The sequence below is a fragment of the Alosa alosa genome, chromosome 17 (assembly GCF_017589495.1).
Source record: "Alosa alosa isolate M-15738 ecotype Scorff River chromosome 17, AALO_Geno_1.1, whole genome shotgun sequence".
Classification (NCBI taxonomy): Eukaryota; Metazoa; Chordata; class Actinopteri; order Clupeiformes; family Clupeidae; genus Alosa; species Alosa alosa.
In genome coordinates this window covers 4024543-4154316 of record NC_063205.1, presented here as the reverse complement: position 1 = coordinate 4154316, position 129774 = coordinate 4024543, and the positions used below count along the sequence as shown (strand labels likewise).

At 40.8% G+C, this 129774-nt stretch overlaps 9 protein-coding genes across 17 annotated transcripts in view; 6 read left to right on the top strand and 3 right to left on the bottom strand.

Moving 5' to 3' along the window:
• Positions 1 to 10571: 10571 nt before the first annotated feature.
• drd4-rs (dopamine receptor D4 related sequence) lies at positions 10572 to 24280 on the top strand. Of its 2 annotated transcripts, XM_048268214.1 has the most exons (6): positions 10572 to 10916; positions 18788 to 18895; positions 19010 to 19296; positions 20126 to 20238; positions 21437 to 22194; positions 23150 to 24280. In XM_048268214.1, exons 3-6 carry the CDS (start codon positions 19051 to 19053, stop codon positions 23350 to 23352), a joined length of 1320 nt encoding a protein of 439 aa, XP_048124171.1. In that variant the 5' UTR covers positions 10572 to 10916; positions 18788 to 18895; positions 19010 to 19050; the 3' UTR covers positions 23353 to 24280. The 2 variants fall into 2 exon arrangements, with proteins under 2 accessions (XP_048124171.1, XP_048124172.1); XM_048268215.1 differs by lacking the exon at positions 10572 to 10916 and having other exon boundaries at positions 18759 to 18895.
• Positions 24281 to 39743: 15463 nt separating this feature from the next.
• On the top strand, positions 39744 to 51009 carry cdhr5-rs (cadherin-related family member 5, related sequence). Its single transcript, XM_048267326.1, has 16 exons — positions 39744 to 40032; positions 44668 to 44776; positions 44884 to 45092; positions 45192 to 45248; positions 45391 to 45483; positions 45687 to 45773; positions 45865 to 45975; positions 46072 to 46242; positions 46357 to 46447; positions 46532 to 46638; positions 46734 to 46934; positions 47262 to 47393; positions 47497 to 47575; positions 48301 to 48494; positions 48935 to 48955; positions 49494 to 51009. The coding sequence occupies exons 2-16, from the start codon at positions 44710 to 44712 to the stop codon at positions 50403 to 50405; spliced, it is 2532 nt and encodes an 843-aa protein (XP_048123283.1). The 5' UTR covers positions 39744 to 40032; positions 44668 to 44709; the 3' UTR covers positions 50406 to 51009.
• On the bottom strand, positions 50912 to 53137 carry LOC125310978. The gene is made up of 6 exons (XM_048268778.1): positions 52567 to 53137; positions 52261 to 52355; positions 52047 to 52141; positions 51818 to 51868; positions 51564 to 51681; positions 50912 to 51163 (listed from the first exon to the last, which is right to left on the bottom strand). The coding sequence occupies exons 1-6, from the start codon at positions 52751 to 52753 to the stop codon at positions 50912 to 50914; spliced, it is 798 nt and encodes a 265-aa protein (XP_048124735.1). The 5' UTR covers positions 52754 to 53137.
• Positions 53138 to 53646: 509 nt separating this feature from the next.
• On the top strand, positions 53647 to 64809 carry irf5 (interferon regulatory factor 5). Of its 2 annotated transcripts, none has more exons than XM_048267664.1 (9): positions 53647 to 53991; positions 59400 to 59574; positions 61390 to 61576; positions 61736 to 61758; positions 61864 to 61891; positions 62016 to 62462; positions 62729 to 63118; positions 63229 to 63347; positions 64280 to 64809. In XM_048267664.1, the coding sequence occupies exons 2-9, from the start codon at positions 59401 to 59403 to the stop codon at positions 64466 to 64468; spliced, it is 1557 nt and encodes a 518-aa protein (XP_048123621.1). In that variant the 5' UTR covers positions 53647 to 53991; position 59400; the 3' UTR covers positions 64469 to 64809. The 2 variants fall into 2 exon arrangements, with proteins under 2 accessions (XP_048123621.1, XP_048123622.1); XM_048267665.1 differs by having other exon boundaries at positions 59334 to 59574.
• Positions 64810 to 66017: 1208 nt separating this feature from the next.
• tnpo3 (transportin 3) lies at positions 66018 to 80746 on the bottom strand. Its single transcript, XM_048267663.1, has 23 exons — positions 80440 to 80746; positions 77878 to 78078; positions 76159 to 76232; positions 75887 to 76043; positions 74334 to 74477; positions 74050 to 74225; positions 73808 to 73946; positions 73485 to 73631; positions 72978 to 73085; positions 72736 to 72827; positions 72343 to 72482; positions 71934 to 72125; positions 71741 to 71832; positions 71557 to 71633; positions 71371 to 71431; positions 71059 to 71199; positions 70825 to 70941; positions 70536 to 70630; positions 70223 to 70379; positions 69525 to 69692; positions 68725 to 68837; positions 67021 to 67111; positions 66018 to 66887 (listed from the first exon to the last, which is right to left on the bottom strand). Exons 1-22 carry the CDS (start codon positions 80557 to 80559, stop codon positions 67051 to 67053), a joined length of 2772 nt encoding a protein of 923 aa, XP_048123620.1. The 5' UTR covers positions 80560 to 80746; the 3' UTR covers positions 66018 to 66887; positions 67021 to 67050.
• A 4571-nt stretch (positions 80747 to 85317) lies between these two features.
• LOC125310977 (ultraviolet-sensitive opsin-like) lies at positions 85318 to 86401 on the top strand. The gene is made up of 2 exons (XM_048268776.1): positions 85318 to 85564; positions 86178 to 86401. The coding sequence occupies exons 1-2, from the start codon at positions 85333 to 85335 to the stop codon at positions 86399 to 86401; spliced, it is 456 nt and encodes a 151-aa protein (XP_048124733.1). The 5' UTR covers positions 85318 to 85332.
• A 6381-nt stretch (positions 86402 to 92782) lies between these two features.
• Positions 92783 to 99969, top strand: LOC125310244 (ultraviolet-sensitive opsin-like). Its single transcript, XM_048267465.1, has 5 exons — positions 92783 to 93131; positions 98009 to 98177; positions 98356 to 98521; positions 98629 to 98868; positions 99456 to 99969. Exons 1-5 carry the CDS (start codon positions 92795 to 92797, stop codon positions 99543 to 99545), a joined length of 1002 nt encoding a protein of 333 aa, XP_048123422.1. The 5' UTR covers positions 92783 to 92794; the 3' UTR covers positions 99546 to 99969.
• Positions 99970 to 100306: 337 nt separating this feature from the next.
• Positions 100307 to 107116, bottom strand: calua (calumenin a). 2 transcript variants are annotated; one of them, XM_048267467.1, is made up of 7 exons: positions 106988 to 107116; positions 105577 to 105802; positions 104956 to 105137; positions 104613 to 104779; positions 104462 to 104522; positions 101873 to 102072; positions 100307 to 101066 (listed from the first exon to the last, which is right to left on the bottom strand). In XM_048267467.1, exons 2-7 carry the CDS (start codon positions 105795 to 105797, stop codon positions 100962 to 100964), a joined length of 936 nt encoding a protein of 311 aa, XP_048123424.1. In that variant the 5' UTR covers positions 105798 to 105802; positions 106988 to 107116; the 3' UTR covers positions 100307 to 100961. The 2 variants fall into 2 exon arrangements, with proteins under 2 accessions (XP_048123424.1, XP_048123423.1); XM_048267466.1 differs by having other exon boundaries at positions 104944 to 105137; positions 106988 to 107113.
• Positions 107117 to 121304: 14188 nt separating this feature from the next.
• Positions 121305 to 129774, top strand: part of impdh1b (IMP (inosine 5'-monophosphate) dehydrogenase 1b) — a 16471-nt gene continuing 8001 nt past the window's right edge. Inside the window, exons 1-4 of one of the 6 annotated variants that reach the window (XM_048267460.1) lie at positions 121310 to 121474; positions 121827 to 122243; positions 126940 to 127038; positions 127161 to 127235. In XM_048267460.1, the coding sequence (XP_048123417.1) occupies positions 122023 to 122243; positions 126940 to 127038; positions 127161 to 127235 (395 nt within the window). In that variant the 5' untranslated portion in view covers positions 121310 to 121474; positions 121827 to 122022. Of the gene's footprint in view, positions 121475 to 121826; positions 122244 to 125621; positions 125767 to 126939; positions 127039 to 127160; positions 127236 to 129774 lie in introns of those variants that run through there. The other 5 variants (XM_048267459.1, XM_048267458.1, XM_048267461.1 and 2 more) reach the window with 5 other exon arrangements.

Genomic DNA, 129774 nt, shown 5'->3' with positions numbered 1-129774 from the left:
GACTGAATAAAAATCCTAAAGATATTTATCCTGCAGAGGAGTTGCTGCTTACATCTTGTGACAGTGTGTCTTCGGCTGTGCTTTATATGCGCCTCTTGCTATAGACCAAGTTTTTCTTGGTCAGTGGCATAATGATTTTTAGAGGGTGTAAGACAGCGATTTTTGGATCATGCGCCAGACCACACCATAAGTTGTTAATTGCCACACCCCTGGGCGCAAGGTTTGATAAAAGTGGAGCGCATGACGAAAAATTCCTCACTTTATTGAGTGTAAGAATAAGCCTTGTGTCACACTTTGCACCAGCTGCCGGGTGCACGATAGGGCCCAAGGTCAGAGTGAAGGCTCTTATCTGGCACAGTGTCCTTCAGAGTCTTTGGGCAGGCTGCAAGGACAGACACCCTTTTATCCTTTCCTGTCTCCACATTCAGTCCTTTTCCCTCGGTAGCATACATATCCAGAGCTGGAACTTATTAATAGGACTGAGGGGACTTATCTTACAAATTCAAATGTCTAAGGCAAAAAAAAACCCAGCAACACTTCACAACCTTTTCACGTTTCAGGGTGCAATGCACACGTATAGAAGCCAAGCAAAGAGGGGTGATTACAGTTCAGATATCAGTGAATCATATATCAATCATTAGGCATCAGAGTGTCCATCAATTTCTTCACTGATTATTAACATTTTTTATAGTGTAACCATCTGATTAAATACCTGTTTTCTTGCAGCTAGCCCTTAAACATGTGTTAGAGACCTGATCCTTTACAACACATAAATAGCTACTGTATTAACCCCTCCTCAAGACATCGTGGACTCTTAGATCTCTCCTTGTCAGGTTATAGATATCTTTTTTCAGAAAGGTCAGCCTAGGACAGAGATAGTGCCATAGAGGGTACAGAGTGGTATTACAAGAGAGCTAGCCTGCTGTTAGCATTGTGAACCATATAAAACAATCTACTGTCATAATGTAATGCTATAAAACATCACTGTCAGAGAAAATATATCACATGTGCGGTATCTACGATGGAGTATACGACGGAGTATTAGGGCCACACATGAAGAGAAAAAATATTTTTGCCATGGCGATTAAACTTCGACATGTTGACTTTAAAAGCCCATTATGTCGACATTAAACCCGACATTTCTCGAGAATAAAGTTGAAATTTAATGTCGACTTTAATCTCGACGCGTCGACTTTTAAGTCGCCATGTCGACATTAAACTCGACATTTCGAGAATAAAGTTGAAATATCATATCTACTTTAATCTCGACGTGTCGACTTTAAAGTCGACATGCTGACATTAAACTCGCAATAGGCCCTACTGCCTACACAGTTTAAGCTATGTAGCCTACACTAAAACACAATATGGTGTTATTTCAGATAGATTGCAGAAATTCAGATAGTTAACAGACAAGACGCAATCTATCATTGCCGTCATCGTGAAGTGCTGTCTCAAAAAGGAAACTATGCCGTTTAGGCTAAATAGCTAGAAAAATATATGTATCCAATGATGTTTCTATACAAAAGATAGATGTTATTTCACTCTGTTTTACGTGGTTAAGGCTACTGCACATCCAAATAACTGCCCTTCATGACCCACGGGCGTCACTCTCCATAGGATAACATGGCAAAACTCATTTTTCTAAAACTGCTTTTCCATGTCTCACCTGCAATACGTAGCCTATAGGAGGCTAGAAACACAGGTATAGCCTAAGCATATATACTATTTTGATCTCGTGAGAGAATATATGTGCATGCACTTTATTTATACACTTTGTGTGCATATGTGTGCAAGTAGGCTACTAACCTACATGGGATGGTCGGGAGGACAGCTTCATTCGTCCCTCCATAGACATTCAGCAATGGGCTGTTTTGCATCCATTACAAACAAGCAACGGGAAAGTCTAGGATTGGGAGAGCCTAGTATGCCTCTAGTGCATAAGCATGAAGTTGAACATTTAGATGCAACAACTAAATGTTTAGAACAACACTTTAATAATAGGCCTACAATAAATAAATAAACTGCTATGACGCTTAGGCTACTTTTGACCATCGCATTTATCGCCTGTAACTCCGTGATAAGGACCTAACAGCAAAGTATTTGGCTGAGCAACGTAGGTTAATATGTTCTATGTTTTGTCCACATGATATAGGCCTATGAATCATTGTTGCACTCGAACACTCTGAATCATTGTTGCACTTGTTGCATTCGGCCCTCCCTTTCAATCGTCCGAGCGGTCGCTCTCTCCAAACTAACTTTATTCTCAAAATGTTGAGTTTAATGTCGACACGAGATTAAAGTCGACATGATATTTCAACTTTATTCTCTAAATGTTGAGTTTAATGTTGACATGGCGACTTTAAAGTCGACATGTCGAAGTTTATTCGTTATGGGCAAAATATTTTTTTTTTCATCATGTGGCCCTAATACTCCTACCGATGGGGAGTAGGAGTTTAGGGGCCACATATGAAGGAAAAAAATATTTTTGCACACATGAAGGAAAAAAAAATTTTTGCCATGACGAGATTAAACCCCGACATGTCGACTTTAAAGTCGCCATGTCAACATTAATCTCGACATTTCGAGAATAAAGTTGAAAATGTAATATCGACTTTTAATCTTGACGATCGACTTTTAATGTCGCCATGTCGGCATTAAACTCAACATTTCGAGAATAAAGTTGAAATATCATGTCGACTTTAATCTCGACGTGTCGACATTAAACTCAACATTTTGAGAATAAAGTTAGTTTGGAGAGAGAACGAATCACCGAACGATTGAAAGGGAGGACGAATGAAACAATGCAACAAGTGCAACAATGATTCAGAGTGTTCGAAAGTGCAACAATGATTAGACATAGGCCTATATCATGTGGACAAAAGATAGAACATATTAACCTACGCTGTTCAGCCAAATACTTTGCTGTTAGGTCCTTATCAAGTTACAGGCAAAACGCGATGGTCAAAAGTAGCCTAAACGCCATAGCGGTTTATTTATTTATTGTAGGCCTATTATTAAAGTGTTGTTCTAAACATTTCACGCTGTTTGTTTGTAATGGATGCAAAACAGCCCATTGCTGAATGTCTATGGAGGGACGAATGAAGCTGTCCTCACGACCACCCCATGTAGGCTAGTAGCCTACTTGCACACATATGCACACAAAGTGTATAAATAAAGTGCATGCACACATATTCTCTCAATGAGATCAAAATAGTATATATGCTTAGGCTATACCTGTGTTTCTAGCCTCCTATAGGCTAATGATTGCAGGTGAGACATGGAAAAGCAGTTTTAGAAAAAATGAGTTTTGCCATGTTATCCTATGGAGAGTGACGCCTCGCGGGTCATGAAGGGCAGTTATTTGGATGTGCAGTGGCCTTAACCACGAAAACAGAGTGAAATAACATTTTGTATAGAAACATCATTGATACATATATTTTTCTAGCTATTTAGCCTAAACGGCATAGTATTTCCATAAACCCGGACAGCACTTCACGATGACGGCAATGATAGTTAACAGACAAGACGCAATCTATCTAAATATCTGCAATCTATCTGAAATAACACCTATTTGAAGCCCATTTTTCATGTAATATATTGTGTATTAGTGTAGGCTACATAGCTTAAACTGTGTAGGCTATGTTTTAAACAGTAGGGCCTATTAAGAAGTTTAATGTCAGCATGTCGATTTTAAAGTTTAACACGCCGAGATTAAAGTAGATATGATATTTCAACTTTATTTAAATGTCGAGTTTAATGTCGACATGTCGACTTTAAAGTCAACATGTCGAGTTTAATCTCGCCATGGCAAAAATATTTTTTCTCTTCATGTGTGGCCCTAATACTCCGTCGTAGGTATCTATCAGGAGTATGAGGCTACCAATCATCATTTCCCAACTGCTGTCCTTCTGCAGATAAATTAAGCAGGAAATGGATCCAGGTGAATGATGATAGGCCAGTGTGCCCCAGCAACTTGTCCTGCTGGGTTCACAGCATATGGCATCTGGCAGGGAAACATCTAGTTATGCAGACTTGTGGCAATTGTTATTTTTTTTATTTGAATACACTGTCACTGATGAGAGACAGAATGAAAAACAGTGACCAAGTGATCAGTGGTGGGACAGATCCCCCTGTTCTACTAAATACTGTCTTGACAATGAAAAAAAGAACAACGCAATGTAGCCTAGAAAATGGAGGATATAACAGATTTTTCATGATAATAATAGCAACAAGAAAGAATCAAGAGAACCAGATAAGCAGTTTTTAGATGGGGTGGAGGGAAAGAGAGAGAGAGAGAGAGAGAGAGAGAGCATGAAACCAAATGAAGCCAATCTCCGTGGAAACAGACTAAGTGTTGAGATGAAAGAAGCGTGTGCTAGGCAGATCATCTGAATGGGGCTGCTGCTCTTTCTGCTGCTCCACTCTAAGCACCCTCCTCTCCACGAGGAGCTCTCTACTCGCCAGCACACAACACACGCAGCCATCCATCCGTAAGCGTTCACAATACACACATCTCAAGGTTTTCCCTGCAGCATATTGAATATTGATCAGAAGATTCTGTAAGAAATCTTCTGTTTCTTTTTGTCTCAAAGTCATACACAGCCAAGTCACAACATGATACTCACATGCTAGAACAGCAATGGAAGTCTCTTTTCCGATCTTAAATAAGCACTCATTTCTTTGTTCTATCACCAAATAGCTTGTTTTCTAACAGCAGCACTTTTCGTCTCAGTTTCGTCTCATCTCTGCTCTGTCTCAGGCGGTTGGCATAAATTTCAGAGAGACTACAGAACAAGACAGTGAGTCCTGCTAAGAGGACCTCTTTCAATGGCATTACATTTGAAGCACAGAAGGAGAGGAGTGGGAGGGAGGAGGCAAGTGATTCATGTCCACAGATTTGACTGTCCTATTGCATGGAATATCTCACAGAAGGAGGATCCTACAGAGGTCATGTGAGAGCATCACAGAGGGACATACATGTAGAACAGCCCCAGAGATGTGTTGAATGAAAGCAGCCCTGCTTTGAGATCTAGATTGCCCATAATAGGTATCCCGCAACCTGCTATGTTGACAGGTGGAAATCCATCACTCTGGATGTCACTCTGTCTACTCATCTGGTAGACAGAAAGCCAATGCCAAATATGTCATTTTAAAACTGTTGATGTATTCCCTAATGTGAGTGGTTCAGTTTTGCTTGAGGCTGGTACTGTATATTATCTGCAAAGCTTTATTTTAGATTTTAGATGCAGATGATGTCACTCTTTTTATAACAGTATCCAGTATCCGTGTTGATGAGTCTCTCTGACAAAAGTTACCCAGTAGGAACTGCCTATATGCCAGGCACGTCCTGGAAGGCTTTTCAGCCAGCATCAACATTTCCAATGGGCTGTGTTGTAGCAGCTGTTGTTTTAGTGCACCTGTTTACACAAACCCAGTTGGGTGTTGCACCTAGTGAATGAGCATGTTAAGATGCTGAAGGATTTATGTGTGTGTCAAAGTTGAATAAAGAGTTGCTCTGTTGTAGCCTGGAAAAATCCAAATTCATTCACAAAGTGTAGTGACTCATGATTGGGATTCGTTTCACTTGCATCGCAACGGGCACTAACTTTGAAATTATTGGTCCAACCTTACCAATCACATTGATCAGAGATTCCTAACGTCACTTCCTACTTCGGCTAAACTTTACAAGCTCACAATAAACAACATCAACAGTCAGGAAACAATGTATGTGGGTCTACCTTTGCTGTAAATACATTTCTGTATTTTTCAACAGTATTTGTTGATGTTTGCAAGTGTTGCTGCTTCTGTTTATCACAATAAGTTTAGGTTTCGTCTTCCCCTCTCGTCGCTGATTGGCCTGACATTTTTCTTGTCTAGGGGAAACATTAATGAACTATGGTGTTCCAGACTAGATCTCCCTGAAAGAAGATGTAGGTGGGCAGGGCCAGGGTAGCCCTGTTGGACATAAACAAAATATTTAGGGCCAGATGTACTAACGCTTTTGCGCCCACTTCAGGCGTATTTGTTTCGCAATGTGCGTGTAAAATCATTGCGAGGTATGTACAAACACGCCGCAATGATGTAAAAGTGCAAACTGCCTGTCGCTGGAGCTGAACATGGCTAATTGCGTTTGTCATGTCATGCATATGCATTCATGGGAGGATCCAGGGGAAAGTGGGAGTTTAGCTAAAAAGATGGGAGGGGAAGAGTAAAGAGCGCCTAATTATGTATTCCGCGGTATGTACAAAGACTGCTCCTGAAAGCGACGCCTATTCTGCTAACTAAATACTTCCGCCTTGTAAAAGCAGGTGTTAATCCACATTGCAGTTCAATGCGTCAATAAGAGAACATTTTTAGAGCACCAGTTTTTGTGGTGAAAGTATTTGTTCTACCAAAAGCAACCTCAACTTTCGTTGGCCTTTGGAATGTCTTACTTTCACTTTCACGTCATCCACTTAAACTTTCCTACTTGCTAGATTTGACCAATCTTCCATAGCCTACATGCACAAGTAGTTTGAGTAGAACTAGCCTACTGATCTTCATTATCTCCCTGCTTGTTTACATCTTATCATGTATGGTATTATTTCATGATCTCTAAATGTTTGATTCTTTTTAATGCGGTCATCAGTTAAATTCATTCAACTGCGCTTGTATGTAGGCGCTGCCATTCAGTTGTGAACGTTCGTAAATTGCGTTTATGGGCGGAGAAAGGCAGAGAAAGGCGCAGTTTACACTAAGGATTGAACGATTGATAAATACGACGGAAACTTGGGTCTGACAGTGTTCGCAATCTGCGGTGTGTCCATGACACTGATAACGCTACTGTTCGCAAATGTACATACATCTGGCCCAAATTGCAGTTCAATGCGTCAATAAGAGAACCTTTCAAAGACAACAGAATTGCTATTTAGAGCACCAGTTTTGTAAGTATTTGTACTATCAAAAGCAACCTTAACTTTCGTTGGCCTTTTGAATTACTTTCACTTTCACATCATTCACTTTCCTACTTGCTAGATTTGACCAATCTTCCATAGCCTACATGCACAAGTAGTTTGAGTAGAACTACTGATCTTCATTATCTCCCTGCTTGTTGACATCTTATCATGTATGGTATAATTTCATGATTGCTAAACGTTTGATTCTTTTTAATGTTGTCATCAGTTAACTTCATTCAACTGCGCTTGTATAGGCTCTGCCATTCAGTTGTGGACGTTCGTAAATTGCGTTTATGGGCGGAGAAAGGCAGAGAAAGGTGCAGTTTACACTAAGTTGAGCGATTGATAAATACAACGGAAACTTGGGTCTGACAGTGTTCGCAATCTGCGGTGTGTCCATGACACTGATAACGCTACTGTTCGCAAATGTACATACATCTGGCCCAAATTGCAGTTCAATGCGTCAATAAGAGAACCTTTCAAAGACAACAGAATTGCTATTTAGAGCACCAGTTTTGTAAGTATTTGTACTATCAAAAGCAACCTTAACTTTCGTTGGCCTTTTGAATTACTTTCACTTTCACATCATTCACTTTCCTACTTGCTAGATTTGACCAATCTTCCATAGCCTACATGCACAAGTAGTTTGAGTAGAACTACTGATCTTCATTATCTCCTGCTTGTTGACATCTTATCATGTATGGTATAATTTCATGATTGCTAAGCGTTTGATTCTTTTTTAATGTTGTCATCAGTTAACTTCATTCAACTGCGCTTGTATAGGCTCTGCCATTCAGTTGTGGACGTTCGTAAATTGCGTTTATGGGCGGAGAAAGGCAGAGAAAGGTGCAGTTTACACTAGTTTGATAAATACAACGGAAACTTGGGTATGACAGCGTTCGCAGTCTGCAGTTTATCCATGACGCTGATAACGCTACGTTCGCAAATGTACGTACATCTGGCCCTTAGTGTCAGAGTGAAGATGAAAGGAGCAGAACAAAACAGAAAATGCTGTTACACTGACGCTTCACCGGAAATAAATTGCTGGCTGTAGACCCTTTGATGGCATATAGTATAGTCCACTGAGAGTCTCTCTACAAGATGGCCAGGTTTACCCAATCTGTCCTGATCAGGGTTGTAGTGGAGGCTAAACGCAATTTATCCACCTCTGAAATTTCAGAAATAGTTTCTCCACCTCTTATTAAAGAATATCAACCTCTCAAAACAGTTTTTTCAATTGCAACTTTTAACATTCAAAGATCACACTGTATTATCCACATTCACAACATGTACACTCATCAACACTCGAGGAACCATTTATACTCCAGGTATTGGACAATAACCTCCACCATCATCAAACATGTTCTAAATGCCTTTTCTAAAAATCTGATACCACATGGCACAGTCCACCTTATCGTGATCACAGAATTCATAGTTTACCCACCTCTTATTTTACCACTACACTCCGTTCTGATTATTTATTAATATCAGGGGGAACTGAATACGGATGCCGATGTCAAAATGACAAATCCGACTTCTCTGTAACAGGGCCGTTTCAAGGAATTTGGGGGCCCCAAGCAAAATGGACATGGAGCCATACAGTTTAAGTTCACCCACAGTTTATATACATACAAAATTTTGACAGTGCAATACTGCAGTTACATATACAGTATATATTCTGTGCATTAGTTTTGAACATTTGAACAATATAAATATAAATGTAAAAAAGTGCACAACATACTTAAACACACACACACACACTCACATTAACATTTTTCAGTTCTCACAAAGTGAGAAAATAAAACACTGCCATCTTATGCAGAAAAAGGATGCATTGTTCAAACTATAAAGAGTGCAGGTTGTATAGCAATTTAAAAATCCAACATACACACACACACACACACACACATAACCACCAGCACCTTGAGGGAGAAAGAAAAGATATGTTAGCATTTCCATATTTTGATATTTAGAAGGGATGCAGCTGCTTTCACAACTACCAATGCTTACTGTAAAAACATCCCAAGCTAATGTTATACATTGACCTAGGCCTACTTGTAGCTTAACATAGCATTTAAGCATTCTGCTGTTTGAGAATTAGACAGACGCACCTGATGCTTTAAAGACAGTAAACAGCTGGCGTGCATGAATACTACTAGACATGAATGTTCCAGTCTGCTTTGATGCACGGAATTTATCGTGTGGTTTTCCTAACCCCCATTTGGTAAATAGATTATCACGGTCGAATAGTTAGTATAGCAGAGAAGCTATAACCTGACCCTAGCCAGATGAACGTCGTTCCGCTTAGCTCCGCCTAGCTTCACTCACATCCATCTGGGACCTCTTCCATTGAGAGTGATTTCTCCAACCAACTTTATGGTTTAGCCAATCAGGACGCAGGGCGGGAGTTTCATAGATGTGACATAGCGTAGAAGCGACTGTGAGTCTGTTATTAGCGTCACGGGTTGGCTTCGATGTGAGTGGTTGAAGTAGCACGTCAATAGATGACGGACAAGTGGCTTATTCAATCATATGCAAGCATTTTTTGATTAGGCCCAGCCTTCTGAAGCAACACTTCAATGGATCGGTTCCAGATGGATGAGTGGAGCTAGGCGGAGCGAAATTCATCTGGCTATTGCCAGGTTAGAGAAGCTATGCCACTTTCATCAAAACCTATTACAAAGCTATCTTATACAAGGATATCCTTATCCCGTTAATAAACATATAACAGTATGTAACCATATTCCGTCTGTTCGGAAAAAAAAGTTGCGCTAACTGTTCTAGTTTGTTACAAGCAGCAAGTCAGGCAGGTAGTTAACATAAACATTTTTTGCTAGGCTAGCCTTCCTGCTGCGACATTACACCATTTGTACAAGACAAGTACAGCTATTTTATCCAGTGTAATTTATCACTTACCACTATCTTGTTTTTTCTTGTCATTCTCTTCCTTTCTCTTCTGGCCTCCAGACGCATAACGCCGCTTCATTATAACTGCCGAGGTTTTATATTTTCGCGGCAGCAGCAGAGACCACAAACCTGGCTGGCTGGCTGCTGTCAGCGACTACTTAGAGGGGCCCCCTTGAGGGGGATCCCGGTATTGCCGGTAACAGTGTCGTTGCACTTTAGTGCATTGACTATCAAAGGGGCGCTCACAGTTTGTCGTTGCATTTTATTTTTAACCAGTCGTTGTCTTGGGGCCCCTGGCCAGCTCGTGGCCCCAAGCAATTGCTTGGTTTGCTTGCCTTCTAGCGAAGGGCCTGCTCTGTAAAAAGCAGGTATGGGTCTATAGGGAGGAAGGAAAGGTAGTGTGTGTGTGTGTGTGTGTGTGTGGTATGGGTGTTTGTGTTTAGAGGAAGGGGTGGGGTTAAGCTAGATTTGAAGTTTGTGATTGGTTCTCAGCAGCTGTTCTGATAAAAGAGCAAAAAGAAGGGGGAGGGGCAGCAGCATCCAGCTGTGAGCCAATCAGAATTTAAATTTGTGTAATAAGTAATTACCTGTATAGAGAATGGAAGAGAGTGAAAGAGACAGAAAGGGAGGGAGGGAGAAAAAAGAAAGAGGTTGAGGGAGAGAAAGGAAGAGAGAGAGAGAGGGAGAGAGAGAGGGAGAGAGAGAGCATAGAGGACGAGAGGGAGCTAAGCGAGAGGCAGTGCTCACACAAACTGCTTTTCAGAGGAGGAGACGAGCGCAGCATGACAACAGGAGCGGAGAAAGTTTCTGACTCACACCGCTGTGACAATCTCCACGCTACCGAGGAGCAGAGCTACGGAAGGAGAAGACAGAGGAGGATTTAATGTCTCTGACACACCATTTACAGAGAAGTCAGCTGTGTGGAGAACCATACTGTAGGTCAGAGCAACACAGTGACCTCTGAGCAGCTGCTTCTCCTGGTCTGGGGCTACCCAGAATTATAAGGATTCCATGGAGATTTTCACGGCAAAGTTGTGCTTCCAAAAGCTCCACCCTGACAGCTCAGCATCTTTGGTAAGTACATTTATTATTATCCATAATAAATATTTATTTTTGAGATGTGCATAGAGGAATAAGGAGATCCACTAAAACACATCAGTGAGATCACACCATTCCAACAAACAGAGGAAAGGTCAATAAAAACAATCAGCTTTATTGGCCAGGGCCTAAAATTGTTTGTTCTCCAAGGCTATTTCCAAATATTTGTAAGTTATTAAAATAGTGCGTGCCCTGAATGACCATGGAGTCATTCTTCTGGCCAGGAATTGACCATGAGGTTTACACAGATGTGTTCCACTTTATTTTCGGTCATGTTTTTCCCCTCCTTCCTCATTCTCAGTAGCAGCTGTTAGTCTAGTCCCTCACAGCTGGTCATGAGCTGCATAATTCATTTGGACCTAAATTACAGTTCATTGAATCTTGAAAGGATCAAGTCTGCCAGACCAATAAAGAGAGTCAAATAAACTCAAAACTCACAGGTGGTTCGGGAAGACAACATGGTGTAACAGGTGGCAAGTGATCAATATTACTGTATACTATTAGTTCATACACTCACACTCACACATAGTGCAGCAGCTGCCTTATCCTTCTTATTACAATAACTGAATCTTTTAATGACATTGTCATATTATGGACAAGGCTTCATGAAGATGATTGGTCCTCCATGTATATCACACATTTTCACCTGATTAAAACAAGACCTACAGTATGAATGTATAATAGATAAAAAAAGAAATATTGAAACTGAACTGAAACTGAAATACTGAAACATAATAGTTTTGACACATCACACAGTTCTTACAACTCTCCACAGTGAGTAAAATGATCATGAAAGCAAGTGGTTAAACTGATGTCATTGTTGGCCCAGTCTGTGACAATAGCACAGCATTAGAATCAACAGGCATACACAACATTTTGGCACATTCTGCAGCAGTCAGGTTCTTCACTGAACATAATAATAACACTATAGTTAGTCACATAGCATGACCTCCTGACCTTGTCTTGGTGGAGAGCAGTTGGTCATCCCTTCTCCCTCTACACCTCTCATGTCACCACATGACCCAATTAGACAATGTTTGGAACGCTGCGTAAAAAAATGAAGTGATTAAGGCCTCGTGACCATCTGGTACAGCATCTATGGGTTTGTTGCTATGGTTCCCCAACCAACAGTGGGCACCCATCTCCATTGTACAGCGACCTCCCCCCTCCTGTGCACACACACACGCACACGCACACGCACACGCACACACACACACACACACACGCACACGCACAAGCACACGCACACGCACACACACTCCCCTGCAAGCTTTCTATTGTCTATGTGATGTGCACAATTATTTAGCATCTCAAGAGCCATGGATGGAAGGCTCCCTCATCCTGGGCTATTTCTGGAGTGCTAGGGGCCCCAAAGCTGGGATTTATTCACTGTTTTATTCACTCTTTGAGGTTCTGATTGAGTTACACCTTTGGTCAGAAAAAATGTATTTCATATTTTTTTGTTTGTTTCTAAGACAACCATCGCAAATGTAAGAACATATTTGAAGTGTGTCTTAATCAGTGAGCCCAGTTTAAAGCATACTGTATGCATGCCAAATGGACCTTCTTAATGAGGGTCAACGTAACATGATATAGACGTATTGGTATTGCAGTATGACACCCAGTTCCAGTGTCTGTGAAGGTTTGTCTTGATCCTGTACCTGGGTTCACAGTCCCTAAAGTATTCTCCGCTGAGTATGAGAATAGTAGTAACTTGGTCGCTGAAATGTGTGTGTGTGTGTGTGTGTGTGTGTGTACTAGTCCAGGAAGTACACCTGTTTTAAAGGGTTGTGTACAATATGTGTTGGCTGGTCTGAGTGCCGTGGCTAGGTGGACTGCTGTGAGCACTGGACAGTGGCCGAGTGCTTATTCAGGCAGACAGGACTGCTGGGCACACAGTAGGAGCTCTGGCTACTGAGACATAACAAAGGGCAACAGCGTAGATTAGACAGGAAGAGAAGGGACAACTTAATGGTGAAATGCAATAAAGATAGAAAAAGATCATGTAAATGGAAGGAAATAGGATTGCACCTGGAAATGCAATGGAGAGAGTCTGAACTGAGAGAGCTTGCAGTAGAACTGGAGGTACAGTAAGAAAAAAGGAAATGGGCTCAAAGATCCCATGTGGTAATAAGCAACGTGCACCCACAAGACATCTTAGCGCTGATGACAAGGTGAGCTGGAGAGAAAGGCAAGAGCAGCAGCAGGAGATGCAGTCACCTCTTCAAGGCCATGATGACACTGCTGCCATATGAGCAAGCTCTCCAGCCAAAACGCTCTCACACACACAACTCCCCTCGCACACGTTTACTTTGGACAAAAGCGTCTGCAAAGCACTATAATCATAACAAATCTGTTTTATGCATGGTGCACAGACACAGATGAACATGAAATTACTGGCAGATTGAAATCACAGCAAGACGATTTGTGTCTGTTTTCATGTGTAACCTATGTATGACACAAACACACAAATAAAAATAGCATCTTGGCTCACCCAAGCCTATTTGTCTCACCAATTATTGGCTAGAATCATCCACAAAAATAAAATTTGCTGCCATTCCACTTGATCAAACAATAATTATTGTATTTCTTAATTGCCCATGAATATCAATGCATGCCATGGTTCAGTTACTAGAGAAAGAGTTCAATGCTGATATCATGTATGACCTACTCTAACAATGCCTGGATGATACATCTTATCAAAGACAAACACTGAAAATGGCACAATATATACTCCCACACTAGCAACACTTGCACTAGACTTTTCCAGTAATGCTGGCTTATTCTTGTGATGATAGAGTATCCAACTGGGTCCAGTCCAAACTGCACTCTAAGACACCAGAACAGCACTGTTAGAATCATGGCGCTGTACCACTGGCTTAGCCTGTTAGGGCTGCAGTAGTCATATCAGGGGGACAAAGAAACCGAGTCAGAAAATACAGAGTGTGGGCTCTTCTTACATAAAATTCAAATCTGATGGTGCACAACTGACAAAATAACTGCTTTGTCCTTCCTTGCACACATACAATCAAATATATTCCTTTTTTTACAGATCCTGTATATGACCAATTAAATCCAAAATCCAGAAAGAAAACAGCTGTCATTGAGATGTCTGTTTCTCATGTGATATGAGAAATAAGATATGGGTTGAGAAGGAAAAAAAAAAGTTGAACTTAAACTAGATGTACCGCAGAGTGGTACAAAATATGACCGCCACCCATGTCCAGCACATTCTCTCCGCAAAAATAAATCACGCTTGTCAATTTGTCTCCATCTCCTACTCCATCCTAGCCTGGAGATTCCAGAGCCCAATCCGAAAGGTTAAGGGTCTGGCCACAGTCATGTAATGGCCCAACTGTAGGGGCGGCACCAAGCCTGCATTTGAAAATCTCACTGCACGCAGTTAGATAACACTATTCGACCAATGTTTACTGACTGATTCTGGACTTCGACGCAATTGGATAACACTACGACTAGGGGTGTCACGATTCTCCAAATCCTCGATTCGATGCAATTTTCGATTTTAAAGTCACGATTCGATTCGATTTTCGATCTTTTTTTTAATATTACTATTAATGCATTCCTTATATGTTATTTTTAAGTTAGTTTTAATTGACGTGAATGAATGAATACTTCCACACCGGTGATTTCAAAGTAGCAAGAGGGGCTTTGATTTTGGTAGGTTGATGTGTATATTTTAACTGGCTGCAGCCTAAAATTAGAGGAGTGTTGACGCTGCAGTTCAGCACGTGCATGTGTGTTTGTGCGTCTTGGCATACATGCTGGATGTGAAATTGGGGGTGTGGCTGCATCGTCGATTCTACTTTTAAGTTTGAAGTTCGAGATTGAGATGGAATTTCGATCGATTTCGATATAAAATCGAAATCGTGACACCCTTAACTACGACTGTCATCTGTTTAGCTCACCTCTGGCCTGCCAATATCAGATACACAGATGTGATTGGTTCCCCGTGATGCAAGGGGCAAAAGTAACGTGCATCATTACTCGTTGCCAGAGTCTCTCACTGAGCAAATTGATGTTACATCCCCTACTTTTGTGTATGTAAATGAGTGTGTGCATAGTGTGTGTTTGTTTTTGTGTATATGTGTGCTTCAGTGTGTGTAGGTTTGGGTTTAGGTTTTCACATGTGTGGTCAAAATTAATGCAAGACAACTGGTGTGAGAGCTTTATTCACGACGCCGGGAGCATGTTACACACATGAAATGTCAAAGTAACAAGCCCACACATCTGTGGGTGAAGCCAACTCTTATACCTTACCCCACACCCATGGAAAATCACAAGTTGTCACCCTCCATTAATCACTTAACCATCTGGTATTTTAACAGAGATAAGAAATGTTTACGAACCCACTTAACCATCTGGTGTTTTGACAAAGATAAGAAAATGTTTATGACCCCCCATCCTGAGGGTTACCCACAATTCGCTGACACAAGGGTTAATTTAACTAAACATTCTAACATAGGAGTTTCAGAAAACACAAGGGTCAGAGTAAGGAGATGACAATTAGATTTCACTACATGTATATAAGGTATACTAAACATTCACTGAGAAAAATAAAAAATTCTCCCACACATGGAATGTGTTGACATAGTCCCTGAAGACCAACATACAAAAAAAGTTGGTCCTCCTAGCCCTACGGTTCTCTACTGAGATATTCACAGAAAACTGTGTCCTGCCTACCCTCCTTTCAGGGGGCCTTGTGCAGCAGGTGGGCGACGGATAAAAGAAAAACAATGGTTCCGTGTTCTCCTTGAGCCGTGGCCCACTGGTTAGCACTCTGGACTTGTAACCGGAGGGCAGCCGTGGCCCACTGGTTAGCACTCTGGACTTGTAACCGGAGGGCAGCCGTGGCCCACTGGTTAGCACTCTGGACTTGTAACCGGAGGGTTGCCGGTTCGAGCCCCGACCAGTAGGCACGGCTGAAGTGCCCTTGAGCAAGGCACCTAACCCCTCACTGCTCCCCGAGCGCCGCCGTTGTAGCAGGCAGCTCACTGCGCCGGGATTAGTGTGTGCTTCACCTCACTGTGTGTTCACTGTGTGCTGTTTGTGTTTCACTAATTCACCGATTGGGTTAAATGCAGAGACCAAATTTCCCTCACGGGATCAAAAAAATATATATACTTATACTTGTGAGGCTACATACCCAGCAAGTTTTGTGCACCCTGGTCTTTCAGTGTCCCGGGAATCGTTGACATAAAATTATGGAAGAAAAAAACTCTGACTAAACCTACAATATATGACTGCCGCTTTGCTGTGCAGCATTCATAATTAGACTTGGGCTGAGACAAGAAAATAGAAGAAAATAGGTAAAATCTCATACTGAGCTCACTTGTGTCTTGTTGTTGGTGGAATAGAATAGAATCTCATTTTGATTTGCCTTTCCCATGGGATTCATGCCCTGCCCTGCTTCTAACCTCATTTTCTAATTTCTTCACCTTGACCTGATCTATTGTCACTGCAAATGTATTCTGGTTCTGTACTGATAGCAGGTTGTATTGAATCTTGGGAAAAGGCATGAAGAGACACAAAGTGCACCATCCACACGCTCACACACACACACGCATGCCATGCACACATGAACACACACACACACACAGCTTAGGGGCGCCTGCTTTGGAGGAGCCTCCTGATAGAACATAATGTGCGGTGAGATGCAGGTCCTCTGATGATTCTGTGCACACAGATTGAAATGAGCTGGTGAACAAGTGAGTGAAGGAACAGTGTGGGAACCAAGGGCATCCACTCAGATCAAACGGTGAGATGAGTCCTCCTCCAATCAATATACACTGTCCAGTTTCAGATCAAACGTTGAGATGAGTCCTCCTCCAATCAATATACACTGTCCAGTTATGAGTCCTCCTCCAATCAATATACACTGTCCAGTTTCAGATTTCTGCTTCAGCACTGATGAAGTCTGGACTCTTGGAGGCTTCTCACCATTGAGGAAATTTCACATTTCTACATTGATACAAAGAAAAAAAGGGAGTCCAGATAGATAGATAACTAGATAGATAGATAGTTAGATAGACAGATAGATAGATAGATAGATAGATAGATAATTGATTCCTGGAAATTCAAAGTAGCATACAGACAAAATACACACACACATTCACTAACAGCAGAAAAGGTAATTAAAAGTATATAATATAAAAAACACAACTAAGCAATAAGGACTGTAGAAGATAAAGAATACTAAATATACTAAAATACAAATTATACTAAATAAAACTTAATCTAAATCAATTCTAAAAAACAGTATCCACATAGTGGGTGATTAATCAACAAAGCAGGGACTGAGCCTGAGTGTTTCCAAATATCTTTTTCACCAAAACCCTCTCAAAGCTTTGAAATAGCTTAAGACCCCCATCAAAAACAGCAAGTGAGTTTTTTTAAAAGCTGTGGCATTTAAAATGTTTAATGCCTTCCTCTTTCAATTCCCCTTATCAACTTGATGAATGCATTTTATGGTTGAGGCAGGGAAATGCAATTTGTAGCCGAGATTGAATCATTGCAGATGAGTTAGAGGTGTATGGTCGGGCATCTTTTCTTTTGCTTTGTCAGATGGTCAAATCTTATCTGATAAAGTTCAACAAACTCACAGCACATCTCTCAAATGTTCCCTTGCTGCTGGTACCAGTAGCGATCTCCTGCCTGGGCTGACATTTACAGCAGAACAGTGGGTACCAGGGCTGCACAGATGGATTAGGCCTCAGATGAGTATGATATACAAGCTGTATGCCTCTATGTGCAACTCTCTCGCCCTCTCACTGTGTGTGTGTGTGTGTGTGTGTGTGTGTGTGTGTCTGTGTGTGTGTGTGTGTGTGTGTGTGTGTGTCTAACTCTCCCTCTTCCTCTCGCTGTCTGTGTATGTATGTATGTGTGTGTGTGTGTGTTTGTCTGTCTCCCACAGCAGGGATTAAGTAGTCATCCCAACCCCCCTGTCAGATTTCAATTAAAATCTACATGATAAATCTCTGGGGTGTCATGCAGCAAAACTATCTCTCCTGACACCTCTCTACATCAGCTCCACCAATACCTTCATCAGCAGAAATAGAGAATATCCAGAACACAGAGAAACAGGAAACAAAACCCTCTTTTATGTTTTGAACAATTCCTTTTGATGAAAGAGAAAGAGAATACAGGCCTGTGCTCAGTCGTGAGAATACAGGCCTGTGCTCGCAACAGTCGTGAGAATACAGGCCTGTGCTCGCAACAGTCGTGAGAATACAGGCCTGTGCTCGCAACAGTTGTGAGAGGTCAGATGAGTTTCCTTTGACTGGCATCATCATTTCTGCTTACAAATGAGGAACGGAACGTCTTTTGGGTTTTGTTACTTTATATGAAGTGTGTGTGTGTGTGTGTGTGTGTGTGTGTGTGTGTGTTTGTGTGTGTGTGTGCTTGCTGCTCCCTCCAATAAAATGGGAAAGATTGAAGGATGAAGATGTATTTCATGATGTGTTTTAATCTGCATGTCTACAAGTGCTTTCCTTTCTCTCCTACAAGCACAGGTTTGGTGTCATGGCAACGTTAAGCTCCATTGTAAAGGAGAGCATTTCAAATGATCAGACAGAGACTGCTCCTCTCTGATCTGCCTCTCATAGCTATCATGGCCAATCCACACAGATGAGGATGGCACAAAACAATAAATGACCACATTTAACAAGTGACCGGTTGACATACCACTAACAGCATGGGTCACGGCACACTGGCACCTGTGGAGCTCAATACTTTATATTCTGCAACGTGGACTGGAACAGCATTATTTGTAATCAGGTGTATTTTTTCCCCCAAATCCATGGATCCATGACCTCTCATATGATGAGCAGAAAGGCTTTCAAGGATAGAATATGGATGTCATGCTCCTGCCCTCCACCAGTCAACAACCCACCCCATGCTGACAAGCTGCACTTGATGCTGTGTCTAGTTTTCACACGGTAAGAATCTCTTCTACTATTATTCCTCTATACCGCCTTTCTGAGGCCGGCCCAATCTTACATGCAATGGCAATAAATGTCATCATCCATCTGCTCCAATACTGACCTTCACAGATGTTAACCACAGACCAGCACTTGGAGTCAGGGGCCCCAGCATGGTTAATTTGACGCCCAGTGCCACCCCTTGGGCAGATAATGTGTCCCCCGGGGGGTACAATTACCTGGCGCTGGTGTGTGGTGTCCCGCTCATCCTCATCATTATCCTGGGGAACGTTCTGGTTTGTCTGAGTGTTCTCACCGAGAGGTCCCTGAAAACGGCTACCAATTACTTCATCGTCAGCCTGGCTGTGGCGGACCTCTTGCTGGCAGTGCTGGTCCTGCCGCTGTACGTCTACTCCGAGGTAAACTCTATTGCGCTCTCTCTCATGCAGACATCACAGGTATGTAATCACGCTGAGTGCAGTATCTCTGCTCTTAAGAACATCTCGTAACCCGCACTGTCATTTGGCCCTATATAGAATATAGATGCATATCAAAATGATAGTGGCTTAAAAATGAATCTATTGTAATGTGTTAAAGGAACAAACTCTTCAGACTTGCCTGAGTTAAAGGTTCTCTAAGCACGGTTGGGTCACTTCTGTTGACGTTTCAAACAAAACAGAAAGCTAGCTCGCCTAGGGTTGCCACATGTACTTGATTTTCTGGGAATGTTTTTTTGAGTGATTGTCCCGGATAACTAATAATATTTTCCGGGACACGAATTGTCCTGGCTTTTGGTGAAAATGAACTTCTGATTATAATTTCTACTAGTTTCAAATGAAAGGCAATGAATGTCTCGGATTTTCACAAATCAAATGTGGCAATCTTAAGCTCACCCGTCCCTCTCCCTCCCTCCCTCCCTCCCGTGCAGTTGAAACTGACATGAACGTGCATCTCGTTGGTGATTGGCTGGAACAGTTTGTTACTGTATGTTTCATGGTCCAGGCTGGACCAGGCTGTTTTTGTTGCAGTTTTTGGAGCCTGGGCTTTCCACAGAGACCACGTTTTTTACAGTGTATTCAGGACACAGGCAGCTAGTGGATTGTGAGGAGATGTTTGTTGTATGTGACAAAAAATGTCTTAGCTTAGAAACCGCGTAACATGACTCATCGCATCTTTAAGGAAATGAGCTGTTTAATTTGGTCATATACTTACAGTAAGTGCTCCTCATGCTTTTGTGTCCCGATGAAGTTTCTTGGGGGAATGTGGACGCTGAGCATGTACATCTGTGATGCGCTGATGACCATGGACGTGATGCTGTGCACAGCCTCCATCCTCAACCTCTGTGCCATCAGCGTGGACAGGTGAGACTGACTCATCTCCTCAGTTCTGAAAGACATGGAACATACAGTATCGTGACTAATGGCCAGTGCAAACAGGCTTATTGCACTGTATAACAGCAATAAAGACTTTGGCAAAGACCACATCCCTGGCCTGCTGTCTGGATTATAGGCACATTCACAGATAATGCCTAATGGAGAGGGCTGATATTGAGACTTCCCTTTCCTACAGACTTCCCAATACGGATATAGCAAACTGTTGCTGAGAGACACTTGATACTTGATACACTTGAGACACTGAAAGCACACAAAGATACAACATGATGTTCTAAATGTGGAACAGACTGGATAAAACTAATGGATAAAATGTAACAGCTTTGCAAAAGATAAATTAAGTTGTTTGTTGTTTACCAGTAGTCAATAAATCCTACTTTTATCTATAAGAACAATACAAAAAATAACATCACATGAATTTTAGGGATTAGAAATAAGATCCAAACTGAATCTGTTGGTTGGTTTTATCACTCTTTCTATGGTTTTCCTCTTTACACTTGCACAGGCTAATTCGGATAGCTAGGCAACAAATGAGGGACTCCATTATAATAAATTTAGCTCATCTAAGTCACTGTTGAAGTAATCATGAAATTTTCATGTGATGAAATGAGGCTGTTCTGCATATTCTAGTGCTCTGTTCTCACCTCCAATCTCCAAGCATCTGAGTATGGGCAGTCAATTTGTACAGACTGACGTCATCTTTAAGTTTTTAAAATATTCAAATCCTTTTTAAACAAAACATCAACATAAAAAATGTCCACCTTCAAGAGTGGAGATGCACTGAGCCCCCTGAGGGTTATGAGCTACTTTTGCATTCTCGTTGTATTCTCTCACAAACATTTTTGCAATCCCTCACACCATGCTTTGTGTGCCCTCGCAAAGTAAAAGTGAGGAAATGCAAAAGTATTTTTTACAAAAATTAAGAAATTAAACATTAGGCCTACATTGTTTCTATAAACAATTCTGTAACTGTCTATTTTAGGCAGACTAGATTGTGGTGATTAAAACTGATTATGTTGCTCTCACCATAGCGCTATCCATATTTCCCCTCCCATTTTAAAATGCTACTGTATATGTGAGGCTGTTGTTTTAAACTAGTTCCAGGGTGATTTAAAATGGCTTTGTGGTTTGTAGAGTGATGAATTAGTGCTTTTCTTTTGTCCCTCAGGTACATTGCTGTTGTGGTACCTCTTCAGTACAACAGAAACCAGTTTAGCATGCGGCAGCTGGCTCTGATCGGGGCCACATGGTTCCTGTCACTGACTGTGGCCAGCCCGGTCATATTTGGACTGAACCAGGTGCCAGACCGGAACCCACACGTGTGTAAGCTGGAGGACGACCGCTTTGTGGTCTACTCGTCCATTTGCTCCTTCTTCGTGCCCTGCCCAGTCATGCTCTTCCTGTACTACTGGATGTTCCGGGGGCTGAGGCGCTGGAGCTCGGGCCGCAGCCGATCCCACTTCAGACGGCCGGAGAGGGGCCCCCAGAGCCTGTCCATGCAGCTGGGCACGGCGCTGCGGAAGAACAAAGGTCAGGCACGGGAGAAGGTGGTGTACCTGGTGCCGGGAGGCCACAGCCCCAACTCATTGACTGCAACACCCACTACACCCGTCATCTCTGCCACCGCTGAAACTCCTGCCTCCCCCGACACCACGACACCAGCCAGCCCTCTGAGTCCTATCAGCCCGCTGACCTTGACGACGGATGAGAATCAGCTGGCTTTGGGGGCAGAGAGTGATCCTATGACCACTCAAATAGACAGTGTGTCAGATCCTGAACCCATGGAGAGGCCTCTTAATGCAAGTGGACCTAGGGTGAATGGGCTTGCAAAGAACCATGGCTCCCACCGGTCACGCCGACACAGTAAGAGTAGCCGTGTGAGTGGACGTGAGAGAAAGGCCATGAAGGTGCTGCCTGTTGTTGTAGGTACGTTAACACATATTACACGTTAACAAAATACATAAAAATGTATAACATGGAATTATGGACATACCCTATTCCAGTCAATCAATGTGTTCAGAAGAGAAGGTCAAAATTTGATTGGCTGTTGAGTTTGAAAATCAACAACCTTTTGTCCCAATTGAGGACTATGGCCTACATTTACAGTACACAAAATCAGAATAAGTGAAAAATGAATATGAATATGAATGATGGCTTTAGTATATACCGGTAAGCTACTCTGTATTTGTGAAAACAACCAATGTGCTGTTGTACAAATAGATCAGTAAATGAAACAGAAAACAAGCAGAGAGATGCATTTCATGAAATAACAGCTTTCTATGTCCTGCTGTGCTTGACTAATAGCCATTAATCTCTCTCTCTCTCTCTGTATGAGTGTGTGTATGTGTGTGAGTGAGATATAGAAAGACAGAGTGAAAGAAAGAGAGAGAGAGAGAGAGAGAGAGAGTGCTTGTATGTGCTGAAACTGAAACAATGTAGCAGTAAAAAGGAGAACATATAAGCACATGTAGCTGAAAACTCCACTGATCCTAAAATGCAACACCAATACACACTTTCAAAAGATGCTGCTGCTTATCTAGACATTCATCAGATATCAGTTTAACTTACTGATCAATCTATGCCAGCTTATTTATCAGTACTATTTCATAATATATACAATTTCATATTTGACATACTTAAAGACCTTTAAACTATTTCAGTTGTTTTGACTGTATGTAAATAAAATTCAAGATTGCATTATCACCACCACCACATAATTGGGAAATAATGACTGTTTGTGTATGTGTATGTGAACGTTTGCACTGTGCAAAGACATGTGCATCATTTGGCGTATTTTAATACCAGTAACAACACACACCTGTCCTTTTGCAGAACGCTTAACTGCATCCTTAATCAGTGTCCCCAATCTCTCATCTCACAGGTGTGTTCCTGGCCTGCTGGACCCCTTTCTTTGTGGTTCATGTCACCAACGTCCTCTGCCTGTCCTGCAAAATTGAGCCGTCGCTAATCAGTGTGGTGACATGGCTGGGTTATGTCAACAGTGCCGTAAATCCCATCATATACACCGCCTTCAATGCAGAGTTCAGGAATGTCTTTCACAAACTCCTCTGCTGTCGGACATGAAGCCTGTATTTCTCCACCAGGGATAAAAAATAAAATAAAAACCCTCATATACATTGAGTCACTGTGGAAAACTTAAATTATGCCTTAGTCAATATGACTGAACACAAAAAATGATGCTGCTTGCCTTGTAATATATTTTCAATCCATTTTCAGTGATTGTTTGAGGTACACTCAAGAGTACTGTTGATATCATGGCCCAGAGGCATAAAATATGTGAACATGCCATGTGCAAATTAAAAAAAATAAAACTTTACTGTACTTGATGTGTATGTAATGTACAGATATATTGTATCTTCATTTGAATGATGATTGTTTGAACTGTGAGTTACCAAACACTCTTTTGTCTCATTGTGAACACATTCTTTGATTTTCTGATTAAATATGTCATTGTTGATGGGATTACTAACTGAACTATTGACATTGACTGCACCTACACACGGATCTGGTAATGATCGCAGACAGAGGCATGATCCGGTGATGCTGCCCATTTAAAATACCCATTTAAAAACATAGCATACCATAGTGTAAATGGTCTGATGATTATGGTTTCCAATATATTGATGGTCCATGGAGTGCTGTAAATGTGTATTTGAACCCAAATGACTCTTGAACAGAACACGTGTCTCTGTATTGTACTGAATATTAAAATGTGATAGTTGAGAATATTGAATGACGTGTTATATCAATTTCAATTTATTTGTAAGGGACAGTGTGCAATTAAAACATAAATGTAAACATTTGATGCATCGCACCAGAGTTAGCCTTGGGCTAATTTACATCTGTAGTCCCACAGGAAGCACAAATACAATATTCAGGGGTAATTAACATCCGGCAGATATCATATATTGTATTTATCACATGCAAAGTCTATTTCAGTGCTTCAAAAACTGTTGTATTCATTTCAACTGTATTCCATGTCAGTGCTATGGTACACAATAAAAATCTGAAGACTAAAGATCTAAATGAAATGGCAGTTGTGTCATGAGCTATGGGACAAATGGAAAACAAGATGTACAGTCCTCTGTCAGTGAAGCTGACGCTTCCACACACAATCTCCTAGAGCTATACTCCCACTCCACCCCGGCTGACCGGTAGTCATGTTTTAATCAAGACGGACAACACAGCAATGGCAGTGTACATCAAGCGCCAAGGTGGGCTACACTCTCCGCAGCTTTGCCACCTGGTGGAGAGGCAGGGGCAGCACGCATCTGTTGTAATATATGCAATTCATTTGCCTGCTGCAAAGAAAGTTGGTGTGGTTTGCTGTCGCCTACACCAGATGGAATGGTGGCTGAACACGTAGGTTCTGGCCGAGATATCAATGCTTCTGTGTGGCACATCAAGGGAGATGACTCACTGCACACAACAACACACTCCGGTGGCAGACTCCCTGCATATACTGTGCAAACTTCGCCTTTCTGCGAGGGAGATGACCCACTGCGCGCTGTGGCTCTCGATTCACAATGACCTTATGCTCCTATACGTTTCCCCCATTCACACTCATTTGTACAACTGGACAGAGTACGCTCGGACGGCCACTCGGTGATCCTTATCGCTCATCACTCTGCACTGGCCGACCCAGATATGGATGTCGGACTTCAGGTGAATGCTTTGCAGCCAGCCTTGGCAGCTGCCAACACACAAAGATGTTCTGACACAGGCACACAGACTCAAATAAATGGCAACTGACCATCTGGCCCCTGAACAGGTGAGACTGCTAATGATCGGGCTAGGCCCCTCAGTTGTTGAAGCGTTTCAGAGTGCGAGAGCCCCATCTACATGGTCAATCTGCTATTTGAAGAGGGCAGTCAACTGGTGTGCTGACAATGATTGAGACTCAGACTCGATTAGTGTCTCATTGACTCTGTACTGACATTTTTACATGATCTGTTTGAACGGAGACATTCCATCTCTACCCTCAGTGGTACCCTCAGTATCTCCGCATGGCACGCAGGATGGGCAGGCGAGGCATCAGGTGCACATCCCGTGGCGTCTGCTTCCCGCCGTCGCCAGCAGCGCCAATGCCCCTGTGGTGAGGAGAGTGCTTCCACTGAGCCGCTAGACAATATTGAGCTCAACATGATGTCCCTCAAAACTGCACTTTTACTGGCCTTGACATGGGTCAAGCATGTGAGCAACTTGCCGGCCCTATCAGTCAAGCGTATTTTTATGCAGTTTGCCATAGGTTTTGCGATTACCGGTATCTTACATCCTAACCCCTCTACCAACCTAAGGTGCTGTCCCTCGGAGTAGAATCATTGGCCTGCCCGCTTTTCAGACGTCCAGCAGGTGGGACTTTGGCTGCACAAACTCTGGCCTGAGAGACCACTGCACGCTACCCACAAACAAACACGCCCCCTGCGTAAGACGGAACAGCTGTTCATCTGCTAAAGGCAGTCGGTTGTGAGTCGCTCGCGTTGAGAAGTTCAGCATGCACCGACAGACGGCACCAGCCAATCAAGCCAATCGACGGACGGCACCAACCAAGCAAATTACGGTTATACTTCAAGTCATTTGCATAGCTACCGTCGGGAACACCCACTGGCATGCGTTGACGGAATGCAACTGTGTGTAGAAGCCATGAGGCTCTCTGCAATGCGCACCACGTGTGAGCTTCATCCTGCGTCAGCGCGTTGACACTTCTCATCCAGCATCACGGCTCTGCTGCGAGCAGACACCTGTGCGCTAGGTGGCGGTTTCATGTGTGAATGAGAGATGCCTATGGTACAGTAGCGCGTGCTGTTGAGCACCTTATGAGCCAGCCGATAGCCTGCCGTGAGCTGACAGCACAGCTCTTCCATGACCAAACACCAACGCTTGTGAGTATTCTGCTTGTTTTACATTGTCGGCCTGCATTCCAAACTGCAACTGTGCACTTGGAAAGGTCTCTTGCGTGAATGGTATATAAGTATAAGTATATATACTCTTTTGATCCCGTGAGGGAAATTTGGTTTCTGCATTTATCCCAATCCGTGAATTAGTGAAACACATTCAGCACACAGTGAACACACAGTGAGGTGAAGCACACACTAAGCCGGCGCAGTGAGCCGCCTGCAACAACAGCGCACTCGGGAGCAGTGAGGGGTTAGGTGCCTTGCTCAAGGGCACTTCAGCCGTGCCTACTGGTCGGGGTTCGAACCGGCAACCTTCCGGTTAGTCCGAAGCGCTAACCAGTAGGCCACGGCTGCCCACCTCCAGCAGCGTGCTTCCGGCTGCACACCGTTGAACACCGTCCCTACTAGTAGGGTACTGCTCCTACCACTGCAGGCAGACACTAGCGCTATCAGTGTGCACTTCAGGGGCGTCACTAGACCTTATTCACTGGGGCACGGCCTTAGTAAAAAGTCTCCAGTGCCCAAGTAAAATTATAGCGCCTGCTCTCACTGGAAACGGCATTCATCTCCGTGCCTGCTTTAGTCATGACTCAAGCCTGTCACTTACCAGCCAATAAAAAAAAAAGGAAAAAAAGAAAGGGGCCATAATAGCCAATCAGGAAATAGCACCTCTGTAGCTGGGTAAGATTGAAAGCAACAACCAATGAAAAATCGCTCACATGATTCTTTCGAGGTTTCACAGTACACACACATACACAGTGGAAACTGCTGGAGTTCGTCACATCACTTTGAGCACAGAGTAAGTTGTCCCCTGTTTTAATGTTACAACAAATTCACAACTTGTTTGACAGAAAAAATGACAAGGATACAAGGATACAAGGATACAACGAAGTTTATTGTCACATGCATATAGTTACTGGAAGTAAGAAATGCAGTGAAATTATGTCTGGTGTCAGCCTATTTGTGCATTAATGGGGGGTAAAAGTGCAGTAGAAGAGGGTTTAGTAGATTAAGGGCAAGGGCTGCATAAAAAAGGTGGGGAGGATTGGGATTGGGTGGGGGCACCAACAAGGAGCACCCAAGAGCAACAGGGGCAAGGAAAAACTCCCTTACCAAGGAAGAAACCTTGGGCAGATCCACGGCTCAAGAAAGGCTAGGCAATCAAGGACATGGGTAGATGGAGGAGAAATCAAAAATAATAAATAAAAAGTGTGCAAAAGTTGGAGAAAGTCAGATATGTGTGTGTGTGTGTGTGTGTGTGTGTGTGTGTGTGTTTTTTGACGGTGATGAAATAAGAAAATAAATAAAAGGTCTGTAGCATAGGGAGAGGGATGTAAAAGTGCTAAAAGTCTTGTAGGTGTGTGTGGGTGTGTATGTGTGTGTGGGGGGGTCATGAGTGCTGAGGAGGAATGAGTGCAAAGTCAGTATAGTGTGAGTTCAGAGTTGGGAAATGTTTGAGAGTGCTGAGGAGTGAATGTGTGCAAAGTCAGTATAGTGTGAGTTCAGAGTTCGGATGGCCTGGGGATAAAACTTCTCCTGAGTCTCTCAGTTCTGGCTTTGTGACTACATAGGCGCCTTTCTTGATTTCAGCGGTAGGGAATAATCCATTGTTAGGATGAGAAGAGTCCTTCAGAATCTTTTGGGCTCTTAGGAGTACTCTTCTGAATAGATATCTTGTAGAGCAGGGAGTTGAGTTCTTATAGTACGTTCAGCTGAGCGCACTACTCTCTGCAGAGTACTACAACCTCTAACTGTGGAGTTCCCATACCAGGTGATGATGCTACCAGTTAGAACACTTTCAACCGCTGAAGTGTAGAAGGCCTTCATGTTCAACTTCAAGACAAGTTGATCGCTGTTAGAGAATGTTGCCCACATAATTAGCATCTGTTTTTCAATGCTTAGCATCATTGTAGCCTAAATTTAGAAACAGTTTACCAGCTTGTGCTCTCTCCCTCACACACACTCACACCATGCGTAGACTGCATGCACACATGCGGACAATTAATAATGATACGTATACTGTAGAGAAGGTCCTGTAAAAGTAGCCTATACTGTTTGTGAAGCTGTCCTACTGTAAAACTAAACATAGCCACTACATTTTGATGACTGTGGATTGGCATTAGGCTTACTAATTCACTCTCCACTAAAAGCCATGTTGCAAGAAATGTCATGTAATCCTGTGTGATACAACTACTACTCTACACTAAACAAAACATTCCCACGCATGTAGCCTATATCTAATTTCGAATTCTGAGATTTTTATAACACCATAGCAGTTAAAATAAAAGATTAATGATAAGTGTTACAATACACATCAAGGTGTTTTTCATCAAATAACATATTATTCAAAATAGAAAAGTAAAACGTTTTTCTGAGAAAAATCACCAAAATATGTATGACAACATAAAGAAACCCAATGTTTATCCAGTGAGCTGTGTGCTTTATGCCCTTAATATAGTTATTATTCAATTAACTACTGGCTAACAAATTAATAATAGTGAAATAATGTGAAATATACCCCCATAGTCCCCCATATTGCCAGGCGATTTCCTGAATTTGGCAACAATTTCGACCATTCATTTACCAGGAATGTTTTTTTGCTCATTGGAACATAATAAGCATAGGGACAGATTAATTTGCATATGTGAAGGCGGAGGATGCACCCTAGTGACTAGCCTACAAAAAACTCCTGAAGATAATTTCCCATTGGTGTATTATTAAGGCATAAAATTCTCCAATGGTAAACTAAAAACAAAGAGATTATTTCAAGACAAACGGAGAGAAATAAGGCTTCCTAGTTGTCCACCATGAACAGAGGGTGAGTGGATTTTTGTTGGATCAAAAGATGGAAAGCACAGACCATCGTGTTATTTCCAGTGGGAGCCCAATGCAATCACAAATCCAACAAAGTCCATGAAACACAAGGGGATGTCACACACACACACACACACACACACACACACACAGTCTACTAGGACGCTGCTGTCTGGTCCTGATCTGATTATGCATCAGAGAAAAAGGAGGAATGATATCAAACCAACCTCTACATAAATGTGACATTTATCATTGACATTTTAATCTCCCTTGAGTCGTCCTGCCACAGTGAAGGTGCTCTGTAGTGGGTTTTATATCACTCCTTTGTGCTGTGGCAAGCACAGCAGGAGAGACGCGTGCCTGCCTGCCTGTGTGAGATGTAGCGTGCAGAAGGTGTCTGCGCTTTTAGAGCTCAAAAATAGATGAAAGACTGGATTTCACCACCTTGGACCTCTAAGTAACCACGGAAACAAGGCAGAATGAATCCATGTGAAGGGCACTCTCCATTCTACTGTAAGTGCACTGGTCATCAGAATGTCCAGATCAGACACTTGACACTATCAATTTAGCACACTTCAAGCTCTGTATTGTAGCCTATGCTCCCATATATGGCCTCTGAGTGCTCTATGGAGCTCTAGGACACTCTACACAAATTGAGTGATGTTACATGATGTTAAGGCTGTTATGTAGCATTGCATTTAATTCATGTTTAAGAATGCTGTGGAGTGACCTTTTTTCCTGCCACATTTACACAGAGATCTTTAACTCAACTACTGGTAGAGCAACCTGTAGAGTGATGTGTGCTCATTTGACTAAAATGACTCTACATTTCACAGCCATGCGCTCACTTTAATGAAATTGTGCACTCATTGTAAGGATTTAATTCCCATGTTTTATTCACAGAGCCAAACTAGGCCAGCACAACAAACAAACTTGGGCTACTGAGCTGCACACAAGTTCCCAGAAGCGAGTCGTTGCACTACAGTACATGCACTAGCCTACTAGATGGCTATTTGCCAAGGCTACATAAAGACCAAACTACCAAAATCTACATATTTTATTATCACAATTTCTAACTATAGTCCTTCCTTATTTGGTGTGCTGAGTAGAAACAATTAATTAACAAACATAGGCTATTCATCACTATTTCAGTATCTAAGATGGCTAAAGTAATTTTTTATATATATATATATATATATTTTTTTTTTTTTTTTTTTTTTTTTTTTTTTGGTGTACCTCCCTGAAATGGCTTTTTGAGAAGTTATCAGATTTTGTTTGTTATCAGCTGATTGACATGAAACTACCCTCTTATTACTGATCTGTAAAGTGAAGTACTACCAACAAGCACATGATTGAGTAAAATGAGTGCACGATTGAACAAAATGAGTGAACAATTTAGTATAACAAGGCCATGATTTAGTAAAAAAAAGAGTGCACAATTTATTTAAATGAGCGCACTATATACAAATAAAATCTTGCAATGATGCCTCCTGGGCTCCGGAGTGGACGTTATGTGCAAGTTATGTGGACATTATGTGCAGGTTATGTGGACGCTATGTGCAGGTTATGTGGACGTTATGTGCAGGTTTTCAAGTCAAAGCATGGGTAATACATATGGTGGATAGCTGTTGGGACAAACTGTGCTGGAGAACTATATTTTACTTTTGAACAAGCAATAATTAATCACTTCATGTCACACAGATATAGGCCCACATTTAAGGTTAAACATAGTCATATGCCCTTCGTCATTCTTCAACATGGGAGAGACTAGATCAGTGGTTCACACCAGAGTGCCGTGAGACAAAGCTATTTCATTTTGAGGAACCGGGTGTGTTTTTTGTACAGGCTCATGAAATAGGCTAGAGGGGTCTTTTTTAGGTAGGCTCTTTAATAGGCTCCTGTTGTCAGTTTGATTTTATGATGTGAAACTGAAATCTGTCTTGTTATTCGATAAACAAGCACAACACAATAGTTTACAGCAACAGAATAAATCTTTCCTAATCTCTGAATAATCTCATGTTTGCCTTTCTTTTGTGTTTTGCCTGGTGTTATAAAGGAACCCTATAAGCAGCTCAGTTAAAACTTTGTAAACTAGGCGATTTCCATATTGTTGTGTAACTTACTATTTTTATGTTTGGTTTTCCATGTGTAGATCTTAGCAGATGTGAATTCAACCTGGACTGACATTACCAATTGGACAGTGAAAAAGGACATGTCACCTTATCTCTCTTCCTTTTGACCTGATTGCAGAAGTAGGCCATGGTTATGGAACTGTACTCATATCAAGATATATAACCTTCAAATTAATTCAACTTTCGCTCTTGAAGAAATACTGTATTGTGTCTTTCTGTGTTCAGGATATTACTCCTCATGTTTCCAATATGCACCTCTGTACAGATCATGATACACACTGTGATAACTCTGATAGGACTGGCTCAGACTCCTTCCCTATGAACAGTGTGATCCTAATGATTTCAATCTATGTGAGTACAGATGGGCTTTTTTTTTTTGTTCAAATGGCACCTTGAAGTTTGATATAGCTATTTGAGGAGTGCTAATGATATTCCACAGCTGGTGGGTGGAGGTGTCAAGCAAACACTGTCAGTGTGTCAAGTAGAAGAAAAGTGCTGGAGACAAAGGGACGAGATAAGTAAGTATATATACTCTTTTGATCCTGGGAGGGAAATATATAAAAACAATAAGAAATCGAGGGACAGAGATGTAGAATTAAATCAGTGTGTACTGTCAGAGGATTGGCTGCCATAATATACAGTTCTAACACATTCTTGTATGATCCAGATCAAGTGTTAATAACTTGACACTCAACTCAACACTCACCTCCTGCTCAAGCGAGTAGGACGCATTTCACACTGCTCCTGCTTCACCTATCCTTTTAGCAATTTCCACTCTTTTTCATTCTTTTATTTCATTTACAAGCTAGTTTAGCAAAGACAGTGAAACCAGTACATTTAAATCTGAAACTTTAGTGGTTAGTTTTTTTTACTTTAAATGAGCCAGCCAAGTCAACGAGCAAAAACTGAACGGCAATTCACCTTGAAGTTGGATTAAAACAAAATCGCTCCTCCGCCAGAGACCCAGGAGATCATGCGAAAATGTACTGAGCTAGAACAGAGGATTTCTACTTTGGAATCAAAGATGCATGCCCTTCCATCAACGACAGATGAACTACGAGAGGCATCTCATGAAGTGAGTACAGCAACTACTGGAAATGCAGAGAATGTAACCCAGCAGTCTAATATCACTGCTAATAGAGCAGATGAATGCATCGACCTCACAAAGGGAAATGTGAGTACAGAGCCTTGGCACAGGCAAGGTGCCAGACCAAAAACAAAAACGTAATACAAGAACTGTAATTACCTCAACACCAGTCAATTCAGATGTTAACTTCAGGCCTCAGATCAGAAATACAGACAGATCAGCAAACTACTACAGGGCTTGTGGTCCTAAGGGAAGCCCACAGCCCCTAACACTATGGAACAGATTTGAATGCCTCCGGACGGAGAGAGGAATTTCCCAGGGAACAGACCCAAAGCAGGCAGCAATCAAACCACAACAATAGAAAGATGGGCACAGACAAGAAGCAGCACTCGACCCTATTCATCCCACAACCCTCGTTCTAGGCTTACTCTGCTGTGAGACATATAAATGGGGAAAGGATGATTGTATGTTGTTTCCCAAATGCTTCAGTGTCTGACACAAAAAACAAGCTTGCAGAACTGGTGTCAAAATATGCAACTATCAAGCGCATCATTGTGCATGTTGGAGCAAATGACATCTACAGAGAACAGCTGTATGTCAAAGAAGATTTCAAGGAACTTTTCTCGGCCCTATATGAGCTTGGAATACAAATTTTCATCAGTGGCCCACTCCCAGCAGAGGGAAGCTTTGTATTTTCCAGACTATTCAGTTTAAACACCTGGCTCGCAAAAACATGCTTTTCAGTTGGGATGAATTTTATTGACAATTTTAACCTTTTTTGGAATCGCAGGGAATACTTCAGACCAAATAGCACAGAGCTGAGTTGGACTGGGGCCAAGATCTTAACCGAATACTATCACCTCTCTCTCCTGCACCCAACATTTTTTCTGCCAACCTTGAGCCGAGCCTCTGATAAGCGCTCAGTGGCCATACAGACGGAACAAGCGGATGACATCAACAACTCAGCTAAACCAAAACACTCTGCACAGGCTGAAACAGAGATATGCCCAACCTGCCCTGCTGTGGGGCCCCTCTGATAACCACCCGCTAGCCTCCACTGAAATGCAGACCTTGAGAAACATAAACAACCAGCTCAACAATGCCAAGCCATGTCCACTGGACAAGATAAGATGGGTGCTGCTAAAATGACTCAAAGTCAATCACTGGCGTCAAACTCCCTGGAATCTCAGCAAACAAATGGATGTGATGAGCATGAGGAGATAGCACCTATCAAAGCTGCTGAGAGGATATCAGAAAGGAAGGGTCATGTTGTAACACCAGTACCAATACCCCTCCCCACCTCCGTCGTCTCCTTGTCACCACAAAGACACAACAACATGGAATACACTACTGGAATACATGCTGAAAGCGGAGCATCTGCAACAAACTTCCCAGAACCTCAGCAGGCAGATGGAGACTCTGAACCAATATTCAACCCCAACCTCCTTGATTTCCCATCACCACCCACACCCAATCACGTCCCCACCCAATCAAACTCCCCAGGCCACACAAACCCCCCTAATCTCCCATCCCCATCCCTTCATCCCACCACCCACTCAAACTCCACAGGATCCCCTGAATACCCATCACCATCCCCACCCAAGCACATGATGTTCCCTGCAAGAATGGAGAGACTGCTACCAGTAGCCATGCAGAGTTTTACTAGCCCAAGATCATTAGCACCAAAGAAGCGAAGGGCACCTCCACCCCCTCGCCCCCCCCCCCCCGTTTAGAAGGATCCCTTAAGCAGCAGCAACCTCTTAGTTCATTTTTCTCAGCCGCATATAGCATGGAATGTGCAGTGGAAAATACAGATGGCAGCAGCAGGGGACAATTATATGATGACTGTATTGCATGATATTCTCAGGGTCCCTGCAATATAAATGGTACTGACAGTAGTTTTGAGAACATGCCGGGACCCAGTAAGCCCATGACATTCTCTATTCCTGTATTGACAAGAAATAGAACACAAATGCATCGAGCTTATAGGGTAAACCAGTCCAATCTCCTACCCGCACCCATCAACCTCAGATTTCCCCATGGATCATATTTCCCCAACACTTAAACTAACAAAACTAGCACTCCTAAATATCAGATCTCTTTCAAACAAATCATTCTTAATTCATGATCTAATTTGCACACACAACCTTGATTTTTTACTTTTAACTGAGACATGGTTAGATCAAGCAAACAGTGCTGCTACTCTCATCGAATCAGCTCCCCCAAATTTCAGTTTTTTGAGTGCTACCAGAGCAAATAAAAGAGGTGGGGGGATAGCCACAATTTTCAAGACGTCTTTTTCAGTGCAATCAGTCGTCATTCGGTGACTTTACTTCATTTGAATATCTGTGTGCATGCATTAAGTCTTCTCCTCAGATTTTATTACTGACAATTTACAGGCCTCCAAAACATTCAGCTAAAGTTTTTCTTGAAGAGCTAGGTGAACTGCTATCAGTTGTTTGCATAGAGTATGACTGTCTTATTATATCAGGGGATCTAAACTTGCATGTGGATAATCCTGAAAACAATTATGCCAAGGAATTCATTGCACTAATCGATACTTTCTCCCTAACACAGCATGTACAGGGGCCAACAGACTCTCTCGGCCATATCCCCGACCTTGTTATCACAAAGGGTCTCATGTCTCTACAGCTGTTAAAGACCTGGCCTTATCTGATCATTTTTGCGTGTTCTTTGATGTGTCTATGTCCCCACACACTCAAAACACAGCTATGATGGTAAAAAGGAGAATCATAAATGATCAGACAAGTGCTCTCTTTGAGCAAGCACTTTCACTAAAGTCAAGTCAACTGTCAGACTCTGAAGACTTATTTGATCACTTTAATGCAAAAATGGCAAACATTATGGATGACATTGCTCCATTACAATTCAAGAAAGTTAAGGACAAACAGAAAGCACCATGGAGGCAAAATCCAGCAGTTAAACTTCTAAAAGAGAGTGTAGGAAGACTGAAAGAAAATGGCGTAAATACAAACTTCAGATCCACTATGAAATCCATAAAGAGATGCTCCGCACATATATAACTCTGAAATATGCAAAGCAAGACAGTCTTTCTTTTCTAACATTATCAATAGAAGTTCAAATAACACTCGTGTTTCTATTTTCAACTGTTGATAAGTTAACAAATCCCCCTCACAATTAGCCTGAACTTCTCTCAACTAATAAATGCAATGAGTTTTCATCTTTTTTTTTAAGGTAAAATTGACAAAATCAGACTCAACATATCTGCTCAATTACAAATTCAACAACCTGAACTTCCAGCAACAAACAGAGGGAAACTAAACTTGATGTCAGAGTTCAGCTAGATAGACTACGAAACACTTGAAAAAACGGTACAGAATCTCAGCCCTTCCACATGTGTCTTAGACACTCTGCCTACCAATTTCTTCAAAACTGTTTTTCACCTCATAGCGGATGTCCTTCAAATTGTAAATGTATCATTGCTGTCTGGCACTTTTCCTAAGTCACTGAAAACAGCTGTTGTAAAGCCACTTCTCAAGAAGAATAACCTGGATGCCTCCATGCTAAACAATTACAGGCCCATATCCAATCTACCTTTTATTGGCAAAATTATTGTCAGTGTATAGAACAAATCAACACCTGGATGTCTCAAAATTTTCTTCAGCTGAACAAAGAAAAAAACTGAAGTAATTATATTTGGTAAAAATGAGGAAAGACTTAGGGTTGCCACTCTCCTTGACACAAAAGGGTTGAAGGCAAAGGATACTGTTAAAACCTTGGTGTATTAATTGACAGTGATCTAAATTTCAACAGCCACATGAAAGCGATAACTAAATCAGCTTTTACCACCTCAAAAATATTGTCAAACTCAGAGGGCTGATGTCAAAACATGACTTAGAAAAACTCATTCATGCATTTATCTCCAGCAGGGTTGATTACTGCAATGGACTGTTCACAGGCCTTCCTAAAAAAGACTATTAAACAGCTTCAGGTGATACAAAATGCAGCAGCTAGGACTCTAACAAAACTAAAAAAAACTGACCACATTACTCCAATTCTTAAGTCCTTGCACTGGCTTCCAGTAAGTCACAGAATTGACTTTAAAGCACTATTGCTTGTTTATAAATCAGTAAATGGAGCAGGACCTAAATACTTGTCAGACATGCTTCAGCAGTACACACCTTCTCGTCCTCTCAGGTCCCAGGTGAAAACCTGCTAATAAAACCTACAGTTTGAACTAAACATGGTGAAGCAGCTTTTAGCTGCTATGCGCCTCAGCTGTGGAACCAACTTTCGATGACATTAAAAAAGGCCCCAACTGTAGCCAGTTTTAAATCTAGACTTAAGACCAAACTGTTCTCAGACGCTTTCTGCTAACTGTGCCGAAGTTACAAATTCTGAATCTGCCTCGATAATTATTCTACTTTGTCTTTTATTACTTTTTTTTACTACTTTTGCCTGTGTTTTTGCTTACTAATTATTCTTTATTTTAAATGATTTTACCTTTGTGTTTTATGTTTTCTTTTTATTATGATCTTTACCTTTTAACTATTCTTTGACTACATTGCCCTTCTATGCTTTTATTTGTTATTATCGTTTGGTTTTGTTTATGTAAAGCACATTGAATGACCTCTGTGTATGAAATGTGCTATATAAATAAACTTGACTTGACTTGACTTGACTTGACTTAATAAGTGTAATCAGCAATAGGGTCATATTCTATTTTTACACACATGATATTCAAGTCATTTGCACCTGAACAAAGCAACGATGAGGGCAGCAGAAGAGAAAAATCAAACTGCCCCCTGCGTCATCCCTGCAGTAGACATACAGTAGCACTTCCACTTTGGAGGAGAACGTAGACGTGTTAGGTTAAAGGCAGATAAATTCACTAGAAGTAAATGCTTCTGACTTGTGCCTCCACAAGAGAGCTTTCTAATGATGTAAAGGAGAAGGTCAATGACTAAAAACACTGGAAAGGGGGTCACAAGTCAAAACTAATTCATGAGCTGGCTTTCAGAGATACAATGTGAAATACAAATAAATCAAGTTTGTTCAAGGAATGAGGATTTCGACCAGAAAAAAAAAAAATAGAATAATCTCAATTTAGAAAATCTGCCCCTGGACAGTTTGAGCACGTAGTAAGGACAAAATAAATGGTTTGTTCTGAAAATGTTACATCATTCCTGCTATAGCTGAATATATTGCCATGTCACTGCCAATGGATACATTCTGACTATGCAGTAACATCTACAGCATGATGACGAATTCTGTTGGCTTAAACTCAGAAACACTAACATTAGCAAATAGGCCAACATATAAAAACTGTTTGCAACAATAGCTAAGCATGGTTATTAACACTCTTGCAAAGGCAGAAAGGAATTGACTTAACAAAGCAAAACGGTTTTCTAGAGATACCATGTGATCATGTGTGTAGCTGGTTGTAAACTTATTCTATTGCTTTATACTGTACAGTAGTTGTTTAACACTTTTCAGTTGGATATACTAAATACTTGCTGGAATTAGCTGATGCAATGTAATGGCATCTGTAAAGCAAAATAAGACAATCCAATAGATCATACAGTATATCCAAATCAGCCAACTGCTTTAGAGACCACCATTGTCATGAATCTCCTCTGAAAACAGGTTTAGCCCATTATGAAATGAAATGGCCGTTCTGCTTGTGCACTAAAACTGAAGGTGTTTCACGAATGAAACACCTCTAATAAGAGAATCATGAGAAGTGGCACATGTTATGGGTAGCGTTGTCCATTTGTGCATCTGTTTCGCCCCTTTGTGTGCAGTCTGCTAGCTTGTGTGAACAACATAAACACTGACTGAGTAGTTGTGGTTTAAGTTTAAGTGGTTAAGTGGCATTACATGTAAAGATGAAAGGTTTAGTTGACTCTTAAGATGCTCTTTCTATATTAATCTCAAACTTATCAAATTAATCTAGATTTTCCCAGATCTATGGACACTGCCCCTTTGATTTTTTGCAAACCCAAAGTGCCATCTACTGTCTGAAATGAAAATCAGATTTGTAGACCAGAACATTCTGTAACTCAATTGTGCAACAGTTAGAATTATTCGGCCAGAAAATTAAGAAGACAGCACAATGTTTATAGTTGATCCACTAAACCTAACACAGAAATTCAACTCCATTCACAGTACCAGGGGATTTAGCACAAGTGTACCAATCTCATTCACCTTTAGCCACATTTTGATATTCTTTCAAATAAATTATGAAAGAATAATAAAGCTATTTAATAAGAATAAACAACTCTTTGTTGAGTGAACTTTAGACACATTGGATCTTAAGATGCTGGCAAACATGTTTAGGGGCAATATGCACCTGTTCCAACAAGAAACCAGAAGTGATGCAAGTAGCCATTGTGTTTTGCTTCAAGCACCTCTCAGAAACTTAAAGAGACAAGGCATGATCAAAAAGTACTTATCTATAGCAAGTGCACATGTACATAACTGTGAGTGGACGTGCACAAGAGCTTTGATGTGTCACTTGAGATTTCATCCGCAGGACAAGGGCATGGGTCACTAGTTAGAGCAACAAGATATAAAGGTGAGCTCGGTCTAAGTCTGATTGGTTTCTCTGCGAGCATGGGAGAGAGGACACTGTAATTCCACACGTTCTGCCAGATAAATAGAGGGGGGAGAATTGGAAGGGGTGGATGGATTGAGAAGTCCTGTGTCTGATGATTAAGTCCATTTCCATTTGAGTCACAGTCTGGCCTAATGTTCTTTGATTGTCTGGCTCTGCAAGGCAGACGCTAGTGTACAAGGAACAAGAGGGGACTTTGACACCATTGTGTATGTGCATTTGAGCCATGGGAAGTGAATAGTGTTTAATCCATAATAGTAGTTAATCATAGCACAGCGGTAAGATGACTAAACCAATTATCTCCTGTTACTGCCTTTGCTGTAAGCTGAGAGAGTTGGGGGAATACCTGAAAACAAGTGGATGTAAGGATCACAACACAACAGATTCTGGAGCGGTCTAGTACTGTTTCCAAAGTATAAGATTGTGGAGCAAGTTGGAAAGCAAATGAGAGAGACAGGGAGAGTATAAAGGTGAGAGGGGGAGGAGAGTGCTGAGCTACATAATCCCTTGTCAAATGTGATTAATGAACAGCAGTCTCACAGAGGGTTTCTAAAGGGTGGGATTGACGTAGCAAAGTCAAGCAATATGAAAGGAATACCAATCCAGGCATCAAGGTTAAACCGGGTCCTAGCAATGAGTCTGAATGACACAGCTCCACCAGTAAAAGAGCTGCGTGGTATGGTCATTACAGAGGACACATCAGTCGAGAGCGCACGTGCCTCAGGCTGCGGGCCAGTGTGGAGGAGGAGGCAGCACCGGGCAGCTCAGGCTGCATGAGCTTGGCACACAATAGCCTCTCAGCCTGCGGCGTCCACGCTCTCCATTTAACCTCACTCAGTGGCCACTGAGCTCTCCTGTCCTGGGAACGCCTTCTAAGCCCCCCCTGTCTGTGTTTGGCGAAAGCTTTTAATTCTCTTTAAACACACACACACACACACACACACACACACTTCTCTCCCTCTCCCTTTTGCTCCCTCTTTATCCTTAACAGTGAGGTGCAGCTGCTTTATCCAGGCCCGCAGAACGTGTTTACATGTAGCGCTGCTGTGGATACCTTCGTCCCCGAGAGAGAGAGAGAGAGAGAGAGCGATGTTCCGTGAGGAACAGGGACGCGGTCTGGAGAGAGAGCCTGCAGGATCCCCCGAGTTCCTACACATCAAGGGCTGACCGCTCCTGGCCCCCAGAGTGAGATTCCATGCCTTCATAAATGCAAGTGTGAGTATGGCTCATGGAGCTGCTGGCAAGTCCTGTGCATATGCCTTGTGTTCTGCTTATTGTTGTTTGCTGTAGGATTTAGTCTGTGTGTGTATGTGCATTTGTGTGTCAAATAGAAAGAACTTCATCCTTATTCTAGTCGTTTAGTGATCCATGGATTTGTATATATTCAACTTGATGGGCAGTTGTTTTGCTTTATCTATGCGGATTTGCTCGGACAAAGGCTGATGCTTGAGTTAAGCTTAAGGGTCGAGGTCAAGGACTCACAGACCCAGAGGGGCTGTACAGGTGTGGGGAATCACTGTCTCTATCAGTGAATGTAACACATCAGAGACATCAGTGAATGTAAGACATCTAAGATCACACACATTTCTGAATCACTGAGAAAACTCACATACTCCCCAATGCTTGTGTATAGCTAAGTTTTAGTTTGAGTTTTGAAACAGAATGGTGTTGTTTTGCTGTGGATACTGAGCGCGTTCTCCCTCCTAATTGCTTTGAAGATGTTTGGTCCAGTCATCCCATTAGACTAATGAGACTAGTGCTGGGAGAATGGAGGAAAAGAGGCCTCACAGAGCTTTTCAATATGCCCTTCATAAGCACAAAGTAAACAACACAGAGTATCTGACCTGACACTTTCCTCTCATGCTGTTTCCCTCAGTGCTAAATCCCTCAGTAATTCTCATAAATGAGGTACATTTGAATTGAATGATCTTACACACAAACAATACACAATGCAAAGATGAAAAGAGATGTAACCATCAGCAGTGTGCAGTAAGGGGTTGTGGGATATCAAATTACATTGCCCCGTAATCCCCATAATCCATACTGTGTGACACAGACCTACTTCCTGAAGCATATTTCATGGCCATTAAGTCACTAATCCATATGGTTATTAACCATTATATGAATTGCATATTGTATAACAAATCCATGTCATTGAATAGACCTGATAACAAATGAAATGAAATGATTAGGTTTGTACTACTATCAAGTTAAAGTATGAGCTTACATGTTTTATATTGAATACCAAGCTAAGTCCATTCATTCATTCAGTCATTCATTAACTCAATCAGTCTATTCATTTTGATAAGAACGGAATCTTTGTCCTTAATATTGCTATGTAGACTATATCTGTGCATTTGTCAACTAGTTTATATCTGTCTGCTCATGCAAGTTATAGCCATGCTTCTAAATAGCCATCTGTGGTATTACTACAATCCAGATTTATATGACGTGCTGAACAGATTATACTAAAAAACAAAGAGATGGGGTTGCCATACTGTTAGAAGTACAAGTGTACAAGTACAAGTACCAGAGCCATATACAGCTCTGACAAGTACAAGTGACACCTTGGGTGTTCTGCAAAAGGTAATTCTTCCACAAGGGTAAAACAATTACATACAAAGAGCCGACCCATTTGATGAGCAGATCCAAACAAATTGGCAATTTTTTTTACATTTAAGGAAGTGTTAACTTCAGACCACAGTTTGGAACCTTTGTGAACCTCTTGACCCTTTGTGAAGTAGAGAGTAGGGTCATCTGTGTCCTTCAGATCAGTGAAGTGCTTACATGATCATGAACTCTGAACTTCCCTTTGAAGCCCCTCAGACCTTCTTATTTTCACCACTACACAGTAGTCCTAATGAGGAGCTTTTAATAAACACTAAACAACTTAAGACGATCTCTCTTCATTATCTCTCACCCACTGTCTCTGTGCGACAGAAGGCTCTGAGAGAAGAGAGACACCCAGTGGACCACTACAGTAATTTCAGCTGCACATACACACACACACAGATCTGGACATATCAAATGCGTTATGTGTAGCTACAATGATTTAAGATTCCCTGATGAAGTCAGCGAGAGCAGCACAGGGATTGTAGCTTTAGTGTATGTGCAGTGTGCTCAACACTACAGTGAGGTGGAGGAGGGAGAACATGGGGCTCTAAATGGGATTGGCAGGGTGAAAACGTGGCTGTAGTGAAGGTGTTAGTGGACTCACGTCATCAGGACACTCAGCCAAAACAACTTCAGCAGGAGGTAAAACAAGCTCCTTGTTTTTAACAGTATAAGGAGAGAAAACAAAAAGCTCCTCACATACCTTCTAACATATATCATGATACTATATATTGAACACTTAAAAACACACATACTGTTACTGTTGTACTCTAATCTTACACTAACTGTACATTTGCAGTTGGATAAAAGTGTCAACTAAATTATCGTTAATAATAATAATAATAATAATAATAATAATAATAATAACTAGATGTACAATGAGAGCGGTACAAAATATAACCCTTCAGTCCAGCACATTTTTCCACAAAAATAAATCACGCTGAAAGGCCTATATGATTCTAACTGTCTCACTAAATTGCATTATCCACACTCAATTCTCACTGGTATCTGCTAGACAACAAGTACCAAAACATGATTAGTTCATAGATTTCACATGTAAAATTCATTTTATACAACCCCAACCCCATCTTGCCTGTTCATAATTCTGAGAAATTCTTGAATTGTGTGCATGTGTGCGTGTACACGTTTATGTTTATGTGTGTGTGTGTGTGTGTGTGCGTGCTTGTGTGTTTGCCTGCGTATGTGTGTTTGTGCATGTGCATGCATGCATACATATGTCTACTGTGTGAGTATGTGTCATACATATGATTACTGTGAATGTATGTGTGTGCGTGTGTATCTGTTTATGCACAAGTAGAAGTATGAAGTAACAAGAGGCGAAACTCAATAGAAGTTACTTCTATACTCTTTGGTTCCACAGTTAGCTAGCTAGCAAGCTAACCGTTTTGCAGGGGATATTATGGTAAGTGTACATGCTAAATTTGTATAATACATGGGGTATTGCAAACGAATAAGGTTGGTAATGTACTCATCGTTTCGATGAGTAAGTTACATAAACACAATTCTTCATAACTGCCGTGTTAGTAAAATGATTGAATGTCCTGTGAATTAATAACTACATGTAACGTCAACGTGTGATTACTAGCTGTCTTTCAATGATATAATGTTAACATGTTTTCCGCTAAAATGGGGCGTGATGCAGATCAAATGTATCTTTATGATGATGCGCCAGTTAGTAGGCTACGTAAAGGCATGCTGCACACGCCGTTGGGCTAAGGAGCGGCCAAAGAGTAGTAGCCTAGGCTGGCGCGTTAGTTGTGTGCCGCCAAAGATTTTTCACCGTCACTTGTTCTGTTATCAACATTCCTCTTTGGCTGCTACTATTTGCGATGCACTCTGCTTTCGACATTCATTTACATTAGATTCCATTCTTTTCAATACAACTCCGCACACCAGCATCGCACTTTGCAGCCGTGTAGGCCTAATCACGTTTCAGTTATATTTGGTCGCTGCTCCATAAAATCCAGTGTTTGCCTGTTAAAACTTCGGCGTTGATGTGTGTGGCAAGTGACCATAGACTGTAGGCCAGTGCACCATAGACTGTAGGCCTATAAAATGGCAATGCACTCATGTTGAAAAGTTCCTTATTTTCAACTGAACTCAAAGGTAATGAATATAGTATGAATATAATATTTTCTGTTTGTTATGCCCTTTATAATGTGTGTAGGCCTACATTTTGTGCATGCACTTCTGCAGTAGCATTTATTTCAGTTTATATCAGCTATATTTCTGAAGAATATATTGTGTTGCCTCAGGTCTGCTGCACATCTTTTGAAATTTGATTTGAAATGATCAAATAGACCTACGTCTTAAAGTTCAGTTAATAAAGTAACTTGCTTTGCTTTCATTTGAATCCCAATCAAGATACACAATAATTGCTTTATTGTTAATATGGACTCCTGGAAAGTTCAAAATGCAAAATAATAGAATTTTAATCATAGGATAAAATATGTGATTAATCGTGATTAACTATAGGAATTCAGCGATTAATCGTAATTAAAAATTTTAATTGTTTGACAGCACTAGACTAAACCTATATGACCGCCACGCAGCGAAGCGGCAGTCATAATAATAATAATAATAGAAATTACTTTATAATATTGTTTAAGGTGCACTGCACTACTTACATTTCATTCAGTCTTCATTGAATTTTCATGGAATCAAACTGCTTATTAAGGCCAAACTAATAGTCAGTATTGCCAACCCCACTGTCTCAAGTCAAATGACTTACATCCAGCATAATACTCCAACTGAGTTATTTACTCAAGGAAGACTTTGTTAGGCTATCACCATTTGACTAACTTCCTGAGCTTAATGTATTGCTAGAGCAACTGATACTAAGATTAATGTGTTAAACACTTTAATCCAAAATTAGTTACAATACGAGCATAACACTAATCAAAGACAAAACATACTGTACAAAGCTTACGGCTATTCAGGTCTGTAAAATACCTCCACAGTCGACACTGTACACAGCTCTACTAACTCAAAAGCAGCAGCCATTAAAAGGCAAAGTAATGTTCTGCCCAAAAACATGTGACTGTGTGACCGTACCAAAGAACAGAATGCAGGTTGAGGTATATGCATGTGGCAACAGTAATGCTTTCCAAGAAACGCACAATTCTAAATATTTCATTTTCTTGCTAAACTACCCTAAACAAGTATATCTGTCCTTTCACTTGAAACTACATCATGTTATTGCTTCCCCCCAGACAGACAGTGGAAACAGAACCCTGCTGTTGTGGAAGATTTCAAAACATGCTGACTCCCTGGAAGCTTCTCCTTTGCCAAATGGCAATGAATATACTCTACCACGTCGTAAAAGGTAGACATCATTCATGTATCAAATCTATGAAAACCTTTCCACAGGAAGAATGCTAATGATCAGACATATGTGATACATTCATGATAAATCTACTGTTTGATTGCTAGCCAGCCTATGCCTTGGTGGGCAGGATATTTTTGCCTCTGTTCGAGAGAACAGTCCGACAGGGGAGTTTGTTGCAAACATCAACATGGAAGGAAACCCTGGAACCACTACTGTTCGACTGTGCCTCACTGGAGAGAATGCTAATTGGTTTTTCCTAGAGGGGCAAAGTATCAGACTAAACTCCTCTTACACTAGGGGTTTAGATCGGGAGGTAAGAGTCATCTACAGACAAAATGTATTTTTATCCCTTTAGTGCCGTCATATTTTCCCAATCATTGACTTTTCCTATTCTCCTAATCATTGTCAAAAGGCTCTGGGGTCAGTACTAATGGCATTCTTGACATGTTATGAGGATGACATAGTACAGGTATGGCATTCATATGATACATATTTCATTCAATTACATTATACATACATACAATACATACAGTGCAACCGGTTGCACTGTACCTCCCAATATAGAGAATCCTTTGACGAGGTTGTGATTTTTATTCTATCATCCCTAACAGAGTGAATACAGAATCATGGTTGAGATCTTGAATGAAAATGACAATAAGCCACGGTTCGTGGAGAAAACAATACAACCCCTGTACATAACTGAGGTGAGGTATCAGTTACTATTTTACACTCTTAAAACAAATGTGTTGGGAACAACACAACCTGTGTTGTCCCTATCTGGACATAGAGATGTGTTAAAAACAACACAAGAACAATAACGATAACTAAGATGAACAATAAGGACAGTAAATGTGATCAAATTACCGACTGCACGTAGCCATTAAAAACGTCTTTGTATTTCTCAAAGCTTACTGCAGTAAACTCGGAAGCTTTTGCTGTGAAGGCCAAGGATGCTGATGGTGACACAATTTTATACATTCTTGATCGCACATCGGTGAGTAATGACTTGCTAGTGTAATGCAGCAAAAACAACACAACAAGCCACAACAAATGAATACATATACATCCTCTCTTTGTTTGATCAGCCTGATGCTGACTACTTCAGAATAGACTTGCCCAACAGCGGCAAAGTCATCCTGGACAAGCCTCTGGACTTTGAGACAAAGACTCAGCTGGAGGTGGTCATATATGCAGTGGTGAGTAGCACAGCCATTCACAGTGACACAGTCAACCATGTGCAGTTACAACACATGGAGTTTCTTTGTATTCTGACTACTGGTACAAAAACGCAGGAGATGAACACAAGGGAAAAGTACAACACTACTGCGACGTTGATTGTGAATGTTCTGGACGGGGATGACCAGTACCCAGTATTCTTGCCATGCACTCCCATATCACGACACCAGGATGACTTGATCTGTACCAATCCCTTATACACTGTCAACATCACAGAAAAGGAACAGGTATACACATCCTTTTACAGTACTTTTACAGTCACATTGGCATCAAACGGGAATATGAAAGCTCTGGGCCTGTATTCTAATCACAACTCACCTAAACTCTCCATGTTGTTTCAGGACAGTGTGTTACATTTTGCTCCCGGTCCCATTCGCGCTGAAGACGGAGACAAAGACATCAGAGCTCTTATAGCCTACAGCCTGCTTTCAGGTCTGTCAGTCTTGGCTACATCACATTTGATCTGCCTCACACGAGAATGGCCACCCACAACATAAACACATGTGTCCCCTGCAGGTGATGATCATGGACGCTTCATCATTGACAATGCGACTGGACAGATCACGCTGACCAGACGTGTGGAAAACAGACTGCTGACACCCAACTACACATTACGCATTATGGTAAGACTTCTTTCCATGTATGCAGTGGGGGTGGGACAGTGGGGAAAATGCAGGGTCATGCTCTAACACCACAGGCCTACTCTATCTACCTACAGGCTGCTCAGAAGAATGACCCAAAGAAGTACACTGTGGCAACAGCACTTGTGCACGTTCAAGCTGATAACCACTTTCAGCCCCACTTCAACAAAACCACCTACAAGGGCTTTCTCATAGAAAGCTCCAGTCCTGCAACACTGGTCTCCACCTATGGCAATGACGTCCTGATGGTCCAAGCAATTGACCGGGATTTCAGAGATGTATTAACAAAATTCTTTTATTTTTCTTCTGAGGGACTGCCAAATATTGTGTAACAAATTGTTGCTGAGCTTGATCCACACTCACTGTGTTGAAACAAGAGAAACAAATCTACATGGGAAACCTAAATCCTGCCTTACATAATCACATTCTTGGTCTGCCTTTTCACTTCTGTTAAAAACACTTTAACAGAACATTTGATTTGATTACCAATTCATAATTCACTTTCAGAGAATTGTAAAAAAAAAAATACATTATATTTAATGTAAACAAAGTTACCCTTACCTACAAAATATTTTCAACTTCATCAGTTTTGTTTACAATTACAGGGAGTAAATCCTAGGATGGCGTATTCCATCCAACCAAAGGGCTCGAGCACTAATCTCTATCACATAACACAGGACGGATTCCTGATTGCAAGGACTGACCTCCTCCAAGCATTTGACAGACACATTCTCAAGGTGAGGTCCAACAACACAGAACTATTGAGTCTGGACATGTGTGAGATTACTGGTAAATCCAACTGTAAACTGTTTTGAAAGTATCCTTTTCAACAACACTCAGGTGGTTGCCATGGACCTGGAGACTGGTGAGACTGCTCAGACTTCAGTTGATATAGAAGTTCTCCAGAAAGGCCAATCAGGTAAACACACACACACACACACACACACACACACACACACACATAGTTATGGTGATGGCTAAGCCAGGTTAATGAAAGGAATTAAAGACTAAAATAACTTTATGTCCATTAGGTCCACATTCTATTCTATTAGACAATTTAATTTTACATTACACAACAGTTAGGTCCGGTCGAACTACTTCATTCATTTCTGATTGGATGAGAGGCATTCCATGAGTGGCAATATCCCAGGGTATCCCCACTCAGACTCCTCACACCTAGTAACTCCACATTTTGCATTGACTTGTCTGACGCAAACATACCAGTCATTCAAAGCAAGAGAGTAGTAATCACATTTGACCAGATTAGCATGTAGGGCAGATTAGCATGGGGGGGTTGTCAATTTGTTGTCTTTGAACTTGATTAGTTTTGAGTGGAACTGTATAAAAGCAATGTGGTACTGGTGATGGGGGGCACTGGTAGGGTAAAGGATATACCCTCCCGCCCCGTGGGTACAGTCAAAACACCATGGGTATATATTTTTACCAATCCTACTTTCACTCGTGCCATATTGCTTAATTGTATGGATGGTGACGAGCCACCTAGAACCTCCTCAGATCTAGTGAACATTTCTATAGCCTTAGTTTCAAAATCTAGGGAAATTGCTCCTAGCAGTGGTATCTATGAATAAACAGCCATACTCTTTCACAAAACAGGCAAATATTTACCTGCAAATTCTTTTCTAGTTCCCCGGAGTCAGTTTGGAGAGGAACGGCTGTTTGGTGACATGGACGCAGGCCTAGCCGGTGGCATCGCTGGGGTAATTCTCCTGTTGGCTGTGGCGGCACTGTGCCTCCTCATACGGATTGCGAGGAGGTGGAGGGATAGGCAGGACCCTGGAGAGAGAGGCTCTGTTGCCCTAGGGAAGCATCCTAATGTGGTAAGGGATGGTCCACTCATGAAAGCAAGGGTATGTCAAACCAGAAGTATGTTAAAATCTAAATGCAATGAGTCTGGGTTGGGTTAAAATTGGTGAGAGAGCTGTGGTGTGGGAAAGCACCAATGTAACAAATCTCTGCAAGGCAAACACATCACATATAGCTACTCTCCACTTTCAATCAATTTAAACAAGTACTAAAAACTAAAGCAACCCACATTTGTTCTCATCCTAATTTTGGTCCAACTCTTGGACAATTGGTTGTTTTTTTTCTAACTTCAGAAAAACAACCAGTCTGCAAATGATTCTAACACTACGTTTCTGTCAAAATTAGTTTCCAACTTTAAATATACTAAACTAATTACACTCAGCAAAAACATTTCTCTTCTCTACATCCTTCCTCCTCTCTTCTCTCTTCGGCACTATTAATCCTGCTACTCTAGAGCTTAAGGTGGTACCAGATGGTAAGTCTGTGCCATGTGTGTCGTGTCTATTGTGTTTTCTGTGCTGCCGTGATCCTGTCTGTGCTGTGAGTGGCGTAGTGGTGGCAGGGCTTAAAGTAAGGACGTCTCAGAAACATTTGAATCCATTACATATACGTATCTATTTTCAAATCTTCAGCAGCCTGGCCCACGCCTGAATTCGTCGAATTCGTAGAGTACCTGAGAACTTTAAGCCCTGTGGTGGACATGTGTTCAGTTACCATTATGAACTGACCAGTAAAGGTGTGGGCATCAGCAAAATCCCTAAAAATGCGCTGTTTACACTGGTCAGTACATAATCTCTTCCGTGTGTCTTCCGTGTGTCCATTTCTGTCGTGTGCTGTGGAGTCATGTTTCCATCTACGTCATCAAACACATCAAATTTCAACATCCAGTTCCAAACATGGACTGTTTAATTTGAAGTGTTTTCATCCATGGACTGCATCAGTGGATATGGCAAGTGCACAAGCACTCTTACTATGCTAGATGTTCCTAAACGACATTTCTTCATGATCGACAGGTGAATTCTGGACGCCCAGTGCCCCTTATTGAAGAGTTCTCCTACAACAATGAAGCATACCATGACAATGAAACTGACTTTAACAGTCTTTGTGGGAAGGAAGGAATTTACACTAAAAGCAATGACATTTCTCTACGCCCAACCTCACTCAAGCAGTTCAGATACAGAGAACCCAATCAACACAGGAATAATAACAACATGCTTCCTATTCTAGTCATGCCAGAACCACTGTCCGATGTACCATCCTCATCTATTTTGACCAATGGAGAGGTCAGGGAGAAATTCCTTGATAAGTCGGCCTCTTTCAGTGAAGGGACCTACAGAGGGGACTGGGAAGCCAGCTCGCTAGGCCAGAGCAGAATAAAGAGATTAGAAAGGCGCCACACCGCAGGCAGAATGGAAGGCAGGGGAGACAGTTCAATATTAACTCAATTCTGCATTACATCCAGTATTTATGAGAGACGCCAATGCATGGAGAGTGAAAATAGTGACGATGAAGTTCTAATGATTGATAATTCAACATCAAAGCTTATAGCCGAATGTCAGGAGAGCCGCGAATGTTGTGCCAGCGATGACATTGAGGAGGAGGAGATTATAGAAGAGGACGGTAACAAGGAGAAGGAGGAAGAGGAGGAGTTCATGGAGCCTACGTTTTACAGTGCTGATGAGGAAGACACAATGCTAGAAGACAGGCCAAGAATTACATTTCAGTTCAAGAGACCCAAGCCACCCAGGGCTCATAAGGAATTATTATCAACACCTAAACATGAGGACTCCCAAGCCAATAACAACAACCAAACATCTGTATCAATTCCAAAGGAGGACGCTGAAGTACAAGGGGATCAGGAAGCGGATCCTTCACAGACACAATTTCTGTGCATTGAAGACAATTCTGCTGATGTTGAAGTTTAAGTGTTTACAAAAAAAAAATCGGTTCAAGCCAAAACGAATGTGAATTGTGTTAATATCGGAGTAGGCTACATATTCTAAACAGAGTAATCTGGAAAGGGAATATAGTTTCTATGATGGAATGATGAATGAATGATGAACTTATGACAGAAACTTGTGTCTTCTGTGGAATGAGCATAATCAGTCAGCCTTAATTTGTGCAATACCTGTGTGACCATATGACATTTCAAACTAAATGTGTAAAACTGTCATGGGTCAGAGAACTGTCAAAAGATTATTTAGACTTGAATGCAGTCCTATAAATATGAGGAAAATTAACAAAATGATTTAGATATATGAAAATCCAGTTCATATCTTATGAATGTTTTGATTATATATTGTGACTATATACAGTATATTTTGTGTTTTATATATGTGTGTGTCAATGATTTAAGTTGTAAAGGAACAACAGAACATTGATATGATCTTTGATCATACACTTAATTTTTTAATAAAGTGAGTTGATCAGATCAAAGATCCATTGATTGCTGTGGTAAATCAAACCTGTTGATTTCCACGAGTCTGAAAGCTTGAATGATCAGCGCTATGTGCTGAACAAATTCCATCACAAGAGCCAGAAGTGGGCGAAGTACATCTCTGATCCCCATCGATATGCTACGAAGAAATCTGATCACTGGCTCACAGATGATATTGAACATGGCACCAAAGAGAGGAGTTATGACATCTTCTCCCACCACCTCCACCAGTCCCATGATCAAGACCTATTGTGTGACAGGCCAGGGGAATACAATGAGCCATGATTATGGTATTGTACACTGCTCTACTACACGCAGGAGTTAAGTTTATTTATTATCATTTTTCTATTTTTCTTATCTCAGAGCACAGTTAGGATTGAAGGGAAACTACATGACAATGTTAAGTCATATTATTTGTTTCACTTGACACTACAACTGTGAGTGCCTGAATAGCTATGATGAATGATGCGTAAGGACCAATAAAATATCTTATATGATTATACCAATATAACCAAAGCAAAAATGGTAAAAACACCTAGGGTGCATTGCACTCAGTGAACATTAATATCAGTTATGTACTATACATAATATAGCTAACACATAAGTGTCGTAAATTAGACAAAACAAATACAGAGCAATCTCTCACCTTCACTATGCCAGTAATAAAGGTCACAAGCTCAATGACAACAACAGAGGCCAGACTGAGTGGGAAACTGAGGGTTTGGAAAAATGTTCGGCTGAAGAGCTTAACTGCCAGATGTGATCTTTCATTGAGGAGACATTCATAAAAGCTTAATATTGCAAACAAAATTACTCCTGGTAAAACCTCCCCCTCCAATTGGGGTTATTGAGACTCACAAATTCAAACAAAAGAATCATCCAAAGATTTCATCACTTTACCTTTTCTGAGTTTGTTTCAAACAGTCTTCACTTTCCTCTTTAGGTGATGACCTGAATTGTGACAGAAAAATAAGAAGAACAACATATAGTCCAGGTTAAAGATTAGATCATGTCTATCACCTCTTCTATATCATAATAATATGCTTGTATAACGATTGACTACTGATTATTAACTATTTCAAATGTATCCATGTGTATCATGTGCACTGTGCTCACACATTATTCTCACACATTATTCTTCATGGTGCAGAAACTCCTCTCATGTGTCCTCTCTCTCTTTATGTCTTCAGGAGACGATGTCACCATACTTAACTCACCGAGAACCTTAACAACAGTGAGCAGTGTTCCAAACAAATCTCTCGATGAGACCATTTGCTGTGAACATACTGTAAGATTGTTTTTAGACAGACACAAACACCTGTACTGGACAACGACTGTGGTACCTCTGCGTTGTGCCACTTTGATCCACACTCATGGCTACCTGGGCTGTCCAACTTCTGGAGGAGCTTCTGAAGTTGATCCTTTTTCAGTGACAAATCTTTCAACAGAAGGAAACTGGAATGTTTAGTTTTAAAACAATGACAAAGTCAAAAATTTTCAACACAATTTTGAAGCAAACATAATCTCATGTAAATTACCAAATATTTTTTAATAAAAGAAAAATATCCACACCACTCAGTTGTATCTATCTTGCATACAGCATGCTCACTCACTATTATATTTTACTACAAGAGCGCGTTCAATCTCACCTTTTACATGTTTGTTCTTCTGGGCTTGGAGACGTGACACTGTCTGCTCTCTGATGGCCGTCATGTTTAGCTGGCTGTGAAGAGGAGGCTGGGCATGCGAGGGACCTGCCCTCTCATCTATACTCTTATCTTTAACAGGCACACCATCAACTGAAGGCTTTAGTGGCCTGGGTGGGGACACCACCATTCCGGAGACTAGTGCAGGATCAATGTACTGAGGTTCTCTAGTGATGACTGTACTCCCAGGAAAAGAGCTGCATAGATAAGTGTGTGTGTGTGTGTGTGTGAGAGAGAGAGCTGCAATCGGGGTGAGCTGATTAATTGTCTACCTGTAACTTAACTGCATAAGGCACCTTCCATAAAGAAAAATAGTTGTATGTATTGAGTCGCCTTTAGTATTAATTATTCTGGGCGCATTGAATGAATAATCTTGGAGCTGGTCTATAACACACACATTATTGAAAACAGTGGTTGAATTCCAGATAGGCTAGATGACAGGCAGTGCGTTGTAACTACTGTTTCAGTTTTACAATCTATGAAAAAGCCAAGAAAACTGTTGCGACAGCTTCAAAAAGTTTCACCTTGTAACTTCGACGTCTGTCATAATGAGAGTGATGGGCTACTTCATCCGTCGCCGCACTTAGGCCTACTTAACCATCACCAGGTTATCTAGGCTACAGCTAAGAATCCAGCACAAAAAACGTCATAATAACATTCGTGCATAATGTTCATTGTATGTTCAGAAATAAGTCTCGATCAAAATCAGTCTACCTGTTTGAATAATAAAAAAAAACATCTGCATTAAATCAGGCTTTTGTCCATAAATGCTTAGCTTGAAATGCTGTAAGTGAACACAATTGTCAAACATTGGAGGGTTAATAAACCATAGAGTAGCCTAATATATGACGGTAGACAACTATAGGCTATATTTGATTAAAGTGTAAAAGTGACTTGTATCCTTGTAGCCTACATAAGTAGGCTATATTATACAGGTTGATTGATGCAGCGTGCGACTTGTATTACCGTGCTGACAATAATAAATATGACACCTACCCAGCTTCCGTCTGTCAGCATGTTGCTAGTTAGTAGGCACCCGGAAGGGTGGTACCTGCGCAAGTTCTTCAATTTGCAGGCTTATTTTTCAAGAGCTACAGTGTGTGGAAGTCAAACTTTCGCAATAGTTAAACAAGACGGTAAGCCACAATTAACTCACCAAATTTAGCCAACTCGACACCGATTATCGTCAGTTGAAAATAGATTTGGAGTAAACTACCCTTACCCTGGATTGATTTTGTGCGCGCTGTTCTCGTTGGATTACCTGGGAAGGTGGTGTAGCCTACCACCTTTCGACTCTTTAGACGTTCCCCTTGCCAACTGAAAAAGTCGAGATCGTATAGCCTACCATAAAAGGACAGTCTGTTAAAGGTGAGTGTTGAGTAGGCTAAGTGTAACTTTCTTGACTTAAAACAATGTAGCTTTTTGTGCGCATAGGCCTACAGCGATGAAGGACATATTTTAAAGCCTGTGAGAACTGGTGTCTACATGTTTGCCTACGGCTCATTTTTATATAATCACTGAACTACTCTACCAAGAGAGATGGTTGCAGAGGACACTGATTTGGACATTAGGCCTATGCATGCAACATTTTTGACAAAAGGGAAGTAGGTAACGCTTTTTGTGACTTCGACGGGTAAACCATTGATTACTTCCCTCGTTACTAGACTCAAGTTTAACGTAAAATGTAATTGAAAGTAGATCTCCACAGCCTGATGGCCTACGCCAACTTATTCGGCGCTTTAAAATACTGGTAAATGCGTCTCAGGAAATTAAGGCAGAAGGGTAACCCTGCCAACTCAAAGCAGCAGGTATAACTCAGTAGCCTGCATGACGTAAAGTATTCGCTATTTGCTGGTAGCCTATGTGGTTCTTGATAATCATGTTGAAAATGCCCGTTAAAGCATAAACTGTTTTGGTTGGTGACTTCTAACCATACCGACCCACTTCACATCCAGTAGGCCTACTGTTGGAGAAATAGTTTTCTCTGTAGAGACTTAGGCTAATTACTGTACGTTCTCTTGAATTTTATTTTAGTGAAGTTCAATCAAAATATAGCCTAAGCTGTAAAATATAGCTAGCCCAGGGCTTGTTTATTTCTACAGTGCATCAATGCATTGCATTGCAGCTGTGAGAACAGTAGACATTCCAGCGCACGGTCATTGTGCACATGATATCCTTAAAAATACGAGACTGTTCATATTGTTTATGAGCACTCCAGGTTGCCTTGAGCAAGTTCCATCTGTACAGTTTTTTTGTTACTGTATTCACCTGACCTAACATCACAACAGCAGTCCAGTATAAGAGAGAAACTATTATTCCTGTAATATACTTTCATTGTGTTGTCTCTAAACATGAAACAATTTATGAAGAGTTTGATTCCAAAACGCTATATCTCCATTTTGAAAACATTAATAAGTCATGTAATTGTGTATTTCAGGTATATCGGTAAAATTGCGGTTGTGTTGTTTTGATTGAGTAAAGAGCGGTACAAAATATGACCGCCACCCAGTCCGGCACATTTTTTCCACAAAAATAAGTCACACTTGTCAAATTGTTTTCATTTCCTACTTTGTTCCTGCTTAGCTTCAGTAATTCAGCAAAGTCAGGGTATCTGCTGGTCTGGCTGCTGGCTAAAAACAAAAGGTGAAAGGCATATGATTCTAACTTTCTCACTGAATTGCATTATGCACACTCAATTCTCACTGGTATCTGCTAGACAACAAGTACCAAAACATGATTAGTTCATAGATTTCACATGTAAAATACATTTTATACAACCCCACTCCCATCTTGCCTGTTCATAATGCTGAGAAATTGTTGAATTGTGTGCATTTGTGCGTACGTGTTTATGTGTGTGTGTGTGTGTGTTAGAGGGAGAGCAGCTTCACAGAAGAAAACTTCTGAAGGCAAATTGGAGGAAAAGTTGGTAAACCACACTTCTTACCTAATTTGAGGGTGCTGATTCTGAATATTTTGTTTACCAAGCTCAATTCTGAGTTTTAAGCTGCATAATCAGCATTTTAACTAAAAATAGCTATTCTTTTTTTTTTTTTTTGTTGCTTATTTTTCCCTAATTTGGGGTTATTTCAAAAGTAATCATTAAAACCAAATAAAAGTGTTCTCTAAATACATGTTTGAGCATTAAAGAAGCCATGCTATATTCTATTATATTTAATGGGAACATGATTACAGTTTTCCAACACCAGTATATGCTCCCAAGTTATAGTTTAATTATGATTCAGACGTCTGATGAAGGGCTTAACATGTAATAAAAAGAATGTTTTGTCCAGCACCCAGGATTAGATCGGGATGGAACATGATTACAGTTAACATGTAATAAACTCGGAAATTCTAATCAAAACACAACCATATTTTCATTGCTTTCATTGCTAGTGAGTCAAAGAGTCGAATGCACGATTTAAACAGGTGCTGGGATACCAACAATTGAAAAATAAAAAGATACCCGCACACTGTTTCTATAAGCTCCCAGAGTGGTTTATTAACACAACGTTTCGACCATAGTGAGTCACTCATGTGATGTTCAATGCATTTCATCACAATAACAAGTTGCACAGATAACCTTCAACTCAGAATATATCCTACAGTACATATGAACTTAGATAGCGGGAACAAGCCTAATGCAAAACTGCATCTACCGTCAGCAACAACCGACAACACTGGATTTGGTGTGTGCTTGCCTCCATAGAGCTTGATAATGTGCTCTTCTAATATGCCATTGAGAAGCATCACTTGGTGGTAGAGCCTCCGATCCTTGACATCTAGAAAACAGAGTGGCTCTGGCATATAGTGTTGTCACGATACCAAAATTATGACTGATACGATACCTGCCATAAATATCTTGATACTCGATACTGAAACGATATCCAAATCCTAAAATATCTGGAAAAGAAAGGACGCAAGCCTCCTCCAAGTGTATGGAGTCATTTGTGTTGAATTTGGTGCACTTTTGGTCAATTCTGGGTTTTAAACTTCTAAATTACATAATTATTATTTTTGTAGTCAGTAAAATAGTAGTTTGTGTGTGATTAAGTCCTTTATTGTTTGTTATAGCTCATTTATATTGTGTGGTGTTTTGGCTAAAATTACCTTTAAATAGCCAAAGTAGGCTAGATCAAGGTCAGTGTTCAAATTACTGCATGCAAATCACTTAATGCTATGCAGAAGAGCCTAGTCTTTAGGCCATCTGATGGAGGCTACCCTAGGCCTTCCCGTGTTTATGGGATTTCTTTGACAGTTGCAAAGGGAAAAAAAGTGAAGAAAGTATTCTTAGCTCCCAGACAGTGTAATTTAATAAGTATGTTTCAACCATTCAGGTCTTAATCAGAGGCCTACACCATTATCTGTTGCAATATCTGTGTGCATTCCTACATTAGGTCTATTTCTTTGATAGTTAACATCATTTGCTACCACATAACAAATACCAATACGAAAGTTTCTCACAAACTTTCCTGCATACTAATGTGCTGCAGTCAGATGGGTGTCCTAAAGACATAACTAGATCTTGAGCATCTATTACCAGTGTTGAATGAGCAGTTTTTGCAGTGATCACTACTGGACATTCCACATTGCTAGACAGCACCTGAGTAAGGATAGACTTATTTCCATTTCACAAATAACCATTGCTATCTGCAATAGCTACAGGGACATTAATCAGTTCATAGCTGAGGATTTGTCCTAGGTCCACTTTCCTTCCTTTGTAGTAATGATGCTCTGGAGAATTTATTTTTGTTGCACTATAAAGGATATCTTGTCTAAATTTTTTGCAAATAATGCAATCTCCATAGCACTCTTCAGCACTCCTCAAACATACACACTCTTCCATTTTTCTGCATGGCTGGAATTTGAATGATCGGAAAGAGCACCAGTGAGATGTTTTAACTAGGCAAGCACAGTCGCCTTTACAGTAAAAAAATAAATACAGTGTAAATCCTCTGTAAAGACTTACAACTGTTCATAATAGTTAGTGACAGGACTTTCTACAGAAAAATGAGCAGTCACCTACTATTCTATGAATTTATTATCAAGGAATCTATTTTGTTTCTAAATGTCATACTGAATCTTTATATTTTAATTTTAGCTTATTTTATTATTTGCTACTTGAAGGTCGTTGGGGTAATTCCTGTCCTGTCCTACAACATATCTGATACACAAAGAGTATATTAATGCCTTATTTTTTGCAATTCCTATGATATCTGATGGCAAAACCAAAAAGTATGGGAATTATGCTAATTATGCTAATTAGCAAGCTTAAAACTCAAAATTGAGCTTGGTAAACAAAATATTTGAATTCAGCACCCTCAAATTGTGTGAAATAGCCCCTTTACCGACTTCAACTCAAATTTGCCAACAGGACTTTTTCTGAACGTTTGTTAGCTATCCCTCTGTGTGTGTGTGTGTGTGTGTGTGTGTGTGTGTGCTTGTGGGTGTGCCTGTGTGTGTGCATGTGCCTGGAGGCAAACATATGCAAACAATTGGTCATCCTAGGCCCTACGGTTCTCAAGATATTCACAGAAAACTCTGTTGATGTACAGTCACTAAATGTACACATAAATGAATTTATTGTATGGCCCCCCATGAACGAAAGTCCACGAAACTTGGCATGCATTCAGAGAGTGTCATAATGATCTTACACTTTCAATTTCGTGCAGTTTTGACCATGTCAGCCAGAGATATTGTGATTACAACACCTCATTTTTTGCTTTTTAATTTTTAACTAGGTGGCGTTATACATGAATTGAGTGGTAATGGGATGGGTTGACTTGGCCCCTTAAGACCAACATACAAAAAAAAGGTGGTCCTCCTAGGCCCTACGGTTCTCGAGATATTCACAGAAAACTGTCCGGCCACCTACAGGCCAGTTGGTGTACAGTAACATAAATTAATTTATTGTATGGCTGCCCATGAACGGAATTCCATGAAACTTGGCGTGCATTCAGAGGGTGTCATAATGATCCTACACTTCCAATTATGTGCAGTTTTGACCATGTTAGGTCAGATATCTGCGATTACAACACCTCATTTTTACTTTTTTGTTTTTAACTAGGTGGCGCTATACATGAAATGAGTGGTTATGGAATGGGTTGACATGGCCTCTTAAGATCAACATACAAAAAAAAGGTGGTCCTCCTAAACCCTACGGTTCTCGAGATATTCACAGAAAACTGTGTCTGCCCTACCCTCCTTTCGGGGGGTTTAGTCCAGTGGGGGGGCTACAGATCAAAACGAAAAAAGAATGATGGTTCCATGCTATCCATGTGGGGTTACATGCCCACCAAGTTTTGTGTACCCCGGTCTTTCAGTGTCCCGGGAATCCTTGACGGAAATTTGGCCACGCGAAAAAGAAAAAATAATAATAATCTATCTAAACCTATATGACCACTGCTTCGCTGTGCGGCGGTCATAATAACAATAACCCAATTGCAGTTCCACTGAAATTAGGAAAACTGGAAAACAACATTAAAAAAAATGATTCATGAAAGTTCATTCAAATGGAGGATATAGCATTTGGAACCAAACTCTAAGTATAGTAACTTACTAAGTATTCTTGATATTCTGTTGTGATTGGAGACACCATGGCATGACAAAGCAGTATTAGAGTCTCTGGGTTTTCCCCTGCAGTGCTGTTTCAATCATTGCTGTAGTTCCTTTTTTTCTTCCTCCCCTGTCCAATTTCCCACCACTGGCTCAAGTTGTCTTGGATTACACTGATCAAGGTAATAAAGACACTCAAACGCCCTACCCTGTCCTGCTTCTAGGATGAGTATCCAACCAAGAAGGATCCGTCTGAAGCCATGGCTGCTGGCTCAAGTGAACAGTGGGAACTATCCAGGGCTGCAATGGCTCAGTAAGGACCACAAGCTTTTCCAGATCCCCTGGCACCATGCTACCCGTCACATGCCCACACCAGAGGAGGAGAACACTATATTTAGGGTGAGGACAAGCAATGTTAAAGAAACCAGGATTGTGAAATCCTACCATTCTAACACGTCACATTGAGCATGTATTCTGGTTCAGGGTTCTCTTTGTGCACGGAAATGGCTTCAGTTTCATTTCAGTTGTCTGTGCTCTGGGATTTGACCTAAGAGGAACTTGGAGGTGCAAGGGGAAATCCCTTAAAGGACACATGGACTGATTTAAGCAATAATTAGTCCATCTGTGCTGGCCTGTAGCACACTAATATGGACAGCTTTATGTTTTACAATGGAAATACTCATATTTGTTTACATTTCAGGATCCTATTAAAGTATGTTTGGAAAACTATTGAAGTGCCTTAAATTAGGAATTTTGCTTTAAACCATTATCTTCCCTGTTGTTCATGTATTTTTCATCTTTATTTGTATGTTGAAAATGAGGAAGTCTACACAAGATCCAAATTCCTAGCTGTACAGGATTATTTGTTAGTCATAAGCTTCATAGGGCCTATGTTTGCCAGGAAAACAAGAAAACTAAAATGGAGACTTCAATGGCACACTTACTTCAATGGCACAGAATGTAATGCTGCCAATTTGAAGGGTTGCAGAGTGTTTTATAAAGGCTACACTTTTTCCAGTATTTTTAAACAAATGGACACAATTTAAAAAAAAATAAAAAAAAAAAAAACACAGATAGAAAAATACCAAATACTAAAACAAAAACTGATGTGCACCCACATGTTTAATGGCTCATTCTGAAAATGGCATGCCAAACATTCCCATGTTCGTGATTAACACAGTTAACGTTAAAAGGCTGCTGTGTAGATGCAATTCATAACGTTTTCTACAAAGTTAAAATAAAGGTTCCTACTTCTCCTTGGGACAAGCACTTTTGAATTTTGGAAAACACTTTTCCATTTACATCGGGATTTTGCAAACATTCAGTGTCAGTCAATAAAATGAGCCCTTCAACGAAATTGACAAGCAGCTGTAAGTAGGCTAAGCATGCTAAATTCTACATCCAAACAGTAGCCTATTCTAACGTTTGCTTTGAGATACTGCTTGATTGCATAACTTAACTTTAAGTTTAGTCTCTTCAATGTAGCCTACTATGTTGTGATAAGACCTTAGCAGAGTTAACTTCAACGCAGCAGTTTTGAACAAATTTGCGCTTCAGCATGGTCACGATGCTGAGCGGATTTAATAGCAATTTAGCCAGACGTCTTCTATGCAATGCTTCTATGTGGCAACAACAATCCTTCAACAATCGTAAATATTTTGTTAAATGCACATGCAGAGGAGGGGCAGCAGGCTACAACAGAGAGCGGGGCGGGGTAAGGAAAGGCTGCGTGCGTAAAAAGCGCAGCTCAATGGCAATGCAAGGATTTGATCTTATATTAAATTAAATTAAATTAAATTAAATTAAACATAGAATATTCATCTGTGGCTGCCGCTATTCTGCTCTATGTCCATTGTCAATGCACAGGATACCAATTTAGCGCTAAGGGAGATTTTTCAGCTCATGCACCTACCTGCGACAACACCATTATAGTGCAATAGCAGGCATTCTTGGCGCACATCCGCAAAGTCAAAGGCTCCATGAGTTTGAAGCCTTTATTTTTAGGTAACTACATTTGTGTTTAAAGCCCAGAGGCATGTATATTATGAAATCACAGAAATACAGCTACAAATGTACATTCTTAAACTCTGAGCAAAGCCCGTATTCTTCAACTTTTGCCCTCACTCTTCTGTACATTGTGCTGTTCCCATTGACTGTTGTTATCCATAGGCTAATACAAGGGAGTTTGTTTGTTAATTTCTGTTGCATGTTTAGGCCTGGGCCCTGGAAACAGGGAAGTACCAGGAGGGAGTGGATGAGCCAGACCCTGCCAAATGGAAAGCCAACCTGCGCTGTGCTCTCAATAAGAGTCGAGAGTTCAAACTGAAGTATGATGGTACCAAAGAGACGCCTGTCCAGCCTTACAAAATATATGAAGTGTGTGCCCAGCCATCCAATGGAGGTGAATTTAAATATTGAATGCTTTTATCCATATTCATTTCATTATCATTGAGATAACAAATATTCTCTCTTCTGAACAGTTACATTTTTATAAATGATGTCCATCATTTGTCCAGCTTAACTTGTAAAATATATTTACTTCTCCATTTGTTTGGAACAGATCAAGAAGGTGAAGAAGACGAGGTGCGTTGGAGTAGATCAGTTTCAATATTCTGCATGCTGGATTTTTGTAACATATTTATAATCTATGCTTATAATTGATAACTAAAGTACATTTTTCACTTTCAGCTACCAGACATTGTAAACCTCTCCATTGGTGAGTGTTCCTTTTAATATATGAAATAATAAATAATAAAAATAATAAATAATGAAATACTTGGAAGCTAAAGTCAATTTGTCCTCCTAAAGTTCTAAAGTTATTTTTGTCCTCCCAACATCAGACTCCAGAATGAATGATCCCTCAAGTTTTCAAGTCTATTCGGCTCACGATGTCCCTTTCCCGTCCCCCATGAGTGACCGGTTTGGCCCTGCCCACATCATACCCGCCATGCCGCTTCTGCAGGACAGCGTCCAGACTAACGCGGGTGGGACTGCCAACATGACTGCTCACCTCTCCCAGACGGCAGTGGCTCCCCAAGAGTTCGGTAGGCACATGGCCATGATGAGCAGCGTGGAGCAGGGAATGCTTGCGCTCAGAGGGCCCATGGAGAATGGGCTGGCCATGGACACAGGGGTCATGCCCAACCCTGTACTCACGGAAATCTCTACTCCTGCCATCCCTGCTGTGCCCATGGTGGAGAGCCCAATGCCAGGGGTGCAGACTGTAGCAGAACCCCAAGTTCAGCCCTGCATTTATGACCTGCTGAGCAGTCCACATGTGCTACCCTGTGAGTCAAGATTTCAACATCCAATATTTTCACTTTGCAATTATTTGAAACCCAACCTAGTCATTCTATATATTTACTTGCTTGTTGATGTCTGTATGTCAGGTCATATTTTCACACAATGCTCAACTTTCTCACTGTAACATTCAGCAAACTGACTAATATATATATTCTTAGGGTTGAGGGTTGACATTTGAGAAGTGTTCAACAAGACTTTTTGTGCGCCTGTTATATCACCGGGGCATGATTAGGTCTACTTCTCTTCACAGTGACTGATCTGGACATTAAGTTCCAATACCGTGGTCGGATGGCTGGGTCACTCACTGTCAGTAACCCTCAAGGTTGCCGACTTTACTATGGTCACCTGGAACCAACACCTGAACAGGTGGACCTGTTTGGCCCTGTATACCTCAATCAGGTGCTGTTTCCAGGCACAGCAGAGATTGTGAATGAAAAACAGAAGTTCTACACTGACCACTTATTGGATGTGATGGACCGGGGATTAGTCCTGGAGATCCGTGGACAGGACATCTATGCTGTGCGTCTCTGTCAGTGCAAAGTCTTCTGGTCTGGCCCAGGAGTATCAGAAAATGGTCTTCCCAATCCTATGGAGAGGGAGAAGAAGATCAGAGTGTTCAGTCTTAATGAGTTCTTGCATGGTAAGATTAGCTTGACTGGAAAGCTATACCTCTTCAGCAAATTGTCAAAGTAACTGATCAATCTTGATGAATTTTAAAATAATTTCTTGCATGTGTCATACTTCTGACAGGACTTATCTTGTACCAAAAAAATGAAGCCCCTTCCCTGCCACCTTTTGAAATCTATTTCTGTTTTGGAGAGGATTGGCCTGACAAGAAACCTAAAGAGAAGAAACTCATCATTGTTCAGGTATGCAAAATGAATATTATGTAAAGATGTCCAAAACGGAGTCTGTGAATGTATTCTCTGTATTGTATTCTAGCATTAATAGCATAATAGTTATTTGATGACTGTTGTTGAGCAGAGCATGGTATTTGTGTTTGGGACACCGCTCCGTCTGGGGCATAGAACTGACAGTCATGTTCTTTATGGGAGTGGGGACCGGTCATACCAACACTAGATAGGTGTATGCATCTTTTTAATCTATTTTCAGGCATAGGTGTTTATCACCACTTGTTTACTTAAATCATTTGGCCTAGAATCTTGGTCTTTGTTTAAGTATACTAAATTCAGATAACCATTGTAATCTACTGTATTTGATTTTTGCATGTGGCCACTGAAGGGTGCTTTTATTCAGTAAATGGCAAAATGGCTATTTACACTTTTAGTCTTTTAGCTGAGGCTTTTAGCCAAAGCACCTCAGAACAATTAAGGTACAATAAAAGTACAGTGCCACTAGGATATTGTTTGTGATCACATATAGAATAAATAACTGTTCAAGCGAAGGCAAGGGAGGGAGGAGAGGGAGTCAGGATGGAGAATAAGTGTGTTCTAACATGAGAGAATCAGTAATAATCGGATGTCAAGCATACCTTTGATAAGCAATTACTGGTATGAGGTCCACTGACCCATAATTACATTGACTATTTTTCATTTAGAAAAGGCATTTTTTGGCTTTTATCCAAAGTAACTTACAAAATTAGAATTAACATTCAAGCTGCTTCGCAAAAGAGACCTTAGGATGTTGCCATATGGTCAAGTCGGCATACACTAACGTAGCTCCAGTGTAGTATTGAAGCAAAGATTACTGTTGTAAGACCCTCTAGTTCCATAGGTTCTGTATTGACATTGACAGTCACTTGTTTGTTTGTTTGTTTGTTTGTTTGTTTGTTTGTTTGTAGGTGGTACCTGTGGTGGCAAGGATTCTTACAGAGATGTTCTCCGGTGAGCTGTCCTGGTCTTTAGATAGCATCCGGCTTCAGATTTCCAACCCAGATCTAAAAGACCAGACAGTGGAACAGTTCAAAGAGCTGCAGAGACTCTTGCAGAGTCAGCATGGCCAAAACCTACGCCTCTACACCCAGTCCTGAATCAGATTTACTACTGACTGACTGACTTAGTTGGTGTCAGGAGCAGCTCTCCTGGGTACCGCACATTCTTCAGAAGGCTCTATGGACTTTATCCTGTGTCATGAGGGCTTGAGTTGCTATCCAACTCAATTTGGCCCACTCACTAACATTTCAATGAAATGCTGGCCTTTTGATTACTAGCTGCTGTCTTTTTTTAACAAACTAGCCATGGACTTTTTTTTTTTTTTTTTTTTTTAATGAAAACTTGGAACAGAAATGTTCCTTTGACCTAGTTTTTGTGTCCATTCACACATTTTTACTCAGGTTTTCTATTTCAATAAATACCATAGCAGTGTTAGACAGTGGGGCTATCGTCTCAGATTTCTCTACATTATTCAGTTACCAGTTCGATCCAGTTACCATGTATGACACACACTCCCAGCCTTGCCAACTAAGATCAGGGCGTAAAATTCATTTTTTAAAATGGGGGGGGCAATTCCCCCCTTCAGTGCTTCACATAGGGGTGATTAATACAGGGGAGGGGGGGGGGGCAAAAAAACAGCTTCTGATCGCTAAACATTTGTTTTCCTTTCCTGTCAGTTATCAGTTGATGCACCTAGCACAAATCCTGCTGAGAGAGAGAGAGGGGGAGGGAGAGAGGCACCTGCAAAGTGGTCCTGCGTGTGTGTGTCTGTATCGGGCTACGTTCAATTGAAGTCAGAAGTTGGTCTGTCCAGCTCCATTATTAGATTTGCGTTATCAGACAGCGCTGTGAAATGTGTGCGGGAATTTCTCGCATGATGGCTAGAGTTGCGGGACTGAAATAAATTATGCACAATACCTGCGCTGAAATTCAGATCCTGTAAGATCAAATAAATGTAACTGGGGCATTTTACATTTCAAATGGGCCTCCTCAGACCTGTCAATAGTTCCAACACTAGGTGATGAGCTTTTGTCCTTACCAAATTTGTGGACTTCTGTGGACATGCCTCAATTCACTTTTAGAATCCACAGAGCTTAGGAAATGCCAGGTTAACTGAAAAAACAGCACTTCCCTTTACTAAAGTCTTACTTGGCACTGGCCTGTTTCCCCTTGTTTCTTGTCAAAACGCATGCTCCTCAAGAACTTAGAGCAAACCCCCTTCAACGACTTAACGGTTATTTTTTTGACTGTCATTTCAGTAGCTGATTCTGCCACACATAAGGGTTCTACACTGGAAGAGCTTGAAACTGAAATTGTAAATTAAATTCTAATTCTAAAAAGATTTGTCAAATGTTGTGCACTAATTCATTAAAATCTGTGCTCCTAAGCATTTCACCACCTGACACGAGACATATCAAAAACATGCTAAGATGTTTTGTGTGCATAGAAGTCTTAGATTTTTTACTTTTCATGACAAATGGGTGACTAAGTAGCTTACTACTCAACCTACTAGATGCAACACACACTCCGCATACTTGAGTCTATTAGGAAGAGCGCTACAAGAGTAGTTCCTCAAAACGGAAAAAACCTGGTTAAAGTCACACATGGACAAGGATTTAATTCAGACATTGACCAGGACAATTTTATTTGTTCCTCAACTTTTTTTTATTGTTCACAAGATGTCTACACATTGCCTGATGATTACACTCTGTCTAGAATGGGCAACGCCAAAAGATGCTGGTGGAACAACAACAAAACAAATCTGTTTGCCAGGATCCAGTCAATTGTATAATACAGCTTAGCCTGCTGACGGTCCATATTAAAACTTCAGCCAACTTTTTAAAAGGGTCAAACGTGACACCGGATCCCCTGGACAATGCTTTCATCCTCTTCGTCAGACAGGCAGCCGCTGTCTTTGTGTTCGTCTTTGTTATGGCACAGACCGCAAAGCTAGCTTTGCTTTCTAAAGACACGTCCATGAAAATAAATCATTTCTCCATTTTTTTTCTTTTTTTAAAAACTTAGAAGTCTTTTTTTTTTTAATAATGCATTATCATTTGCAACCAGGCACATCTTTGTTTTTTTCTTTGTTTGCTTTTTATGTTGTGTATGTGTGTGTGTTTTTTTTTTTTAAATGGTGGATCTTGTAGGAATCCAACTGACGCTGAATTAAATCCAACTTGAGTCAGTGTGCTTTCCTCACCATACTTTACTTTTACCACAACCCTCAAAGTAGAGGAGTTCCCTCCCATCACACGTCATCTTGCGGTCACGGTGGCAACGGTGGGTGTCGGTGTGTGGTGGGGTGGCGAAGGGAGGGGGGGCTCTTCTGGTGTTCAGAACCAAGGCAAATGCGCATATCTGTTAACCCTGTCACTCCAAAGCTGTGATGCGTCCCATTGGCTGTCCACAGTGCCAAAGTGCCAAGTCCCACCAGTCCTTCATGAAGGAGTTCCCTTTAAGTTTCTCTTCTGCAGTCAACATCATCTCTGAATGTTTGCAAACAAAAGATCTGACCTAAAGGGAGGAAACAATGATTGTCATTTACCACACATCTATGGTCTTACTATTAACCTTCTCCCATTGTCCATTGACAAGTAGTATAACCTGGAACAACAAAGGATTTAAGAGTAGAAATGGCCTCGCTCACCTGGTATGGAGACATGACACGGCTGCCATGCTATCGGTATAGCCTGGTGAACTCTCTGATGGCCCAGCACACCTGCTTACATTCCTCTGCACTGTGTAAGAAAGACCGACAGACAGATGACACATATTTAAAAGTGCTCTAAGTGGTGTTACGTGGTTTCTAAGCTAAAACATTTTGTGTCACATACTGCAAACATTACCTCACCATCTGCCAGCTGCCTGCGCCCTGAATACACTAAGAAAAAACGTGGTCTCTGGACAGCCCAGGCTCCAAAAATGGCAACAAAAACAACTTGGTCCAGTCAGGACCATAAAAACACTGTTCCACAGGGGTGGGTAGTAACGAGTTACAAGTAACGCTCGAGTAAAAAAGTTTTTTCGAGGAACGGCAACTTTGCATATTCCTTATTCAAAACTGTACTTCTACTCTTCAAGTACGTGTCAGTAATCTACTCTTTACATCACTACACTTTCATACTTCATACTATTTTCAGACTTCACTTCATAAGGCAAAACATGCATGATTGTGATGGGAAGCTTGAAACTGCTGTCTCTGAAGTATCAAAATGCTTTGCAGTCGGCAAATCATTCGCTAATTTAACTAACCAGAGCCACATACATAACCATAAGCCCATACCCATGCCCGATCAGTGTTATAAAGGGCCAGAGTAACACGGTTGCACCACAAGCAAATAGGCTCCTGCACCAATTCAAGCTTGTGCTTGCCCTGGTATATAACCATTCCTTCCCTCACCAGAACAGGCAATCCTCTCCCACACCCCTCACACCAAGCCTGTTTAGGCATGCTCAGCAGCAACTGTGCATGTGTGTTTATGTGTGTGTGTGTGTGTGTGTGTCTGTGGATGCCAGTGTGTGTGTGTGTGTGTGGATGTGTGTGTGTGTGTGTGTGCATGTGGATGCCAGTGTGTGTGTGTCTGTGGATGCCAGTGTGTGTGTGTGTGTGGATGTGAGTGTGTGTGCCAATAGGTGTACAGTAACCACAGGCCAATAGGAGTACAGTTACCAAATCTACAGGCCAATGTGAGAGTTAGGCCAATGTGTGTGAAATGTACAGAATAGTCTTGCCTTGTACAGGCCAATCCTCTCATCAACCTCAGTTACCAAATCTACAACCCTACAGTTACAGCAAATCTACAGGCCAATAGGTGTACAGTTACCAAATCTACAGGCCAATAGGTGTACAGTTACCAAATGTACAGGCCAATAGGTGTCCAGTTACCAAATGTACATATAAATGACTTTACTTTATTCCCCGCCTTGGATGAAATTCCATGGAACTTGGCATATCCCCAGAGGTTAATCATACACATGAAATTTGGTTATGGGCTAGGTTGATGCGGGCCATTGAGACCAACATACCACAAACATTTTGTCATCCTCGGTGCCACAGTTCAGGTAGTTATTTGGGAAAAAGTTTTTTGGTGTCCCGGGTATCATTGACCAAAAATTCAGGAAGTAGATTGGGGGACGACTCCTATATGGCTGCTAGCGGTGGTCATAATAACAGTGCTGGCAATCAGTGACAAATGAGCTGTGAAAAACATAGACATATTGGCTTCCTAAAAGATGTACAAGGGAGAGATAGTGTCATTGATTGAAAGTGTCTTTACCGAGTCCAAATTCCATACACAGAAACAATAGCAGAATGAGCTGCTAAACGTTTTACAATTGTGTCAACTCTCACCTGGTGACCTGCTTGTGGAAGTCTGTAAGTTGCTTGTGAGTGACAGAGACAGCGCCCCCGGCTGTCTCCTTGGGAAGACCCTTCAATGCAGTCTCCAGCCAGCGGCAAAAGGTCTACACAGAATTACCAGTGTTCACAAACTACACAAACATGTCATACTTTTTTGCATACTTTCCCATAATCACAACAGCCAAATCTGAAGATAAATTAGTATTGACAAATAACACAAACTCTGTCATTCGTGAAACTGTGGAGTCAGTCGCACATAGTGACCCCAAAATAGTGCTGACAAGTGACAACACTGCCCTCTAGGGTCTATCTAGTGGTAGTGCACAGTTACTCAGCACAATAGCAAAGAACAGCATGACCATGCAAGCCCAGTTTACTGGAAGTGATGACGCAGTCTCTAGGACACTGCATATCAACACTGGGCTACTTGCAAACTCTTAATTCAACATTCAATTATTTCTCCTGATTCAATACTCATAACTATCAAACATTATCCATATTAATATTTAACAACAAGAGGCACATCTACATAACCTTTAAGAGGTTATGTGTGACAATCAACATCAAAGACAGTAGAGATCATCAAGACGATCTTCAATTAAAATGGAACCTGGGCTTTGAATTCAGCCCTTGTAGTCACAAGGTAATAACAGAGTAGCCCACTTCCATCACACGTCCATTTTAGAAACTACTACCCACAAGGCAAACAAGTGCATCACTCACGAGAAATCGCAAGGCTCACTGTGTGCACAGAGTCATCCTGTTATGTGGCGTGACTGCATTTCACTCACCGGCCGATCGAAGACCATGATCTCCCAGAGCACCTCGGCCACGTCAGGGAGTGTGTAAGGTGGCAGGCAGAAGCAGCAGGAGTGCACCAGCTGAGTGACCAGCTGCTGGCCATGTTGCCCCATAGCCTGACCAATCAGCTGTTTCCGGACCTCAAAGTCGTCCTCATGCTGCCAGACACACCCAATCAATGTGTTAATGCACGAACCACAAATGCCTCCGTGGAGCAAAACATGATCTTACACTGTTTGTTAGGGGTGGCAGGGTTCATGATAAAACAGGAAGTGAAACAGAAGATAAGTGTTGAAGATTAAAGAAAAAATAATAACAAGAACCGTAGAGAAACGAAAACCGTGAGCTTAAAAGCGTGATGGGAACCGAACCGTGGGTTTTGTGAACCGTGACACCCCTACTGTCTATGCACCACCTGCCTATACTGTGTATATCACATTGCACTTCTGGTTAGAGGCAAACTGCATTTCGTTGTCTCGGTACTTGCACAATGACAATAGAGTTGAATCTAATCTAATCTAATTATTAGTAACATGTTCAGTGTGAGAAACAAACATGCACATGAATTAACTACATGAGTTCATTACAAATCTGTTTCCTGAACTTAATGAGTTTATATTAAATCAGCTAAGGATGTTTGTAGAATAATGGAATGTGTTCCCTTGATACTAGTACAAATGCTACTTACATCATTGGAGACGCCAGTGTGGACCAGGTCACGAACAAACTTCATGACACTGCAGTTGGCATCTCTGTGGTCAAGAGTGGTGGCCGCAATGGCACACTGGATTATGTGGACAATGATGGTACTGCTGAGTAGAGTGACGGGGCTGCGCTGGACAAACCTGAGGCCGCATGACGGAGAGGGGAACAAGGGGCAAAACCAAAGATGATCAGCAAGCAATGAACATTCAACATGCATTAGAAAAACTTTCAGAAACAAAATGGTTAAAGGCAAAACGGAATCTACACAGAACATTGATGGCTAGAGAGGCAGGAACCTTGTGGCAAGTCTGAAGAGGTCATCCACGGTATCAGGGTGGTTACGCAAGCCGTTGGGCTGCTCCAGGAGCTGGAAAGTAGGCATACACAGAGCCTAGGAGGACACACACACACACACACACACACACACCACATATACGCCTGTTACCCAGGAGGGTGAGCAAAGGAATTACAGCTGAATGCATTAAGGGTCTGATCTTCCACAATAAAGATGAATTATTTTTTCATGTTCCAGAGATCCTCATATCACTGCCGTTGGTCCTACGGTGTACAATGTTCTGTTCTTACCTGCAGCATATCTAGAAGTCCTTGTCTGCAGCCCTCTTCCATGCCGTATTCATCCACCAGGATGCTCCCCAGGTAGAGGAAACACGAGTGGGGGTACACCTGATACACACTGACCATCTGCACACATGACACACAGATTAACAGGGAGCGAGACACACAGGACAGCAAGGTAACAATTACACCATGCTGTCCAGCAAGCTGAAACTGACCACACCCACACCCACACACACACACCTGTGTGACCAGGGGCTGCAGCAGGGAGGCGGACCCCTTGCCCACACAGCGCACGGCGAAGCGCAGGCAACGGCAGCAGCGCTCCACGATCCGGTTATCGGCCTGGTGTGCGTTCAGAGTCTCAGAGAGCACTGGCCAGATCTGAGCATGGAACACAAGGAGACAGTCAACACATTGACCAGAACACCGAGGGCTGGACATTTGGCTTCTATCAATCAAACATGTCTTGCAACAGGGCTACATCAATAATCATCTGCATATCAATTGGACAAACACATATGAACACAGGAAATGAATAGACCAGACGCTCACCTCCTGAATGACCTTTTGGCATGGGTGTGTCTGGCCATTCTCTACCATCGGGTTAGTGTGTCTAAAAAAAAAAAAAAAAAAAAAAAAAAAAAAAGTTTCAAAACATCAGCAAATAAATGACTACAAAAGAACACTGAGAATGCATTCTGTTTAGCTCCAGGAGTGGTTGGGTTGTAGGGAACCTACCGGAAGATTACCGCTAGTCTGTCCAGCCACACAGTGGGGTCTGCAGATTTACCATTGCTAGAATCCTGAGCCAGCAGCTATCAAAAGATAAAAGCGACCGAGTTCAATTCTCTGAAAGAACATTCAACCAGAATACAAGCATCCACAAAAAAAAAAGAGATCAAGAGATTGCAAATGACCTCACCTTCTTCAACGCCATGACTTGTACAGCACAGAGGTCACTCAGACACTCTGCAATTTTCTCTAGAGGGAGTCGGGCTAAGACTAAGGCGGTACCTGAAAAGGACAATAGCACAGGTAATGGTCACACACTTACACTGTGTTAAGTAGAGTAATTCTACTAGGCAATGGGCTGGTGCATGTGACGAGTGCTATACCCTTAAGCAGGCCCACAGCAGCATCTGAGGACAGGGCGAAGGTGTCCAGTGCACGCGCTATGTCCAGCAGGCCCTGGAAGTGCTGTGCCATGTGGTCACGGCACACAGAGCAGATGTTGTGGATGGCTTTGGCGGCCACTGAAGCGAGAGGCTTCTCCCGCAGACCCTTCATCAAGTAGTTCAGCACGGGATCTACACAGAGCAGCAAAACGTTAACACCACTCTTCAGCAAGCTCCCAGCTTCCTCCTGACTGACACGATCAAGATATGCTGGCACTTGGTACGGATTTATGTGCATTACATTGCTGCAGTCAAGAATGTACGGCAGTTAGGGTTGCTTCACCTACAGAACAGCATTGGGAACACTTTAAAGGGTAGGGCAGACCATGGTCAAGTCAGAATGGTTCACCTAAGAAGCGGGGGTTGCGGTCAACCACTTCACTCATCTCCCCTACGAGCTCGATGCTGGTGTAGCGGACTGCCATATGCACAGTCTGGGGCAGCAACACAATCTGCTCCAGCACCTCCGTCAGGGTGGGGTTGTTCTCACTGCACACAGGGGAACACTGGTCTGTTACACCATGCAATACTTCATGTCTCCTGAGGTCTGCTCTTGGCAAAACAGAAATTTGAATATGCCTCAATTTGCCTTGTTGGGGACAATGGCTCCTCTGTAACTCGAAAGTAAATAAATGTTTAGAAATGACTGTACAATTGTATACCAGACGAAGTAAATAACCAAAGCAGGCAACAAAATGCTGCGGCTGAAGCAAACGAGAGGTGGAGTTGGCGTGGGACTCACGGATCTACGCTCTTGGCGATGGCGGCCATGATGAAGAGCACAGCTTCAGTCACCTCCCATGGGGGGTTCCCCTCCCTCAGAGTGGAGTAAAGCTGGAGAGAGAGAGAGAGAGAGAGAGAGACACATCACAACTGCACTGCAATATGCTCTGGAAGCTGGCTGCGCTTCCTATGGCCTCATGATGCAATGCGTCCATACATATCCAGTTGACATTATCAGAACGATATGAGCATGTTAAGTACCTGTGAAAAACATTCCATGGAGCCAACGAGAAAGATCACATCCTTCACAAGATCGGAAACTCTCATCCTGAACTCCCCAAAATCATCGGTGTCCTCGGGTATGCCTTCCTGTTAGGATCCGGGGAAGACAGGTTTTAAGTATATATACTTTTTTAATCCCGTGAGGGAAATTTGGTCTCTGCATTTAACCCAATCGGTGAATTAGTGAAACACACTCAGCACACAGTGAACAGAGTGAGGTGAAGCACACACTAATCCCAGCGCAGTGAGCTGCCTGCTTCAACGGCGGCGCTCGGGAGCAGTGAGGGGTTGGGTGCCTTGCTCAAGGGCACTTCAGCCGCAGCCCACTGGTTAGCACTCTGGACTTGTAACGGTTACAAGTCCAGAGTGCTAACCAGTGGGCCACGGCTGCCCCTGGTTTTACGGGAGAAAGCCGAGTACATCACAAAGATAGATACAATGGGGAGCTGTTAAGCAGTGCCTCTGAGAAGCAGTCAAATGACTCACATGATCTGGGTCCAGCTGACAGTGGCGAGCCAAGCTGTGCAGCAGTCTCTGGATGTAGGGCCTGAATACATTGTGAAGGGCTGGGTTGTTCGTCTTGTAGAGATGCTCTCCCAGACGGTACCAAAAGTTAAAGGAAATCTCTGCCACCTGTTCAGCAAAAGCCAGCGTTTAATTAACACAGTCAAGGTCACAGTCAGAACAATAACAGAATTCATACTTTTCTATGAATGACCATCAAATGAAATGGCATGTTTTTTGTATGTTGTTAACCTCTCGCTGAGGACAGTAAGTGCAGAATAGGTGTGAGCCTGTGTGTGGTGTACCTCATATTGTGGATGGCCTGCACAGATAAGAAGCAACTCCAGCGTGCGCAGGTCTCCCATGCCCTGACCAGGGCTCCTGACCGTGATCTCCATGAAGGTCTCGCATAGCTCCGTGAAGATCCGGCAGTAATTCAGCACTCTAGGGCACAAACAGGGATGAGCATGACGCTGACCCAACAATACGTGCAAGTGGGAAGAACGTGGGTTCATATGCCGATGGGATGTTTCGGTTATGCTCTTACTTGTCCAGGTCTTCTCTGGCCACAGCCATGTGGTAGGCAGTCTCCAGCGTCAATACACCCTTGAACAGCTGCATAGCCAAGGCAACGTGTGTGTCCACATTCTCAATAGCATAAAGTGCCGAACACACACAGTCAGAGGCAGCCTCGTGCAAATTGGTGGATGTGTCATGCCTTTGCTGAAACACAAAGTTTTGAAAATATGCTCATTGCTCACCTAATTTAGAAAAGGAATCACTTGTTTGTATTATCTTACAGCACTTTCCTAGAGCATAATGGGCACTCACCAGAACTTGGAAGAGCACTATGATGAGATGGTTGCTGGCCATGAAGTTGCTGTCCAACACCCCGAGGTTAAACCAGCTCCCCAGGCAGCGGAACACCTTTATCAACATCTTTTCATCGTTGCCCGTCTTCTCCACACACGTGACCTAAGAGCCATTGCAACCATGAGAAGATCATGAAACGATTTACTCATTTAGATTTGCTACCAACATGTGTCACCGTTTGTCACTCAAAAGTGAACTTTGAAAGAGTGAGTTTCTAGCCTGGTTTCACCAGACTCACTCGCTTTGTGAAGGTGTCTGGGTACTCGCAACTGGGAAATGTTTTGAACGTTACGAACCTACTTCACCTAACCTTTACAAAAAACAATGATATATCGTTGACAATAAACGATGATATTTATCAGGATGCACAGTATTCTGGATCCATGAAATAACTGGCCTTTACAAATAAAAATCTGCCTGTCTCTATGGGAATTTAACATAGGGGGGCAATACTTAATGACCCCTGTATTTTAAGGAAGAACATTTACTTATTTATGATACATTATTCATTCACTAATGAAAGGTGCCATGTGTAAGAATTGAGGTAAAAATATCCAAAAAATGAGCTACACACATCAAAAGAATGAGAAGAAATAAGGGTGATGTCATTAAAAAAAAATGACAAGGTATAGTGCTGCAGAGATATCAACCTGAATTAGCATGCTAAATTAGTAGCCACAGCCCGACAGGCGTCATAATACCAGTTTCGGCCATGGGAGGTGGTACGCGGGCAACATAACCGCCAGCCAAAATGCAATACACGTTTCTCGGTTGTTACTCTAGGGTAAACCAACTCACTTTCTGGAGGTATACTGCCCCCATCTTTTATGGAATGTAGAGTATGAAGTGATTTTTGGCGGACATTACACATGGCACCTTTAAAGGTTAGATATTTCCTCATTTTTCACTTAAGGCATTAAGATCAATTTCCAAAAGACGATTTTATATTCCTCTTTTCAGTCAACTTTAGCATGGGTGCCAACACTTTTGACCATCACTGTATAGCATAAGCCACTTTCGATTTCGAAAGTAAGGTCAGCCCTTTTGTCACTGATTGGCCTGCCTTCCTAGCCTAACATAGGCAGACTCAAATCTATTCAGAATTTGAGTCTGGTATCAACCGATACTGGTGTTTCAACCGATACAGGGGAAAAATGCCTCTGCACATAATTGGATAGACCTTACCAATCAATGCAACGAAATATGTGAATTGTGTAGGGAGGCACAAGGAGCCTGACTAGTAAGTAAATCAGCGAAATGAAAATGAGTGGAGACGCTAGGCGGCTAGGAGTGAGTTTCAGCTATACGACCAAAATTAAATGTTTGCTATACGACCACAACTACATCAGATTGAGAATAACTGATGAGTATGCAAGGTGGAGCAAAAAAAGGACAAGAACAAGACCCAAGTGAAGCAGACAACAGGAAGAGGCAAATGCACACCAGGAGGAGAAAGAGCAAAACAGAAATGAGATAAGTCTAGCCAAAATAAGTTTGCTCTAGTTTCTTACCAACAAGGCAACAACAGTGCTGGAGCAGAAGGCTAGATCCTCAATGATTTCTGTGCGTCTGTTTGCACCAATCCTTAAGGACCGGCTGTGCACTTCCTCTGGTAGAACGGTGAGTATCTCAATTAGGAAGGGCATGGAGGAGATGTCGTTACTGTACCTGAGAACACGAACAACTTGTGTGTCACACTGGGCAACTACAAAATTCAATAAAATAAAAAAAATGGTATATTTTTAATAACATAAGGTGTATGTGCAAATGAGAGAAATCTTACTTTTCAATGAGAGTATGGACACTGCCCTTCCACGAAGCCATCTGCAGAGCCAGGTCAGCGATTGCTAGGGCAAGCTGACCGAGACACAGAATGAATAGGGGCATATTAATACCAGCAGTGGTGGAATGTAACGAAGTACAAATACTTTGTTACTGTACTTAAGTAAATTTTCCACGTATTTGTACTTTACTTAAGTAAAATTTATAGTGCATACTTTTGACTTTTACTTTGTTACATTTTACAGCAATTATCTGTACTTTTTTACTCCGCTACATTTCTACAACACCATCGTTCCTTTTTACGATACATTTTATGATCAGTTTTTTTTTCTTCTCTCTGACAAACACGTTTGCTTTACCAAGGGGGGGTTGCTACCAAAGATTCTGGGCCTTCGTGCATTCTTAGAAACATAAGCTTCTAGTCTAGACCAGGCAAAGCGTGAGCTTGTAGCCATCTGCATTCGGTAGGCTATATTCACCAGACCCATGGCTACACTGTACATGCAACTGTGTTCTGTGCCTTTCTCTGTCTGTTATCTGCAGCGTTAGGGCCTCCTCTCCGATGAGATTGCTATCCATGGATCAGCCCGGTTACAGGCTATGCCCATGCTTCTGTCACCGCCTGATCATTTGCGGCACAAATGAATGGTAGACTATTAATGAACCGGTGGCGGAAAAAGCGTAACATTTTCCAGATTAGGAAATATTCCTTAATTGTGTGTGATTAAATAAAGATATATAGCCTACAATTGGGGGTAGTAATGTGAGCTCATTCAATGTCTATCGTCTGCTGCGCAAAGTGAAACTGAACCTAATCATAAAGACACCTTTCTCAGCAACTTTTCTGTTCAATCAGCATAATTGGCATTACGATCCACCCGACGTTTCCCTTGTCTATCCCGTTAAACTTCAGGCTCTTGTGTTTTGCTGAATGATATTACTCAGCAGATCACCCTAGTTAGATAACCAGAATTACAGTCTCTAGAATTGTAGGTCAGAATGTAAACTGAGCCACAGATGGTAAGCACAATTGCATTAGCTTAAAACTATCTAGTCGAGTATAACCTAAAACTAGCTTAATTAAAATGCCACAGCCCATACTGATTTTTCGTTTTAGAATATAGATTTAGAAGAACACTTTCTCGTATCAACACCAAACTTGGTATATGGACTCGTGACTACAACCTGAGGACACACAATAAATTTGGTGACTTTTGACCACTAGGGGTGCTATAATTATCAACACTTTCTTGTATTGACACCAAACTTGATATGTGGACTCGTGACTACAACCTGAGGACGCACAATACATTTGGTGATGTTTGAGGTGTACGTGTCTGTGGGGAGCCATTGGGGTGTGTGGTGGAGGAAGTTTATCTGTGTATATGTGTGTGTGTGGGACGGGGGGGTTAATTGGGTGTGTGTATAATGTAGCAACATTGGGTTGCCATGACAACTCCTGCTCAACTGCTTGGTCCCCACATTGCTGCTTGCAGCTATATTTCTCTATGAATTTGTACTTTTACTTAAGTACTGAGTTTCAGTACTTCCTCCACCACGGAATACCAGATAAACTCAACTGGGATTAAAAACCCAATATACAAGTGCTTAACCCATTTCAAATGCCCTCTAACTGAGAAACTGGCTTTACAATGTCAGATTATTATTATTTTTTTTAAAGGCATCATCATCAGGCTATATGTCTAAAAGAGCTGACTACCTGGGTTATTATAATAGGAGAGAGATCTTTGAGGTTCTGTATGTGAGAGAGCAGTGAGTCACGCAGGGCTATGTGGGTCTCTGGAGGAAGCTCGTAGAATGAGGTCTGAATCTTCATCTTCATAGTCTGGGCCGCGAAGTAACAGGACTCCACGTCCTGCTTCAACTGCAGCAACTGATCTGACACTTCCCATGCATACATCTGTATGGTTTCACAAACAAATAAAAGTGAAATTAGTTGTACCTTAGACATACAATTTTAGATTAGGGTGTGAGTGTGTGTGTGTGATGCAACACCTTCAATTATCACCCATTTCGTTTGAAAATTCTAAAACAACGATGTTTTTTTAATACTTCAAAATAACATTTGATAAATGAACCTTACATTTTTCAATAGCCATAGGTGTGTAGATTTGAACAAAATCTGGTTTGGTTCTTACCAGGGCTTTTACTGCCTGAAATATCCGATTTTGTTTACCGCGCTCGGAGGTTAGTGCTGGCCTGGTGGGTCGTCTATTCTCAACCTTTCTCACGGCACATCAACGGTTAGCCCGAGAATTCTCGTCGCAATTCAAAATTCCACTGGAGCTCCAAGCAGATTGTACACGCAGCCTTATAAGACTGTTTATAGCTCTTCGAGTCATGGTAAAATGTAATTTTTGGTACATAGCTAATTTAGATACACTTATGGTGTGGGTGCTTGTGTTTCTTTAGGAATCCGCCGTCTTGGTTTGTATAGAAATGAATAGTAAGTGACACAAACACGTAAGAGGACGGAAACACGGGACTGGTGCTAATAGGGGGCGTTCCAATATGAGTGGCCAAAACAAATACATGTCACATACAGGCAAATAAGAACAAACTAGTGCAATGAACACTGAATGCCCACACACACCTTAGGTTTCATTTTTTTTTTTTTTTTTTTAAAGCGGAACTAATTATAGACCATTTCAATTTGTTCCTAGAGGGTTTCCGGCTGAAAAGTCCCAAACCAATGCAACCAATGTCCCCAAGTCAATAAGCTCAATGCTGTTTTCTGCCTTTAATGCTGTTTGCTACCTATAATGCCTTAGGAACACACATGTTTAATAATGCAGCTGAGGGGGTCTATTAATTTTCTTTGACCAGGAGAACTGCTGTAGCTACTGTTCATTGTGCATCATCAAAAAAGGGACAAACATATCCATATATCAGTGGAAATATGCTCAATACCACTGCATACTTTATTAGTGACATGTCAAAGTTTATTAGCTAAAGGTGTGGCACTATTTCTCCACAGCGCTTGTGAAATTATGTCATAATGGACAGTTGAGTACGGAGTTGTGTAAATATGCATCCTGAAAATTTTCCAGTACATTACTTTTATGTAACTTAAAATAAGCATAATTGTGGATGTTTGGGATTGTGGAAGTCCCCTTGGTTTGAGAAAATATGTTTGTATTTAAACAGATAGACATCATCACACTTGCCACACAATCACAAATCTAATTCCGCCCCCCCTCCCAGTCATCTTGACGGCAAGAGGCCGCTGGTCACAGGCCATTAAAACCAGATACATTTTTTAACACTGACTATCCGAATAATATTCTATAATATATTTCAATCGAAATTTCAAAGAAATAATAACTGTAAAGATAATAAACTGTTAGTCAGAAGTTGCACACATTCTCTTCATGTCCACTCTTCCATTACATCAACTAACGTTAGACCAACTTCTAACTTCAGCAATGCGGAAATCAAAGCGAGGGAAAAAGTGCATAAACGCATATAGCTTTAGGGAAGTCTGATTGACATCGTTAGCATTATATGTTTTGGTGACCATTTCAAATTACGATCAGCTCTGCTTTGCAGGCAAAAGCTTTGCTTTTGAACTTCCAAAATAATGTGACCAACACGGTAATGCAACACGCCCCTTACACCATTTAGAAGGCAGCTAACGTTAGCTTACTAGCCATCACTTAAAAATTACACAGCTAACGTTAGCTACCAGTCTGACATACTCTACAACGCAACATATTCTAAATTGGGCATAAACATCGTTTTCTAACTTGCCTCTATAAAGTCAGCATATCTAGCAAGCTAAGGAGGTTTGCCTTTCTTCATGTATACGACCGATCCACCCACTAAGCATGATTTTCAATACCATACAATGTCCATGGATTATTTACTGTGGTAGCTGGTTACGTTAGCTAACTGGCTTCAGCGTGCTGACGTTAGCTATTTTAGACACGTTTCTACTCAGGCCATTGTCGGCTTCTTTTGAACATCCAAATGGAGTTCTTTCAGTACTATGTCTTGACATATACGTATATAAAAATTCAAGGAAGGCAATCGTCATTGAGCTAGATATACGAGCTAAGTTATCTCATACACGCTAATGCTAGCAGGCTAGGTCCTTAAACGCACTGCGATGGGTGTTTCTCTGTGTTGCCCGTAGTGGAAGCAGGTCTCGGTGATGTGACTAAACAAGTTTATGGATAACGTTATAATATGCAATTCTACGACAGCATGTAGCGCTATGCTGAGGCTATTCAAAGATCACCACACACCTCACACAACTTACCGATCTTTGCAGTTCCTCGAGCCATACTGAGGCTCTCTCTTTACCGGCAGGGTCTGGATCATGGTAAAGAGCCTGTACGGCTTGGTATACAATTGGAACGGACGGTTTGGTACCATCCATATCTTTAACCTCGCTACAACTGGTTACAGTATGTGGGTATTATGGTAAATAGCACGCTTTTTCCCACAGGAGGAATTGAGGTGGTTGATATTTATTCGCTTCTTGTGTTGTCCGCTCTGACCGCCATCTCACACAGCTTTCCGTGTGTCGCGAAAAAGTCACCGTGTGGAAAATGAGGGTGGCGGAACGATGGATTTTTTTCTTGAACCTTATGCAACACGTCAGTGGCACATAGCCTCAAAATGTAGTCTATCGTAGGCTATGCCTTGTACAGGAGGTTAGTTTTTTTTGGTTTTTCGTGAAAGCTAATTTTAATTTTAATTTTCCATCTAAACATAAAACAATACAACAATGATGCAATAATGATGTCAAATGTGTTCATTGGTAAGCTGCAATAGCCTATTCCCATGCAGGGGTGCCACTATGTTGAGCCCTAAAGAATAGCCTGTGACATGGCCCCCATAAGTGCAGGGCCCTTGGGTTGTGTTCTGCAGTCTGCTTCCCCTGCGTTAGGCTACAGCCGTACTGCACCCATGCTCAAGTCTTAGGACAAAAGTTGGAATACAAACGTTACAAATGTTTCCCATTGTCTCTGAGACATATATGTTTTCGCACCAGGCGAAATATATTCACAAACTAAAGGCACAGATGCCGACATGCATCTTAATGTGAGCATGGCAACAGCTTGACAACAACTGATTCAGCTAAAGCTTGGCCAAGGGGGTAATCTGTGCATCAAAGTTTGATGCCAAGGGTTCTAACCATGCCTCCACATTTGACGAGATCGGAGTGACACACAAACGAGAAGGGCATTAGCCTACATACACTTAGCCTATACACCATCATTGAAATTTCTCCCCCAATAAAAGCTTACTAATCCTATATATTGGTACTGTAAGACCTCAATGCAATCACTTTAGACTAACCTTCTTAGTGTAGGCTAGGTGTTGAAATGAGATTGACCACTGTCTACTCCTCATTTACCAGGTGCTTATGTGGAAACTGTGTTCGCATGCCCATAGACAGTTCCGTATTAAGGAGTTGTGAGGCACGGGGATATGTGCCAGGAGGAGGCCCTATATCGCCTAGACCAGCCTTTCTCAAACTTCTTTGAGGCCATGGCAGACTTTGGGGTCATAGGGCCCACCTACAGAACCCCCCTCACAATTATTATTGTTATGCTATATTGATACATGTACTTCAAAGCAGTCTATTTTTGTGCAAACATTGTTCAGAAAAAAGTTTGTGAAAACATGCACATCCGAGGACTGCTTTACTAATGTAACACATAGTATGGAGTATAATGCTTGCATGAGAAATTCTTCTCAAAACAATTATATGGGTGCCATTGTTTTGGGATGTTTCCCTCATGCAAGCATCATACACTGGTTGGCAAAATGAAAAAATATTGGAATTTCATTTGAATGCCTAATAAGGATTCAGGAAGCACAATACCAGCTTTTGTGTATGACAAATGGCGGAGCAGATAGGTGTAAATCTGGAGATATTTAACAGGAAGACTAATTATGCTACAAAAACTTTTGGCCACGTTAGGACATAGGGCCTATTAAAATACTGCTGTGGGAACACAGAGGATATTACAGACATATTGCAGAACATGCACTACCATAGAACTAGGCTACTATAGAACTAATATAGTATTACTTTAGTTATTTTTCATAAGGAAAGATATACAGTGTCAGACTTATAGCATGCACTGAGAAGAGAAGGGTTATCCTCTTATGTAACTTTGGGGTAGATGGCAAGTATTTCCCAAAAAGTTGGCACGCTCTTTTAAGATTTATCAATATACTGCAAATAGGCAATGTCATTAGCATTGTCGTGTCATTGTCAATGCAATTAAGACATAATTGAAAATGTATCAAGAGGTTTTGTCATCAGTACTGCAGTGTCTACCCAATCAGCTTCATTATACATCTTTTCAGTGCCTTGATTCCATATAGGATATCATCAGAGTAGACTAAATGTAATGTTGCATTAATCAGCAAGATATACCTGTTATTTTTGTTTTATAATACATTAGTTAGTATTATTGTTTTATAATACATGAAGCCTAGACATATGACAAAATTACATCAGACACCTGAGGAAGTTCCAAATGTACATAAAAATCAAGTGAAGAAGTAGCCGAAACGATTTCCAACTGTATTTATTAGGATAACTACAGAATATTTAATGTGCTCCTCTTCTTCTTCCTTCTTTGTTTTTATACAACATATACTTTACAACATTACTTTACTATACATATACAACATATATGACATTATCAGATTAAATCTGTTGTAGTAGTGTAATTTATCACCAATAATATATAATTCTTGCTTATAAATATCATATAAAGTGCAAAATATTATTTTGCAAAATATTATTGCACGGGTAAACATCAATGTCCTAGACAACTTTTCAAAGTCACTCATTACAATGGGCTAGAAAAGTTAAAAAGGGCATCTTTGTTTCTTCTGTTTGTATGTTAAACTTCCCTAAACCCAGGTCATATCATACCCATGCACTATAACACACAGCTTGGTTATGATACAACCCGAGTCTCTGGAAGCTGGGTCACAGAAACTCCTGTATGCATTCACAAGACAACTGCTTTTGTTTGTTATCCCACAGATGATTTCAATAAATCAACAACTGAGTCTTTCATCAAATCAACCTGAGATTAAATTATCATGCGCAGGAGAAACTGACGTGCTGCATTATAAGTTATCAACATCTACTTAACCTTGACAAAATTAAAGACAGGTGCACTCAATATTAGAATTACATAAAATACAATAAAAAAAATACAACATTGCTTTGCGGAAATGACAATTACACACAGTCTTATAACAGTTTGAAAATGCTACAGAATGAAATACAATTTCATTTGCTATCCAAAACAATTGTCATCACCTAATTAAATTACTGACTGTAAATTCATAATCGTCTATGGTTTAAATAACAGGTAACCCACCTAAGAACAGAGTAGAAAACAGGTAACCCACCTGAGAACAGAGTAGAAAACAGGTAACCCACCTGAGAACAGAGTAGAAAAAGAGAAATAAAAGTGACCATGGTTGCCAGGAGAGAAAAGGAAGTCGAAATGATCTGGCATTTTAAGGAGGACCTAAGGCGTATAAGAGGAGAGAGGAGGAAGGTGGATCACGTCTTAACATTCAACCCCTTCTTTACCCAGATTATCGAACTTGACACACAATCTGCGGATTCACTAAGATAAACCACGGTTTGTTCATCCTTGATCCTAAAAGTCCATAGGGGCTTTCCAGGATTTGAGGGATTGCGGAGGTCAATCTTATTGCCAGATTATTGATCCCTGCCCCAAGGTCAACTTAAGAATCAGACTTACCCGCATCCTTAAACTAAAATCTTGACTTGGCAGAGCAATACATCAAGCAATATAATGGTGACAATCCTTTTTTCAGTATTATTGTCATATTCACCATTTGAGGAATGGTCAAACTTTATGAGACATCTGAAAGTAAACAAAAGTAAAATGTATGATTATGATACAGGATATGGGTTTACTGGTCAACTGACTAATATTTTAGTATATTTAGCATATTCTTTATCTTCTACTGTCCTTACTGCTTAGTTGTGTTTTTATATTATATACTTTAATTACTCTTCTGCTGTTAAAGAATGTGTTTGTCTTGTATGTATGCTGCTGAGACCTTGAATTTCCCCTGGGGATCAATAAAGTATCTATCTATGCACAGAGAATCACAGGCTCAGTCCCTGCCTCAGTCATTGCAAGCGCCTCTGATTTATTAATCACCACTATGTGGATCTATCTATCTATCTATCTATCTATCTAATAAGCAAACAGGCAACACATTTGCCTTGCAAACACTAACAAAAGAATAGAATAGAATATAATAGAATAGAATAGAATAGAATAGAATAGTCTTTAGTCTTTATTGTCATTGCATATCAAAGTCAAAGTCTGCTTTATTGTCAATTTCTTCACATGTCAAGACATACAAAGAGATCAAAATTACGTTCCCCACTATCCCATGGTGGAGACAAGACATATTTTACCAATTAGGTCGACAGACACATAACATTCAAGTAAACAATATAAAAAGTAAAAATAAGAAGGCACATACAATGAAGAAAATAAGAGCAGCAAAATTTGAGTTGAAAATTTGCAATTGTGCATACAGTAGACAGTCAATATAATAGTGCAAAAGTCAGGCCAATAAATGGCTGAGGTAGTTCTGTTTGTCCTAAGTATGCAAGTGGCTTAGTGGTGCAAGTTATGTAAGAGCAGCAGAAGTGTGTTCAGAAGACTTAGTGTTTTCAGGACAACAGGACAACAACAACAAGTTGCAAAGTGTGCAAGTGTACAAGTGGAGTAGTGCAAGTGGAGTAGTGCAAGGCGGCCATTGTGGGTCCAAAGTCCAGGATATTATGTAGCTGAGGGTGGAGGGGGGAGAGAGTTCAGCATCCTAACCTAACAGCCTGGTGTATGAAGCTGTTGGTGAGTCTGGTAGTGCGGGAGCGCAGGCTTCTGTACCTCTTCCCAGAGGGCAGTTGATCAAACAAATTGTGAACGGGGTGACTTGCATCACTCACAATTGTGGTCGCCTTGCGGGTGAGGTGGGAGGTGTAAGGGAAGGGAGTGAAGCACCAATAATCCTTCCAGCTGTGTTCACTATGCGCTGCAGGGCTTTCCTGTTGTATTCAGTGCAGTCAATATAATATCATATTGCTCCAAAATGGGCATTTTATCTGCAAGCAGCATTCATGGGCTTTGTGTTTTTTGCTGGAACACCCCTCAATGCTACTGTCCTGCTGGTCACTGCAAAATACAAGAAACTGCGGCAGCCTCTGAACTACATCTTGGTCAACATCTCTGTCGCTGGTTTCATCTTTGATGTGTTCTCTGTCATCCAAGTGTTTGTGACCAGCCTAAGAGGTTATTACTTTCTTGGTCACACAATGTGTGCTCTGGAATCTTCAATGGGAACAGTAGCAGGTATATTAAAATAGCTTCTTTTTGACATCCAGATGTGCATGTTTTTTAATCCATGTTGTAATTCCTGCATTGAAGTAACTAAAATAGAGTTTAGCTACTTCTCCTAGCAGAGCTTTAGGTTTGGTAACAAAAACTTCCCAGATAGCAAGATCAGATTAGCAGATATTGGAACATCGGTAGTGTGCTGCTGGTGGCATGTCACTTCTCGTCTGCTGTTGGACCACCATCACCTTCAATCTAACTTGAATATTAAGAGGGAAAAAAAACATAAAATGTTATTACAATGTTGAAAGAAGAATACATTAATTAATCCAAAAGTGTTACAATTAATTGGCAAAATGGTGAGGCGTTGAGCAAAATGCCAGTGGACCACCAGATCTGCCCCTCAGTGGGTGGATAGTGGTCCACCAGCCTCTTGAAATTGTTGTGTATATTGTTTGCTTTTTTGTAACTGTATGTCTTGTATGATTATGTTGTAGCTGTCTTATTATCATCTGACTAAGCTGTTTTACCCTGTCTTACGTTTGTAGAATGTTTTCTGTTTAGACGCAGCATGAACGACACATCTGAGTTTTATAGCAGAACCTAAAAAAATCAATGTATTGCCTTGCAGGCTTGGTAACAGCATTGTCGCTTGCTGTCCTGGCAATTGAGAGATATATCGTCGTCTGCAAACCCATCGGGAATTTTAAATTTGGTTCGAGTCATGCTCTTTGTGGAGTGGCCTTCACCTGGTTTATGGGGGTTGGATGTGCTACACCCCCATTCTTCGGTTGGAGCAGGTTGAGTGGGAATTTGTTTTTATACATGTGTTTTACTGGTGCACAAGCCAATTAGGGATCGGCCGTGATTACCCTAGTTCTCCTGAGACACCGCATGCTAGCGATGTCTTCTTAACAAGATAAATACTTGGCTTATTTAGGGACCGTTCGTTATTTATAAACGGGGTCACCGGAGGAAAATAGGGGAGGATAAAGCAGAATACAGAATACAAATATATTGGTCATATAAATAGCCAGTTTATGGTCTACAGTGTAGGCTAGAGTTGGTAAGTTATGGTAGGCCAACTTGGAGTGAATATACAGGGGGATTTCTTTGGCTCTTAGCCTGACAGGTGCGCACGTAGACATAGCCTACGGCCGAACACTGCAAGCGCCAATGAATCATGCTCTCACGACAACCACGTCGTTAACTTAAATAGGCCTACTGTAGCATCACTGAGTTCGCATTCAAGCAAGCAAAACGATGATTTGAATACATCTGTTTCTCTGGAAGGGCAAGGGGTAACAACAGGACAACACAGAGACAGGCCAAAATGCAGGACTATGTTATGAGAGTATTACAGTAATATGGGATATTCTACGGGAAAGAAAAGAAAAGTTAAAATTATAGGCCTAAACCCGGAAAAAGTTGGCATGTTAGGTAGACTATTTTTCGGTCCCTGTGATTATTTGTGAAATTGTGCAAACGGCCTTTTCAAGTCATTTGAGAAGGAAGGAGTGTAGCAAGCTCCCTAATCGACGCTCGTCTGAGAAATTGAGTTTTGGATAATGTTCAGCTTCGGCAGCTTTACAATGACTGAGGAAGCCTAGAGACGAGTCCATGGCAACAAGTTCATGTGTTAAATTTGTTATTACCCAGTGTACTTTGTTGAATGGTCTCAATGTTTTATTGTTTTATTTCATGTGAATACTTACTAGAGGAGTAAATTATTTCAAGTAGGCTAATGCAGTTGCAGGAAGTGTGCATTTAGTTTCCATTCTTATTGTGTTTCTACAACAATGTTCAAAATCTACTGAAATGGCCACCATCTTGGTGAAGTGTGATGTGTAAGATCAGAAAGCAGAGGGTGAGTTTAGAACTATTGTAAAAGCTGATTTGTTTTCATAGCGCTCTATATCGATGGTGGAAAGTATCGACAATTGGACGGGGAGGGACATGTCTTTTTGGAAAAGACTGCTGGTGGGTCGTTGTAAATTTTTTTACAGGCAGAGGAGGGTCATGCAGCATTTGATTGAAGCACTCAAAATCCCTCCGGTGAACTCGTTCATAAACTAGATGTACCGCATAGCGGTACAAAATATGACCGCCGCTCAGTCTTGTACATCCGTTCCGCGAAAATAAATCACACTTCAATTTGTCTCCATATTTTCCTCCATCCCCCACTCTTGAAACTTTTGTGTATGCTTGTTTGGCATGCCTGAGTGTGTGTGTGCGGCTGCACAGAAAGTATCCTACTGGTGCTGAAAAGGTGAATAGATTGTAGAATAGCCAAAGAAGATGTAGCATTGTTATAAAACCTTTAAAATCTCTAAACAATTACAAGTAGGGCAGTTCATCACAGTTCATCCATTGCAACTGGATTGATGAAAGGTCACTTACACCTGTAGGCTACATTGTATTTGGGAAAAGCAAAAGGTATCAGCATAATGTTAATTACGTAATGTTTTTTTTTTTATTTTTATGTATTTTTAAACAAAAACATCTCTGTCAGTTCCATGCCGTTTTCAACAGCTATCAAAAACAAAGGTCATTTTTGGATGGATGGATTTTTTGTGAATGTTTCTTCTTCTACATAAGATTTTAGTCATCTTTAGTTCATGTAATACTTTATTGTCAATGCACAAATTAAGTAACAGTAGTCTGAAACGTTATTGTTAATGCACAAATTAAGTAACAGTAGCCTAGTCTGAAACGAAATGCTGTTTTACATCTAACCAGTGGTGCAAATAACTGACATGTCCAAATGGGCCTTGATGAAATGCGTCGCTAGACTGTTCATAGGCCCTACACATTTTAACGGGCCAAAGTTGAAGAGCTTTTGTCCGTTATTGTTAGTGCAAATATAGGCTGATTCATGTTCCCTTGCATTGTTTAACTGAGGTCCATTGCTAGTTTGGCTTTCATCAGACCAAGCTCAATCTTTTAAGAAATCAAAAAATAAATAGCGGGCAGATCAGGCTGGGTTCACCCAGCCTAGTCCATAGGCACCCGATATTGTTTAATTTTCCGATTGAGATATACACGCTCTGGCTATTCTAAATGCAAAAATGCATCAGGGAGTTATGACAAAATGGTAACTAACAAACTAGATCCTAATAGAAAGCTGTTAGCTTCCCTAAGCTACAGGTAGGATTATAAGTAGGCCTATTTACAACATAAATTGTCAATAGGCTATGCTGGCGACACAAATAAAATCTCCTTTGGAAACCAATGGCTTACGCCTTACAGTATCAAGCGGACTTAAACTGTCATATCTTGGCGAAAAGTTGTAATAACATTCACGCAGCTCCATGAGTCAAGGAAAGCGCGAATGAAGTAGCCACTTCTAAATGGGACCCACTACACAGTAGCTTAAGGTGTGTTGCTAAAGCAGCCATAATGAAATGAAGGTGTCATTGTTTGGATACTTCACACACACGTGCTTTTTTATTTCACAGACTACAACTACCAAGCTGGAATCAAAGCACAAGCACCTCTCACACCCTGCACGCGCGCTTAAAACAAAATAAACAGGCGCCTCAGTCTCACGATGTATAGGCAAAACTGTATCAGACCGGGTGTAACATTGGTAAATCTTCCATTGCACAGAATGATTTTTGTAGCACGCGTGCAATAAATGACAGTCGAAGATACAAACAGTGCTGCTATACATTTGCTTGGTATAACCGCATTTATAGTTTTCTACAAATGCAATAAATCAAATGCCTCCATCACTCAAACATTACCTAGGTCCTTATTGATATTACAAGATTAACTTACCTGCAGTAAAACCAAGCATGTCCGATAAACAAATTTATTTTGAGTTATTATGTGAACATCGGTTGATGTTCAATGGGCAGTCCTTGTATGAAGCGCCCATTGTTTTTCCAACCCACTTTTAACTTCCAACAAAATTACGCCTCACTGCAACGATCTAGTGGACAAACGACTACTTCTCGTCTGCAGCCATGATGATGATGATGAATATTTATTTGGGCTTTCTTTAATCCTACTGATTTTCATTTTTACCGGGGGGCAAATCACAAATGAGTTATTATGAGCCAGGTTGATGTGGGCCCTTGAGACCAACATACCATAAAGATTCACAGAGAACTGTGTCTGCCCTACCGTGCTTTCGGGGTCCAGTCCAGCTGGGGCTGCAGATGAAAAATGAAAAAATGACGGTTCCATGCTATCCATGTGGGGTACATGCCCACCAAGTTTTGTGTACCCCGGTCTTTCAGTGTCCCGAATCCTTGTTGGTGTACGTCACTAAATGTACACATAAATTATTTTATTGTAAGCCCCCATGAACGAAAGTACACAAAACTTGGCATGCATTCAGAGGGTGTCATAATGATCCTACACTTTTAATTTCGTGCAGTTTTGACCTTGTCAGCCAGAGATATTGAGATGAAAACACCTAATTTTTTTTGCTTTTAATTTTTTAACTAGGTGGCGCTATACATGAAATAAGTGGTAATGGGATGGGTTGACATGCCCCCTTAAGACCAACATACAAAAAAAGGTGGACCTCCTAGGCCCCTACGGTTCTCGAGATATTCACAGAAAACTGTCTCCGGCCACCTACAGGCCAGTTGGTGTATAGTAACATAAATTAATTTATTGTGTGGCCCCCCATGAACGGAATTCCACAAAACTTGGCGTGCATACAGAGGGTGTCATAATGATCCTACACTTCCAATTTCGTGCAGTTTTGACTATGTTAAGTCTCTAATACCTTCAATTATACCACCTCATTTTTACTTTTTTGTGTTTAACCTGGTGGCGCTATACATGAAATGAGTGGTTATGGAATGGGTTGACATGGCCCCTTGAGATCAACATACAAAAAAAAAATGGTCCTCCTAAACCCTACGGTTTTTGAGATATTCACAGAAAACTGTGTCTGCCCTACCCTCCTTTCGGGGTCCAATTCAGCGGGGGCTACAGATCAAAACGAAAAACGATGGTTCCATGCTATCCATGTGGGTTACATGTCCACCAAGTTTTCGTGTACCCCGGTCTTTCAGTGTCCCGGGAATCATTGACGGAAATTTGGGCATCTGCGAAAAAAAAAAAAAAAAAAAAAAAAAAAAATCTGACTAAACCAATATGACCGCCGCTTCGCTACGCGGCGGTCATAATAACGAACGGTCCCTTACATGACTGATCCATTTGATGATGTCATGTTGTAAAGTGTGTGCTTACAGCGTTATATGCTATGTACCCCCATATGTGTTGACATCTTCTTCACATGACCATTGTGATGGGGATGTTGATAATGTAAATATACTTTAAAGACTTCCTTCAAAATGGTCCTTTAAATATAAAGTGCATTCAGAAAGTGTATTTATTGGTATTATTTGTTTATAAATTATACATATATTATTTATATGTACTTATTATAAGATTAAAGGGGAAACTGCTATATCACATTGACAAAATAGACACTTTGCTCAGACAACGTTTACAGTGTTTTTTTGGGTATGTGCACCAAGCCTTGCACATGGGTTTTTGCATGCGTCTTAGCTGTGTGCTTATTGTCCTGGAAGTCGAACTCTCAGCACAGCCCAAGGTTTTAAGTGCTTTGAATCTGGTTTTAAAAGTTTTTTTTTCTTTTGTTCCATTCAGTTTCTCTCAACCTTAGTTGCCTAGTCCTGCCACTATGACCCCTGCGTGCTGTTGTCACCACATACTTCGCCATTAGGGTACTGGGCATGTGATAAGCAACACTTGGTTTCCTCCAGATATGACATGTAGAGGCCAAACAGTTCAATCTTGTCCTCCCAATTGGTCAATTTCACAAGATGTTGCCACCATGTAAAAAACCTTCTAAAACATTCTCCAAAGTTAGTAAGTAAGTATAAGTAAGTCTTTATTTATATAATGCTTTTTTTGCATGCACAGAGTGAAACCCAAAGCGCTCCACACACAGACATTAAGACTTAAACAAACAAATGAACAAATCATTTTAAAAAGTGAGAACAGACTAGTGGAATGACATGACTCGCCAGCATACCCATAACCTAGCACAAACATTAAGACTTAAACAAACAAATGAAGGAATAACAAAAAGTTATTCGTTTTCCGATGTTTGGTTGTGTGATGTAAACAGAGTAGTAGAAAGTCCCTCTTCAACAATACAATTTCCAGAAGTACAGGGAGCTGCTTTATCCCACATTGTGAAATGGGCTAATTGCACATTTTGGTCAGGTTGACCACCTGAGTTCTAGGAAGAGTTCTGGTTGCTCCTAACGAATGGTACTAGTCTCTGTACAAAACATGGCCATGGGTAGAGTGTATCCAGTGTTGGAGAGGTTAATGACCCTTAAATATTTTTGCGGCCAAATGGAGACCACTTCTGGGGTTGATCGCCACTTTAGTGAGGTTATCATTTGATTTCCAAACAACTTCACACTCACTTGGGTCTTCACAATACACATGTGAAGTGTGAAGTCGGTTGGATTATATGCGTCAGATTTGCAAAGAACACACACCAGACATACTGGGACACTGTCAAAGATACATTGCTTTATATAGAGGTGTGCTCTTGAAAAACTTCAATGAAGCAGAATGCTTTTGCATCGTTCCCTAGATCTGTGCCCCGACATAATCCTGTGTCTAAGCTCTGCAAACAATTGACCTCATGTTTGTTTTTGTGTGTTGACATCAGCTATGAGAACCCATACAGTCTGTCCCTGTAACATTTATGTTCTTTGCAATTCATGTCCAATAAATTAAATTCACCAAACATAGACTCCAATGAAGGGGTGGGGGGGGACAACTCAAAGATTAAGAGAAATTGGAGGAACCTGAGCAAATGCAGCAGGTTACACAACAATTCTGTCCTGAAAAGCAAATGCTGCTTCAACTTTTGTAGAGGTCTGTGTATGTTGAAGTGCAGAGTGCACTCCATTGGCTATACCGTGAGATGTGCACAAAAGGGCCAACTTGTTCTGTGAGTTTGTAGGCTTCAGTGCCAGTTCTGAGAACAGTTGCTCTCAACATTATCCAAGGCTTAGCAAAGATCCACAAAGACTTTTCTAAAAGGTCTTCTTATCCCTTTCTTCCCCTTCCTCAACTAATTGGATTAATGGAGAGTTACAGGGCGGAGAGTTACAAACACCCCCAGATGAAAACATTTGATCCTGAAAGGTAATCAGGATTTATGAGAAGAGGTTTAAAAACCCCTATATAAGGAGAATGTATCACTGTCCTGGCTGCACTGTTGCATATGACATAAAGATGAAGGACTTCTACCTATATCAGAACATCTCAAAGATCAGCCCTTTTGAGGGCCCACAGTATCATATTGCTCCAAAATGGGCATTTTATCTGCAAGCAGCATTCATGGGCTTTGTGTTTTTTGCTGGAACACCCCTCAATGCTACTGTCCTGCTCGTCACTGCAAAATACAAGAAACTGCGGCAGCCTCTGAACTACATCTTGGTCAACATCTCTGTCGCTGGTTTCATCTTTGATGTGTTCTCCGTCAGCCAAGTGTTTGTGACCAGCCTAAGAGGTTATTACTTTCTTGGTCACACAATGTGTGCTCTGGAATCTTCAATGGGAACAGTAGCAGGTATATTAAAATAGCTTCTTTTTGTCATCCAGAGATGTTGTGCATGTTTTTTAATCCATGTTGTAATTCCTGCATTGAAGTAACTAAAATAGAGTTTAGCTACTTCTCCTAGCAGAGCTTTAGGTTTGGTAACAAAAACTTCCCAGATAGCAAGATCAGATTCAGTGGTGGACAGTAACGAAGTAGATGTAATTCGTTCCTGTACTAAAGTAACATATAGATGTATCTGTACTTTACTCAAGTATTTATATTTGGTGATACTTTATACTTTGACTCCACTACATTTCTAAGTGAAAAATCGTACTTTTTACTCCGTTCCATTTATTAAAACCTCTCGTTCCATTTTACCAAAGCGAATCGTAATGAGAGGTCAAACACTCTCTGGTCACAGCCAGTGCACAATCACAAACCAATCAGGGCTCAGCCGCAATTTGCTCTTAAGTCCTTTCGATTTCGGTTTGTTTGATGAGACATTGTGTATTGGGAGAGCTAGGTTGAAATCATTACAACGCAAAGCATTTTGCAGGATGATGCTCATGCTCACTTAATGCTACAACAATAATGACAGAACTGTTGGAAGAAACGTCCGACACTGACTTGCCTGAACACCCGCGGGCCTTATTTAGGCGAACTTTTGAAGTGGTGGAAAGGAAGAAGGATTCGTTTTACGCAAGTGTCTTCTCTGCCTGCCGAAGAACAATATTATATCCTCGTTCAAGAATTCTCCCTCGAATTTAAAGAAACACGCCGAGGTAAGTGATTTTCATTCTGGTAGGTTTGATGACTAGCAACCGAATTATTTTAAATTTAACCTACATTGTCTGCATTGTGTGTTTGGCTAAATTAGTTGAGCAGCTACGCTAGCATAGCTGGCCCTTCCTAGCGTTCCGTGGTCAATTCTTGGACTGCTGTCAAGCAAAGTGGCCTTTTTCGTTCAAAAGAATGTTTAAGTTCGTTGTCTTTGGCGAAGTAGCCTGCCTTCATTTCAGCAGAAAACGGTTAAAATGGTAGCCCAATTGGCTTTTGAAGACAAATTGGGTGAAGTTTATGTTTTGTTTTCGTTTTGGCAAGTAACAGTTAGCCATAAGCGGGATAATGAGGCAAGTTGAATGCATTTTGACTTGCTTTAAATGCATGGTATGGCGCATAAGGAATTGGCTGTTGGAATTTGCTAGGCTATTAAAAGAAATCCACTAATTTCGAGTTCACCTTTTAAAGATCACAATTGACTAATATACATATATATAAACATACAGTGTAGCCTAGATCTAGGAAATGCAAAAATGTGTATTTTATTTATTAGTGGGAGTAGCCTACTGTATGTGGACATGTTGTTAATGGTTGGATTTTTTATGTTTTTTTTTCAGAGAAAGCATGCAAGTGTTGTGGATAGGTATGACGCTTTGACTGCCCCACGCCGAAAGAAAAAGCAAAGAACCAAGGCAGCTCCTTCAACTTTAAAACAGTTAAAGTTAGGTGAGACAAAGGGAGTTTCTCAAAGAAATGTGGATCATGCTGTTTTGAATTTTGTAATTCAGAGTCTCCAGCCCTTTAGTGTGGTAGAGCAGCCATCATTTCAAGATCTCTTGCAAGATCTTCAGCCCAATGCCTCTCTGATGTCCAGGACCACCTTGCGACGCAAGATAGATGAGGCTGCAATTGTGATGAAGAGGAACATCAAAGAAGCTATGGACAAGGTTGATTTTATTGCTACGACAACAGATTGTTGGAGTGCAAGGCGGAGGGGTTTTCTTGGAGTTACTGCCCACTGGGTTGATCCCAATAGCCTAGAGAGGTGTTCAGTGGCGCTAGCATGCAAGCAGCTCAAAGGTGCACACACTTTTGACGTCTTGGCTAATTCGTTAAATGAGATACACTCAGAATTTGGCATACAGAACAAGATAACCCGAACTACTACGGACAACGGGTCCAATTTCTTAAAGGCATTCCGAATGTACGGAGAACAAGATGAAAACAACAATTCTCCTTCAGATGAGTCTGAAGATGGTGATGAGATGGGTGATGAGGACCAGGAGTGTGATGGGGTTGAAGTGGATTTTGTTGAAGTCACATCTATCTTAAATGAAGATGATGGTTTGCAATTCCAACTCCCTAACCATCATCGATGCGCCTGTCACTTATTGAATCTTGTCTCCACAGTGGATGCGGCCAAAGCAAACTCAAACGATGCGTTCAAAAGGTTGTCTAGATCAGCTTTTTCAAAATGCTATGGACTATGGAACAAATGTGGGAGATCTTCTACTGCTGCAGAGCTTATAGAGAATGTGTGCAAAATTCAGCTTATCCGTCCCAACGCAACAAGGTGGAATTCTTTGTTTCTTGCTGTCGAGAGAATCCTACGAATTGTTAAAGATCAGGGAGAAGGAGCTCTAAGAACTGTATTCACTTCACTCAAGTTGCCCATGTAAGTATTGTTTTTGGAGTTTTTAAATTCATGTATTGCTTTAGACAGCTGATCAATATCACGGTACGATAAGTTATTGTTTTTATCACCGAGCCCTATTCCAGAGGCCTATAAATGTCACTTTGTAAATCTCCCCTCCCCCCACTCACACACACATGCAGAATTAACCGTATGACCACATTAATTGATAAATTGCTGTTGTACGAATCTGCTAGGCTGAGTCCAGTCGAGATCGCCTTTTTGGAGGAGTATGCCAAAACCATGGGACCACTCGCCAAGGCCCTCAACATTCTGCAATCCGAAGCAGACGTTCAGATGGGATGGCTCCTACCTACTTTGACGCTCCTCATCACTAAGCTTCACAAAATCCGCACTAGTTGCAGATATTGCAAACCATTGGTGGATGCTGTCCAAGAGGGCCTGCAGCGACGCTTTGAAGACATGCTTCTGGAACCAGAATTTATTGCTGCTGCTATCCTTGTCCCAAAGTTTAAAACATCGTGGACCTCTGAAGAAAACGTCATAAAACTAGGTAAGACTACATTAGTGATCCAGTTTTGTGTCAGAAAAGTATTTAAAGTTAGATTCACAGAAACAAAATAACCAAAACACTTTAAAAGTTTACAAGCTCAAATGGGTATACATTACATTTCTAGCACCTTCAAAATTCTGTCATTCTGATTTAACATGGAGGAATGCATGATTACAGTGACTTGATTTTTAGCATTTATTTAAATGTCCATTTCAGGCCTGGACTACATTAAGGACCATCTGGAGGAAGACCCTTCACATCAATCGCCAGCTAATGGCTCCAGTGCATCAGATGATGAGGACTTCTTTGCAAGCATGAAGACATCTGATGGTCAGGAAAATATTAAACAATTAGAAGGCTACCTTGCCTCAAAGGTAGACCACATGGATATATTGAAGTCGTACCCTGTAGTGTGTAAGTTATCTCTTAAACTTAACACCACTTTACCAGCTTCAGCCGCTTGTGAGCGCCTATTTAGCACAGCTGGGCTGATTTTTAGTCCACGGCGGGCAAGGCTGGATGCAAAAAATTTTGAGAACCAGCTCCTCCTGAAGCGAAATAAGAAATATTTCAGCTTTAGTAAATAATGAACAGCTCTGCCATTTTAGGCTCGCTGTTTTAGCATGCCTTTTGTGATTCAGGGTAGGTCAGGTTAACTGGTTTGTTGTGACTTTGTTGTTGTGTACCAGAGTATCCTACTCTATAATCTTCTAAACAAATTGGTATAACATAATGCTTCACTGGTTCATGTAATGGTAGTTTTATTCCCACTTCTGATATCTGGCAGAGTATTTTGTTTTGACTTCCTATGTTTGTACCAGAGTATCACTATACATACTTTTTACAGTCTTCTGTGCAGACTGATATGCTCTGTAAGTTTGTGGAATTTATGCAAAAACTAGTTCCTATAATGACATTTTTTTTCACGTTTGATCAAAGGTTTTATTTTGACTTTTGTCTGTTTTTGTACCTAGGGTGGTGTAGGGAATATCATTACTATCACTAGTCTTCAGCACCAAGTAGTATAACACCACATTCTCTGATTTCGTGGAACTAGCTCCTGTAATGGTATTTAGAAGTTTAAGGGTAACACATTTCAGACATACAGATGTGATATTGGAAAGGGGCTTATGTTTTATGCAACATTTTTGTAATTAAATGTGCAACTAAGTTACAAATAAATGTAAAATTAAATAATTGTTCTCTAGTGCTGTTTTTTCATAACCACTTGGTCTTACCTAATGGCAATAACCTTTAACCTTTAAAATTATAAAAAGCCATTAGAACCATAATTCATTGAGGTACTTTTAATACTTAAGTATATATTAAGGCAAATACTTTTATACTTCTACTCAAGTAGAAATTCCAAGAGCATACTTCCACTTTTACTTGAGTAATATTTGACACAAGGTATCTATACTTTCACTTAAGTACATAGTTAGTGTACTTCGTCCACCACTGATCAGATTAGCAGATACTGGAACATCGGTAGTGTGCTGCTGGTGGCATGTCACTTCTCGTCTGCTGTTGGACCACCATCACCTTCAATCTAACTTGAATATTAAGAGGGAAATTACAATTGTATTGTATTACAATGTTAAAAGAAGAATACATTAATTAATCCAAAAGTGTTACAATTGGCAAAATGGTGAGGCGTTGAGCAAAATGCCAGTGGACCACCAGATCTGCCCCTCAGTGGGTGGATAGTGGTCCACCAGCCTCTTGAAATTGTTGTGTATATTGTTTGTTTTTTTGTAACTGTATGTCTTGTATGATTATGTTGTAGCTGTCTTATTATCATCTGACTAAGCTGTTTTACCCTGTCTTACGTTTGTAGAATGTTTTCTGTTTAGACGCAGCATGAACGACACATCTGAGTTTTATAGCAGAACCTAAAAAAATCAATGTATTGCCTTGCAGGCTTGGTAACAGCATGGTCGCTTGCTGTCCTGGCAATTGAGAGATATATCGTCGTCTGCAAACCCATCGGGAATTTTAAATTTGGTTCGAGTCATGCTCTTTGTGGAGTGGCCTTCACCTGGTTTATGGGGGTTGGATGTGCTATACCCCCATTCTTCGGTTGGAGCAGGTTGAGTGGGAATTTGTTTTTATACATATGTGTTTTACTGGTGCACAAGCCAATTAAAAAAACTGTCACACACTATTCTTAGGGCTCTTTCCAGTCAAATGATGCATTATTGACATACATACATACAAGCATGGCTTTGCAACTAAACAGGTTTTCTTCTACTCATTGTTTCCTGTAGATATATCCCTGAAGGCTTGGGCTGCTCCTGTGGACCTGACTGGTACATGCCTGGGACAGAGTATAACTCAGAGAGCTACACAGCTTTCCTTATGGTTACCTGTTTCATTGCCCCCCTCAGCTGCATCATCTTCTCCTACTCACAACTTTTGTCTGCCTTGAGAGCTGTAAGCTGTTATTCTATTACAGAAAACAGAAATATTAATGTAAAGGATGGATGACTGTGTAGCCTACCACTTCACATACTGTCTGTGGTTACCCATGTGTGTTGTAGGTGGCAGCACAGCAGGCTGAGTCAGCATCAACACAGAAGGCAGAGAAAGAGGTGTTCAGGATGGTCCTTGTTATGGTGGCATCCTATATAATATGTTGGACGCCTTATGCAGCTGCTGCTTTGTACTACACATTTGACCATGAAACACCCAAAGATTACCGTTGGGTCACCATTCCTGCTCTTTTCTCCAAGAGTGCCACTGTTTACAATCCATTGATCTACTGCTTCATGAACAAACAGGTACATTTCTATAACAAACAAAATATTCTTTAACAAAATATTGAACATAATGAGACTTAAACGGAAGGCAAATGATCACATGGGATCCTTTGCTGCCACCATTTCATTGTGTTCCCATAACTTTTCGCAACACTATAGAGATAATCAAGCAACTATCAATGTTGCCAAAAGTTTTCAAATATGTTAATGAATTGAACTAAGTAAGTTGAATGTTGTAGCTGGGTTGTATCTTTGTTATGCTTTGAGATGAGCCATGCTTTGATCCCACCATGATTGCATTAATTATTGAGTATAACCCACCAGTGGTTCCTCACTACTTACTTCCAAATACAATGTCTGCTTCGGGACAACTTACTCTCAAACTGTCATCACAAGGAGCACTAACATTGGAAATTATTTATTATTCATTGATTCAACACATTTAATTTGTGTTCAACTAATGTCCGCATTGCAATGAAGTAAATGTAATGGGTTATTTTTTCCAGTGAATTCCACACCCAGATATCAGTATTTGTCAGAATCAACTTAAACAACAACTTCTGACCGGTAAAAGCAGTTGATTTTGTTCTTCATTCATGTGTTTTCAGTTCAATGCATGTATTATGGAGACAGTGTTTGGAAAGAAGATGGAGGAATCCTCAGAGGTGTCCAAAACCGAGGTGTCCTCTGTGGCTTAAGATACGACTCAGAACTCCCTTGTCAAGCACATTTGAAGAACCCAAATATTCAATCTTGTTCCTTTATTCAAACTTTTAATACAGCATGGAAAATTATTAAGTCGAATGGCTAAGTACAAAAAAGAAATGTGGTGTGATTTCTCTGTTGAACATTGAACCTACATTGGCTGTTCTATGATATTTGTCTACATGTATTTTATACACATATAAAACTTCAAAAGACTTAAGTGATGGTTTCTCCAGTGAATATCTCATCACAATTTCATTTTTCTATATGCCTATTTTATTACAGATACTAGTAAAACTGCAGCAAAAATACAAAAAAAAACAAAACATTTTTTTCCTTAAGTGTTGTCCAGCTTCTCAGATGTTATTTTGTTGAATGGTGATTATGGATCTTTCAAATAAATTCAAGCAATACTGACTACTAGTGTTTTATCCAACTCAGGGTTGTCATGTAAGTCATATACTTGTAGAAGTTCAAATAGATAAAAATAGAAAGGGTGTACTTTGGAGTGGGTAAGACTGTTTTTAGTGGCAGGCTAACACATACCATTGACTTTCACTAGCCTAGCACCTGCAAACTCTGCAATTAGAAGGACTGGATGAAACGTGTTGAAAACGGTCTCCACTGATAAATATCACAATTGCTTACTTGGAAATGAGGTCCTTTGTCCAAAATCCTGAACCACCCCTTTAAGTCTGATGGAAAAGACTGTATCCAACCCAACTAAAAGTGACAAGTAAAATGGACAAGCCAGCTGTTTCAGGTTGTTTTATTGAAAACTGTGTTCTCCGTACCAAAATGCTTTGACTAATTAACTGAGGAGCACATTTACACAGACAGTTCAGGCAATGATTCTGGCAAAGTATTCAATGTAGTCCTTGCTGTTTTCATGTTTCATACAATCATGTACATATTGCAAGTCTAAGTAAACTCAAGTGTAGTGGTTTCATTACTACTGTACATATACCTACACTGTAGTGGTGACTTCAGCCGAGAACTGGTCAGATGAAATTGAGTTATTGTTGTTCACAAAAAAGATATCAACAGTACTAAAAGATAATGAAGATGTGAAAAGATAATTCTACAACACAAATAGGGTTTCTGAGTTGCAGCATGACAAACTGTCTTTAAGCTCTGCATAACAAATTCAAATGAATGCTTAATTTAAAGTTTTGCAACACTGCCTGTAGTAGTAAATCAATGTCAATGACTTCACAGAAAAAAAAGTTACAATATCACAAACCAAAATGATGGTACGTTCATACATGAATAATATAATAAAAAAGAATCACAATCAACATCAAATTTTTAAGTGTTGTAACAGGATCTCATATAAAATAAATTATGTTCAGTAACAAAATGACTTTAAAAAGCTTTAAATCCACAAAACAGAAACAGAAAACAAAAAATTAAAACTCATCATGCCTTACTAATGCTTCCCCAAAGTCTGTAGCTTGACTTCCAACAAACAAGTCATACTTGTTTAGGATTTCCTCTTTGGTAAGTTTTCCATCCTAAAACAGAAATCAAGCAATAAGTATCACAGGAATGCAACCATTCTCAACTATACAGTTACAGTATTTCCCATCAGCAACAGCGCCTTCCTTTATTGGCACCCAAAGATATATGATTTTTGGGTGATTTACTGTATCTGTCATACATTGACAACAACAGCAAACAAATTCAGGCCCCGTTTACACGTAAGAAAAACACATATATTTTTATGCGGTTTGGCCTTTCAACACAATATTTTTTTAAAAACGAAGGAGGGGAAAATATCAGTTTTCAGAATACCCTGCTACGTATAAACGTGGTCTCAGATTTAGCTAATATCTCCTTATCCACGAGCTATCTATTCTATGAGTATACTGTTAAAAAAAAAGGTCTTCATACGCCCTAGCTCTGTGAACTAGAAAACAAACAAAATGGAGCAGAGCTGTCCCCAAACATAATTAAACTGTTCCAGCCAATAACCGAAAGGAGGAAACGTGTGTTTGGGGAAATGGAGGGTTTGGTGTTTTGTTGGTGTTTGGTTTAAATATCAACAGACCTAATCACTGACCCCTAATCTAAAGAAGTTATATATAAATGGAAAAATGTTTCAGTTACATTTTGTTTTTGATTTTTAAAGGGTAACAATAATTGTGTGGTACGTGTCACTTTCATTAAAATAATTTCTTGATGAAGAATTTTCTTCCACAGAAGGTGAATTACTTATTACAATTTTTCCTGAACTTTACCAGGGGTGCCAATAATTGTGGAGGGCACTGTATATTATGAATACATTTTTCCATTCATACAAGACCAAACGGAATCCCACCTTGTCGGAGTCAGATTCATATACCAGGTGTTTAGCTTCTGCCTCAGCGTGGTCATAGTCAGCTGGAAGAATCCAATCCATAGTCTCCTCCTTATCCATCTTTCCATCCTTGTTTTTGTCCCTGAATTCTGAAAACTGCTCACGCTCTGTGGCCACCCATTCTGGCTCATTCTGCTCATCCTCATGATTGTACATGTCACCTAGGACACAAAAGAAAGAAACACATCACCATAACATTACTAGATAATATGAGTCTACTGATGGAGCTCCTCTTCTGATAGAGAATTTAGAGCAACTTCTGATCACTTCGGAACAATCTCCTGGGTACATCTGCAATTTGATCCCAACTAGTGTGTTTAAATCACACAAAATCAACATGCATTAATACCCTGTACATTTTTAATCAGTAAGCAAATACAGTGCATACCGAAAGTATTCACAGCGCTTCACTTTCTCCACATTTTGCTATGTTACAGCCTTATTCGAAAATTGATTAAATTTATAATTCATAATACCTCATAATGACAAAGTTTGTTTGAGATTTTTGCAAATTTATTAAAAATAGAATTCTGTTTCCACAGATCATCCTGGTTTCTAATGTTTCTGTTTCTAAATGTTTCTACAGCTTAATTGAACTCCACCTGTGCTAAATTCAGTTGATTGGACATGATTTGGAAAGGCACACACCTGTCTATATAAGGCTACGTTTACACATGGCCGGCTATTTTCATAAACGGACATTTCACCCTCTCTGTTTTCAAAAATAACATCATGCACACCTGTCAGTTTTCGCTTACATTAACCCGGGTATATGCCGTCAAGAGCATGCCAAACCTGTATGTGGCAGTGTAAGGAGAAGCTCAAGCCCACGTTAGCCAATCAGAATCCCGAAAATAGCAACAACAGCAAGGAATCACTTCCTCTTTCTCTTTTGAAAGCGAAACGAACAAACAGAGTTTTCCCAAAAAAACGATCAGCCCGGAGTTTTTAAAAACCCCGTTTGCGAGGGTTAAAACCTCCGTTTGCGTCTAAATGGCAGGGTCAAACGCAGAAAAATATCACTGTTTGCATCGTTTTCGTTGTCTAAACACCACCTAAGGTCCCACAGTTAACAGTGCATGTCAGACCACAAAATAAGCATGAAGTTGAAGGAGTTGAATGTAGATTTCCAAGACAGGATTGTCTCGAGGCACAGATCTGGAGAAGGGTACAGAAAAAATTCTGCTGCTTTAAAGGTCCCAATGAGCACAGTGGCCTCAATCATCTGTAAATGCAAGAAGTTTGGAACCACCGGGACTCTTCCTAGAGCTGGCCGTCCCTCTAAACTGAGTGATTGCTGGAGAAGGGCTTTAGTTAGGGAGGTGACCAATAACCCGATGGTCACTCTGACAGCTCCAGGGTTCCTCTGTGGAGAGAAGAGAACCTTCCAGAAGGATCACCATCGTTGCAGCACTCCACCAATAAGGCCTGTATGGTAGAGGCGCCAGACAGAAGCCACTCCTTAGTAAAAGGCACATGGCAGCTCACCTGGTGTTTGCAAAAAGGCACCTGAAAGACTCTCAAAAACAAAATAATCTGGTCTGTTGATACAAAGATCAAACTCTTTGCCGTGAATGCCAAGCGTTATGTTAGGAGGACACCAGGCACCACTCATCACCTGGCCAATACCATCTCTACAGTGAAGTATGGTGGTGGCAGCATCATGCTGTGGGGATGTTTTTCAGCGGCAGGAACTGGGAGACTAGTCAGGATTGAGGGAAAGATGAATGCAGCAATGTACAGAGACATCCTGGAAGAAAACCTGCTCCAGAGTGCTCTTGACCTCAGACTGGGGCGACGGTTCATCTTTCAACAGGACAACGACCCTAAACACACAGTCAAGATATCGAAGTAGTGGCTTCTGGACAACTCTGTGAATGTCCTAGAGTTCAGACTTGAATCCCATTGAACATCTCTGGAGGGATCTGAAAATGGCTGTCCACCAACGCTCCCCATTCAACCTGATGGAGCTCGAGAGGTTCTGTAAAGAGGAATGGGCGAAACTGGCCAAAGATAGGTGTGCCAAGCTTGTGGCCTCATATTCCAGAAGACTTCAGGCTGTAATTGCTGCCAAAGGTGCCACAACTATTGAGCAAAGGCTATGAATACTTATGTACATATCATAATGTTTTTCTTTATTTTTGTGGAAAAGTGAAGCGCTGTGAATACGTTCTGTATGCACTGTATCATGTACACAGTTTTCTTTAATAGGACAGTCACTTTTTGGGCAAAGAATACTCTTTTGTACCCAGAGGAAAATGAAAATGACATTAGACATTAAAAATGTCTCTCCTTTAATGCACAACAAATAAATATTATCTAAGATCAGACCGGTTTCTCCTCCAGAGTGTTAGCCCACCACGGAATGCACATTAAGTTACACATTCCGATTGTGTGTATTAATCAATAACAACAATGAGATGACTGCACCATTTCAAATTAGATTATGCATCATGGAAATAGATAATACTTTAACAAACAAAAGAACGTTTGCATCTACATTGCTGCATTCCAAAATACAACATTTTATCAACTGACCACATTACTCACCAATATACTCCTCCAAATCAATGAATCCATCCCCATTTTTGTCAATGTCTTCCACTGTTTCCTTGTGTCAAGAAAAGAGGGATTGCATTTAGTGGTTCAAACTAAACCATTCCACAATATGCAATATAATTTTGTAAAATGTTTAATTTACCAACACCACAATCTCCTTCATATGGTCATATTCCTCTGGGTGGAGGAAGGCTGTGAACTCTTCCTTATCTGCAATATGATCTCCATTCTTGTCAGCCATTTGAAAGCGCCTCTCATCCCTGGCCATCATTTGCTTATAGTTATAACCATCGTCAGGCTCTGGATCCTCTGTGGGATCACAACCAAATTTAAGCCATAAATAAATACCAGTAAAGAAATAAAGTTATTTTGGGATCAGTCAAATGTGTGAACAAGTAAAACTGGAAATGCCTGAAATGACAATCAGACTCTTCAGTATAATATTTGTAGACTATCCAAACGTTCCTCCTTACCAAGGTAAGTACCATAAGTGACGTTCTTATACTCATCCCAGGAGATCATGCCATCATTGTTCATATCAAAGTCTTTCCATTGCCGGTCCACATTGTCATAAATGTACTTTTTCTGAGCTTTCTTGATCCAGGCTTTGAGCTCTGCTTCTGTTACAAAGCCATCCTGATCGGCATCAATTTTGTCCACAATTTTACTGTAAGAGATTAGAACATAGATAATTAAAAACATAAAACATGACACTACATTAACAGATTACACTCACTCAAGAGACCTTTAGCCCAGTCCAATTATGTGTATCTATACATACTTTGCAGCACATAGGTGTTACATGAATGACCACTGGTTATACATGCAGAATGCAAATGTAGTGGACTAGCATATCACTTCAGAATTCTGGCTTTATTTATGTCAACAAAATGCAAAATGTTGATAAAAGGATAAGCGGACAATCGTCTGGTGCACTAGACGGACATGCTTGTAAAGTCAGGTCTTCTTCCACAAACGTTAAATGGAAGCATACAGGTCTGCCAATTTCTAATCTGTCTGTGCAGTTATATTGTGGTCTTTCTAAGTTTGGTAAATTGTACATCCATTTTGAAAAATAATAAACCGTCCACAATGGGGTTTCTCACCCTAGCCTGTCTTTGCTCTCCTCAGGAGTGAGGTCATCAAACGTCTTAGCATCAGCCTCTCCCAGAAAGGCATCATGGTCATAATCAAAATTCTCTCCATCATCATGCTCCTTACTGCTAAGCACTGGATCATGATGGACACGCTCCTTCTTCTCCGTTGGTTTGCTGGTGGCGTAGACCACACAAAGGGCAAAACACATCAGCAACGGTCTGATCTCCATCGGTCCTGCGGAGGACACACAGAAACAGTCACACTGGGGAACTTGACAAACACATTTAAGCCTATAGACTCATTCTGAACTTCACACCAGGAAATTTGTGGAAAAAGTCAGAATATCCCAATAGCCAAAAACCAACATGCTCCACTGCTCCACATTACCCAATTCTGATGGCCTAGATGCCCAAACAGACATTCTTTAATAGACTCTCGTTTGGACTCTGTAGGGCTATGAAGGATTGGACACTTCACTGGTGGAGGGGTGAGGGCTGATTCAATGTCATAAGCTTAAAAGTGCTTAACATCACACATAGGCCTATAGGCTACTATGAGTTGCTTTCATAAATAGGCCTACCAACCTCTTCAGTTAGACAATATTACCAACGTAGGCTACAACTCAATTCACCTCAGTCAAATCTATAGGCCTACAATAATAGCTAATCAGTGGCATTGGAAACGCGAAAGTACGTGTTGTTTCAGCTTACAACTTGTTGTGTCGCATGTCCTGCGGACCTATGTGCTGCTGCTGTAGCGGGTGATCGTAAGCAGACAATTGAATATTCCAGTGCCGCAGAAAATAAATTCTATTGCACGTTGGATCGAGGAAAATAATCTCACAAGCTGGAGATGGGCTCATATATCTCACAAGCTGGAGATGGGCTGGATAAATCTTTCACAGTGTAAAAAAGTATATTTGAGATACCTTCAAAACAGTAGTGACCCCGTTTTCCCAAGTGAGACTACGTCAGGGTTTTGGTAGACATTATTGCCTGGCGATTTTTTTTAACATAATGTTGCTAACAACCAGAGTGCCTTCAATTCCACAATTTAAACAGAGTAAACTGATCCAAAGAAATGACTGATGTTATGGACGACATGCAACTGTACCCTGAACGGTAAAACTGTCGGCATCGTTGGTCAGCGGTCAATGGACCAACACTTATATCAACATTGCATTTGATTCAACTCAAGCAAATGTAAATAGATAGGTAATTTAGCTTAGGCCTGTTGGACATCATACAATCTCCCAGATTGTATGAATTCCAGAATTGGTAGAATGTTTGACTGTTTTGTAGCCTACTGGACCGGACCGGACCTAGTGCCCCAGTCATCGAAGAGAGAAGACACTCTAAAGCGCCATGAAATATTTAGGACTAGCGTTTCTCAAGGAAAAAAAGATTTTGGCCTACTTACCGGGCTGATTGTTTTCTGTTCAAAGACCGATGCTTCTGTAAAAAACCGACTATCCTATGCATGCACACCCCTAAATCACCCTGTTTCCTTGAACGTGAAAACTAGTATCCAATGATGTTGCAGATGGCACCGTCATGCTTCTTCATTGGTCCACTTCAGCAAGTTGCCGTGTGTACGCAATCGAAGCTTATATTTTTATTAAGCGATGAAGCAACCAATTCCTTGTCATTGGTTTCTTTTACTAATCGCTGGTCCTGTCACCCAATCCGCAATGGAGGATGCATGTAAACGGTTTTTGAGTTGTGTACAATGTCTTAAATAAACGCTGTCTCGTCTAAGACGTCTGATTGGCCAGGAGTTGCCACGTATCCAAATTTAAGACATTTATTTTGTAACCATACTGCAATGTTTGTAGCTGGTGTCACGTCTTGTCAGGTGAAGCCTTGTTGTCTAATCAAATAGACATTGTTTTAAATGAATTTAAGAAGAAAGATTGTTTTGGCTGCCACTTAAAACCTTTTCAAAAGCAAACGTACGTTTACTCACCTTTTCCTGTCCGGGTATGGGTAGGCCTATTTGGTTACCTATGTCCACATTTTGTTAAATTGACAAGATGTTCTGTGTTTGAGTTGGTTGCAGGGGAACTGAGAGTGAAAACAGTTCTAGCCTTTTGACCCAAATACCCCCATAACACTGCACAGCACAGTTGTCATGTTTCTTTCTCACAGTGCTATTCATATCCACAGATGAGTTTAGTTCAGTATTATTGGCTGGCTGTCACTTTATAGAAACAAATTGGCAAGGGGAAATATGAAACTAAATGATATCAACTTCAAATGTGCCACAAATTCAGTGATTTACTTAGCTGGTTCTTAGACTAGGTGCACTTTCATGTTCTTTTATATATATATATATATATATTTTTTTTAAAATACGTACATTTGGACAATTCCAACTTTCTTTCTTGAAGTAACAATAAGACCAGCTTAATTTTTTTGCCATCTGTCTATTATGATTTCATCATACTTTTCAATATCCTTTTAGGAGTTCTGAACTTCAACAATAACGTTTCAAATTACAATTTGTCTAAAACATGCTAATTTCTACAAACACATTTGGCAAATAGATTCAACTGAAAATTTGCCAAAACATGTTTAGGCCTATAACATTTTTTGTCACCTGTTTACCTTTCAATTCGCCCATTTAATTTACTTAAATAAGACCAATTAATTTGCTGTCTAGTTTCTTTAGCTCTTAGTAACACTAAGGAACCATATAGAATGAGGTCATGAAATCAAGCCAATCTTACCATGCACCACAAGTTGTTAGCTGGCTCAACTTACCCAGCCATGGTGGCTCATCTTACTATGGAAGCGTATTGCTGCCACACTAAAATAAATAAAAAGGCTCAGTATTATGTAATTACGTGAAAAGTTTCTTGTTATAACAAAATCTTTTTCACGTTTTTACAAGATATTTATCACGTTTTTACATGAAATTATCACGTTTCAAGATAATGAAACTAAACGAAATGAGAGGCAAGAATAGGATATGCTTGTTTACATGACTCAGTCAAATTCTATTTTAAGCTCGGTTTAAGACATTCTCGTTATTGAACATGGTGGATGATATTGTTATAGGCCTATAGCCTATGCGAACACGCAGGCATTGTCCAGAATATTCTGCACCTGTGCAGTAGGCTAGCCTAGCGGAGTGGCAATCGGGAGAGTCGGAGGATTCCCGGTGGGGCCGGGCTGATTACTGTAGTGTGATCTCAAAAAGCGCATGCTATTGCTGTTTGAATATTTTCTTTGCTGTGCTCTCCAGCAGCCTGCACTGTGCGACTGCAGCGCTTCACTTCTCACTCCCCATGTCCCTTCCCCACAGCCTTAGAAATGACAGCGATGACCTGACATGCAGGCTACCGAGCCAGAGCGCTCTATACATTCACCCACATTGCGTGAAGATTCGCATATTTATCAAAGCCCTTTCTCCCTCTTGCGGCAAGTTAGAAAAAGTTTTATTTGTGTTGATAAGAAGATAAAGCAGAACTATCAGGCTGTGTGAGCAGGCTATCCTGCACAGAACCTCTCTATCGGCCTCCTTTTCAGCGGCTCTCTGCTGCACACACATTGGTTGGGTGTTCGGTGTTCTTGTTAAAACGTGAAAAAGATATTGTTATAACAAGAAACTTTTCACGTAATTACATAATACTGAGCCTTTTTATTTATTTTAGTGTGGCAGCAATATAGCCTGGCGGGCCATCCTATATCATTGAAATGTATAGTCTGGCATCGAACCATTCACCTCGCTTAATCCAAGGGACGGGCAGAGAATTGTCTTTCAAACTGCCTAGGCATGCAATAGGCCAGCGTTACGACCATACTTCTCCAAATTTGACGCCAACGCCGATTCAAACAACCGCTCTTCGTTCGCCATAGCCACCTTCCTTGTTGTTCACCGTCGCAGGACTGTCGTTATCCTGTTAAGCCCGCCTTAAGACTCGAGTGCTGTGATTGAATAACATCCACGGTGTTAGCCAATAGAAATCCCTATGGTTTGATACTAAGACGTACAGGCTGAGCAAATTAATTTGCCGCCGCTAGGGTGCGTCTAGATTTCTAGGCTAGCAGCAATGCGCTTCCGTACATCATAGCGTAAAAGGGCACCAGTTGAGGTGCAGTGCATTTGAATGTTGTTCTATTCACTTCTTCTCTAAATCACCTGAACTCTGGACATGAATGGAATCCACTTGGAGTGCAAAAAATAGATAGATAGATACTTTATTGATCCCCAGGGGAAATTCAAGGTCTCAGGAGCAGCATACATACAACACAAACACATTCTTTAACAGCAGAAAGAGTAATTAAAGTATATAATATTGTCAGACACCAAACAGGACGAGGACCACAAAAGCGTCACGTTCAAAAGTTTATTTAAGGGTTGGGGGTTAAGGGGGTTTCAGGGGTTCCGGAGTTCCAAGAGTCTGCGTGTGTGTGTTCCCCCAGTAGCCGAACAGCGATGGCAGGAGCTGGATGATCCGGGAAGTCCTGGGGAAACACACACACAACAACAATTGAAAACGAAGCAGCAGTACAGTCAAGGACTAGGCGGTATTAAGTAGAAGAGGGACGGAAGGCAGGCCAAGATTACGGGGCTGGAGAACACAGAAGTAGTCGGCTGGTCGGGATCACAGGCAAAGAGTCAGAGGCGTTTTCCAAAACAGGCAGGTAACTGGTGCTGGTTGCAGACGATCTGACAAGTGTGGACTGAAAAGCAAGGCTTTATATACAGGGCATGATGAGTGGTGAATGCAGTGCAGCTGGTAGGTAACGAGGGTGAGGCAGAGCAGAGCAGAGCAGGAACAGGTGGAGGTCAGACTTCAATCAGCGTGTGTTACCAGGCAGAGAGAGAGCTCATGACAAATATAAAAACACAACTAAGCAGTAAGGACAGTAGAAGATAAAGAATATGCTAAATATACTAAAATACAAATTATACTAACACTTAATACAATATATAAAAATATACTAAAATACAAATTAAAAAAATACAAATTATATTAACACTTAATCTAAATCAATTCTAAAAACAGTATCCACATAGTGGTGATTAATAAATCAGAGGCGCTTGCAATGACTGAGGCAGGGACTGAGCCTGTGATTCTCTGTGCATAGTAAGGTATGGTAAGGTGCTCTAAGGTGCTCTGTGTGAATGAGTGTCATGGTGGTAGTGCAATGGTGATAGTGGTCATGGTGATAGTGCAAATGGTGATAGTGGTCATGGTGATGGTGCAAATGAGTAAGTAAGTCAAATGAGTAATTAAAAAATCATTTCCACCATACTGTAATGTCTCTTTAAATGCCTTTGTAAGGCTGTTTAGGTAGTTTCTATGAAAATGTACAATGACATCAGTCTGCTATGGAGGAGAATTCAATTTTCATCAGAAACTATTGAAGAAATTCCAAGCTAAATATTGCTTGGTCAGATAATGTTGTTTTATTGTATGTCATTTCCAAACATGCTGTGCCTAGGAATTTGTAAAACAATAAGTCAAATATGTGTATTTTGCATGCAATGTTAACTATTGGCTCAAAGCTAATCTGTATTTATTCAGAAAATACTGTAGAAATATCATTGCCACCACAGTCATTTCCACCACACTGCCCTTTGTGGTGGAAAAGACAATACAACATTTCTACAGTATTTTTGTACAAAGTCAGGTAGAAAGTCATATATATATTTTTAGACTAGATATACATTATTCCCTTGTAATATTTTAATCACAAGAGGAGAGGCTTTGTAGCAAAGTCAGCCACAACATGCTCTGTTGGTTTTTGGTTTTCGAGGACGGCCACTGAAAGGATCTGAAACGCATTTCCGATTTCTCCGTCCCCGCGAGAGTTTAACAGGTGCGATAATCCCCATGTTATTTTCCCATAGGAAAAAATCTCAAGATACTGGATCTCCAAATATGTGGGATAGTTTTTTTTGTAGGGAAACTTCAGAGGTCTATGGCTATAGCAGAGGTCATGTTCTAACCTGAATCTGACTGACTCTGAAATGTTACCATGTGTTTCTGGGGTAGTTGTTGGTGCCCACATCAAGGGCTTGCATGTTTGTTGGGTATACTGGGTGCTGACTGGATCATAAACGGCCAAAGCAACAAGGAGGAATGACCAAAGAATTTGTTGTTAGATAATGGTATTTGGGTGCCCGCACAAGAGTTTGTGTTTTGTTTGGTTATGTTGTGGATCTGATCATAATTGGGCACAGAAACAAAGAAGACTGACTGAAGAATTATTTGGTATTTGTATTTTCTGGGTGCCTGCATCAATGACTTTTGGTTTGTCTGGTTAAGTTGCTGATCACATCATAAAAGCCCACAGTAATGAAGGGAAATGACTGAAGAATTTGCAGGTACTTGTTATTTGTTGGTGCTCTCATCAAGTGTTTGTGTTTTGTCGGATGACAGACTAGTATCTCAGTGAAATGAAAATGAACGAAGGGTTTGGCCAGGCAAGATACGTTTCTGATTGGATCACAAATGGCCACAGCAATGAAGACAATTGACTGAAGAACTTGTGGACATTGGTGGATGCCAGCATCAAGGGCTTGCGATTTGTGTTATGTTGCTGATCAGATCATAAACGACCACAGCAACAAAGAGGAATGACTGAAGAATTTCTTGGTTTTGTTAGTAAAGTAATTAGTGTGGAGGCGGGTGGGTTTTTTACATTCACTTTCATTCATTGTCATGTACATCACAGCACACATAAAAAACTTCCCGCAGTTTATAAGCTCATCTCCTACTTGATGTAATAATACAGATTATTTATTTTCAAAACATGTCTACCCATGCCAGTATGATATTTCAGATTGTGGTGGATGTCTTATAATGCATACAAATGTATGATAATTGTAAATGGGTTCAAACCTGGTATGAAAATGGTCTAGTATTATTAAGTGACGTGTCATAATATTTTTAAATTATAGATGTATACTTAGACGTGGTGGAAATGACATTTGTTCAGTGCATGTCAGGAAAAAAAATATCTTGTGATATTAGTGTGCCCTCTGGGTCTTAAAACTACAGTACACATAATCTCATGAGACTGTGAAAAGTGTTATTTGGGTAGGTAGAGGTGGCATCTGCGACTTTCGTCTAATCACTTTGTTACGCCCGGTGCGTAATTCCAAGATAAATGTATTCAAAGTGCCGAGAAAGCATTACAGGCCATGAAATACAAAAATAGACAAATGTTTCGGGCCTAGCCCATCATCAGTGTCTCAATTTAGAAACACGTCACCAGGCGTGGACGCCTCTTTTAGGTTCCCGGACCAATCAGTTTTGTATATTTCTCAGCCCCTGAGTGCGGTCTCTACTTTTCTACTACATAAGTGTGATTGGAACATATTTTTTTCCAGAAGTTCACAAGGCCAAAAGGGCACCAAGTTGAAAAATCACCCCTTAATAACTTTGAATTTAATTTAATTTAAATACCTGCATTTAGCCTGTAGCTGTCACTAACTAATTTGATTAATTGTTTTTATTGATTATCAGCAGCACACAAGCTGCTGTGACTGTCTAGCAAAGCATCATATTAATGGGGTAGCTATAGCTAACTGTAGTAAGCGAGGGGTTTAAATAAGTGTTGGCTTCTGAGAGCCATATGAAACCCACAGCTGACAAATGAGTTGGGCCATCTCTGTGACTCATTGTGTGTCCCTCAACATTTGCCAATATTTTGAAGTAGACTTACACACAGGAGTTTAGTCATGAGCTATCTTCCTAGTTGATTTCCTAGCTGTCAAATGGTTTGAGGAAATAAACATCTTCCAAAGAAATAGGTTAATGTGTCATTAGTGAAAGGTCATAAGGCCAATATGGATGGATGATAATCAAAGGTCAAGGATGTTATGGGCCAGCCATATACCACAACATAAAAAAGGACATAACTTCAGGTGAAGTTTAAACAGTAGAGAGTATTTATTAATCTTCAGACTTAAGAGATATGAATCCCATGGCACTTATTGCAAAGAGTAGGTTCCCAGTGTCCTGGCTAAATTCCCGACATGGCTCATTCAGTCTGGTCCCCTAATGTTCCCCCAGTGTACGTGATTGGCTCAATCATTCATCCTCTCACTCTCCACCTCAAGCTGGTGTGTGGTGAGTCTTCTGGCACAAAATGGCTGCCATGCATCACGGGATACACATTGGTGGTGAAGTTCCCCCTTCACTGTAAGTGCTATCTAAGTGCATGTTGTTGTTGTTTAATGTCTAGGGGATACTATATGGCCTTCTTTTTGTGGAAGTGAACTAGTGAATTGATGGGGGCCAATGTATGAGTCAGTATGATAAATGTGTGTTGAGGGAGAGATCTTCTAGCCTAAACCCATTTGTTCAATTTGTGTTCAATCTTGTGTTGCAACCACATGGCCATGTTCCGGTCAGTGCAGAGCCACCAACAAAACGTTGTTTCAACAAAAAATGTTTCAGAAAAAATATTTCTAAAATATTTCAACCACAATTTCACAGTTTAGAATTATAGCAAAAGTTGAATGCATTCATTTTTAATTGTTGATGATGTTGATGTTGATGATGAGGTTTCAAGTAAACACTTGCCTTGTTTTACATTTATTTTAAGTCACTACTGATATTGATTAAGCACACTGTTTAGGCTACTTCTTAACAAAGATGATGACTGTTAAGCCATGCATTAACAAAACAGGTTCAAAACAATCAGTTGACCAAAAAAAAACATTGTTGATGAGTAATGGCAGGACTTGTTCTACTTACTTATCACATATGCCTACTTATCATGGTTACGGTTATGGATTTGGCAGATGTCTTTGTCCATAGCGAATACTTATCATATAGCCTACTTGTCACAGAAAACTCATATTAGGCAGTGTGCCAGATTTGTTGGAATGAGACCTTGTGGGGGGCTGTCATTGTCATTATCGTTTTTCTGCATTGGTATCAAGTGTTGTTTGATGATCTACTTCTTTACCCACTTATGAGCAAACAAGTACAAATAATGTACTGATTTCATATCTATGGCTCTTTCTCTCTTGAAATGCCCTACTTAGTCAGCTAGTGCATAATTGTTCTAAGCCCAAAACCACTGTGTGAGCCAGGGGCCATAGTCCTGTTTTGTCTGCATTATCATCGTTGACTGATCCTGATGTTCAAATGCTGTTCTTCAGATGGGACTTCATACACATCTGTCACAGTCTGGTAGTTGTACGACGTACTAAGAGGCCCCTGAACGTACATCAGACCTCCAACGCAGTCCACCATCCTGAAGAGAGTTGCTGCAAGAGCCAAGAATGTCGCGGCGAACAACTTGAAAACTCCAGTCATGGTCAGTGCTGTCTTCGATAAGACTGAAACAAACAACACAATAAATAAAATATTTTGTCTCCGTGTAGCCTTGAGCACTATTCATTTTTCCAACTCGTGAAAAAGAAAGACAGCCTACCTCGTGACGCTATCAAGCATGTGTTGATACAGGAAACAGGGTTATCTTCTTCAGTCTCCCTCTTCATATAGCAGTTCGCCTGAATTCATTTAATGTATCCGCGTCTATGTACTGATACGTTCCCCACGTTTCAACAGACAGCCAAAGACTCAACCTTCCTTGGAAGTCACATTATCGAGTAGGCTTGTCTAGGCTACTTTCGATGCGTCACCTCAGTCCCGGGAAATTCCGAATGCTGTACAGTAGCTGCGTTCCTTCGAAGGGACCTCACCTTAACCATACAATTAAACAGGGTACATTTTGTCTTCAAGTAACCTAGGCTAGCATATAACTATTTTAAAATGGATCTGTAATTCTTGCGTTTAGTTAAAAATAAAAGCAAAATGTGTGTGTGTGTGTGTGTGTGTTTGTGTAAAACTACTGCCGTTTGAGGATAAGTATTAGGCTACTTATAGCCTATTGAATACATTCTACTAGGTTTTTAATCATTAACAACATTTACAACAAGGATTATTATTAAGCCTGGTATAGCAGTTAGAACTGCTGGACAAGTTTTGTCCCATTTGTAGAACAGGGGTTTTCAATTAGTTTGGTTCCAAGGATCCCTTTTGGGATAGAACATTTTCCATATGGCCCCATCATACAACATTTAAGCATGCCATTTGTATTCTGAAGTTGTGGCCAGGTCCATTATCCCATGTTTTCTGGCAGGTGGGTAACTCAATTTTGGATTTTGCATCACTTGACGTTGAGACATGGACTGACTCAAACATCAAACATTTCATCGGCTAGCTAGGTGACAAATAAGCAAAGCTAAGCAGCAATGGTTCTTCATGTCCTGAGTAAAGTTTTTCAAGTTAAATGTGAATGTGGATGGGAGCAAATAGACACAATTTGCTTGGTTTATGGGTGAAAAGGGGTGCCATCTCATCTGTACACATGAATTAAAATGATAATCCTCAACTGTTAAAGGATTTTATGCTTTTACATAGACTTGCAATATTCAGATGTTGCTTTTACTATCAAAAATAGTTCTATAATGAGGCTTTTACAGTGAAATATGTTGCTTATTGTAAATCTACGATGGAAATCTAAATGAAATAACTTGTTTTTACAGCATAATGGTCATGGCAATATAGCAGAAAAAACAAAGTTGATTATCCAAGTTTAACATTTTTAATTTACATGTTGTTTTGTAATGATTGCAGCAACACAGCTGCTATGTTTTTTTCTGTAAAAATAGTTGTTTTGATGAAGTTCTATGAGTAAGTTGTTCTTTGGAAGTCTTACACAACAGATAGAAGGATTTGTGAAAACCCTCTGTGACAGTGACACATTTACTGATGGGCAATTCCATGGAAAATTCAATTTTTTGCAACATCCATAGCGCCAATAAAATGTGATGGTATAGTATGATGTGAATGATTACATGAATTTTGAGCATTTGCTATTTTTGGCTGAAGAATGTAAATGAGAAAAAATGCACAAACATTTTTCATTCACATCATACAAATGCCAAGGCATTTCACTGGCATTATGAATGTGACAAAAAGTCCATTTTCCGTGGAATTGCCCTGATACAGATCTGTGACTTTTGGCTCAAAATCTTTTGCCACAAGTGCTCAGGAGTTTTGCACCAAATATACCTTCATACTTAGTTAACAATTAGTTTAAACCCTAAACAGTCCTTTTACTCGTATGTATGTATGTTAGTTTCAGATCACCTTTGTTTTGTTTCATCTTTGCAGGTATTGGAGAGGATCTGATAATGTAAAAAATGGGGGTTCACCCGATATTGTATATCTTGTGTCCTGTGGCGTCCTGTGTTCAGTAAGTTTATTAGGCTAATAGAATACACATAGATGCAGGACCATCAGTGCCAGGAGAGAGCATAATAGAAGTTTAGGTAGGTAGGTTTGATAGAAGTTTACAAAGACACTTACTTTAAGGCATTTGATTGCATTGTAGCAGAATAGTCATGGCCTAGAGATTAATGGGTTAGACTAATTCTTAGAAGGCCCAATAGGCATACACTTAGTTTGGGCTTTGTTGACAGCAGTGACTATGAGACGGTCAAGAAGGCTGCCCTCCTGGCATATAACCTGGGACCGGAAGCTTACAGGGAGCAGTTTAGACATTCTGAATTATCACTGGGTCAGATCAGATGTTGACTTTGCCAGGAGGCAACATGAGCTGGTGTTTGATGAGTGGCTGTGTGTTTGTGGGGTCCATATAGTTTTCAAGAGTTGCGGCAGCTGATAATATTGGAACAGTTCAAAGCAAGCATGTCCCGTCCCACTGAGGTTCAATTAAATGAACAACAAGGTGGCAGGGTAGCGGAAGGCAACCAAATGAGATAGCGAACAACTATGTTTTGGCCCACCATGGTCCCTGGAAAAGCAAGCCCTCAGATACAGAAAGAAAACTGTGTGTAGATGGGGAAAACCTAGTCAGTCTCAGTCTTACTCCTGCAGGCAAAGCCTTTTTAAGCCTCTAGTCACTCTGTTGAGATAACATGCCACTACCATAAGAAACCAGGGCATATGAAGTCTTGTTGGCCTTTAGAGAAGTCAGTGTAGTTCCCATCATCCTGTGGCTTGAGTTTCAAGTACCGTGACAGGTGCATGCGACTCCAGTGACTGGTAAACTGGACATCAGGAAGACCCAAGCCAAGATTCTCAGGCACTTCTATCGGCCTTACTTACATAGGTGGTAGCTCTTTGTGGATCTTGCCATGCCTGCCAGATTGGTTTGGTGGGAAACCCAACCAGATTATTCCATTGGCTCCATTGAGCCCTCTGCTCATTGTGGAGGACCCATTCTCTTCTCTAACTCTGAAGCCCTGAGTAACTTTTCCCAATTTATTGGTCAGCAAGCTGACATGACTCCTTTAGTACAGGATTTTGCAGATTTGTTCAAAGACGTTCCAGATCATACAAATGTTGCCATCTACGTGGAAATGTACTAGATTTTGCAGATTTGTTCAAAGACATTTGAGGTCATACAAATGTTGCCATTCATGATGTGGAGACAGGTGATGCAATACCTATAAAGCAACATCCTTATATGTTACTGCCAGCTAAGCTCAGGAAGGTGGAGACAATTACATCAGGAGAGCCAGTTCTGGTGTAGACACAGGATGCCAGATCATTTTCAGGGACACATGTTTGTTTATTTCTTTAATCTTTTTGTCTTGAAATGTGCAAACATTTACAGCACAAAAATGCAAAACTACAGAAAAAAAACATGTCTAAGTATAAATAGAGTGATCTGTTCTGTGTCTGTTTTTCATCCAATGGCCCTGGGAAGTGGGAACTTAGGTTCTGTGACATGATATTATGAGCTCCGTGGAATACCTGGGCATTTTAAAGGCACCATAAAGAGTTTTTTTTACCTTCAAATATTTCCAAAAAAGACACATATTTAGTTCATTTAGGCTATTATTATGCTTTTCAACTGTAGGGGGATCCCAAGAGCAAATCTTCTTCAGTGCTGCTCTAAATCTGGATGCCTCTGCCAAGACACCGTATTGGATCATCCAGCAGGTCAGTAATCCAAAAGGTGTGTCCAGATCAACACAGTAATGATTTTACTGAGCCATGTTTCTGCCATGGTTTAATGGTGGTTCTGCCATGGTTTAATGGTGGTTCTGCCATGGTTATCAGTTCCCTGATCTGAACTCAAAAGAAAACCAGTGGGGTGAGTGCAAGGAGGAGAATGCACAAAAAAGGACCTCGGAATCTGGATGACCCGGAGATATTCTGTAAAGACGAATGCCCTTATATCCCCTGCTTTGTATTCTCCAACGTTGTGAGATTTTATAGGGGGAGACTAAAAGTTATTTTATCAGCATATGGAATCTTTGCAAAGAATTTAATAGTAATTGTTGCTTGCTTGCTTGCTCTTTAAAGTTGTTATGCCGCTTTTTACTCATCACTGCCACGTCATATAAGCCAAAGTGAAACCGAATGCCCACATTTGCATTTTGAGCCAGGTTCAGATGATCGTGTAGGATGACCACGGTTACCTTCTGTCTTGTATAAAAAGTAGAACCAGTACTTTTGAAATGATCTGAGCGGACACACACATACGGATGTACAGATGGACCCAATTACAATGCATTCTAATTCTGAGGAATTATAATCATAATTTGACAATTGACAGAGCACACCACAAGGTGGCAGCAGAAGATCATCAGCAAAAAGTATTACAGGTAATTTAAAGAGCAACTTCACTCAAGCAGCACAATTCTGAAAAAATGTGTGCAGAGTGTGCAGGAGGGTGAGGTCACTCTGAGAGAGGTACCAAATGATGGCTCTGGTCTTGTGAGGTGCAGGTTGATTTAAATAGATAATGGTGTGCTGAGCCATTTTCAACCCATGAAATGCAAATGTTGTACATTTACATGTACATTTTTATCCATATGAATAACAGCTCTGATGTGTTTCACCACAGTGCAGTGATACCAGTTTCAAAGTTGTGGTTACATTTTCATTATATTATTATGAACCCAAAGAAATGCAAGCTGGTGGTGTAGGCCTCAAAAGAATAACAGGAATGACATTTTCAGCAGGTTTTGAATGTAAATGTATTCATCCAATGTCATTTCTGGGTTCTTTTCACGACTGGGCTTGCCCCTACAGTTGGGGGGGTTTGTGATGCGATCTAGGAAAACTCTTCACGTGGTATGCTCAAAAATCCTTGATTTATGTTCCATTTCAACCCTCTCTGGTGAAATTTCACCAACTTAAGATTCTGATACCATCCTAGCAACATTCTGGACACTGTCCCCTAGCAAAATCCTGAATACCATCCTCCCAAAATCTTGGAGTGACATATAAGACATAACACAACATATAAGACAGGAACAAAGACAAAGAAAAAACAGAACAGGACAGACAAAGGTGGCCTTCCTCCTGTTAAAAACAGGACAGCCATTAAAAAACTCTATGTAGGACATGGAGTAGAGTCTTCTAAGATGCAGTTGGCTTTTCTTAGAGGGGTGATGTCAGAGACTGAAGAGGGTTAGTCCGAGATGGAGGAGGAGGGGCTGAGAATCTGGGAGCATAGGTGGCCTTTGTCAGCTCCTTCCACTAGTTCCCCATAGTCCAGTCCTAGCCAGAACATCTCCTTGGTCTGTAACATTTAGCGGAACTCTCACACCATTCCACAAACTCACTGAGGACAGGCCCGTGATCTTGACGCAGTATCTGCCAGAGGGCAGCCATTAAAAAACCCTCTATCTGATGTCAGAGAACCTCTTGGACCAGCACCTTCTGTGTTCTTTGGGTCAAAAGTCAGTCCATACTGTTTTTCCATACGCCAGCATGTGAGGTTGAATGGTGTTAAAGGCAGACGAGAAACTCATGGCTTGCACCCTTCTCCCTGGACAAGGTGGATTAGTTAACAAACCAACAAAGATAATCTCTGAAGAGCCATGTCGACTGACATGATAATATTACATGATTTCATAGTTTGCTACTGCACATTTGTCGTAAAGGAATTTGCAATTTGCTGTTTCTCCGTAGATGGGTAGGGTTCAGCTGGTAAGGCGCGCCGTTTCCCCATATTACACATTAGTTTACCATAAAAATTACTTTATTTACATTTACAGTATTCATTTAGCAGACACTTTTTATTATCCAAAGTGACTTACATATGTCAATTACAAGGGCCATTGTCCCTGGAGCAACACTGAGCAACAGTGACCGAATGAAGGTGACCCATCCACATGTTCACATAAATCCCCACTGAGCAAGACTGAAACATGCCACCCGTGTCAGTGATATCAGTGTGCCACTTGTAATCCTTGTGTTTGTTATGAAAGATTTGGCAGACCTGTCACAACATGTTATTAATCATGTATTGAAGTTTACAAAGTCTAACCACGGATCTTGTTGCACACCTTGTGCCTTTTATTTGGTTTACAGACACAGATCATGACTGTGCGTAATGTCTTTTGTCTGTTGAACAGATGCCAATTCATGACTAGCCTCTGGAAACCCATAAGTCAACTAGTTGCCTTCATATGAGCTGTCTAAGATCCGCAACTCAAATACACTAAGCTGGAATTGACTGATGTCGTGCAGAACTGGAGTCCACTGACGTGTCCTCCATATAAATGGAAGTGAGAGGATTATTTCTCATCTACACACAGATAAATTAATACATGTGCACTCCCACTTACACACATTCTCATTGCATAGCATAGTGCTACTTTACTTTAATACTAAAATCCTCTTTGTGAATGTGGCAGGCGTCCTGTCACTAACCCAACACTGAGGTTAATCAGGCAGAGAGAGAGAGAGAGAGAGAGAGAGAGAGAGATGTCTGGCCCTGAAGGGTTGTCTTTATCTTTCTCTGGTTGCTTGCTTACTTTCTTTCATGCCCTGGCTTTATTTTCCCAGTTTCCTTTCTCATAACAGCACAGCAGCTAAGTGCAACAGGGGCATTCACACACAGAGGGACACTCGGCTGAGAATATTCTTCTCATGGTGAGCAGGTGTGTATTTCTTAGACACAGCATGTTCTTGTTTTGGTCTGTCTCTAATCCCCTCTCTCTCTATCGCTCTCTCATAGGAAAGTTTTTTTAAAAAAAGTAAAGAGATTACACTGTGAAGTAATTAACCCTCATCTTCCTCCTAACCTCCTAATTTCTATTTAATTCTACTTTTTTACCTTTTACTTTTAATCCTGCCTGCCTCCTTTTTTTACCCTACAATGTTCAGTGCTTTGAGTACATGATAAAGCGCTCTATAAATAAAATGTATTATTATTATTATTATTATTATTATTATTATCTTAACAAATGAAGACCATTTTTTTAATTGGGTCCTATCTATTTATTTTCACAGCGACACATGGTGCAAATATTACCCTGTGAAATATGAGACTGCTGCAGAGCTCCTTTGAATAAAACTTGCGCATGTGAGCTGACTGGATCAGGTGGACCATCAGTCTGCTCTGCTCAAGGTTGTCAGGGAGAGCAAGAGTGAAAGCAGGAGCAACTCTGTTCTGTTTCTGGAATCTGTTATAACCACCATTGCAGAAATGGAGGCTTACAGTCATGGACCTGTCCAGCTGGATGCAGAGCAAAGTGGTCAAATACTGGGCTACAGTAAGACTGAGGGTAACCTACTGCCAACTCCTCACCTGCTTTCGGATAGAGACCTTCACTTCCACAGACCCTCCTATGGATTCGGACATGGGCATGAAACAGCAGCTCAGCGCTACAATGCTACCCGCATCCAGGCTGGATTTGAACCGGAAAGGTAAGAGAAGGGGCGTAAAGTGGGAATAGGGGGCTTATGGTCTTATAGGCCATGGTGTTAAGTTAACTATGCTTGTCTGAATTTTATGAATCCGATGATGGTGTTTAACCTGATGTAGGCAAATCTAAGAATGCAAAATATGTCATTGTCAGTTTCTTTTAAACCCATAAAACCTTTGGGTACCACAAATAAGTGTGTCACATGTTCTCATGTTGCTGGAACAGATGAGACCTTATGTCTTGGTATTTTTGGACTGGCAGACTGGATATCCTTGAGCTGTGCGCACCAAACAGTGAGAATGCAAAGCTGCAGTAAAATCCAAATGGGCCTAAATTGGTGCTTTAAATAGACACTCATACAGTACATGAGGAATCTCTGACCCATATATCTGGTGACCCACATATGGAGAAACACACAGGACCTCTTGAGGTTTCACCATGGTTTATTACTGACTTAAATATAATCACTTAGAGCAGGCCATGTTGGTATATCTTTCCTGTTTTTGATATTATATTATTTTAAGATTGCAGGCACAAGGCACTTCCTTTCCCAGAATTGTCCAATTAAAAGAAACTTGAAAGAGACAAATCTGCGAGTTAATCAGTGAGACATCAGTGTACACTAACGTATGTCTAATCTGTGTGCTACTGAGGTAATAGTGCAAATGTATGCAATGTGGATACTTTTATCTGACTGACAGTCTTTGTTTCTGCTGGTACTCACATGGACTGTGCTAGGCAGGCATGTGAGCCTGCTCTCTATACATGATGTAGGTAAGGAAGACTGTAACCAATCTATGTTGTTGTTTTTAGTTTTTATCCTTGCTGTGTATGTCATTGATAGCACTCTATGGCACTCAGATGTTTCACTATCTTCTCTGTTAACGGTGCAGGTAGTCACAGATTAGGAGGTCTACACAGAATATTAAGTATGTCACAGCTGATGTGTGTGTGTAATCTGCAGGCCATGTTTCTGCTTGACTGTTAAAACACTATGGTTGGTGGTCATTGGTTATGCTTGGGCATTCCTGTCATTCTTCCTATGCTTTTTGAAGACTTTCCTTATATCCGGAAAATACAGGTGCATCCTAATGCATGCAGCTGCTGCCTGTTTTTAAATGTGATGTGATGTCAGTTGAACTTCAACCCATCAACCCAGCAGTGACCTTTGCCATGCAAATGATACCAAAAATAGATTTTTGATTGAAACAAATATCTTGCCTCAAATACAAACCAAAACTTCTAGAATTACTAGAAGTGCAAAATGGGTCATTAGTTACTGTTTACTTACAGTAATCTGCTATTGTCTTACCCTCCACTGACTCAACATATGCTGCAATGACTGACTAGTACTGTTGTGTCTGAGGACAGAATAATATATGTCTTTGCGTGTGTGTGTGTGTGTGTGTGTGTGTGTGTATGCATGCACGTAAACTTGCACGCTTGTACTTCCTAGTGTACATTTGTGCACTAGGAAGTCCTCACATCGTACTATTATTAGTCTGGGTATAGAGCACACTCTCCTGCCTTCATTTGTCTAACTGGATGCTTTCATTAGATACTTAAAATGTATCCCCTTAAAAATGCACTTGACCAAAGTGTGTGTGTGTGTGTGTGTGTGTGTGTGTGTTGCTTAAATATATTGTCAAGACATTGTAAATGTTGTTCACTGCATTCAGAGAAAGGAAAAGGAAAAGGCAAATACTTTTTGCCAACGTTGGTCTTAAAGTTTTTTCAATGACTGTAACTGATAGTGTACTGTAGTTGGAAATGGTTGTTTTCTGAGGAATATCTACAAAGGTGCGCACAATGCAGGTCCCATTCATTGCAACCATCACTCCTGTGCTACACTGGCACATTACACTACATGAGCAGGATGATAATCATAGTTGAATAAAAGCATTAGCATTTGTAGGGTTTATTATGAGCAGAAAGAAAGAGCTTTCATCATAAACATCAATCTGTTGTAGTTTGGAGGCAATAGAATTTCAAGAAACTGATAATATATCACAAAGGCGCATCACTGCATCCACAGAACAGTAAGCTGGCTATAACCAAGACAGAAAGTGAATCATGACCCACTTACGAGAATTAAAGTATCAGTCTCTATTTTCAGAATCTTTGTAAATAGTACCTTCAAAAATGAAAGAGGTGAGGTGACAGAATATTGCCCTCCTAGCCAGAGTTTCAATGTAAAACTATCTGAGAATGTCCAATTAAATTATTAAAATAGGCAAAAGAAAAAGATTGGATCATATAGTCACATGGAAATCCTATTGAGCTGTTGTGGGATAAGCTTGACCATATGGTTTGGGAAGTTAGATTGGCCCAATCCGAATTTTAGGAGATGCATTAGGTGACATTTCTGCAGCCTAACTCAACACATTGACAACACAAATTCCAAAAATTCTGTAAGACTCTTATCATTGCAAATTGAGGATCCTTCAAACCATTGCAATGCCTTAGCTTATATTTATTTAATTTTTTAATGGGTAAAAATATGAAATGAATTGTGACATGAGTCATTGTAAAATTTTGATCAGTTTATATGTTCTGCCTGGCTTCGAGTCAGTTGAGATTAATCTTCAAATGCTGAACCAGTTTTGTCATCTGCAAATTGTTTAGTTGTAACTGGTCTCAGCTGACTTCTAAATACAACAGTGGTGCTCTCAGTTAGCCAGCTCAAATCCAGCACTGACATAGTGGATTCTCATTTGATAGCAATCACAAAAATCAGCCTAGTACAGGGATAAGCTTTTTCATTTTGCAAGCTAACACATATTTTACATTAAGCATAGACTACAGTTGTTTTCAAATCCCACTGAAGACCAAGTATCCCAGGCCTTTCTAATGTGCTGCTGGCTAAATGTTCCGTCATTGTATCTTAAACAGGCCTAGTAGGAACCAAGGCTGACATTTTTGTGCACTGAAAGTCTGTTGAAAGTGAGGGGAAGGTTAACTGCTCTCTACAGCCATTCATATAGATACCACATCAGTCAGGCCCCAAGTTACAAACATAAATAAGAATAAATAGGCCTAACAATCAGCCTATGTCTAAAAAATAACGACAATAATGATAGATTATAGATTAGGCCTAACGCATTGTAACATTTCAGTATTTGATTTAATAGCCTATAGCCTAATTAAAAAATAAGATAAAACAGTATAAGTAGGCCTACTTTAATGTCCGTTTAAACACAGGAATTTGTCTTGCATTACAACTCAGCAGCATAGAAAGACATTAAAAAATAACATTCAAATATCAAATAAACAGATACGGCTCGGGTCCGGACAGAATAAACTATAAACTGGTTACAAAGCCCAAGATTCACATGTTGCCAACTAGGCTACATTGTAGTATGAAAGGGTTAACCCAGCCGTCACCACGTGGATGATGCTACATTTGAGGGGAGGATGTGACGCGGCGACATAAACTGTCTTTTTAACGCTGAAACACTGTAGCCAGAGAAAGAACCCAACTTTTGTGGGACCGTCAAACTTCGTTAACAGCAGCAAGACGAAAGGTAATAATGTACTTTTACTTGTAGGCCTACCTTCATTAGTGTACTTTGTAGAGATTAAGTGAACCAACTAACGCTAGAGTAAACGTTTGCGGGTAGGCTGTGTTATTCATTATGTCAGAAAGCCTGATTTGAAATGCTGAGGAATAGCTTGTGTAACTTCAATGGTTTCAGGACTACGGATTTAAAATATTTCGCTTAATGCATAGCACTGTGGCTACATCATATGGAATTTTCTCAAGGTTAGCATACAGATTTGTTTGACTGCTACTCGCTAAGGGCAGCTAACATTACTAAAGGCAGGCTACGACGACACGTTGTCTAGCCTACTCATGCTCAGGATGCATGGTGACGTTTTCCTACGGTTCTGTTAGTTTGCTGTATTGATTACAATCACATCGCATCCTTATACAGCAAGCAAGTTGTTTGCTACTGTCATAGCAAATAGAAACTGTCTAACACGTGTGTTTATATTGGGCCTGTGAAGAACATGCATCTTTATGAAAATAGGGGATTGCACCCCGTAACGTTAGCCTACTTCATAGACATGCATTGTGAAGTGAGCAGTCTGCGCAGATAAAAATGTGCCATCACGCCTCTAAATATAGCATTTTGGAAATGTTGTGACGATGCAGATTTGTGTGTGTGTGTGCGTGTGCAAAGGTTGCACTCCACCCTGATGCAAGTGATTTAGGATGGATGTGCGCTATGTGGGTCAGCAGGCCAGTCGACCACATTTCAGATATGAATGAATTGCGTCAAAACGGGAGTACCAGGTAGTAGACATGCATTTTTGCCCTGTTTGACACTGGAATCACATTCGGGGTACACCTATTAATAAAGTGCTACTCTTCAAATACAACGGAAAGGTAGATGACAAGCCACCTCATTTGGCTAGTATGAAATAATGTCAGGATCATCAACCTGATAGGGGAGTAGCCTAATCATGTTGTTTTGGCTCAAAATAGGCTACATTATAGCATTTTTGTTGGAAGTTATTGAGCCATGGGCTCTGAAGTGCTGTCAATGTATTTGTTTATTGTAAAGTAGGCATTATCTTAATGATATCCAAGCCATGTGCCTTCACGTCACAGCAACTGATGCTAGTTATGCATCCCTGTCTCTGTTCAAAACAATCATAGCCTCACTCTCTCCCTTTCTCCCTTCCCTCAACAGTATGGCTGATTACTTGATCAGTGGAGGCACAGGTTATGTCCCTGAGGATGGACTGTCAGCACAGCAGCTCTTTTCTGTTGGTGATGGACTCACCTACAAGTAAGTGGTACAGATGTCATTGACACCTTTCTGAAGAGAAACCTTTAATCTAAGTGAACCGCTAAGACTGGGAGAGGGTCAGAGCAATGTAATGGGCAACACGTTGCGTTTTAAATTGGCAGATCAGATCAGCAGTCTGTCGCAGACGGACTCAAGGCGGAAGAGCTATGCTCTAGTGGGGACGGTATTACTTACAAGTGAGTAGCCAATGGTCGACTTTATTTCCATCTGTTTACGACACTACACTGTTACCTGCCGCTTGAATGTTCATAGGGGAAGCAAATAATTCTTTCTCCATTCAAACCAGTCCAGTCCACTCAAAATATAATAAATACTACTCAGAGAAGGCAGAAGCCTGGGTGCCCTGTCAGAACATTCAGCAATACATTAGTTGCAAATAAAAGGGGCAGAGCGTAGTCACCTAGGTTGAAATTCTGATCACTGCTTGCTATCATGTTTGTCTGTGAATGACTTTTGCTTCCAATAGTGATATGATTACATTCTGGCTGTCATGAAGAATCACAGTGCATGTCTTGATACCTGATTCTTTGAGATGATGGTGATTGGAAACCTGATCATATATTAAATGAATTAACACAAAGGAATTCATCATATGATCTCTAATAATTTTCTGCATTCTAATATTCTAAGTTGTCTAACAACACAATAGTTTAGTGGTCAAAATGTTTTGCACATTGAACTCTACAGGTGAATGCTCTATGAGGACTTTGACAGTGAATGCTTTGACTTGGTGTCATTCTGATTGTTTTCTTCAGTTGCTGACCATTTGTGTCCAACTCCTATTCCTGTCAAACTAACAAATATAGTTTTACTGACTAACCACCTACATATTGTTTTCCTTTGGTCAATAACTTAAGTGTACAGTGCTGTAGCTGCAAATCCATCGTAAAGATGCATCAAATGCATGTTGGTAAGCATTCATATAATGTATATTGTAGGATTTAAAAAGTTTAAAATGATCATGGTATGCATTTGGAAAGGGTGGGTGGGAGATGTGTGGGGGTGGTTGCAAATGAATCTTCAGATCTCTGTTGGAAGATCATTGACTGAGGGTAGGATGTCATTTATAGTGCACAGGGTTAATTGAGCATGTGCCACTGTGTAGTGGATGTCAGGCCGGGCTGTAATGAATTCCACACCGGGACAGAATGCTTGGCACATGACTGTCCTGAGGCTCTGTCATGTGAGGCCCTTGGGCTGAGTGTGGGGGTGGGAGGTAGGAGGTAGGCCCAGGTTCTGTGGAATGGTGTATGTGATGGGATCATAATAATTTTTGACACAAGTGCATGACACTACTCCCACATACTGCACAGCCTTTCTTGCATAACCATATGTGTTCACACTAGCATGTAGAGAGAGAGTATTTCCTATCCTGGTTCAAGTTCACACTACTGTGTTATTGCAGAGGGAATGCAGCAGATCTGTCTCACTGATCTTTTCACATCAGCATGAAAGAAATACCTGGCCCAGGAGAATTGGAAGTCTAACAGTAGTTCAGATTGTCCAGTTGAAGAATTGTCCTGTAATCTGGTTTCCGGATACAATTACTACATCAGGACTCTGTGTGTACAAGCGGATTTGGTAGCAGCCAGGTGGCACTGCCCATGCACAAAATAGCCCACCAGCTGGTAGTATTAGGCTATTTCAAGAAAAGTAGGCAAAATACTGGTCCCTTTAGACATCAGTCTCATTGGCACATAACTGGTTCATATTAGATGTATTTCCTCATGTAAATTAGGTTATAAATTGACCTGAGAAAGTAGATTCTAAATGTCTTAATGAATTTGCCAGGTAGATGTATGTAAATTCCGAATGTCACTAAATATACAGAAGAAGGAAACACTCAGTTCAAATGTCATTATAGGGTTGATCCATGAAAGATTCTTCATAATGAAGAATCTTTGGGCAAGGCTACTTAAAAAAAAAAAATGGTAATTTGACTAACAAATGAATCTTTTTGGTTTCCCATACTTGTGCAATTTCCATTCTTTGGATTTCCATTCTTCTGCAAATAGTGGTGCACAGTTCACTACAGTCAGTATGCCTCCAATAAGTCATAGGTCCGGTATCCTGACAAGTCAATCATCTTTGGGCAAGGTTACTTGAATAGTAATTTGACTAACATTTCTGTTTTTGTGTGCAAATGGATTTCAATTATTGGGCCAATAGTGATTGCACAATTCACTACTCAATTGTCCTCCTATAAGATTAGAACTTGTGGCATTTTTGGTATGCTGACAAGTAAATAAACAATAAGTTGGTTATATAGACTGTACAGCAGGCAATGTTTGAGGCATACCAGTTGGATTTACATCTAGACTCCACTACAATATACACTTTATTTCTACTTGTCCAAAGTCTTAAAACCTATGGCATTTTGACAGCATTTCATCACACTTACAAAAACATTTCCTGATTTATTTATAATGAAACTGGTGGCCTGCTCATGTAAGTACAGACACACCCCTGTGCGTTCAGCTGGCAAAGCAGTCTTATTTTAGGCCCTGTCTGCCCACTTTCTGTGGAGGAGGAAAGCATACTGTGCTCTCAATGTGGTCAGGGAGCCCCCCCTCTTTCCTCTCTGTCTGTCTGTCTTCTAAAACTCCCTCCTTTTCTCTTTCTTTCTCTTGCATGAGCCACCATTCTATCCTTTGTCACATGCTGTCTGTTTTCTTTCTTTGTGGTTCCCTGTACAGCTGACTTTCCATGCTGGCA

Bases quoted from the DNA above. Each gene is read 5' to 3' on its own strand.
- drd4-rs (XM_048268214.1), top strand. From the start codon at position 19,051: ATGGTTAATTTGACGCCCAGTGCCACCCCTTGGGCAGATAATGTGTCC. The intron at 20,239-21,436 runs GTGAGACTGACT...TTTGTCCCTCAG, and splicing joins TGTGCCATCAGCGTGGACAG to GTACATTGCTGTTGTGGTAC. The intron at 22,195-23,149 runs GTACGTTAACAC...CTCATCTCACAG, and splicing joins GGTGCTGCCTGTTGTTGTAG to GTGTGTTCCTGGCCTGCTGG.
- cdhr5-rs (XM_048267326.1), top strand. From the start codon at position 44,710: ATGCTGACTCCCTGGAAGCTTCTCCTTTGCCAAATGGCAATGAATATA. The intron at 46,448-46,531 runs GTCTGTCAGTCT...TGTCCCCTGCAG, and splicing joins AGCCTACAGCCTGCTTTCAG to GTGATGATCATGGACGCTTC. The intron at 47,394-47,496 runs GTGAGGTCCAAC...AACAACACTCAG, and splicing joins TTGACAGACACATTCTCAAG to GTGGTTGCCATGGACCTGGA.
- LOC125310978 (XM_048268778.1), bottom strand. From the start codon at position 52,753: ATGGTGGTGTCCCCACCCAGGCCACTAAAGCCTTCAGTTGATGGTGTG. The intron at 52,142-52,260 runs GTACCACAGTCG...ACTGTTGTTAAG, and splicing joins CAAAGTGGCACAACGCAGAG to GTTCTCGGTGAGTTAAGTAT. The intron at 51,682-51,817 runs GTAAAGTGATGA...CCTCAATGAAAG, and splicing joins TTGAAACAAACTCAGAAAAG to ATCACATCTGGCAGTTAAGC.
- irf5 (XM_048267664.1), top strand. From the start codon at position 59,401: ATGAGTATCCAACCAAGAAGGATCCGTCTGAAGCCATGGCTGCTGGCT. The intron at 59,575-61,389 runs GTGAGGACAAGC...TTGCATGTTTAG, and splicing joins AGGAGAACACTATATTTAGG to GCCTGGGCCCTGGAAACAGG. The intron at 62,463-62,728 runs GTGAGTCAAGAT...TTCTCTTCACAG, and splicing joins CAGTCCACATGTGCTACCCT to TGACTGATCTGGACATTAAG.
- tnpo3 (XM_048267663.1), bottom strand. From the start codon at position 80,559: ATGGATGGTACCAAACCGTCCGTTCCAATTGTATACCAAGCCGTACAG. The intron at 72,828-72,977 runs GTACTTAACATG...CTCTCTCTCCAG, and splicing joins CCATGGAATGTTTTTCACAG to CTTTACTCCACTCTGAGGGA. The intron at 70,942-71,058 runs GTGTGTGTGTGT...TCATGTGTGCAG, and splicing joins TGCAGCCCCTGGTCACACAG to ATGGTCAGTGTGTATCAGGT.
- LOC125310977 (XM_048268776.1), top strand. From the start codon at position 85,333: ATGGGCTTTGTGTTTTTTGCTGGAACACCCCTCAATGCTACTGTCCTG. The intron at 85,565-86,177 runs GTATATTAAAAT...ATTGCCTTGCAG, and splicing joins TTCAATGGGAACAGTAGCAG to GCTTGGTAACAGCATTGTCG.
- LOC125310244 (XM_048267465.1), top strand. From the start codon at position 92,795: ATGAAGGACTTCTACCTATATCAGAACATCTCAAAGATCAGCCCTTTT. The intron at 93,132-98,008 runs GTATATTAAAAT...ATTGCCTTGCAG, and splicing joins TTCAATGGGAACAGTAGCAG to GCTTGGTAACAGCATGGTCG. The intron at 98,869-99,455 runs GTACATTTCTAT...ATGTGTTTTCAG, and splicing joins ACTGCTTCATGAACAAACAG to TTCAATGCATGTATTATGGA.
- calua (XM_048267466.1), bottom strand. From the start codon at position 105,797: ATGGAGATCAGACCGTTGCTGATGTGTTTTGCCCTTTGTGTGGTCTAC. The intron at 104,523-104,612 runs GTAAATTAAACA...TCTTGACACAAG, and splicing joins TGAAGGAGATTGTGGTGTTG to GAAACAGTGGAAGACATTGA. The intron at 102,073-104,461 runs GTGAGTAATGTG...TTTGTGTCCTAG, and splicing joins TGATTTGGAGGAGTATATTG to GTGACATGTACAATCATGAG.